Here is a 144,179-nt window from a genome sequence, read left to right as displayed (position 1 = left end):
TCATTCGCATAGGTACTGCTGAGTACTTGTAAGGCACTGTAGTTGGAACGCAAGGTCAACAAATGCGGGCCTGTGCCCAGGACCTGGCCTGCCTTTTTAGAAGACTGATCACCTCCCCAGGAGCCAAGAGCACTCAGAAGAGAGGGCCAGCCCTTGTGTGCTCTTAGAGTGACAAAGAGCTTCTCTCACCAGCCCTGTTTCTTACAAAACAGGCTGTAGCCCAGGCCGCCAAGAAGCCAGTTTTTAATGTTTCTCCTCGAGCCTGAGATAGAATTCAGCCAGAAACCGCTCTCTTCCCTAGGCGAAGACTTATAAATAGGACACTGTACATGTTCTCCTGAAAAATCTAACCCCGTCCCACACCATCCCCTCTCGCCCCCAGTCTGACAGTCACGGAGCCCTGAGGAAAGAAGAGATGCAAGGAGAGAGAAGGGCATTAAGAAAGGCCGCATCCATCCCCACTCCCCCGCCTCCCACTCCAGGCTCGGCTCCTCATCTCTGTCCCCTTCCCACTAAGGGCCACAAGAACAGTCCCTTCGGAAAGGCAAGACCCAAACCCAGAAAAGGAGCCCCTGGCGCAGAAAAGCCAGTCCAGGCGGAAGGTCAGCAGAAGAAAGGAAGATGAACTTTCAGGGTATTAAGGCAAACAGGGCCACCTAGAATCTTTATTCAAACGGGAATCAGCACTTGGACAGAAATCACAGTTCAACAGCAGAACTTTCTCTTGCAAGTGCTAAGCCACGGCCCCTCCCCATGGCCATCTGCCCATAGCAGTTATCACTGTCTGCTCTCCAGCTTCACGGCCCCTGCCCTGCCTGCCCCGGCTGAGCCAGAACTCCGGACCCATCACAGGAAGGGGCGGGAGGGCCACAGGAGCTCAGCTCTGCACACCCAGGTGGGCCACGGCCTCCTGGCTAAGCAGGCACCGCATCCTCCCTGGCGCCCTCTGAGGTCTCAGCCTCCGGCAGCATCACATCTGAGCCAAGCTGAGCCTCCTGAGGACGGTGGGGATAGGGGCTTCCGGGGGAGTCGAGGGAAGGAGGGCCAGCGCTGGGGGAAGGTGCCTTCCAGCTCCCGGCACCCACCTACTGCAGAGGCCCAGGGGCCTGACTCTCCTGATCTTGCCCCAGCATCCCCTCCGCAGAAGTTCAGTACATCTTCTGCCGACTGGGTAGAATGGCCTCTTTGATGAAGGAGAAGACAACCAGGATCCCTAAGCGTTTGCCCCGCTTGCCTTTGGTGAAGTAATTGGAGACCACGTCATCTGTGGAGACACAGGCAGGGAGATGAGTGTGTGTGTGAGTGTGTGTGTGTGTGTGTGTGTGTGTGTGTGTGTGTGTGTGTGCAGGGAGATGAGAGTGTGTGTGTGTGTGTGTGTGTGTGTGTGTGCAGGGAGATGAGAGTGTGTGTGTGTGTGTGTGTGTGTGTGTGTGTGTGTGTGTGTGAACACAGCTCTGCCCACCCAGAGTCCAAGTGTCTCCATCACAGGGCGGGCTCCAGCTCCCCCAGCAACTCAGGCCTTGCTGGCGTCCTCCCACCATGCCTCCCACCTTACAAACCCCTTCTCACCTCCAGGCTGCATGGTGGAGGGCAGGACGTTCTCCCCAGCCGACAGTGACACAAAGAACGCAAACGGGATTATCCACAGACAGAAAGTGAAATAGGCCAGGACCTGGCAACAGAGACACTGAGATGAGGGGACCCCTGGAGATGCCAAGGCTGGGCCAGGTGTGCTCACCATGTATCTTAGAGAGGCGGTCAAGCGTACCCCACACTTGATCTCTGAAGGGGACCAGGGCCCGGGAAGCAGAGACAGGACACCCCCAGACATGGAGAAAATTCAGTGGGGAAAGGTGGAGACCAAAGATGACTGTGTGGCCACAATCCCCAAATCGTGGTCACTAGGACAAGCAACTCCTCTGAACCAAAGGAGGCAGATGGAGGGCAAAACCATGAATGACCCATGTTCCCTAGAGAAGCGACCTTGTTCTTCCCCAGGGGTTCAAACTGGAGTAGCAGGGTTCAGGGTTGTGGCCCACCCCTGCCCTGTGAGGTCTGCGTCAGACCAGGCCACCCCACCGCCCCTTCACGACCTTAGGATGCTAGGCTGGGATGCTGGCATCCCCAAAGGACTCACTGGGAGACAGCAGTGTCCTCCCCACCGCAGCCAAAGGGGTCCCTGCTTCTCATCCTCACTGCTTTCTAAAATCACCTATACCATTTTTTTAAAAAATGTATCATCCCTGAATAAACTCAGTTTCAAATCATAGTCAAGTTCACAAAGAAATCACGCAAGTCCCTTTTATTCGCTCTGTCCCGGTTAGTAGTTTGATGACGTACTGAATACTTCTTACCTCTGAGAAGGGATAATATTCCTCTGCAAAAAACTGAAATGCTAGGTAATGATTCACCACCACTAGCCCTGTTGAGGGAATGAAGAGTCATTTATTCTGGGGTGGATAACATAAAGCAGACTTTCAACCTTCACAAGGCCCCGGAGGTTGGAAGCCGACGCTTAGTCCTGACCTCACACCCAGCTCAGAGCATGGCTCCGTGCCAAGCGCACTACTCTCCAGAACCCAGTTTCCCGTCTGTGAGAACGGAAGAACTAGCCCCCACCCCACCTGCCCGCTGCAGAGGGCACTCATGAATCCAATTAGAAGTAGGTAAAACACTCTTTGAATATTATAAGAATGAGACTCCAGCGCTACACACTCCAAAGCATGGTGCCAGTTGACCTGGTCTTTAGCAGCCATGAGTCCTGAAGAGAGCTCCGCAGGGCTGTGTGGAAGGGTGTCACGGGCGTGCAGAGCACACGCTCCCAAGGAGTCCACTCCAGTCGGGGCAGCAGGGAGGAGGCTCTCACTCCTCAGGAATGAAAGGGCACAGTTTGCTAGACGGTTTGCAGTGCAATCTTAGGGTTCCTCAAAATTCTCGGGGAGGGGTCCGTCCTCAGGATAAGGTTCACTGGTGTGAACTGGTATGTTCTGGATCCCACCACCTCCTTAGCATGCAGCCAAATTCAGAGAGAGATCCCGGGGACTCGCTGCTCCGAGACAGGCATTCCTGCCGGTTCCCACGGTGAGGTGAAGGGCAGGCACCAGAACAAGGCATCCCCTCACACCCAACACCCCTCACATACACCTCACAGCCAACTGCCACGAATCTTTCCTCTTTTCTCTTCTCTTGCCTCTCCCCTTCTAAGGCAGACAACCACAGCTCTGCCGCTCCTAGCCGCGCTCTAGGGCGAGGGCATACTGGAAGATAGGATGGTACCTGACACCCACAGATCTTCAGAAAAACTCTCCCAGGCACCTTGAGGGCAAGTCAGGGGAGTGACAAAGGGAAGCCAAGGGAGCTCCCCAAGGGGTGGGGGGATTGGGGAGCACCCTCCCCCCTGGGAAGACGCAAGAGGAGCCTGGTCTCCAGGGAAGGATCCTCATACCAATCCCCGCAGAACAAATCCTTTGGTGGAATCACACCAAGGCACTCAGTCCTGGCTTTAACACTGTGCCCTCCTTGTGAGTAACAGTCTCTTTCCAGATTCTCTCACAGAAACAGAAAAGCAGCTCTAAGAAACCCCAATCAATCTGATATCTTGACCAAAGGCTACGATGACCAGTAATGACTAAAGGGAGAAAAGGCAATCCCAGTAACCAGATACTGTCTAGAACCTTTTCCGAGAATAACTATAGCATCTATGTGCCAAATGAGTCTCCTAAACATCACTGAACAGATGGAGAAGCTAAGGCCAGAGAGGGGAAATGACTCCCTGGGGTCAGAAACTGGTGGCAGAGCAAAGGCAGGAAGGCCACGGTCCTCCAAACTGGGTCTGTCAACCCCAAGGCAGCTGTCTGCAGGGACCCCCAGAGCCCCAGGAGGCTCGTCTTAATCACGACTTTGGGCCAGAGGACTGGATGGGGAGCTGCCTGCAGGCCAGGGAAAGGCTTTGGGCTTTTCCTGGCCAAGTGGTTTCTTAGGGGCTATAACTGCTCAGCCAACCCACCTCTTTTCCCTTCTCAAACCCTTTGTCAAACTTACCTCCCTAGGAAAGCCCTCCCTTTCTGAGTATCCCAGCCCCCCAAATTCTAGTCATTAGAGCCAATGCGGGCCCTAGGCTCCTCATGTGTGAGAACCCCAGCCTCCAATCAGCCTGGTCTCCTGGAGGACCTCAGCGGTTTGCCTCTTTTCTTTATATCCCCTTCAGTGCCCTAGACTGAGCTGGGCACGTCCAACCAACTCAGTTGCCTCCCCAACTATGTCCCCTCTCACCGCACGACAGGATGAAGTTAGGCGAGGTCAGCATGATGAAGGGGAAGGTCTGGAGGAGGCCAAAGTAGACAAGGTTGGTGAAGAGGCCCACACCAATCATGTAGGTGGGGAAGCGCTCAAAAACGTAGAGGCCAATCAGCACAGCTGTGGAGAACTGAAAACAACCAGAGGCACACAGTGCGGGGAGCTTCTTCCAGGCAGCCTTTCTGGACTCACTAACCCCCAGCCTACTCAGGGCAACACTCTGTTCATGTTTCAGTCTCTCCTTGTTTCACAGCCACAGTTCTGACCTCCCCAGCTAGTCTCTCAGCTCCCAAAGGGCAGCACTTTTCAATCTCAAAGTTTGTTTGACAGCAACCCACAGTAAGAAAAATTGTTTACACTGTGACCCCAACACATGTACATATACATGATCAAAGTTCAGATTTCAATTCTAGTCTTTCCCATTCCTTTTTTTTTTTGTGGTACGCGGGCCTCTCACTGTTGTGGCCTCTCCTGTTGTGGAGCACAGGCTCCGGACGCGCAGGCTCAGCGGCCATGGCTCACGGGCCCAGCCGCTCCACGGCATGTGGGATCTTCCCGGACCGGGGCACGAACCTATGTCCCCTGCATCGGCAGGCAGACTCCCAACCACTGCGCCACCAGGGAAGCCCTCCTTTTTTTTTTTTTTAATGCTGATAATGATCTACTGAATTGATTGCACAACCCAATAATGAATCCTTCCTGCAGTTTGAAAAACATTGTTCTGAAGGACTTATAGCTGTCAGTGCTCAACAAAAGGCAGGCAGTTGGTTGAATGAAGGTCTAATTCCTGTACCAACACTCATGAACTGGGCCTCTGAACCCAGAGCTGAGAGCTATGGTCTTGTCTCCACCACTAACTCCCTACCCCAGGCCATGCCCAAAGTGGAAGTGGCTTTTGACAGCAGGTGACTTGAGAGGCACTGGGCTCGTCCTGTCCAAACGTGCCCCCAGACCCTCCCCAGCCTTTCCTGCAGCTGCAGAAATCTATCCACCAGCAGTCACTCCTGTGGCTTGGACATCAACGGCAAGGATTGTGTCTTCAGGAAGAGAAGCCTTCCACGAGCCCTGAGCTGGGCAGGGCCTGGGGCAGGGAAGGTGTCTCCCTCTTAGACCAAGTCACTTGATCCAGTTAGAAAGAGGGCAAAGAACAAGTACTCAAAACTGTCCTTAAGGTTCCTCTCAGTTCTAAATGCTGTAAGCAGAGCAAGGGGCTAAGACCCCTGAAGGTGGTCAAACAAAGGCAAAGCCACAGCCCTGTCAACAGAGAGTGGGCACTCAGCTCTCGCCTTAAGGAGCCAAGAACGAGGCCCGCGGTGAAGCAATGCCACTTGGGGAAGGAGGCCAGGGGAGACATAGGCCCAGGAGAGCAGACCCAGGGGGACAAGGTACAGGGCAGGGAGGTAGGGGGTGGTACCCTCCGGAAACAGCAAGGACACAGGTCTCATCACCCAGGCCAAACTTTCCCCACTTCCTCCTTCTGAGGCAGGGCAAGAGTGAGGGGGATCCTGGGGAAAACTGCCACTTACCCAGATCATGTATTTTATGATCCTGCTGGTGGCCACTGTGTATTCTTCTATCAATTCTGCCAGGTAATAGAGTCCGGCCGCTGGCAGGGGGGAAGCAAGCAGGGAGAACATTAGCCAGTGTCACTCCCACCATGCTGATCACCCCTCTCTCTGCAGCTGGATTCCACTCAACCTTTCATGATTCCGTTAGGTAAGAAACAAACCAAACAATCCGTGTGTTACCCTCCCAAGTCGGAAGTAAAACTCTGTCAGGGCAACTAAGGAGAGATTTCATAAAAGTGAATGGAAACCTGTATCTGATGCCTCCGCACAAACCTAACCTCTGGCCCATAAAAGGGAATTTCTTTCGCTCATTCAGTAAATATTCGCTGGCATTTAGTATGCGCCAGCTGCTGGGCTGAGAGCTGAGTACGGCACGAGACAGACGAGGTCCCTTCCCTGACCAGCTTTGCGGGGGTGCGGGGGTGCTGAGTGGGAAGGGGAGTCAGACGATCCCAGTAGGACAAGTCAAACCCCATAAGGAGTGCTTCCCGGAGGAGGTGAAGTCTCAGCTGAGATCAAGAGTAGGAACTAGCCAAAAAGGGAAAGGCCGTCAAAGTCAGAGTCGGAAGCACCAAGGGCCCGAGGCGAAAGGGCGGAGGTAGGTGTCTGGGAAAAGTTCGGTGCGGCCGGCCCCGCGACGGAGGGCGCGGCAGCGGTTGGCCATGCGCGGGCAAGGGGCACTTGAGTCAGCCTCCCCTGGGCACCGCTGGGGCGGACTCTGTGACTCCTGGAAGGACCCGAGGTCAGGCTAGGCTACTGGGGTCAGGAGGAGGGGCAGGACCAGGCGGGGCAGGAAGGGGGATGCGAAGGCCGGAAGGAACGGGCGGGGGTCTCCCGGCTCTCTCCGGCGCCCTCGTGATGCGACCCCCGGCGAGCACAGATGCCGGAGCTGGAGCCCGCGCGGCCCGGGGTCGCGCACTCTCACCGACGGCCAGCGTGATGAAGGCCACCTGGATGAAAAGCGACAGCCAGCTCAGCACATACATGAACCACATGGCGCCCCCGCCCCGGCTGCCCGCCAGCCCGCCGGGACGGGCCTGCGCGCTCGGGCTCCGGCAACACGGAGTCTCCGCCACCGCCGCCGCGTCCCCGCCCCGCGGACGGTCGTGCGCCGCCGCCGAGAGCAGCCCGGCCCGAGCACCGCCCCCAGCCGGGTCCGGACTAGCGCCGCCCGCCGGCGCGGAGGGCCAACCGCTGCTGCCCAGACCGGCGCGCGCCCGCGGACCGCCGGGCTCCCGAGGATGCAAAGAGGGGGCCGGTCGGCAATGCAACCACGGGGAGGCGGGACGGTCCTGAGGCGCGGGGACGCAGCGCTAGTACCGGAGCTTGGAACGTAGCCACCGGCCCCTCCCTGTGCACTCCCGCGCCAGCCTGGAGTTGCCCAGGGCTTTCTTTTGCTCTCGCAGGTAACAGGAACAAAACTGTTGAGTGCCTAACGTGTGACAGGCACTATGCTAAAAGCTAGGCTGTAGGTTCATGATGGAAATTAATCCGATGATGTAGATCAATTTATGGATGGGAAGCCAGGGCCTAGGAAGGTTACTTTGCCTCAGGTTATTGTACATCTAGGAAGAGGCACAGGTAGGAATTGGGGCACCTTTGATTAGTCATCCTCAAGCCTAACTCTCCCTCTCTGTTGACTTCGCCCATTAGGCGCTGAATGCATTTACTACACCTCTGGAAGAGCTAACTGAGGGGCCCCAAGGAGCAGGGCAGCCCTTGTCAAGAAGTTCCCCATCTGGTGGCCGAGACAGGCATGCCAAAATAATGTATAACGGGCCCCTGGTATATTTCTTATCTCAGAATTTTTTCATGTATAAAAATAAATAAATATTCCTCAGAAAAATTAATCATAGGATTACCATGCTATCAAGAAATAAAGAAGCCCTTATGTATTTTTTAATCGTGGTAAACTATACATAACATAAAATTTACCATTTGAACCATTTAAAATGTACAGATCAGGGCTTCCCTGGTGGCGCAGTGGTTGAGAGTCTGCCTGCCGATGCAGGCGACACGGGTTCGTGCCCCGGTCTGGGAAGATCCCACGTGCCGCGGAGCTGCTGGGCCCGTGAGCCATGGCCGCTGGGCCTGTGCGGCTGGAGCCTGTGCTCCGCAATGGGAGAGGCCACAACAGTGGGAGGCCCGCGTACAGCAAAAAACAAAACAACAACAACAAAAAACACACATAAGATTACAAAGCAAAGAAATTACACTGAAATACAGATATCAAAAAGTTTTTTAGAAAACTGTGTGATATAATAATATATATGTTTCTTTATTAAAGCGTAACATAACCCAATCTAACAGAAAGTCTAATAACTACCTCCCAGTGACACAATAAGAAACATACATTTGGTCTCTGCCCCCAGTTCCTGACACAGAACTCCTAAATTCCTCGGAATTTCCTGGGTGATAGGAGCATCTTCTGTTCTAATGAGGTGACTCTTGGTGGGTCCTGGTTAGCTTCAGTAAGGGGGCTGGTCACCAGATTGGAAGCTTGGAACTGTTTCTTCTTTGGCCACACTGCGTGACTCGTGGGATTTTAGTTCCCCGACCAGGGATCGAACCTGGGCCATCAGCAGTGAGAGCGAGGATTCCTAATCACTGGACCATCAGGGAATGCCCTAGAAGCTTGGAACTCTCAATCCTACCCTCCATCCTCCAGGTAGGGGAGAGGCACTGGAGATTGACTTAATAATCAGGAGGAAGCCTCCATGAAGATCTCGAAACCATAGGGTTCGGAATGGTGAATACATCCACATGCTGGGAGGGTGGTGCACCCCAACTCCACGAGGACGGAAGTTCCTGAGCTCAACCCTTCCAGACCTCACCTCTTCTCTGGCTGTTCATCTATGTCCTTTATAATATCCTTTACGATAAACTGGTAAACTAAGTAACTATTTCTGAGTTTGGTGAGCCATTGTAGCAAATTATCGAAACTGAGGGGAGGTATGGGGGAACCCCCAGTTTTGTAGCCAAGTCAGACAGAAGTATGGTACCACAGGGGCCCATGACTGTGACTGGAATCTGAATTGAAGGCAGTGTTGTGGGACTGGGGTCTTAAAGCTGTGGAGTCTGACGATACCTCCAGGTAGATAGTCTCAGAATTGAATAAAATTATAGGACACCCAGGTGGGGCCCAGAGAGTCGGAAAATTGATTGATGTGGGGGAAAAAAACACACATTTGGTGTCAGAATTGTGGTGAGTAAAGAGACAGTTTTCCTTTACTACCACAATGACAAAGGAGGGATGAATGTAAATATTTTCAAAATATCTTCAATCATATAAGAAGAGAGAGTCACAGATACTGCCAACTACTGAGTTTGTTGCCTGCATTCATAATGGAAGGAAATGTTAAATTTCAGTTAGACCTTAGTGTAAATAAAGAGGGGAACTTTTTCCCTTCCAACTTTCTAGAGTCCTTCAGTTTGTCTCCCTGAATTTTATATCTGCTGACTTCTTAGGGGTCCCCACACCCCTGGTTAAGAATTTCTGAGGGTTGTGTATAAGGAGAAGTGGGACCTTAAATGACTGTGTGCTTGGACTTCCCTAGTGGTCCAGTGGTTAAGACGCCACACTTCCACTGCAGGGGGTGCAGTGGGTGCGGGTTCAATCCCTGGTCAGAGAAGGGGAAGTTCCTTGTGCCGCCATGCGATGCGGCCAAAAAAAAAAAGACCGTGTGCTTACTTACAAGGCTCTACATTATAGCACCGGGAGAGACTGAAAACAAGCTAAATGTTCATTATTAGGAAACTGGACAAGTACGTTTTGGTACATTATAAAGCAGAGCCGTAAAAACAATTGAGGATGTTCTTTAGGTGCCCATAGAGGAGGATCCTCTTTTGAAAAAAGCAAAAGAATCTGCATAGATATTTCTTTATATGGACTATCTCTGGAAGAGTCCATTAAAAAATGGTAACTTTGCTTGCCTCCTAGGAAGAGAAAGAGTGGGGTTCAAGAGTAAGAGGGCATTTCCTCCATATTCCTTTTTATATCCTTAAAGCATTGAACTATGTAAATATATGTAAATGTATTACCCATTCATGAATTAAGTTTAAAATTTAAATGTTTGTAGTACGCTGGACCTGCCAGGATGTCTCAAGTTGTCTGTCGTGATAATCAGTCCCTTTGTGAGAAAAGCATGGGGCGCCTTACAGGTAAGTCAGCTAACCTTGGATCACGTGACCTGGCCACCCCTGACTGGCCCAATAGGGGAGCTTCATGGTTAGGTCTTTTCTGTTGGGGAGTTTGTATTTGAGACACAGAAGCATCAGTGAGTAGAAGCACAATAAAATCTCAATTCGTCTTAGTTTTTCCTAAACGTTATCCTCCCAAGGAGGAAGGGAAATATAAAAGTATTCTCCCACGCCTCCCCAGAATTGTAGATAAGGGAAAGTTGAGGCTGGAAAATGTTAAGGGCATTCAGATGGCTGACCCAGGACGGTCATTCCAGAGCTGGGCATTTTCACTTCCCCACAGTCTCAGAGCCAAAACTGGCCCCAGGTACCAAGGCTGAGGATTCATGTTTCCTCTGGACAGCAGGAAGAAGCCACGATTTCCCAAGAAGGTGGGGCAGGGCTCATGAAGGCTCTTTGGGACCTGTGCTTAGGCAGGAGGTCACCAGGATGAAAAAAAAACAACCTCTCTTGAAGGAGGGATGGGGTGAAGCAGAAGGGCTCCCATGCTCAATTCAAGGAACCCAAGAGTGAAAAGATTTGTAGATTCAAAGGTTTGTTGATTTACATATTGACAGACCTCAGTAACTACATACACTTATACCAATGTTACACGTACTCCTTTAACTTTTACTGATTCACGAGCTCATACGTTACCATTTGATTTCCACGTGTGTGGGGGTCAGTTCCCATACATCTCATGATGATGTTCTAGGGAAACTAGCTGTTTCAGCATCATGTGGATCTCTTCCTCACAAGACAATCATTTCCTTTTGTTTCTTTTTATAGTTTCTATAAGTGCACTCTAGTGCGCGTATAGTGTTCGTACTCTGCGCCAGACACTGTTCTGAGTGATTTGTATGTTTTAACCCATTTGACACTCACATCTAGCATAGGACATAATGCTATTACTGTCTCCATTTCACAGATGAGAAACCGAGGCTCAGAGAGGTTCAATACCTTATCTAAGGTCACACAGCTAGTAGTTGGAGGAGCTGGGGCTTGAATCTGGACAGTCTGGCTCCAGACCCACGTGGTTTTCTCTGGTCTCTTTAACTAACCTGCTGTCAGGGTGATTCTGCCTGCCTGGTCGTGGGCTGGGCCCCGCTTTATCTCCCTGAAGGCTGCCTGGTCCCCTGGCTCTTCCTTGTATCCCTCTACCTTTATCCTTATAGGAGCTAATGAATACACATCAGGGTTCTGGCTTTGGCCACCTCTGTTCACCTCTGGTCCCCATCAGCATCTTCCCTAGCTAACCTTCTCACATTCTCACACACTTACACCTTCACTGCACCCAAGGCTGGGGACTGGCTTTAGTTTGTTCTGTGGTCTCAGTGGTTATATGGCCGGGGCCTGAGCATCTCTAGGTGCTCAGAAGGGCGGGGAAGCGTGGAATGAAGAGGCTGGGCAGTGCGGGACCCTGCAGCTCCAGTTCCCCTGACCTGGCTATGTTCGCTGCCGCCCTCTAGTGGCGACCAGAGGACCGGAAGAGGACCAAAGCCAGGGCCGGTTCAAGAGAGAGCGAGCGCACACGTGCACACTTACACTACACACAGTTGGAGACAGGGTCTACCTCAGCATCCGGGCCTCTGCTGCCCCTGCCTGGATTGGCTACAGACAGTGATTGTTGTGTGAGAGACACCATGGAGTCAGAGACAGGCAGGGACAGGCCTGGAGATCCAAGGCCCCTCTTCCGTCCTCTTCCTGTCCTCCCGCTGTGTAGCTCTTGCCCCTTTCCTGGCCAGCTCCCCAGTGCCAACAGAAGCACAGTGCTGGGGTAGGTACCTGTCGCCCCCCTCCCACTCTATCCCTAACACGTACAAAGTCCCCTCTCTAAGGTGCCCACACCGTAGAGGAACACCTTTCCTGTGACAGTCCATGTAGTCAGCAGGTTTCTCGTTTGGAAGCTCACCTCTTAGGCCTTGGTTCTGCAGCAGGTCAGCCAGAGGAAACTTCTAGGAAGAGACGAACCAGAAACAGTGAAAAACAATGGCCACTCCTATGTCCCCATAATCCACAGGCCTCCTGACCCTGTTTCTCTGCTATGCCTCTGCCCCCACCCAGGCAGCTGCCCTGGTGTTCCTGGCACCCCTCCCCCACCCCTGTCACATGCCTGGGGCCCCAATTCAGGTGGCTGAGTTAAAGAGCTTTCTAGTGACAAGTCCTCAAAAGGCTCTGTTAATTGCCTCAGCATTGTCTTCAGCTAAGCTGCAGGGCCGGGAGCTGAGAGGACCGGATTGGGGGTGGGGAAGGGTGTGTGTGTGTGTGTGTGTGTGTGTGTGTGTGTGTGTGTGTGTGTGTGTGTGTGTGTGTGTGTGTGTGTGTGTGTGTGTGGCTGGAGAATGACAGGAAAGAACAAGGCAGGGGAAGGCAATACTCTGGGATTCGGCACATATCAACTGAGACCCTTGCAGATGTCTCCCTCTCCCTCTCCCTCTCTCTCTCTCTCATACAAACACACACACACACACACACACACACACACACACACGCACAGAAGAGCCCCTGAGCAGGGTTGTGGGACCTCCTCTGATGGAAGTCCAGCCAGAGCTGGGAGCTCCTCTCCAAGGAGAGGAGGTGGCCCCAGGAGCCCGGACAGCAGCCAGCCATTCACATTCACTCCACCTTTACCCACACAGATAGCTGGAGTGCCTCCCTGTCTTGATTCAAGCAGCTCTGAGTGGTCCCCCGTGACAGGAAATCCTGATTAGAAGAAGAGGGACAGCTGTCTCTGACGAGCTAACTCCCCTCGTGGGGGGAAAGAGGAGGCTGAGATGAATATATCAAAGGACTAAGAAGGGCCAGGGCCAGGAGGAAGTTCTACCTCCCACTTCACAAAGCAGGCCCAACATGTGCCTTTATTTGAACACCTTAAAAATTCACTACCCCATGATCTGTGAGGAAATATTTCTTTGTACTGAAGAGAGTGGTCCAGTTTCCCCCTTTGGGACTACCCAGAAAAAGTCTATACACTTGCTGTGATATTGTTATTAATGGCTAAGATTTGTTGAACATGTCTTTGTGCCAGGCATCAAGCTAGGTCCTTTATACAAACTCTCTTGTTTAATCCTCACGAAAAGTCTTTAAAGTAGGTATTATTTTTATACCCATTTTACGGAGGAGGAACCCAGGGCACAGAGAGGTTAGGTAACTTCATCAAGGTCACACAGCTAAGAAGGCCCAGATTGGGTGGCCAACCACGCTGCTGCCCAGGATACAGGACTTTCTGGGCCACAACCAGGAAAGTCGCGGGCTAACTGGACTGAGTTGGTCACCCCCAGTCCCTCGTCTTCCTGGCACCGGTACCTGCATGCTTAACCCCAGAACATCTTGTACCCGTAACCAGTGCCAGAGGAGGACTCCAACTATGGGGATCATCACAAAGGTCATCACAGCGTCAGCCACTGGAAAAAAAGTCCAAACACTTCTGCCCGCCGCATCTGGGTGTTGGAGTCGCCAAGGAAAACACAGCGCGGTCAAGCACTGAACTGCCCAATGCTTTCTTTACTCGTGTGAAGACAGAGCAAGGGCAGATTCAGCTGTGGGCCTCGGTTCCTCGTGGCCAGCAGGTGGCCCTGATGGCAGGTGCAGCCACCGCGGGGCAGCTGGCCTCTGTGCACCCCTCTTGTGCTGAAGCAGAAGCATCCCAACCCCTCCTTCCTGGAGTCTGCAATCCTGAAAGCTGGAGGCGTGCCGGAGGGGCACTGATGTGCACGTATAAGTGGGACAAAGGAGCACACGCTGAGCTTGAAACAGGGAAGGATATTCCCACACGAGGCGATAAGCCCCGCACAGGCTGTATGGGCTCATTATCTCTTGGGGAGGAAACGTTCCAGGCCCAAGGCCTGTCCTTAGGCCCAGTTAGGGTAGAAAGACTGCACACAGGAGAATGCCTTTCCCAACAGATACACTGCCTCCGAATAGCCACTCTTCAGATGTTACACACACACCCCCCCCCCCCCCGCCCTCTCCTTCCAGTCGTTCTCACATGGAACACTTTTGCCTCCTATGCCAGCCTCCTCCGCTTCTGCAGACTTTTCGTATCACCTCCTGTGATGGGCAGAGTCAGGTGCTTACCGTACAAGGGAACGAGGATGTGTAGACTGAAGGGCTGCTGCCCGATCGCCCTCTTTTCCTTTTTCCTTCCTAACAGAACGTCTATTTTACTTAGGGCGGCGATGTGTCCTGCTTTTCAAACAAAACAAAACAAAGCTCTCTGCTATCAACTTCAGCCCAACCACTGGGGGATTGGGTGGTAGCAGTAGGCAGGGGAAATACGGTGCATATCAAACCCAAACTGCACCTTAGCGCGGTGCCCCATTGAGGGTCCCTCCTTGCGCAGGCGTTCTCTCTCTGTTCACACAGAGTTAAGAGAGTTGGAGGCTCCTTCTCTTTCTGTGGTGTTCTTGCCTGAGACGCAGACTCCCCAGCCTCACCCGTTACACCCTGTCCCACCTTTCCACCTGGCAAACTCCTACTCATTCTTCAAGACCCAGCTCAAATGTTTCCTGAGACGGCGATGAGCATGTGCTCATTTCCTTGTCCCCAGTGCCCAGCACAGGGCCTGGCACGCAAGAAGCATCCTGCCTACAGGGCTGGCCCCGGCAGCAATATTTAGCCAGATCTCACTACAGATCACACTAGGGGCGGATCCTTAAGGACAGCCAGATTCTCTTTCCCAGAAGTGGAAAGGCGGCCTGAGAGAAAGCGGGGCCAGCCTGTGTGTAGCACGTGGCACTTAGCCAATAAGATGTCAACCTGAGAGCCCACTATGTGGGTGACAACAAAGGAAGCTAGGCTGTGGTGAGAAGGCCCCGGGCTGATGTGTGAGAAGATATGGTCAGTGGGGTGTGGCTTAGTCTTTCTGGATCCCAGTTCCAATCCCTTCCCATCCCAGCTTCCTCTTATCGAAGTTTCTGTTTCTTGCAACTCGAGAGTCCTAACTGCCCCAGGGGAAGAGGTTACCAGGGCTCAAAAGACACTGATGCGAAGTTTGCCCCCCCCCTCCTTCTCCGATGTCAGCTGCATCTACTCCCCCCTCGTTGTTTAACCCTGAGTCAGGGGGTTCTTGGTCCGGCTGCACAGCATAATGACTTCAGACCAAGTGGGATCAGACTCTGGGCTGGGGCCCCGGCTCCAGCAGTTTTTCAAATGCCCCCTTTGCACCGGATACCCCACTGTTTGCACAGGGCTTCCACAGGGCAGCCAGGATGGGATCCACTGCCCTGGGGGAGAGAAGTACACAGGGCACCAGAGTCTGGAGTACCCACCCCCCTCAGGTAAGACAGCAGTAACGTTGGCCGTGGAGGGGCCTGCCTGTGTGGCCAGCCGTGCCCAGCCTGCTCTTCTTCTCCCTCCCCTTCCTTCCAGCCCCTACTCAGCAAAGGGCAATCCCTGAAGCTTTCCCGGCTCTATCCCCCAGCCCTACACGACACTGAGTCATGGCCCTGGAGCCCTAAAGGACCTTGCTCCTCTGGCTGCCTGCCCTGCACAGACCCTCCTCGCCCCACTCACAGTGCTCTTCCTGCCCTTTCTCTCTGCCCATCCAGTCCCTACCAGTTTTTCAAGACCCACTTAATATTCCTCCTCCAGGAAGTCTTCCTGAGTGTTCCAGCCCATTCTAGCCCCCATCTTCTCCGGCCTCCTGTTTGCATCCAGAGTCCATGGTCCTCACCGGGCTCATTTACTGCCTCCTCGTGACTTTTCCAGGAGCTGACATTTTACCTCCGCAGCCAGCGTGTGAGACCCACGCTTGCCCTCCCCCAGTCTGGCCAAACCCCGGGGAAAGTGCGCGGACAGGCTCAGAAGCCAGGGCCCTGGTTGCCGCCCCCAGCCCCTCCCTCTCGCCTCCTCACTCCTGAGTTTCAGTGAGGGCCCACCCTTAGGAGGGTCCAGAGAGAGTCAGGTTGGAGCGGAGTACACAAAGATGGAACTGTGCTGCTGCGTGGATACACTGGGGAGGGGGCTAGATTCCCTCTGAATTGCCTCCCAAATCTGATATCTCTGAGCCCCGCCCACCAGCTGTCTTCCAACCAACCCACCTCCTCTCCTCGCCGCCACACTCCGTGCCCCTTCAGGGTCGGCGGTGGCAGTGACGAGAGTCTGAAACCACAGCCAGAGGTCAGTAAGAGGCCACGATCAGTGCGGGACTGGTTTGGGGGCCGCCGGTCTGGCCAGCCATGCAGCGGCGGGTGACAGTGACAGCAAAGGCAGAGCTAGGTGCGGGCCTGTGCCCACCAGCCCAGCACTGCCGCATCCCCCAAGAGCTGCTTGTCTCCCACCACCCAGGCCACCGCCTGGACCAGAACGCAGGAGGCGGCTTCTCCCCGAGAGCTTCGGGGTCATGCTAGGGAGCAGGGTGTTACAGCTTCAGAGGCTGACAGGCGACGTACCGCGAGACCCCTCACACACTCACACCCAGAAAGGTACGTACCCAGAGAGGCCCCCACACAGCCGGCACGTGCGGGGGCCACGGAGGTGCTCATGGGCGCAGAGGCACGGGTACTCGCCCACAGACACACAAACAACCAGGAAGGACCCAGACTGACCCAGACACCCGATGCACACCTGTACACACACACACAAACAGACCCGCAGACGCAGCTTCCCAGCAAGACACATGGACACGGGCCCCCGCCTGCCGTCATCCCGAGACACCCCAATCCGTCTGCCCCCCTGGAAGGAAGCCTTTGGCTGGTTTGATGGGGTGACAACAGTTTTCCCACCTAACAACCTCCCTTTCCTTTCATCCACCCAACCTCTGCCGGAGGCCTTCTGCAGCGGGCCCGCTAAGCTTCCCCTCCTGGGCCTGCGAGGCTCTCTGGCCAGGGCTGCGGGGTTTGGGAAATGGAGGACAAGGTCCGAAAGCAGCTTCTGGAACCTTTGCTGGGGTCTAGAGCCTGCCCTTCCCACGGAGCGGCGGGGTGAGGGGCAGTGAGGCCTCCAGCTTTCCCAAGGTCCAGCCCTGGTTGCTGTACCCGCCAGGCCTCCCAAGGGAAAGTCTGGGCTGAGAGAGCCTGGTCCAGGGTCTCCAGCGTCCCCAGCAGCCTCTTAGCAGTCCCATCACGCCATCTGCCAGTGGGCTCCACACATCAGGGCACCCACAAGCAGCCTTGCCTGGTCACTAGGATGCAGCTTCAAGGCCAGTGTTGAGCCCGGCTGTGAGAGCCCTGTTCTCTTTCCCTGGGCACTGGCTTCTCCTGTTGCTGGTCACCATGCAAACACATCGGCAGAGCTGAGGGGCCTACCTGGGGATGGTGCCTCGCTGTGCTGGACAGTGGGATCGGAATTAGGGAGGGTGTCAGAGCCGCCCCTCAGAGCCGAGTCGGGCAGGTAGGTTCTCGCTGAGGGAGGTCCCCAGGCCTGGTCCATCAGATGTCATCCCAGCCGTGCAGTCTCCCTTTTCCTCCCATCCACACCACGCCCACTGGCCACGTGGTGGAATTCCAGCTCCCTCACTCTGGCTCCCCCTCTGCCCTCTGTCTAAGGCCCTTCTCCAGATATTCACAGGATGCCTCCTCCGCACTAGGTCAAGGTCACGTCCACAGGGGGCCCTCCCTGACCCCAGTGCAAAATAGGAACCCCATCCCATTTCCTGCTTTGCCTCTCCTCGCAGCACTTTCCACTCCACGTCAATATAGTAGGTGTTTACTTGGTTCTTTTCTGTCTCTCCCACTGAAATGTAAGCCCCGTGAGGACAGGGACATTGGCTGGCTCAGTCCTCGAGTTCCCAGCTTTTGCCAGGTAGGCCCACAAAGCACGCACTAAACATGCTGAAGGAACGTGAGCAGGTGCACACACGCACACTGACACACGAGCCCTGGGTGACGCATGTGTCACACGCACCACGCGCATGTACACACACAGGCAGAGGCACATGTGCTCATGCACCTCACTTGGCCCAGCTCCTCTGAGCCCAGGAGAAGTGTTACCACCCACACTCCCGCATGCAGGCAGCCTCCAGCCAGATTCCACTCAGCCCTCCTGGTGCTAACTTGGCGTGATGTGCCAGTTGCATGCGGGGGTTCTCGTGGAAGCCGGGGCAAGCCCACTACCACTGTGGTGGCTGCTAACTGGCTCTGTGTTGGGCCCTGGGTCACCGCTCGGTCAGCCATGGCTGATACCTTCTTCCCACTTGTCTCAGGAAAGGCGCTGCTGTCCCCTCTGCTTAGGCCTCAGACAGTCACTGAACCGCACATGCCCGGCCGCGTGGGACTTCTGATGGTGGGCCCTGCCCCTCTCACTCTTGGGAGAGAGCAGAGATGGCTCAGCACACAGGACTGCCCTGGGGAGGGGGGAGGTGTGATGACAAGGGTATGAGGAAGGCCCCGAGCCCAAATATCTATGTAGGATGACCTGTTAACAGTGACCTGTTACAGGACTTCCAGGGAAGTCCCTCTTCCAGAGTTTTTCAAGCTGGAATTAAGAGAAAATCTGGGGACTTCCCTGGTGGCTCAATGGTTAAGAATTTGCCTGCCAATGCAGGGGACACGGGTTCGAGCCCTGGTCCAGGAAGATCCCACATGCCGCGTAGAAACTAAGCCCGGGTGCCACAACTACTGAGCCTGCGCTCTAGACCCATGAGCCACAACTACCGAAGCCCGTACATCTAGAGCCCGTGCTCTGCAACAAGAGAAGCCACTGCAGTGAGAGGCCCTACAGCAAGGAGGGGTAGCCCCCGCTCGCCATAACTAGAGAAAGCCCATGTGCAGCGACGAAGACCCGATGCAGCCACAAATAAATAATTTTGTTTAAAAAAGAGAGAGAAAATCTATGTGTGTGTGCGTGTGTGTGTGTGTGTGTGTGTGTGTGTGTGTGTGTGTGTGTGCTGGCAGGGGCAGATGTATTAGGGGCTTAATACCTCTTGTGAGAAAAGACTCCCGTGGTGCCACCTTGTTTACTGAGCCATTAAACAGGACAAAACGGGTTTCTCTCCTTTGGGGCTTTTCTGAGCCTTAACGTACTGATGGGCAGCCGGACTCTCCAAGAAGGGTGGAGCAGGAAGACTGAAGAGGACTCAGCCCAGGGCACAGGAACCCTTTGTTCTGGAAGCACCAATTAAACCTTCCAGGAAACACCATTTGGGAAACAATGCAGAACTGATCTGTGGAACAATACCTCATTCTGTTATCTGCAGTGACAGGTAAATCCCGCTCAGAAATTATTGGAGGACAGTTTTATAGAACTGAAAACCAAACACTTCTCCTTCTAAAGACACTTGAGCCATATAACCTGTCATGGGTCATTGGGGCGACTGACAGAGTTGCCCTAGGACTCCTCTCCAGAAGTGATTTTTTTTTTTTTTTTTGCGGTACGCGGGCCTCTCACTGTTGTGGCCTCTCCCGTTGCGGAGCACAGGCTCCAGACACGCAGGCCCAGCGGCCATGGCTCACGGGCCCAGCCGCTCCGCGGCATGTGGGATCTTCCCGGACCAGGGCACAAACCCGTGTCCTCTGCATCGGCAGGCGGACTCTCAACCACTGCGCCACCAGGGAAGCCCCCAGAAGTGATTTTTTGATAGAGCAACCAATTCATCCCATTTTTAAAGCTGAAAGTCCCATGTCACAGGAACTCCGTCAGTCCTGAGCAAACCAGACCATTGGTCTCCCTATTTCTTAGCAGGTATTGAAATAGGGGGGATTGGCTCCAAAGAGCCCTTGGAGACCTGCAGGACACCATGAAAGGGACTGTTTTAACTGATTAAGCTGTTGCAGGAAAGAACGTCAGGGGAGAGAAGACGGTGGGAGAGAAGACGGTGGTGTCCCAGGTCTCAGGGCCTGGGACGGCCGCCACATGTGAGTTCTTGGCTTCTTGCAGGAAAGAATTCAAGAGTGAGCCATAAAGTACAAGAAGTTTTATTCAGGGAGATACACACTCTACAGACAGAGTGTGAGCCATCTCAGAAGGCGAGAGAGGCCCCCCAGATCTGAAGTGGTTAGTTTTTATAGGCTGGGTAATTTCATAGGCTAACCGAGTGGGAGAATTATTCCAACTATTTTGGGGAAGGGGTGGAGATTTCCAGGAATTGGGTCACCGCCCACCTTTTGGCCTTTTATGGTCGGCCTCGGAACCGTCATAGCGCCTGTGGATGTGTCGTTTATCGTGCTGATGTATTACAATGAGCGTATACTAAGGTTCAAGATCTAGCGGAAGTCGACTTGTCCACCATCTTGGACTTAGTTGGTTCTAACCCGTTTATGTCGTGTCCTCAACAGCTATGTCATTCTTTTAAAGGTTGTGCCCTGCCCTCTTCCTGTCTCAAAGCTACCAGCCGGCCCTTCCTCTTCCATCTGTCCAGTCTCCCACCCTGCCGGTCACACTGGCCGGGTCTCCTGGGCAGGTGGAGAAGAAAAGGAAAGCTGCCTGGCTCTACCCCTTGCCCCCGCACGTGACACTCTGAGTCATGGCTCTGGAGCCCTAAAGGACCTTGCTCCTCCTGGCTCCCTGCCCTGCACAGACCCTCCTCCCCCCACTCACAGTGCTCTTCCTGCCCTTTCTCTCTGCCCAGGCTTTCAAGACCTACTTAACAACCCTCCTCCAGGAAGCCTTCCTGGGTGCTCCAGCCCATTCTAACCCCTGTCTTCTCTGGCCTCCTGTTTGCACCCGGAGTCCACGATACTCACTGGACTCCCTGACCACCTCCCTGTGACTTCCTGGTGAAACCGAGCAGGACCATGTGGGGCTCCTTGGCATAAAAGTCTTTCTGTGTCCCCCATTTCTTGTTTGTAGGAAGTAGGCTTCGGCCTCCATGACCTTCCCTGAGTTCCAAAGGGCAATTTTAAATGGTTGCTAATCAGGGAAGGGAGGGGATGCAGAGACAAGGGAGGGGCAGTCAACAAACAATAGTGCAGCCTTGGGGCAGGGTCCTGGTTCCCCCTCAAGGGATATATATCACTGTATCTTTAAAACCACCTGACTCTGGATTGAAGAAATGCAGGCCCTGCAGGTACCCTGATCCTTATCAGCAACCCATCCCCTTGACTATAAAACTCCTCACAGCACCAGGAATTCCCTGGTGGTCCAGTGGTTAGGACTTTGCGCTTCCACTGCAGGGGCTGAGGGTTCAATCCCTGGTGGGGGAACTAAGACCCTCCCATGCCGCACAGCACGGCCAAAAAGCAAAACAAAACTCCTCACAACACCTCCCCATATCCCCCCGTCAGGACACACAGTTTTTTTTAATATTTATTTATTTATTTGGCTGTACCGGGTCTTTGTTGAGGCATGCAGGATCTCCAGTTGAGGCATGCGAGCCCTTAGTTACAGCATGGGGGATCTAGTTCCCTGACCAGGGATCAAATCCGGGCCCCCTGCATCGGGAGCATGGAGTCTTAACCAATGGACCACCAGGGAAGTCTCAGGACACACAGTTTTGTGGGCATTAGCCCACTGTGGCCCCCTTTGCCTGACAAAGCGATAAAGCTGTTCTCTTCTACTTCACCCAAACTCTGTCTCTGAGATTCAATTCCGTGCTGGTATACAGAGGCCGATTTTTGGTATCACTGGCTTATTGAACTCTCCAGGGGTTGACTCCTTGCCTCCCCAGCCCGTCTGGGAGACCCATGTCTGTCCTCCCCCAGGCCTGACCAAACCCTGAACGAGGCACCTGGAAAGGCTCAGAAGCCGGTGCCCTGGTTGCCCCTCCCAACCCCTCTCTCTCACGTCCCCACTCCTGAGTTTCAGTGAGGGTCCACCCTATGGAGGGTCCAGAGAGAGTCAGGTTGGATGAGACCACACAAAGATGGAATTGTGCCCCCGGGATGGATAAGTTGGGAAGTGGTTTGCAAGCCCTCAGGATTCTGGGAGGAAGGCACTCAGCCTGGAAGGAGAGTCTTTGGGGCATGTGGTAGGGAGTGGCCGAGCCAGTCGGGACAGCGGTGCCCTGAGCAAGTCTCCCAGCCTCTGATTTCCTCACACACTTTGTCTCCCGCAGGCTCCAGGTCCCTTCTCTCAGCTGGGATCTCCCTGGGGCCCTGACCAGTCCAAGACTCCAGCTGCCTGCAGAGACTTAGTGCTTGCTAAGGAAGTCCTAGCCAGGATCATCTCCAGGAGCTGAGGATAAAGCTTCAGAGGTGTCTCTCCTGATTTCCCTCCTCCTCCAGGGAACCCTCCTGGCAGAGGTCTGTCTGATCCTGGCACTGCCTCTGTGCTCATCTTGCCCCTGGTAACAGATGGTGCTGGAACAGGTGGTGACTTGCGCTGAGAAGAGTCTCTGCCCAGCCCCCACCAGCAGCTGTCTGCTCCAGCCTCTTCCCACCACAGGTCTGAGCATAAAGGGAGGCCCTACTCTAGGCAGGCACTAGTCTGCCCCAGGCCCGGTTTGCCCCCTCTTTTCATCCTGAGGCTCTCATCAGCCCCCTCTCCCTGCAGACAGTCCCTCCAGACCCAAGGAGGGATTCTCACATGCAAGGGCTCGAGGGTTGGTACCAAAACAGAGCTGCTCCTCATTTCCCAGGTTCTTCTGTGAGGCTCAAGAGTTTGCAGATAAGGATCCATGACTTTATAACCTTTATGTACATTGCATAGATTTTTGTATTAGTGAAATATTTAACTAAAAGGAAAGACAGCAGCACTATTTACAATAGCCAAGACATGGAAGCAACAATAGTGTCCATCAACAGATGAATGGATAAAGAAGATGTGGTGTATATATACAATGGAATATTACTCAACCATAAAAAAGAAACAATGCCATTTGCAGCAACATGAATGGACACAGATACTATCATACAAAGTGAAGTAAGTCAGACAGAGAAAGACAAATATCATATGATATCACTTACATGTGGAATCTTAAAAAATGATACAAATGCACTTATTTACACAACAGAAATTGACTCACAGACATTGAAAACAAAGTTATGGTTACCAAAAGGGAAAGGAGGGGGGATAAATTAGGAGTTTGGGATCAACAGATACACACCACTATATATAAAATAGATAAACAGCAAGGACCTACTGTATAGCACAAGGAACTATTTTAATACCTTGTAATAACCCATATATATATAACTGAATCACTTTGCTATAGAATCACTTGAAACCAACACGACATTGTAAATCAACTATACTTCAATTAAAAAATATATAAGAGGGCTTCCCTGGTGGCACAGTGGTTAAGAATCCGCCTGCCAATGCAGGGAACACGGGTTCGAGCCCTGGTCTGGGAAGACCCCACATGATGCGAAGCAACGAAGCCTGTGTGCCACAACTGCTGAGCCTGTGCTCTAGAGCCTGTGAGCCACAACCACTGAGCCCACGTGCCACAACTACTGAAGCCCACGTGCCTAGAGCCCATGCTCCGCAACAAGAGAAGCCACCACAATGAGAAGTCTGCGCACCTAGACGAAGAGTAGCCCCTGTTCACCACAAATAAGGAAAGCCCATGTGCAGCAATGAAGACCCAATGCAGCCAAAAATCAATGAATAAAATAATAAATTAAAAAATATATATATAACAACAGCAACAAAAAAGAAATATACAATATCCACACCATGGAATACTACTCAGCAATGAAAAGGAACTATGGGACATGCCACAGCTTGGATGAACCTCCAGGGAATTATGCTGCATGAGAAAAGGTTGCGCACTGCCTGGTTCTATTTACATCCCCTTCTTGAAATTATAACATTTTGAAAATGGAGAACAAATTATTGGTTGCCAGGAGTCAGGGGCGGGGGTGGGGGGAGGGAGGGCAGGTATCAAAGGGTGACTTGAGGCATCCTTTGCAGATGGAACTGTTCTGTCTCATGACTGAGGTGGTAGATACACGAACCTATACATGTGATAAAACTGCAGAACTAAACACACACACAAATACTTGTGAAAACGGGTACAGGTGAAATAGGAGAAATTGGAAAGACTGATGGATGGAATCTGTCAACATGTGGGTTGTGATGTCGTACTATAGTTGTGCCAGATGTTACCTTTGAGGGAAATTGGGACCTCTCTGCAGTATTCCTTACAACTTCATGTGAATCTACAATTATCTCAATAAAAACAATTATTTATTTATTAAAAAAGAATAAATTTTATAAAAGGGGAGCTCTGGTTTCCTCACACTTGCCAAGGGGCAAGACAGGAGCCTGGGAGAGATGAGGCTCCTCCTCTACATGTCTGTCCAACCTCCCTTGCAGGGGGACCTCTTCCAGAGGAGGATTCTGGGAGAATCCGGCCTCCGTTCTGGTCCACATAACCCACCCCACCTTGAGTCTTTGGGCCCTCTTTCTTAGGACATAGACTGTTAGTAGCTCAGAAAGTTCTGTGTCCAGGGCTCCAGCTAGGCACCAAAAACAAATCCTGATAAAGGAGCGGGACAGGCTGGGGAGGAGAAATTGGTGAAACTTACGCCACTGGCTTTACATGTGACAGACTTCCTAGCGGAGGTTCAGCTCACAGCCCTCCCTCCACACACACTTATTTCTGGCATTCCCGTTGTACCGCAGTGTCGAGAGCACTACCTGCTGCTACACGGTCAAACGATGGAATTGGGAATTCTATGATTACTTAAGTACCAGTGGCCTAACCCATCATGATCAAAAGCTTGTACCAACTGCCCCTAATCCATGGAGAACTGGGGAAGTCTGGTAGAGTGGAAAAAGCTTTGGAGTCAGAGAGAATTGAGTTCAAATCCCAGCTTGGCCCCTGACCTCTGGGAATTTCAGCCTCTATAAGATTTATCTTATAGGGTACTGTGCTGTGAGGGGATGTGACACTGCTTCTCTTCTTCTGTGACTCCTGGAGGCGGCAGACTGGAGGGAGTTCAGGAAGAGGGAACCATAATTTGCCCTGACACCTGCCAAGACTACAGGTTTCAAAAATGGCAACATGCACTGGGAAACTGGATTCTTCACAGGGCCGAGGGAATCTCAGGAGATGTCAGGAGACTGGATGCGAATAAGCAAAGGCCTGGATGGGAAAACCGCACCGTCTCAGCAGATGCCTGGAGCCGCCCCTCCTCACTGCTGCTGCAGTGCCCTTTACACCTGGCCCTCAGACACAAACACGGGGAACCAAGAGGCGGACGAGTGTTCGATCTAAATTGAACCTGAAATGCCCGAGTTCCCCTATAAGTGACTAGATTAAGAGCGGAGGGTTGAGACAGAAATTACTTTTAGTTGTGGGAAAATACTTAGTTGCATTTTTGCACCCCTGAGTCTGTGGTCTATAAAAAAAATTGGACACATTACACAAGACACGCTTTCGTATACGTACTTCTGCACTGATATACACAGACCACCGACATTCTCACACATGACAAACATCTATCCAGTGTGTGCTGGTAAATGTTTAACAGTCAGCTTTCTGGGAAACAAAAATAACAACAATGTGATTGGTACCAGTTGCTGATTTCTATGGTATAAATACTCACACCGTGGTAAGTTAGAGCTACCAGTACCATACCACTGAACAGAAGTTAGAAAGATGTGCACAATTAGCTCTCTGTGAGCTAGTGCAGGCCAGCTCCAGCACAACCTGCAAAGTTACACTTGTACATCTGTGCATCTGCTCAAAGGTGCCTAGATATGCAGGTTGCTTAGGTTCCTTTAAGAATTGAAATGCTGGTACTTCCCTGGTGGCTCAGTGGTTGGGAATCCGCCTCCCAATGCAGGGGACACGGGTTTGAGCCCCAGTCCGGGAGGATCCCACCTGCCACGGAGCAACTAAGCCCGTGCGCCACAATTACTGAGCCTGCGTGCCACAACTACTGAAGCCAGCGCACCTAGAGCCTGTGCTCTGCTACAAGAGAAACCACAGCACTGAGAAGTCGGAGCACCACAACGGAGAGTAGCCAAGTGGCCCCCGCTCGCAGCGACCAGAGAGAGCCCGCGAACAGCAACCAAGACCCAATGTGGCCCAAAATAAATAAATTTATAAAAAAAAGAATTGAAATGCTAATTCTAATTCTGTACATACACTAGTACAAAAGTGCATAAAGATATTATCTCAGGGTCCTCCCTGGCGATCCAGTTGTAAGACTCCACGCTTCCACTGCAGGGGCACGGGTTCCATCCCTGGTTGGGGAACTAAGATCCCACATGCCTCCAGGGGTGGCCAAAAAAAAAGATATTATCTCAAATCATGCACTTGTAGACACGTGTAGTCACTTAGAAACATATACAAAGACGAGTTCAAATATATAAATAAATGTACACACATCTACATATAGCTGACACAGCCAAAACATGCGTATAAACACATACATAAACACCCACATGCCCAGTAAGAGGGAGAAAACCAACAGGATTTTCTGGGGTAGCTGCCTTGGCCCAAAGCCCCCCTTTCAGAACCACTTCAGATCAAGGCAGAGGAGACTTGAAGGGCAGACTGTGTATAGCCAGGTATCCACACCTGCTTCTGTGTGCACCCCGCCCCTTCTGGATTGTTCCTGGGGGACCTGCAGGTCTGGAAGAGCTCTTGCCTTACATCAACCAGCCTCAGAGTCCCACCTCCACCCTTAGCAAGGCAGCCCCTCACCTCTCTCTCTTTCTCTGTAAGAAAGCCAACTCCAGCCTCTGTCCCTGCCCTCATCCTAGATCAACAGAGGACGAGGTCAGTATGATCCGCACCCCAACTTCAATCCCTTCCCGTGACCTCTGCCCTGTCCCTTATCACTTCCTTGTTCATCTCTTGCCTGGGCCATTGCCCCAGCCTTCTAAGTGTCTCCCTGCTCTAGGCTCTTCCCTCCCAGTTGTCCTGCTACAAGGAACCTGCCAGATTAATTATCCTAAAGTGCAGTGCTGAGGTCACACATGTACTGGCAATCTCCCAATGCAGGACAGATTAGGGCTAGATCCCTCTGAGGCCCCCTGACCACTTGTCCAGCTCCCACTTCCCCAATTCGCAGTTTCATTTCTATTTTCTCCAAACGTCTTTCTCTTCCCCAGTCTGTTTTGCAAATTGGCTCTGCCGTAGAGTCTGCTTGCTTCCTTCTTTAGTTCACAGTAGCATTGACTAGCTCTCATGTTTGTGGTACAGTGCTTTATAGTTTATAAGTACTCTCAAAACCATTCATGGACCTCCTATCTTGTGCCTGATAGTGAGGTTAGCCCTGGAAATACAGTGCTGAATAAAAACAGACGTGGTTGTGCTTTCATGAACCAAGTCAACACAACCTGTTGAGGATCTTGGGTCACCAAATCCTCTGTCCCAAAATCGTTAAGTGGATTTGGGAGGGGAGATATTTTTCCCTCCTGTCCCTCTTACCTGACCCCTCCATCCCCCAGGAAATAGAGCCTCTCTGGAGTCGTGGGGACACACTAGAGAAGACAGAAAATGAAACTGTGGCTTGCAGATACTTAGGGGACTTTACCAACCTCGTGAGCTTCACAGGAGCAGCTGTCAGGATGCTGCAAGTCCAGTACAAAGGGGCATTAAACTTTTACAAGCTATACAGTGGTGAACACTTGTCTGCCTTGCAACATCTTTATTTCCTTCCCATTACGGGAACTACCCACACACATTTTAAGCAACATCTCTTATTTGTGTGAGCCTAGGCTAATAACTTTGATTTCAGAGTTTCCTCACTTGTAATATGTGGTTAGAAATCTGATATTTTCATGGGGTTGTTAGAATGATCAAATGAGATAAATGTACCTAAAAGAGCTTTATATAGAACTTTAATGTACAACACAAATGTACAGTCATTTATTCAATGCAGTTTTCTTCTTTAAATCAATCATAGTTCATAAACAGGTACTCAATGACCGAAATATTCTGGCCCAGATGTCTAGGAGACAGGATATAAAATAGCACAGTGCAATAGAAATGTGTGAGCCACATGTATAATTTTAAAATTTCTAGTAACTATATTAAAAAAGATAAAACAGACTGGCAAAATTGATTTTAATAATATATCATTTTAACCCACTATCTCCAAAATAATATCATTTCAACATGTAACTTGTGTAAAAGTTATTGGAGATATTTTACATTCTGTCTTGGTACGAAATCTTTGCCATCCTGTATTTTACACTCACAGTGCATCTCATTTTGGACCAGCCACATTTCAAGTGCTTGATAGTCACATGTGGCTACTGTGTTGGATAGCAGACACTGATTAGCAATGCCAATAAAAATCAGTTAAGATCTATGTAGTACTTTACAGTTTTCAAAACTCTTTTGATGGTTAAATCCCGTGTTAGCCTGAGTAGGTGGTTGTTTATCATCTCCATTTTGTAGAGGAGAAGCAGCAGCAATGATGTGTGATTCACCCAAGGTCATCCACTAGTAAATGGTGAAAATGCTTATCTTCACACCTTTCTCTTTTACTTCCTTTTCTAACAAGAAATACAAAGGGAAACTTTAATATTATCGTACACATAGATCCCAAGACTCATTGCACTAGTGCATGGAAAGGTACAGTCTTTTCAAAATCCACCTACATCTCCTTTCCTTCAAAAATCCTCCCTGTTTCGGGACTTCCCTGGTGGCGCAGTGGATGGGACTCCACGCTCCCAGTGCAGGGGGCCCAGGTTCGATCCCTGGTCAGGGAACTAGATCCCACATGCTGCTGCGGCTGAGAGTTAACATGCCACAACTAAGGAGCCTGCGAGCCACAGTTAGGGAGCCCACTTGCCTCAACTAAGGAGCCGGCGAGCTGCAACTAAGGAGTCCACCTGCCGCAACTAAGGAGTCCACCTGCCGCAACTAAGACCCAGTGCAACCTAATAAATAAATAAATATTTTTTTAAAAAATCCTGCCAGTTTAATTTCACCAGAATCTATTACTTCCATTATTCTAAAAATATGTGTTTGTTGGATTAAGCACCTTCCAGGTCTGATGTGCTATGGATGTAAATGATATAAGTGGGCATTAAAAAAAAAATCCTACTCCTCTCTCCAATATTCCCTATGATGCAGTGCTTTACTTTTGAATTATTCTTGGGGCTTAAACTGAAGTGTTTCAGTGTCCCAAATATGTAAGAACTGAAAAGACTCCTCTCTTCTAGTTTAAAAAGTACATATACACCAAATGTTCACACCAAAGCATAACCAGACCCAGCTGGCTATCAGGGAAAGAGGATCCTAGTGCAGGGTTTCTCTTTAAGAAGATGGGAGTCCCATCCACTGCGCCACCAGGGAAGTCCCCAAACTGGCAGTTTTGAAGGAAAGGAGATAGAGGTGGATTTTGAAAAGACTGTACCTTTCCATGCACTAGTGCAATAAGCCTTGGGATCTATGTGTACGACAATATTAAAGTTTCCCTTTGTATTTCTTGTTAGAAAAGGAAGTAAAAGAGAAAGGTGTGAAGATAAGCATTTTCACCATTTACTAGTGGATGACCTCGGGTGAATTACACATAATTGCTGCTGCTTCTCCTCTACAAAATGGAGATGATAAACAGCCACCTACTCAGGCTAACACAGGATTTAACCATCAAAAGAGTTTTGAGAACCATAAAGTACTACATAGATCTTAACTAATTTTTATTGGGCAGGTAGATGGGGGTGGGGAGTGGGGACAGGCCAGCTTGAGAATGGCCCTGCTAAGGACCCCTCCCTAGACTGATGTTCCAGAAGAGACACCAAGGGCAGCTGACTGTCCTTCCAGCACGAGTTGCTGCCCTTTACGGGCCCAGAACCGTCTAGAGGAGCCCGCAGAGGCACGCAGGAGCCCCAGCTTGACTCCCAGACCTGGCATCTTTCCCCTTTGTCCTCCCTTTCCCTGTCACGACGCGGTGTAAGGAAGGAGAGTGCAGTGGTGGCTGGAGGGCAACAAAAGGCTTGTAAAACCTGTCAACAAAAAAGTAATCAGTTGATCTAAGAAAGAAATGGAAAGTTTTATTCCAGCCAAATTTGAGGATTATAACCCAAGAAGAGCATCTCAGAAAGCTCTCAGCACTGTTCCACCTGTTAGAAGTCAAAGCACAGTAATAACAAGTTTTTTGAGAAAGATGGCTGTACATTAAATGATGTATTATTGACAGTTTACATAATCCAGATCTAAGTGCCACGTGACCGCTTATCAAGAAGGACTGTTATCTTTAAGGAGTTGTCTTACCGATGTTAGGAGAACGTTGCTCTTTATGATTAAGCTGGTAATTCTGCCGATGGAGGTTTTGTTAGGGGAACCACTGACCGAAACCCACACTGGCCAGGCTCCAAAGTAACCATTTGCACAAGTAGTTTTATGGCAGGAGGTCCTGGTAAGGAACATGGAACTAACAAGTCACCACCAAACCAAAGAATTTGGTAAAGGTCAAAAAGAGACTCCAGTCCATATTGTCCTACCAACCTTCCAGAATCCTCCTCACTGGAATCCATCTTGGATGAGCGATGCGTGCACCACCACGAAGGACCCTGAGTCAGAATGATGGGCCAGAGACAACCTGGAAACCAATTCCATCACCATAAAACCCGAGACCACAAGCCACGTGGCAGAGAAGTCCTCCTGGGTTCCCTGGGTTCTCCACCTGGGTGCCCCTTCCCAATAAAGTCTCTTGCCTTGTCAGTACGTGTGTCTCCTCGAACAATTCATTTCTGAGCGTTAGACAAGAGCCCACTCTCCGGCCCCGGAAGGGGTCCCCTTCCTGCAAGAGTTTGGGGCGGCTTGGTCGATCCATAATGCAGATACACAATGCACGATAGGGGGGAGAGAGGAAGCCAAAGGGGAGATAAAACTTTCATGTTTAAATTTTTGTCTTGCCATAAAATATGAATTTTATTTCACAAACTGTATCTGCTAGTTCGCCTGGCAGTCTACAGCCCCCAAATACCCTCTACAAAGAACCCAACTTTCTTTGGAAAGTAGTGAAAGCTGTACTCTTTCATCTCTAGGCTTGCAAGGACAGCCTGGGGAGCTTTCTCCTTTCCCAGCCTGCTTCTGGTTACTCCTGGTTACACATATTCACACAAGTCCAGTGTAAAGTCTTAGTGGGTGCTCGTGTGCCCACGGTGTGACTCTGCCATCGCCAGGAAGGTGTTGGGTTGAACAGTGCACTTTTTTAGGACTCCCAGTGGTCCCCTGGCTTCGTGCAGCTCCCCGACCCCACACCCCAGTGGGGGTCTGGCCAGGTGTACCTCACTGTCCTGTTTCACCCAGTCTACGTGGCTCCCACGCATTGCGCACGCGCAAGGCGGAGCTGCCAGCAACTTCCGGGCACTGAGGAGAGAGCAGGGCAACGGGTCTAGGGGGTCCGGCCCAAACACCCCTTCCTGGCTCCTCCGCTTGGGATCCCGTATCCATCTCCAGAAGCAGGACTCAGGAGGCGGGGAGGCGATCTGCAGGAGCCGCTGAGGACCGCACTCACCCAGCCCCGTGCCATAGCCAGACCAGCAGCCCTGAGGCTTGGGGCGGGCCACGGTGCCACGCCCCGCGCACGCGCACTGGGAGTCGGCTGGACCGCACGGACGTTCACGTGACGCGGGGCGGTGCCCAGCGGGCTGGAGGTCCGGGATCGCCGACAGGAGGGAAGCAAACGGCGGGATCCGCGGTGGCGGTAGCAGCAGCATGGCCGCGCTCTATGGGGGTGTAGAGGGGTGAGTGCGGTCCGGAGGAGGGAGTCCGGAAGGGGCGGCCTGGGCCACTCTCTGGCCCGAGGGCGGGGCGGAAGGCCGTGGCCCGGTCGGCAGGCTGGTGACCTCCCACCTCAGTCAGGGTCCGGCCACTTTGGGCTTTTGGGCTGCGGGGTCTTGTGGAGGAGGAGTGTGTGCCCGCGCGACGGTGCCCTTGCGCGCGCGGTCGTGTGCTTTGTAGGCACTGTGTGCCACAGCCACACCCCGGGGCAGGTCCTTTGTGTTTAGCGGCGGAACCACAGCCCTTTCTCCCACGAAAGACCCACTCCACAGTGCTCCGCTGGAGAAGCTTCTTTTTTCCATTCCCGCTCCGGAGAGAGTTTTGCAGAACAGGTGTCGGGTGTGAAGTTGCTGGACTGGGGGTCGGGAGCGGGGGTGTGGTGGAATCCCGGACAGTGATCTTTGCCGGAAGGTATCTGGGACCTAAGCTGGGGGAGGCTGAAACCCCTCCATTCTTGGCACTCCAGGCTACTCACTCTAGATCCAACCCTCTGTTATTCTTGCTTATTTCCTGTTCGGAAGCTTGTCTGCAGGACTTTTTGTAATAGCTCTTCCCCTCGGTGTGACTATGGGCAAGAGTTTTGCCCTGTCTGGGCTTCAGTTACCACGTGTGTGAAGTGATAAGAGGGATGAACCGAATGATCGCTAAGTCCCCTGCATGTGGGTGTGGGTCCCCTGGGTGTGTCAAATCAGGGCACAGTAGAGGGTCTGAGCCAGGGCACTTACTTTTGAATCTGACATTGCATTACTTCAGTGGCAGTCACATTTCACTGCTGACTCATGGACCCCAAAGTCTTTTTTTTCACATGCATTGTTATGATTGATCTCCCCTGCCCTGTATTTATTGCACTGTTTTTTTTAGAAAAAAAACTACAGAAATTTGCGTTCATCCCTGTTATATTCATGTGTAACATATGACCCATTTTTCCAGTTTGTCAAGAGGTTATTTGGGACGATAATCTGCCGCCTCATGCATTAACTACCCCTTGAAACTTCTTCTCATCTTTGAGTTTGATCAGCAGGTCTTCAGTGTCCTTTTGTGATATTCCTAAAAGTACTGATCAGTAAAGAAACATACATCGCACCACCACAGACCTCCCTCCAAACTACCATTTCTCCCAGTAATAAGCATTTGACCCTTTAGTTGCTTAAGCAGGTATTAACTCTTCCTGTCATCTGGCCAGCATTTCTCACAAGGGTGTCTTGAAAATCTTGGCAGCTGGAGCTGCTAAAGGCAGCCTTTAGCTATTGTGAGAGAAGCAGAGAGACGTGCCATTCTTTTTAGTCACGTTTACTGAGTGTTACCTGTGCCTGGAATGAGGGTAAATAAATGATCCAGAGCTTGACCCAGTGGAGCTTGTAGTCTAGTGAGAGGCAGACAGGAAAACAGCTTAACGCACTTCTAGTACAGAGGAGTCCATGGGGGCACTGACATGGCTGAACTAATGGAGTTGTAGTGGTGGGCCACACATCGGAGGTTTCAAGGACGAGGTGATATATGAGTAGGGTCTTGCAGGATCAGTAGGATACACCCAAGGGAAGCTGAGCGGGAACTATGTTTTGGAAGTCCAAGAGCCCAGCAAACACCCAGCCACAGAGGAGGGTTTGGGAATGGTGATTGGGCTTGCTGAAGCTGTCCCCCTCACTCTGGGCTCTGCCTATGACAAGGACTGCACAAGTTTAGCTGTATCTGCAGGTTTTTCTGAGCAAGACTGAGTGCCCCCTTGTGTTCTGTAGGGGAGGCACACGATCCAAGGTCCTTTTACTCTCAGAGGATGGGCAGGTCCTGGCAGAAGCGGATGGACTCAGCACAAACCACTGGGTAAAGGCCACACTGAGGGGACCAGTGGGCTTGACTGTGGCTTTATTCTCTGTAACTCCTGTTAAGGTGGGGGCTGGGGGCTCACTTGGCAGCCTGTAGGGGCGACAGAGGTCATGCAGGCCTTTGTAACTCCTCCTTCCCTTGACTGGGGCCAGCTGATCGGGACAGACAAGTGTGTGGAGAGGATCAACGAGATGGTGAACAGGGCCAAACGGAAAGCAGGGGTGGATCCTCTTGTTCCTCTACGAAGCCTGGTGAGTCTGGGTAGAGTTTGGGAATTAGGTCACAGCAACACTGAGACAGCGAGTTTGAACTAGATGAGTCCGATGACTGCAAAGGGAAAGGCCTTGAGGGCTTAGTCTCTGGTCTAGAAACTCACCTGATCACATCCACTCTTGTGGCTGCGTTGTCACCTACAAGCCACAAGGATGGGAAGGGCACAGGGCTTTGGAGAGCCATGAGACCTCGGTTTGAATCCCAGCTTTGTCACTCAGCATCTGTGCTGTGTGACCCTAAGCAGGTTACTTACCTGCTCGAAGCCTCAGTTTCCTCGTTTGGAAAATACGGGAAACAGTAGCTACCTCAGAGTGGCTGGGATGGTAAAATGGCATGATACATCCCAAAGTGGTTTGCACAGAGCCTGACCCATAAGGTCTGATTAAATGTTACCTGTTATTCCTGGCTCAGCTTTCTCCCGAGTTGCTGTAGCTCCGGCTACTTCCTGGACGTATCTTCAGGGAGATGTGCTGCAGGCACAGCCAAATCCCACGCATTCTGAACCAAGCTTACCTCTCCTCGACTTGCTCCTCTGCCTGATTTTTTCTGTTAAGGGCACTGTTGTCCTCCCCAGCTCCTGACCTGGCATTGTTGAATCCTTCGTCTTGGCAGGGCTCAGTCCAGGTTCTTCTTGCAGCCGCAGCCTTCGATGAGGCACTGTGTGTGGCAGAGGGAGGACTGGGGCTGCATGAACAGGGTATGCCCAGCGGTAGCAAGCAGGGAGCAGATGTAGGAGGGGAGGGGGTCGAGAAAGGAGCTGGGTCTGGGGCGCTGCTTGCTCGTTCACCTCCCGCGTGGCCTAGGGCCTATCCCTGAGCGGTGGGGATCAGGAGGACGCGGTGAGGATCCTGATGGAGGAGCTGAGGGACCGATTTCCCTACCTGAGCGAAAGCTACTTAATCACCACTGACGCCGCCGGCTCCATCGCCACAGCTACGCCGGATGGTGAGGAGGTGGAGGGCGGGGTGAGGTTGAGAACCGGTTTTCCTGGGGAAGCCCCTTAGATTTAGCTGGCAGAAGTTGACTAGTAAATACCTGGGAGGCAGCCTTCATCACAGCCCCTGCTCCCTTCATTAGCTGAGGTTTGCCAGAGCAGGCACTGGACAGAAGGAGGGGGGGCAGGAAGGGTGTCTTGATGGGAAGCAAGAAAGGAGTCCAACATGAGACTCCGTTGCAGAGGAGGGAGCCCCTGGGCAGTGCAGCGACGAAGCAGGCTGGAGAAAGCAGCAAGTGCTGAAAAGACAATGGGAGGAACTCTGTGACGGGAGTATAAAAAGTGATGGTATCGTGAGATTGGCATTTGAATCTCAGCTCCTGTTTTGCCAGCTATACCATCTTGGAGAAGTTATGGAACGCTCTGAGTTTCAATTTCCTTATCTATAAAATGGGGGTAATTGTATTCATAAGGTGGTTTAGGGTACTGAATGAGTATCACTGTGTGAATAGGGTCTGACACAATCCCTGGTACATGGTAGGGACTCAGTAAAGCAGGTAGTCACTTGAAGGCTGGCTGGGCAAGGAGACCCAGACTCGTGTGCCTCTCTGTTCCCTAGAGAAGGGTACTATGTGATTGGAGTTTCTCTGAGACCCAGGCCCTCCACCTTCAGGCAGGAAACTAGCTGGGCTCGGTTTTCTCTACAAAACTGGGTGGTGATCCCTTTGCTTGGGGCTGGTTTCTGTCCTTTCTTTCCTCAGTCAGAAGCTGTGTGCTCTGTGCAGGGCCTCGGCCACACTGAGCCTCCTGTGCCCTTTCCCCAGGTGGGATCGTGCTCATCTCTGGGACAGGTTCCAACTGCAGGCTCATCAACCCCGATGGCTCTGAGAGCGGCTGCGGTGGCTGGGGCCACATGATGGGAGATGAGGGCTCAGGTGAGCTCACGCCGACTGGGCCTGGCTCAGGGTCCTGGACCGTTCACTTCCTGCAGCTCCCCATCTTCCTCTCCCCTCCCCTCAGCCTGCTGACCCCCTGGGGCTCTCTGGGGAGAGCGCCTGAATCTGAGTCCAAGATAATGACTAAGAGATCTAGAGATGCAAATGCTGGACTACTGGCTGGCCGTGCTCTTCAGCAGTGATTTGCACCCAGGACTCAGATTCATGCCTCAGCATAATAGCCTTTGCCTACCTGTGTTGACTTTTGGAGTCCTTAGGAGGGAATTGACACTGTGAAGGTTAAGGCCATAGATGTCAGGAAATGCCGTACCAGTCTGCTAGTGGGAAGGGGGTCTAGAAGCTCCTCCCACCATCACCTCTTCATAGGTAGCAGGTGGACATTTTCATAAGGGCCCTTAGGGTCCAGCTCCTGGCAGTGACTCTCGTGGTTTGGGTGGCAGCTGACTGACCTGGTCTTTACGTGGGGATGGGAGCTGATGTGACACAGCTTCGCCTGTTCAGTCTTCCCCCTCCAGCTTTCCCTTACGTGGGTCAGTCAGATACGGTTTAATTAGAGGACCCCAGGCTGGGAATTGGGGCACCTAATTCTCTGTAATACTCAACCCTGTCTAGGTGTGAGTTTCCTTCCCTGTGAACTCGGGGAGATTGCCCCATCTTCTTAGCCCTTTCTGCTCTCTGCAGCCTACTGGATTGCACACCAGGCAGTGAAAATAGTGTTTGACTCCATCGACAACCTAGAGGCGGCTCCTCATGACATTGGCTATGTCAAACAGGCCATGTTCAACTATTTCCAGGTACTCCCCCTGCCCCTGGTAAACATGCACACCTGGGATAGGGCAGCGGGAGACCGAGCAGGAGTGAATTCAGGAGAGGGACTGGGTGGGCCCAGGGAAGTCGGGGGGAATTGTTTGTCAGAGCTGGAGGATGGAGAAGTCGTCTGTGAGGACCGGATTCAGAATGAGGTGGGCACGCATTCCCCGCGTGAGGAGAGGGTAGGCTGCGGACAGGCTGGACTTCATCCTTGGGCAGCTGGACTCTGCGGCGAGTTGAAGGCAGATGCCATTTGGGCTGAAGTGAGAGGTGCAGGGTGAGATCAGGAGACAGTGCACACAGACACAGGGACAGCAGGTGAAGTCTGAACAGGTATGTTGGCCAGTGAGCTGCCTCTGGCTGTATGGGGCAGGGAGGAGAGCCTGTTAAAGAGGGGCAGGGAGAGTTCTTGGGAGGGTACAGCTTCCCACCCAGGGAGGGCATCAGGGATGGACTGCCCTCCTTATCTGGGCTGTGCTCATTTGTAGTGGGTTAGGAAACAGCAGCCTTTAGCTGCACCAGAGGTGGAGGCTGAGAGAGGAGAAGGCAAGTAAGTTTATTTGAGAGACATCTCTCTGGCTGAGGGCCACTTAGGCGAGCTGACTCAGCAGATTGGTTCTGAACACCACTAATATGTCTACTACTCCCTCTCTTATTGTTTAGTCATTAAGACATTAGAAAGATTAAATGACAGAGTATGTATGACATGCTTAATACGTTGCCACAGATGCTCAAATTCTAGCCCCCCACCCCCTCTTCCATTTTAGTAACGTATTCTAGGGAATCTCTGGTTCTTGGGACCTTCAGAGGCGTTACAGGTGTGTAAGGTAGTTGAGGTAGAAGATGGACTTTATGTGGTGAAATAAGTGTGGGAGAAACAAATCAATTTTGACTTCTCAGAGCCTTTGATCTGCATTGTGACTCTTAAGGGAGAGGTGCAATGAGCAGTAGTGGTTAGGTTCCTTCGACCAAAGAAATCTTTTCAAGAGCACCTCAAGGAACTGCAGAAGACTCTTTGGTGAGCGCAGGTCTCTGCTCTGTGTTGCGTCCAGGCTAACCTCTGAAGAGCAGTAGAGCCATGCTGGGGAAAACAAATAACTTTTCTCAAATGAGAAATCTCAAATCCTTGTACTCTAGAGCTTAAGCAAATATTATTCCAGCTTTTCAAACAGTAGAGACATCAGGAAGGCCAACTGGGTGGGCAGACTGGGAATTTTCCTTTGCTTCTGATGACTATCTTGTGCCTTTTCTCTGTCTCTCAGGTGCCAGATCGGCTAGGAATCCTCACCCACCTGTATAGGGACTTTGATAAATGCAGGTTTGCTGGGTTTTGCCGGAAAGTTGCAGAAGGTACTGGAGATGGGGTAGGGTTTTATCTGACTTTGTTCTGCAAAGACCTCCCTAATTGGAGGGTGGAGCAGGGTTCAGATGGGGATTGGAAGCCAATTTCCCTTTGACCAAGTGCCGTCAGTTTTCTGCCACCGTGGGCCTTGGTACTGGTGATCACTGAGGTGGAGACAGAAGGACACGCAGGTTGTACTGCCAGTCGTTTTATATTACCTGTTTCTCTTCGTGACAGCTGTCACGGCTTGTGCAGGCTGTATGTCTATTTCTGAGAAATTTATGAAGCAGTTATCCTTTGGGCAGATCTATAACTTTCTTTTTTAACGAGTGATACCCAGAGGCCTAGGGAATCACGGAGCGGTTAGGCGTATTTGGTTGGGTATCAGGAGGAGCTGAACCATAGGGCTGGTTTGCACGTTGCTCTTGCTCCAGTGTGCGGTCCATGCTCCCTTAATTTGGATTCCTGAAGCCTCAGGGCATTGTAGGGCCCTCTTAGCTCCTGCTGGTCTGAGGCCCTTTCAGAGCAGAGCTAGGAAGGGGCTGGGCTGACTAACAGCAGACTGTTGGAGGCGGGTGGGCAGCCCCGAGAGGAGTACCAGCCAGCTGTTCAAGTAGGGTCCTGGGTCCCCAGAGCAGAGAGACCTTCGGGGACAGACTGAATAACTCAGTGTACGTTGGAGTACAGACCAGGTGCCAGTGTTTTCCCCAGTGGGGCTGCCCTTCTTGAGTGCCTGGAGTGAGCCACCTCTGTCCAGGACACCCTTCCTAGGGTGAAAGTAGCTGGTGGGGGCCGGTGGGTGAGGACGAGAGGCAGCTCTGGAGGCTGGCTTCCCCACACGCCGTGAGGTGAGCATCTGTTCCAGATTGAGACCTCTGCTAGCCATCGTACTCGCACTGCATTGTTGCTGCCCTGCGACAGAGAGAGAAAGAGAGTCACTGAGGACCGGAGCCTCCCTGGGTATTCACCCACTCCATTCCTTCCTCCCTACCCCAGGTGCTCAGCAGGGAGATCCCCTTTCCCGTTACATCTTCAGGAAGGCTGGGGAGATGCTGGGCAGACACGTTGTGGCAGTGTTGCCTGAGATTGACCCGGTGAGTTGAAGGGGGGAAATGGAGGCTGGGGAGCTGCTGGGCCAGACTCTGCCCTTTCCCATTAGAATGAGACTGTCCCACCAAACTGTGTAAACTGGATACGATTTTAAAGGAACTTAGGGTATGAGAAAAATTCTGCAGGAAGTCTATAACACAAAGAAGTTCTTTGGGTCAGTGCCCTCCCTCATCCGTGTTTATATATAGCAGATTGGCTTACTGTGGTGTATGTGCTGTCCCCTTTCTTTCAGTCCTGCTTCTGTCCATTTCCCTCCCTTCTCTTTTCTTCCTCTGTGTTGCTGCTTAACTCTTTTTTCCCTTCCGTTCTCTACCTTGCCTTTATGAATCTCTTTTTCTCCCTTTTTTTTCTTTTGAGTCCACCTTCTGGTTCTCAGCTAGAGGGAGAGTGACTGAGGTAGGTTGGGCTAGTCTTAAGAAACGTCCCCCTCTGGCACTGGAGGGGCTTGGTTGCCCCTAGTATCCATTTCTGCTCTCCTCCAGGTCTTGTTCCAAGGGGAGATTGGCCTCCCCATCCTGTGTGTGGGCTCTGTGTGGAAGAGCTGGGAGCTGCTGAAGGAAGGTGAGTATAGGGTGGGGGGCAGGTTGAGACAGGCAAGGGCAAGAGATGGGGCTGGAAAGGGGGTGGTCTGGGGAGGACTTGGGACCTGGGCCCTGAGGCCTGGACAGGCCACTGATGTCTCAGACCAAGACCCTCATCCTTCACTCTTCCAGGGAGCCCTTTTACAATGTCCCATCCAGCTTCCTTGAACTCTTAGAAAGACATTCTCTTCCAGAGGATTTATTAAATAGGCACCACCTTTTAAAAATTAAAGACAAATCTGACTTGAAATTGAAGCTTCTGACCAGCATGTGGTGACATGCCAGTCACCATAATCCTAGCTAGAAGGAAAGAAATGTGCCTTTTGCAACCTTGCAGCTTGTTTCAGGTGGCTGTGTGGTTTCCATTAGATACTCTGAAGTAGCTCCAGGATCCCTGATGCTACCTAGGAACCCCTGGGAGGCATCGGGGCCTGGGGGCCTCGGGCTCCAGTGCCCCACAGCCGTTGCTGGACTCACGCACCCCGGTGCAACCATCTGTTAGGGATTTGGCATGTGGGACCTCCACAGGATGCCTCAGGGCCTGGGCCTCTTCTTTCCCTCCCTCTGTCCCCACCTTCTCCCTGGTCTCTCATCTGCATCCTCTACGTTCTTTCCTCCAGGTTTCCTTTTGGCGCTGACCCAGGGCAGAGAGATCCAGGCTCAGAACTCCTTCTCCAGCTTCACCCTGTTGAAGCTACAGCACTCCTCTGCCCTGGGCGGGGCCAGCCTAGGGGCCAGGCACATCGGGCACCTCCTCCCCATGGACTACAGCGTCAATGCCATTGCCTTCTACTCCTACACCTTCTCCTAGGGGGCTGGCCCTGGTTCCACCCCCTCCAAGCCCAGTGGACATTGGGTGCTGGAAGGCAGGAGGCTTTTTCTCCTTTTCCTTTTCTTTTTTTTGAAAAAGAAACATATAGAAGAAAATAAACGCACTTTACCCACTCCCCAGTTGGATTGTGTTATCAAGCACGTTTGCTGTGTACATCCTCAGCTCACCTGCCAGCAGGTATCCCAGAGGGCTCAGAGATGATTTTAGCCCAGGGTTTAAAGCCCCACCCCCAGATGCTTGGCCTGTGGTCTGCAATCTGCTCGCCACACGGTTAGGCAGATAACCTGTGTGCTGCCCCTGCCCACCACGTTAGATACTTATGCCATGTGGCTGCCAGTTAACCTGTGATCTCAGTTTTCTCCAGTCAAAGGCAAGGGACAAGATTGCTGCCTGACTATTTTTAGTGGAACTAAGTGTTGTCCATGGAGAACATCACCAGCAATAACCTTAGCTATATCACACCCTCTCTTGATAGTCCCAGTAGGATTTAGGGGACAGGGGACAATTCTAATCTGGGAGAATTTTTACCTCACTGGATTTGGTACTTACAGGTGAACAGCACATTTTGCAGTTTTTCTGCATGAATGAGCTCTTAAGAAGTTGTGCAGATGGCTGATATCCAAGAAGGCCAACTAGGCACAACTAGGCAGCCTACGTGTTCCTGGTGACTGCTGGCCTGGCTCTGGTTACAGGATGACACTGTTGTGTGGCAGCGGGAATGATGAACATCAGTGAGGAGCAGACATGATTTCCTGTCCTCTGGATACTGCAGGTTGATTGGTCAAGACAAGCCCAGAGCTTCCTGTTCTGCCCGTGCTGCTTGGCGAAGACCGAAGCCACAGTCTCGATCCACAGTGGCTGCCTCTCCAGGTGTCTGGAGCGTAAGCTGTTAGAGGCATGGGTCATGTCCTAAACGTCAGTTCTCAAACTGCTGTGCATCAGTTATTCACGAGCTTGTTTTAAACTCAGGTTTCTATTTTTTCCCCCTTCCATAAGGTGTCTGATTCATTAGGTCAAGGATGAAATGAGATGGGGAATTTTCATTTCTACCAAATACCTTGGGTAATTTCTGCTGCAGAGGTCCAGGATCTGCACTTGAGGGAGCTCTACCCAATAATTTTGGAGCTCTGATTAGGCTCTCAACGGGGTCGTGAATACTTGTTTCCCAAGTCAGATGACACTTATTTCACTGTCTAGAACACAACGGTAGCGGCTCTTGTCCCATCAGCTCTAGCTCAACACAACAATAACTCAAGACAAGTCCCTTCTGAAGGGACAGCCAGCCCTCTTCACATCTAGGTATGGCCCAGACCACTGGGGTCAGCTCTCAGCAAGTCACCAGTACATCATCAGCTAAAAAGCTTGCAAGGAGTCAGGGACACAGCAGAGTGCCTTTGCTCCATCTCAGTCCTAATAACGCTTACTGATGAGTGGTGAACTTTGGAGAAGTCTTTTCACATGATCTCAGGACCAGGATCAAGCAGTGTTTCGGATTTATAATCTAAAACTATTGGTGAAGAGTTTAAAAAGAGATATTTATGTTCTTCAGGGTACAGCCATCACTTCCTTACCATTGTCCAGGCTCTACTATTCCAGATGGACAGTGGAGGGCTTAGAGCACAGCTTGACTGACTTTCTAGTGCCAGCTCATAAGTATTCACTAAATATTAGTTGAAAAAATGAAGGCAATGTTAAACTGCACAAGGTCACTTTGTGTTCCTTTTTCCATTGGTCAAAGGAGATGTGATGGGGTAGCTTATTCTCCAGTTAGGCTCTGTTACACAGAGGTTGCAGTGCAGGTCATAAGTGATTTTTGATGAGATTCTCCCCCTTTAATTTTAAACTTATAATCTCCTTCACTAATAAGATACCAGGAGCAATTAATGGGATTCCGCAGTGCCAAGGTATTGAATATGTATGTATTCATCTCATCTGAGCTTATAACAGCCAAACAAGAGAGCTGGGAACAAGAAATGGACTTGAAGAGGCCGGCACTGCCTTAATCTACCTGTGTGATGTCATGGACAGCATGGCCTCATCTGCGCCATCCATTCAGCAAATGTTCACTGAATGTCTTCTAGCTGTGATGAGTGCTCTAAGGATTTTTAATATAAGGATTAAAAATGAGTATACCGTTACACCTTATACCAACAGAAAGTTGGTAAAAATTTATGGACTATACTGCTTACAATATCTGCACTTCTCTTTAATGTACTTAGTTTAATGAAAATTTTAAGTGAATGAATACACCATTCACGTCTGTAAGGCTGTGAATAGTTAGGCCCTGTATAGACATAACTATCTCAAAAAGCTGTAAATAGGCAAGTCAGCTCAGATTTTTTTAAACCTGATTGTAGGAAGGAGGCAAATAAAAGCACTCAAAACAACCCATTGGCTGTGGTCTGGTCCCATGATCTTTTTACTATAAAGCCCCTCGGAGAATCATTGGGAGATTCAAGCTAGGTGTAAACCGAGTAAGAGTTACCAGACTAACCTCCACAAGAGCAAGGATGATGTCTGCTTGTTAACTCCAGCAGCCCTGGTACCCAGGACAATGCTTGGTACCTAGCAGGTTCTCCAACTTGTTCAGTAGTTGAAAGGCAGATACAGAAGCCCTTTACTTGTTTTCTAGATGAGGCAGTTTTCCCCAGGAACAGGAAAATATCAGCTATCCAATTGACCTTCAAACCCAAGGATTTCCTGTTACCGCCTCTGTTCAAAGCCACACACATTATTGCCACTATCACTACCATGTATTAAGTGCCTATCATATGCCAGGCAGTATTTTGAAATTAAATTTGGTCTAATTTTCACAATAGCCCCCAGGAGGAAGGTGTCACACCTTTACGAATAAACAGGTTCAGGCCAAAGGCACAAAGTGGTGGAGGTGGGATTCACTCAGGTCTGTGACTTCCAACACAATGCTTGTACTACTTTGTAACACCATTTAGAATGGAAAATTGGGCAACTAAAACTGTGAGCCATGTTGAGACAAAATCAAACACGTACCATGCACACGCCCCCTTGTAATATGATATAATGACCCAACTGTAGGAAAAAGGGTACCACTGCCAGCAAATGCATTTTATTCTCATTTTAATGAGATTTTCAACAGCTGCCATTTGGTTTGTATAGCAAATTGTTAAAAATAACTTTTTTTCCATTTTTGATATTTTTATGAAAAGTATTTTCTTCAGTTTTAAAGCCCTGCCCCTCCCCCAAAGTATTAATAACTACCATGTGATGTGTATTTAGGGAAAAAAAAGGAACAAAAACAGCTTTTAAAACACTTGAGAAATAGGGATAAAGGTCCAAAGTCCAGGCCTGGGCCTGCTGGAGGTGGTAAGCTGCCCTGGCACGCTCGGCGCTTCACCGTCCACAACAGCAGATGCGTGGGCCGTGCACAGACCCGCTGGGATGTACCGCAAAGTCCACTCCCTTTCTCCTCCTGACCGCCTCTGCTGTCTGGCCTCTTTCCTTCCAAATCCGTCTAACAAAGGCAGCACGATCTTTAACACATGTTCCGCTTTGTAATGGAGACGACGCTATTGAGCAAGTTCAGAGATTCCTCCATTTTGTCGGGGAGGAAAAAATATTCAACACAGTATTGATGGTTTCACTTTCTTGTCCACTCAAACACATGCTCATTAACTTATTAATCTAATTATCAGATGCTTCAGAAGCCCGATGTGTAGACAGCACAGAAGTTTCATGTAAAAAGGAAGTTGCAAAATTATAAAAGTTTCTGCAGCAGGTCAGGATCCTCGTGGAGCTTCTGATGACGCAGCTGGTTCTGATAGGCCGTCCCTTTGACATGCGCAGCAGCCCCGCCAGGAGCCCTATGTTCTCAGGGTTCCATTTAGACCACAGGAGGTTGAAATCCATGTTTAAAAGACCCCCTGCTGACGAAACATATACCCATCGATGGAATATTATTTAGCAATAAAAAAGGAACAAACTACTAACACAAGTTATGTCATGGGTGAACCTCGAAAATATATGTAAATGAAAAAAGCCAGATACAAGAGACCACATTTTGTGTGATTTCATTGAGATGATGTCCAGAAAAGGCAAATTTATAGCGACAGAAAGATGGGTGATTCCCTAGAGCTAGGAACAGGTATTATCATGTAAATAGGCATGAAGGATCTTATTGAGGGGGATGAAAATGTTCTAAAACTGAGAACTGTATGGCTGTGCCACTGAGGAAAGTTACTAAAATCACTGAATTGTACACTTGAAATGGGTGAATTTTATGTTATGTAAAATATGCCTCAATAAAGTTGTTTAAAAAAAAAAGTCCCTGTCTCGCAAACCACCAGTCAAGCATTAAACATTTCTGAAGGCTCACAATCAACAGTACAGGATTATCAATTAGTGTTGAGTTACAGAGTGAAAACATTGTACTCTTTTATAGTACATAGAATGTTTCTTTACTATTTATAATATTAAAAGGTAGCCAGTAAGAAGGTAGGATTGGGGAAGAAAACTCAGCAGACCTCACAAATGAGACTCCTAGTAACAAAATCTAAAGGGGCTTTTTCTTTTAAAATAAAGATGGTGCATCTGTCCCTTTGTAGATTTCTCTTCTGTCCCCTGGGGGTAGGGTGGTGAATCACTTGGCTAACGCCCCATAGAGATCAGTGTACTCAGCTGTCCTATTTGTATGACCCCCCCCCTAAAATCTCGACTGGGGACAGCAGTGGGGGGCTGGGCAGTGAGGGCAGAGACCAAGTAACAAGCAGGAAACTTGAGTGTTTCCTTGGGTCAGCCTCCTATTCCCCTGTCCTTTGTCACTAATTGCAGATTCAAGATGGGAGAAATAAAGACAAGATTAAAAACAAATGGGGGAAAAAAAACCTTACAAAATTGTGATGAAATTCACAAGGCAGCAGAGCACTGGCTGCAGAAAAGTACTCTGCGTACTACCCAGGGACCAGGAGAACTAATGATCTCTGAGAGGGGAAACGATTCACATGGGTAACCATGGGCAGAGGTAGGAGGAGACCAAGGTTCCTGATGCTCACTAGATCCCAGTCAACCCTCCTGTTCTCTCCATCAACTTCCCAAACTAACGAGGTCTACATTTATCCCGGAGGAGAGTGGCTAGGAATACACAGTCTTTCCCAAAAGGTGCACGTCTCCAAATCTTGGTCAAATTTGTCAGGTCTCTGCCTGAACCCATACATCAGCATAACCTAACCAAGCAACATTATTAACCCGTGATGCCAGGACCCTTATTGAAGAACACTTGCCCCCTCCCATCTCAGGAGTGTAGATTCCTGGGCTCCTGATGTTTATACATGGGCTTTGCAGCAGCACCAATGCAAGAAGATTCAGTCAAGCTGTTTCCTTTGGCTACTTCTTCACACAACTTTCCCGACATATATTAATTTCTACTCTGAAGTCAGAGTGTTTGACTCACCTCCTTACTTCCCAGCATCTTCAAAATCAAGCCAGAACTTTGACATTATAGCAATCCACAATTTGAAAAATGCTGATTACCTCTAAAAACATTTTAAAGTTATAATTAGCATTGTAACCTTAATTAAAGGGACCCCAGCTGTTTTGACTTTGGAAACTAAAGGTGCTGCAAAGGTCCTTGCAATCTTTTTGGGTTTGACCTTATGTGATCCCCGAAAGTCAACTGCTGCAGTCAGAAACTGCTCCAAAGACCCAAAGGTGCAGGTGCTCAGGCCTAGGCTGTATCTATCAAGTTTTCTGCTGCAGTTCAAAGGGCAGGAGAAAATAAAAGGTATTTCTTTTGTTTTTTACCCCTTGAAGAGCAGGAGATAAAATCATTTTCATTTTGGAGTTTTAGAGTCCAATAATCACAAAATCAGTCACTAATAAACTAACACTGGGACCAGCCAGAATTGGCAATTGTTGAAAATACATGTTCTGTTTCTATACTTAAACTTCTAGTTGCCAATTAAAAAAACTTAGAGTAGTGGCTTAAGTTCAATATCAAAATCATCACTTGTAATACCAGCCTCATCCTTAAAAGGTAAAGGTGTCTAGTTTGGCTTGCACCCAGAACCTCTCCTACGAGGAAAAGTCTGAGATAGAGGTTCCCAGCCTTTCCCCAGTGAAGATCCAGTAAGACCCACACGCATTTCCTGTTAAGGAGTTGGCAAACTCTGACTATAGCTGGGCCTGTGGTCTGGGTGACAATTGTGCTCCCACCTCACAACATAAAACAGATGGAGAAAAAGGTCACGCTGCAAGAGGAACCGCTGGAAGCATAAACCTACACGTTAAGAAGGGGGTCACACTGCTAACTGCTTCCTGATCTTGAGTCAGCGCACTGTCTGAGTGGGACTGGAATGGCCAGCCCTCAGGTTCCACTGCTTGGCTGGAAGGAAGCTTTCTTAGTCCTGACCAAATATGCCTTGTGCAACCACGCTGACATCCTAGATGAAACCCCACAGCAGATGGGAAAACAAGCCCTTTGAACTACACCTAATACCTTAGCCTATCCTGGTGTCAGAAGGGCAAGCCTGCTTCAGGATGAAGAAACGGCTCGATCTGGATCCCTGTAGGACTTCCCAGACCAGGAGCCACACAAGAATCCATGGTGCTCTTTGTGATGGAGACACCACGGTCTAGACAATGGCTCTTTCTGCAATCCCAACACATTTCCAGCAGCCTTCAGAATTCTGAGCTTGGACAAGTTAATGCAGATTGAAGGAGGAAAAGCGGCCTGGAAGAAGGAGACCTCTATTTCCACACTTCCTAGGTCCTGTCCTTATTAGAGGCAACAATTCCAGCTGAAAGCTGAAGCTGGAATTGAGACATTTCTTTATTCGTAGCCCTGCCTGAAAACGAGTTAAGAGTTCCATTCTCCCGAGGTAGAGACTTTGGGAATTCATGAGCACATCTGACAATACGAGCTCCCTAAACTACTCTCCTATGACATGTGACCTAACAAGGAAGGGCATTTTTCAAATGATGCCATCCTAAAGACTCAAACAAGGAAAAGATGTGGGTTCATATTTTCAATCTGACATAAACCTGTGGCTGTTCAAAAAAGTCAACAAGGGACCTCATAAGAAAAAGGAGAAATTCTTAAATTTTCCAAACCCTAGTCCGTTCCTTCCAACCTCTGTCCCACATCCACATACTGAATTTACACAGACTTTATTTCAAGTTACATGATGTTTTCCTGACAGGCCTATCACACAAGACAGTGGCAGTCATACAGAAGCCACTGTCCTCCTCAGGCCCCTGCAAGTCCTTGCCCGTCCTGGGAGAACGGCCAGGACTGGACATGCTCTCTTTTAGACCTGACTCTCCCACCGACTTCTCTAGCACACAAAGGCAGCTCCTGGGCCAAGTTTAGTTCCTTATGAGTATCAACGACAACAAAAACCCCTGTGACTTGTGGGCAGGAAAGGAACACACCCAGAAAGTCCAACCTAGAAAACTCAAAAACCTGGGTATGGGGGAACAGCAAAATTTTATAACTGCCGCAACTGTCCTGGTGGGTCACACAGTCACAGGGTCAAACAGGACTCGCTCTCCTAGGCTTTTTTGGAGTTCTTCTGCATAATTCTGTAAGGTGGGAAGAAGCATCCAAACTGTGAACTGAGCTTCTTGCTAGTGTCCTGAAAAATACATTGACTTGTGAAAGTGCACAAACCTTTCTAAGGAAAGTAAGGTACCAGGTGGACCAAGTCCTCATGGGGCTGGAAAAAAACTGTCAAAATAAATTTAAGACATAACTAAGAGGATTCAAGGATGACTTCTCCAGGCTGACGCTGATGGCCAGCACCGCATGCCTCTCGTACACCTTTGGTAACATTACCTTTTCTCAAAAACAGAGTAGGGTTGGGGTGGAGGGGAGACAGGGGACTAGACACCATGAGACGAAATGGCAAATCCACTCTAGTGCTCTTTTACCTTGTAAATTTTGAGTCTGATGGTAGCTGTAAACAGAGGCTTAAGAGTAGGCCAACAGTAACTGAACGGCTCAGGTGACAATCACCATCCCAGTCCTCTCCTGCTTTACAACTTTCATCAACCAGATGGCTGATGAAAGTTGCTCCTGTTGGTTTCCAGTACTTTAAGCCTGTGTTTCCTTGAATGGGGTTCAGGCAGGGAGACATGGGCTCAGCAGGCCACTGGTAAGCCCAGCTCATCACAGGAAACTCCCAGGGATCACGGAGCTGTGCCTTCTGGTTTACAATACCTGCTTCTTCCACTCATCCCTCTTCCCATCCAGCTTAACAGACTGAGTAAGTAGTGCTCCAGGTGTTCACTGCCCTTGGTAAGTATACAGCAGAGCGGGAAGGGCATTCTTAAACACCCAGATTTTCTTGGTCAGCTTATTTTGTTTAAACACATACAGCAGAACATTCCTGATGGGGGGGGCGGGAATTGCAATTTCCCTAAATCAAAAAGCTAATAATAATAGGAAATTGCTCCAAATGAAAGTCAGTAGAACAAAAGAGAAATACTCAGAGGCTTGTAGAGAAAGACTGAGCACATTAGTGACTCCAATCACAGTGTCGAGTTAAACCACTGTCCCCTTTCCCCGCTGTGCACCCCTTGCCCGTCCCGCCCCCCTCTTCAGCTCCGCCTTTTTGTGCAGCGTCGTCCCCAGATGTGGGGACGTCCAAGTTCTCCTCAAAGCTTTCTGTCAGCTCAGTACTTCACTCCTGGAATAAATTCCTTGGCATCCGGGTTCAGGTTACTTTTGCTCTGAAATAAGAACCAAGAGATAATAAATGCCAAGGCAAGCTGTACTTTAAAATGTATTTTCTCCTTGCTTCCGTTATTACCAGTACCTTCCTCTCAGCCTCAAGGAGAGAAAAAATAGAATTCCTTGCAACTCAAGCTGTTGTTGAGTTGTTTCTTGCTGGGCTGCTCTCAATGTTCTGATGTACTAAGCCCTGCTAACCTCATTTTCTCCTTCCTACTTTAGACTCCTGTTTCCTTCATGATGCTTTCATTTAAATTTCATTTAAATTTGACTCCAAAAATACTTTTTCAATTTATTAGTACCTTAACTTGATGAAAATCAGAGTACTCCATCAAAGTAGTTTGGTTACCACAATCCCTATTTTTTTTTTTTTCATCTTTCTGTACTCTCTGGTTATCTACTCTCTTGTGAATATCTAAAACCTCATCAAACTGCAGGGCACAATCATTCAGAAAGTGAGTTGTGTGAGAACAATATCACTTACAGAATTCTGACTTTAGGCCAACATGGAATGCAAGGAATTAATTTATCTGGGCTTCTAATTATAAGTGGAAGATGGTCTCTTAAGAGTATATTCCTTCCAAAGTGAACAGGCAATTTTTATAACAGCATCATTCAAAATTATAAATACAGATTTGAGGGATAGCAAAAGAAAAGGACAGCAGCAAATGATAATTTGAAACCAAACCTCTTCCATGTTCAAATTTTTATCCTTATTCCCAGTTCTGCTTTGAAAAGCCCATGGGAGAAAATGAAAGTTGGTGATGCTGCAACCATCACATTTGCACAGTGCTTTAAGAGGTGCAGTGCATCTTCAACGCACCCCCTTATTAATGCCCAGGTGATGAGTGAAGAATCAGCGGCTCAGAGGGCTCCAGGGCTTGCCCAAGGTTGTAGGGCCAAAAAGAGAGTCTGTGACTCTAAATCCTACATTCTTTTCACTATGTCACATGTGGAACTACATATGCTCTTACCAAAATATCTTCAGAATCATGACCATCACTGACTGACAGTCCATTTAACTGTTGTTGCAACTGTCCCATGGCCTGAGGAAGGTCTCGCGATGGAATAAACCAGTCCTGGTCTTCCTCATCCAGCATCTCCTGGAAGCAGCGGTCCAAGAATTCTTGCTCCTGCAGCTCCTCTTCCACCTAGCAAGCAAAGGGGAAGAGCTCAGACGTACTGTCCCAGTGGGACTCACACCTTCCAGTTTTTTCTCTACCTCTTTCTTTCAGAGGTTGTTACTATGCAGTTAAGAATGATCTTGTGGGGGGGCTTCCCTGGTGGCGCAGTGGTTGAGAGTCCGCCTGCTGATGCAGGGGACACGGGTTCGTGTCCCGGTCCGGGAAGATCCCACATGCCGTGGAGCGGCTGGGCCCGTGAGCCATGGCCGCTGAGCCTGCGCGTCCGGAGCCTGTGCTCCGCAACGGGAGAGGCCACAACAGTGAGAGGCCCGCGTACCGCAAAAAAAAAAAAAAAAAAAAAAAAAAAAGAATGATCTTGTGGACTTCCCTGGTGGCACAGTGGTTAAGAATCCACCTGCCAATTCAGGTGTCACGGGTTCGAGCCCTGGTCCGGGAAGATCCCACATGCCACGGAGCAACTAAGCCCGTGCGCCACAACTACTAAGCCACAACTTCTAAGTGGGCCACCATTATTGAAGCCCATGTGCCCAGAGCCCGTGCTCTGCAACAAGGGAAGCCACCACAGTGAGAAGCCCGCACACCGCAACGAAGAGTAGCCCCCGCTCACCGCCAACTAGAGAAAGCCCGCGCGCAGCAACGAAGACCCAACGCAGCCAAAAATAAATATTAATTAATTAAAAAAAAGAATGATCTTGTATGAGATCTACTAAGAATTATGATGCTTCTAATGACAGGCTAGAGAAAATATAATTTTTAATTTTTCAACCAAATTCCATCAAAAATAAGGCTGAGGAAATAGTCAAAATAGCAGAAATTCCAGGTATTCACAGATCTTCTAATATGTGATACAGATATTTTCCACTCATATGGCACTTACAGAAAATCATTTTAAAGCTTGAAATTCTTTTCTCAATCTTGTTGAGAAGCGATTCTTCTTAAATTCCCCATCTTTCAGATATGAAAAGGGTACAGGAACTATGTAACTAGACCACTACCTGGATAGTGGAGATTAAATCAAAACCAACTCCCAGCTTCTGGCCCACTTTTCTGGTATTGAGGCCCCTACATGAGAAAAAATACTTTCATAACCTTAGAAAGATATAAAGAACACTTTTTTGCATAGCAATAGAAAATGATGTCATCAATGTAGTATACTTTCAAAACAAGAAGAAATAATATGAGTATTTACACAACTGCATATTTCTTTTTTTAAATTAATTAATTAATATATATATATACATTTTTAAAACATCTTTATTGGGGTATAATTGCTTTACAATGGTGTGTTAGTTTCTGCTTTATAACAAAGTGAATCAGTTATACATATACATATGTTCCCATATCTCTTCCCTCTTGCATCTCCCTCCCTCCCACCCTCCCTAGCCCACCCCTCGAGGTGGTCACAAAGCACTGAGCTGATCTCCCTATGCTATGCGGCTGCTTCCCACTAGCTATCTACCTTACCTTTGGTAGGGTATATATGTCCATCTGTCCATCTCTCTCTCTCTCTCTCTCTCTCTCTCTCTTGCTCGCTTTGTCACAGCTCACCCTTCCCCCTCCCCATATCCTCAAGTCCGTTCTCCAGTAGGTCTGTGTCTTTATTCCTGTCTTACCCCTAGCGTCTTCATGACATTTTTTTTTCTTAAATTCCATATATATATATATATTTTATTTTTGGCTGAGTTGGGTTTTCGTTGCTGCGCACGGGCTTTCTCTAGTTGAGGTGAGTGGGGCTACTCTTCATTGTGAAGTGCGGGCTTCTCATTGCGGTGGCTCTTGTTGTGGAGCATGGACTCTAGGTACACGGGCTTCAGTAGTTGTGGCTCACGGGCTCTAGAGCGCAGGTTCAGTAGTTGTGGCAGACAGGCTTAGCTGCTCTGCAGCATGAGGGATCTTCCCAGACCGGGGCTCAAACCTGTGTCCCTTGCAATGGCAGGCGGATTAGTAACCACTGTACCACTAGGAAGTCCCCAACTGCATGTTTCTTAAAGACTGTCTTAATCTAAAGCAATATATAGCTAGGATATTTTACACTTTTTTGCAGACACTGTTAACTCTTAATAAAGAGTATGCTTCACTCTGGAGATTAAGTGTGATTTTAACAGGCTTCCCGCTTCTTGTTTGGCCATGACTTTCCTGCAGGAAGCCTGGTAACAGATTCACAGTTCACTTGAGCCACCACCGGAGGGCCGGTCAAGCAAAAATAATCACCCAAGCCAGCCAATACAGTTAACCTCATGAATTCAAAGGAAAAGTCACTGGTAGCAAGACTTAAACATACTATTTCAACATTACAATTAGCCACACTTTTCTTTTTTTAAATATCAAGTACTTAAAATAACAACTAGAAAATATTTCCAAGCTACAAGATTTAACATGACTGCTCAAGATGTGCCCTTCCTCTCCCCAAGAGCATAACAACATGCTCCCTGTTGTTATTAAATCTACCCTATTCACAGGCACAACCCACAAAAATAGTTACCTGGGCCCAGAGGTGTGACAGGAAGCATGGTCTATGTACTATTCACACAGATCATACCACAATGGGCCACATGGGGTGGTAACTCCTGGCTGCCCCCCTAAACTTGTTTCCTTCTCCCCAAAGCACCAGGCTATTCAGTTAAAATCACATTTCCTGTCTCTCATGCTGGATATGGCCATGTAACTATTAATCATGTCATGTCCCCAGAAGGGATGTGAGCATTTTGGCATCACTTGGTTAAAAAGAGATCTTTGCTTTGACATTTGGCTCTCTGCCTTTCCTTGTGGCTTGACTTCCAGTTATCCTGCATCTGATAAAATGCCCTGGGCGTGGCAGAGCAACATCATGGAGGGCACCGTGTAGTTGAAGAGTCACCTGTCTACCTGGAATGCTTACCTTGGGCTGTTAAGGCCACAGAGATATAAGACCATGAATTACTGCTGGATCTTTGTGGAAGCAGTCTAGCCTTCCCCCACCTAATACACTCCCTATCTCAGAATTGCATTCTGCCAGTCTCTGAGTTCCTATGTGTGGCATGCCAAGCTGGCCTGTCTGCACACAGCTGCTGTTTCCCAGAAGTCTACACCAGAACACCACGGTATTTGATCCTCTTTTAATTAGCATGGTAGAAACATTTCAATATCATCCTCCAAAGTATCTTCAATCTGGTCTCAGCAGCTGAAGTTGCTTCTTGGTCAGCCCAGACCAGGCTTCTACATATTTTCAAGTTGTTCTAAAGCCAATGAACCCATTTCTCTTGTAACAGACTGACGGTAAAATACTATAGCTGTTGAATTACACATCTCATTAACCTTTCACTTCTTTACCTGCCTGTTGAAATCCTCTTCATTCTCCATCCACATGTACTCTGCAAATGGGTTTTCCTTCTCATCATGCCCATTTAACCCTTGGTCCTCTTTGGATTTTATATTGGGTGAAGTATTCGCCACACTGGATCCATTCATTATGATAGAACCTAAACAGGAGCAAAAGAAAGGATAAAATGATCCAAAAAGCAAAAAAAAGGATAAAAAGGATAAAAGGATCAAGGAAATGAAAAGATTCTTCCAGATGCTTTTGAAGTTCTAAATCAAAGTTATTAACTATAGATGAATAGAAACTGCTAGTCTATAACTGTTACAAAACTAGCCATATCCTCTTACCAACTATACAGATGTACGACGCTTTAAGAGTTAAAAGAAAAAAACATCTAGGCTCAGTTAGCCTTTCTAGGCAAGTGGGTTGGGAGCCGAGGGTGGGGAGTATTTTTTCAAGCCAAATTTCTGTAGGTTCTAGAACGTAACCAAGATCACACAGCTTCCTTATTAACATTTAACTAGGTAGAGAAAATGCATTCTTAATAAACACTGTAAACAACTGCCCCTTATTCTGATTCTTAAGATGTGTTTTTCTTTAAAACATATTTCAAAAATAATACATGTTAATTGTATTGAAAAGCAAAAAGGAGAAAAGTTAAGGTCACCAGTCGTCTAACCATCCAGAGTTAAAAATGTTTAACAATGTGGTGGATATAAGCTTCCTGACCTCCCCTACGTGTGTACATATACACACAACCCTTCTCCAAGGATCCATTCGTACAGTAACAGCATGATGCGCCATCATTTTCTTTTTCTTATTTCTATGTTAATACAGCCACACTGTCGTTTGGTGTATATCCTGTATTTCTGTATTATAAAGGTTGGATGAACTTCTTGTGTTCATTTTTTCTAATGATTTCCTTAGGATAACTCCTAGAAATAGAACTGCTGTATAGGAAAGAAGGTTTGTTTTTTTTAAGGCTCTTGATCTATTGCCATGCTGCCATAAGAATTTAAATTCCCACTGGTATTATGTAAATGCTGTTTCTCTGCACTCATGAGTATTATTATTTTTTAAACTATTGCCAATTTCATACAAGAAAACTCGCAAGTTATTGTTTACATTTACATTTCTTTGATTTTTACTGAGGCTAAGTATTTTGAGATAAGCTTACTAGCCATTTATATTTCTTATATTGTAATTTTTCTGCTAAAGTACTTCACCCATTTTTCTCTCAGGGTACATATATCGTTTCCTTAACTTTTGTAAGAATTTTTATTACATTTGTCATCATTTTTATTTCTCATAAACTAATTTATAAATAAAAATTATTTTTCGATTAATTTTTTGGTGGCAGTTTTTACTGGCTTTAATTTTTGTCTGCAGTTTGTGTGAGTGTCTGTCTATGGCTTTTCAAATGCGTACATATTTTAAAAAATTGTTTACTTTGGCTTCCAAATCCATTTTGATGTGTTCACTATCATCTGAAATATGTCTTTTTTCTGTACTTTATTTAAATCTTAACGACTCTTTAAAAACCACTGCAGTCTTTACTCACTCTATACCACCTCCCCTAAGCTCTTGTATGTAATGAGCATGGTGTTAATACTACTTAATTGTTCTGTTTCATATGTTTAATTTTTCTCTTTCCAATTATAAACTCATGAAACACAAGATGTAGGTTTCTGTATTTTGTAACCTACCTCAGCATTAGGAACTCCATATCTACTGTGGATCATGGTGTTTGGGCAACTTTCCCTTTCCAGCCTGTCTCCTTCCAGTCTCAACTCAATCCCCTCCCAACCAACCCTGGGGCATTTTTAAGTTTTAACAAATTATTTCCTCACTCATTTCTATCTTGGCAACACTCATGAAAAAGTCCTTCTCTGCTTCTGGGTACACTAAAAAAAATTACTGCTTACTCCCCTTTAAAATTTTTGCAATTTTCTAACCTGTTATGAACATTAGAAAATCTCATCTTCTTAAAAGACAAAGTAGAATTGTGAAGAGTAATAAGACTAGATGGAAAAACAACTCAGTGATAGCTCAAAAAGAATTTAAGACAGAACCCATTTAATTCACTGTTGGTTTAAATAGGGCACCTAGTATGAAATATATCAGTTTAACATATTTCAGATAGAGACAAACGAAATCAATGATTATTCCAAATACTGCTCCAGAATAATAATTCCATAAGGCTATAAAAGGGAGGAAACCAGCTCTTGACTTTCACCACTTCCATTTGCAGCATAACAATGATAGAATTAAGTCTGCTCTAAATGCCAGGGCAACTGCATAAGTAAGTATTCCTAGTCAGAGACCTTTTTTTCCTTTTTGGCTGCGTTGGGTCTTCGTTGCCGTGCATGGGCTTTCTCTAGTTGCTGCAGGGGGGGTTACTCTTCTTTGTGGTGCGTGGGCTTCTCATTGCAGTGGCTTCTCTTGTTGCAGAGCACGGGCTCTAGGTGCACCAGCTTCAGTAGTTGCAGCATGCAGGCTCAGTAGTTGCGGCACGCAGGCCCTAGAGAGTGCGGGCTTCAGTAGTTGTGGCGTGTGGGCTCAGTAGTTACAGCATGTGGGCTCTAGGGCACGCGGGCTTCAGTAGTTGTGGCGTGTGGGCTCAGTAGTTGTGGCGCACGGGCTTAGTGGCTCTGCAGCATGTGGAATCTTCCCAGACCAGGGACCAAACCTGTGTACCCTGCATTGGCAGGTGGATTCTTAACCACTGCGCCACCAGGGAAGTCCCAAATCAGAGACTCTTAAAGGTCTTGAACCTTGCTGGGTAGCATATTACATTCAGTATATAGTATTTTCAAAGATTCACTTGGCAGTTGTTTACCACCAACACTGATTTTTCCCCACATTACGGAAATCACCCACAGAGAATCAGAGTTCAGTTTTCTAAAACATCTGCCTTTGCCCAAAAAATAAATCCTGAGTGCACATGACCATAAGGAAAAAGGGAAGACAGAGGAAGAAAGAACAGAATAACCCTGCTAATTCAAGAGCAAGGCAGAGCACAGAGAACAAACTGCAGGATACACCTTCATGAGAAAGGGAATGGAAAATTACCACAAACTCAACATGGGGATTATCCAATTTAACACAAACACTTTAGAGAAGCTGAAAGCACTGAGATATGAGACTGTCAGTACTAGGAAAGTGGTTCTCTCCACAGTCGGTTATACAGTATTGATTCGTATTTTATACCATTCCACCTGTGTTCTCCACACAATTGGGAAGTTTGGTTTCTCTAAATAGCAGCAATCCAACAACTTAATTTGTGCAGTGTTTTAACAATTTATAAAGTACTTTCATATCTATGCTGTAACTTAAGGTACATCATCTGTCCAACCTCACTTGTAAAAAACCACCCAGACAGTGCTAAAGTAAGACCAAAGAAGGTACTGGTTCAGGGGTTAAGCAAACTGGGCTGCTGGGTTAGTTCAATAACAACACTGGTTTGTGGGCCTTCTGGGCGACAGTGAATTGGTGCTTAATGTGCCCCTCGACTTTAGAAGTGGGGTGGGAATGGGGAGATTTTGCTGGAGAATGGTAACTCCTAGGTAAGACACTTGGGGAATGCCTTCCAACTTGAGGAAGACACCAGGTAAGATACCACCATTGCCTGTAACTTCCCTGACTTTCCTGCCCTGTAACTTCCCTGACTTTCCTGCTTCCGAAGTTGCATGTTAACATTCTCTGTTTCCAGCCCCTCTCCAGCTCACCATCCATCATGCATGCCCTCCAACAGCACAGTGTTTCTCTAATCAGCTTATTTTGACTTTTTATGTTCATTATTTCACTTGATCCTCCCACACCAAAGCATATCCTTGTGAAATTCTAGTGTAGTGGAGACAAAGAAAATACCCCCAAAGCATCCAGAGATGGGGGGAAATGCTTGGTTACATAAGCAGATCACAAATCAGAATAGCTGCTACGTTGTCAGCTACACTACAGAGAGGCGCATGTGAAAAGGAATTCGATCTTATAACAACCATGTGATTGAATTTAGAAGTTCATCTTTCCCGAGTCAAGCCCTCAGATGAGAGAGCCATTCCAGTTGACAGCTTGACTGTAACTTCATGAGATACTCGGAGATAGAGGCACCCAGCTAAGCTGTTCCCAGATTCCTGGCCCACAGGAACTGTGAGATAATAAATGTTTGTTGTTTTAACCTGCTAATCTTTGGGGTAAGTTGTTATATAGTAATAAATAACTAACACAGGTATTCAATGAACACTGACAACTATCTCTGCCACATAGACCACCAGTTGCCACATCTTTCCAATTATCTATCAAGAAGTCAAATGTGCAGTCTGAAGCAGGTCATTACTTGAGAAGTTCTTCAAGCATTAGACCTCAGCAGTACATAAAGGAGTTGGTGTCTGGTCTGTGTCTATACTGCATTATGAAATCTAAGAACTACTTGAAACTTCTTCCCCCTCTATCTCACTTTCCCTCTTATAGACATGACAAACATGCTGAAAATGGAAAATAACGATTGTCATTTGGCTGAAGATGGGAAAGCATGTAGCCCTGTTCATAGTCAAAACAGGAGTGCTGAGCTCCTGCCAAGCATTTGATTTAGCACTTTACCATGATCAAGGGTTTGTGTTTAAGATATCTGGCTTGAAACAGAGGCCTTGGCTCTCAGCCACGAAGAACGTCAGGGCTTTTAATATATCTAGGATATTTCTAGAATACATACTTCATCAGTTCAACACTTTGAAAAACCACAAATTTCAGATACAACATGCTCACACAAAAAACTGACTGTTTTTTTAAACCTAAATGAGATTTTTTCAGAAGGTATAAACCTAGATCGTGCCCAGGATAACAGTCTGACTGTCAAGAACACTTGGAACTTTTGACTCAATTGCTGGGAAAAAGTCAATTGAGTAGCTGATATAAAAACTGGTCTCTACTATTCTGTTTCCTACAGTTTTGTTAACTTCATTCAGTCTGGTTAATACTGGTTAATAAAAATTAAACATTATGGACAACAATTTTACATTTTACTTCAAACATGCTGCCACTAGATTCAGGTTTTGTCTTTTCCCAGTTACTTCTTAGCAGCTCAGGTAATTAGATGCACTCACTCACTAATATCTGTGTGCCTATCTACCCTTGGCACTGTGCTTGACTGCTGCTTTGACAGGGGACACAGTCCTTTCCCTGTTGGTATTTACACTCGCTCGGGAGACAAGCAAATAATTAAGAATAATTACTATTAAATTAAAAGGAGAAGTAAAAGCGAGTAATGAGAAGACAACAGGAAGACCCAATCTAGTCCAGGAGTGGGGGATGGTTCGGAAAGGTTTCCCTGAACAAGCAACATTTAGACTGATACCTGAAGAACTTAAGTTAGCTAGCAATAGGGAGGAGAGGGTAAAGCATATGCAAAGACTCAGAGGCAGGAGGGGACTTTCAGGAACTACAAGCAGGTAGGTATGTATATAGTTGGAAGGTCAAAGGAGAACCAGGGGGGAGAATTGCCAAGGAAGAGAGATGAGGTTGCAGAGGCAGATGGGGCCAGATCATACAGGACATCAGAGGCTACATGAAGGATTTTGGATATCATCCCTAAAAGCAATGAAAGACATTAAAGAGTGTTCTCAGTAGCATAGTGACGACTCAATTCATATTTTGAGATCACTCAGGCTGCCACATGGAAAATGGATTGGAGAGACTGAGAGTGGATAATGGGAGACCAGTAAGGCAGCTAATGCACTAAACCAGATGAAAAAAAAAAAAAAAAAAAAAAAGAGGTAGCTACTTGGACTAAAATAATGGCAGTAAGAAGAGAGTAGGTAGATTCCAAAACTATTTTAGGTTGTTCTGGTGAGGAACTGGATGTGGGGAGACAGGGTGAGGGAAACATCGAGGATAACTTCGGCACAAGCAACTGGGTGGGTGGTAATGTTACCCACTGAGCTAAGGAACTCTGTGGGAAGGGCAAATTTTTCTTGGGTGGTGATGGGGAGTTGAGGTCTAAAGGGTGATGAGTTCTATTTGGACACATTAAATGTGTAATGCCTCTGAAACACTCAAATGGTGACACAGGTAGGTTGTTTATATGCATCAGTAGGTGAGGTATGGCTAAATATAGAAATCTGGACTCGTTGTTTACATAAATGATAACAGAAGTCATGGGACTAGAAGATATTGCCTAGGGAAAAAGGGCAAAGTGAGATGAGAAGAGGGTCCAGGACCCAGACCTGACAAGTGTGAATATTTTAAAAAGTCAGTTATAGGAGGAGATAGTATAGAAAAGGAGACAGAGAAGGAAACCAGAAGAGTGTGCCATCACAGAAATCAAGGGAGGACAGAACCCCCGTGTAGTGAGTTGAATGGTAGCTCCCCAAAAGATATGTTCATATCCTAATCCCTAGAACCTGTGAAGGCTACATTGTTTAGAATAGGGGTCTTTGCGGATGCAACTAAATTAAGGACCTTGAGATACGTAGATCATTCTGGATTATCCCAGTAGGCCCTAAATCCAATGATGTGTCCTTATAAGAGAAAAGCAGAGGGAGATTTGAGACAGAGAGAAGGTGGCAGTGTGACCAGGGAGGCAGAGATTGGAGTGATGTGGCCACAAGCCAAGGAATGCCTATAGGCACCAGAAGTTAAAGAGGCAAAGAACAGATTCTCCCCGACAGCCTCCAGAGAGAGAGCCCAGCCCTCCCAACACCTTGGTTTTTGACTTCTGGGCTCCAGAACTGCAAGAGAATAAATTTATGTTGTTTTAAGCCACCAGTTTGTGGTAATCTGTTACACAGGGGACTGACACACCCAGTAAGGCAGGTGTGTTGAAGGCTGATGCAAGGTCAAAAGGAAGGCTGAAGAGTGTCCATAGAATTTAGGACCATGGAGGTCTCTGATGACCTTAATGAAAGCAGTATCCATAAAGAGAAATGAGGGAGAAAGTCAAATGGATGAGGTATGAATTGCAGGGACAGGAAGTATTAGATACTCTCTCAAGGAGGCCAGCTGCCAAGGAAAGGAATAGGAATGAACAGGAACTGGAGTGGTGAGAGGTCCCTGGAAACTTTAAAGACTGGACAGTCTAGAACATGTTTAAATGTTCACAGAAAGAGTCTAGTAGAGACAGAGAGGCTACAAATAAAGGAGAAGGAAGGAATAACTGATAGTCTAGGCCATCGGAAGGTAGGAAGGGATACTTCCCTACCTTATTTTATCCTTCCAAAACTCTTGAGAGGTAAATAGGCCATAGCAAAAGCACTGAGTTCACTGAAACACTTCAAGGTTGAATTAACTGTTTGTGATCACACGATCAATAAATGGTGATGCAGGGAATTCAACACACATCTTCTCTGTCCTCCTTTCCTCCTTCCCTCCTTCCCACTTGCTGACTCTATTCCAGCCACATTATTTACTAACTCTTCCCTGAGGACACTGGCATCCTTCCTCTGGGCCTTGCAGAGGTTATTCCCATGATCTGGAATGCTTTTCCCTCAGATGTCTGACTCATCTGCCTCCCTCTAGACTGTTCAAATTCCACCTTCCCAGTAAGACTTATCCTGTCTACCGTTTAAGTTGAAAGCCTTGCTTCTCTCTGCCCACAATCTCAACTCACCATAATAAATGCTTAATCTCCATAGCATTTATTACTGGCTAACCTACCAGATAATGTACATGGGTTTCTGTTCTCCCCTCCAACTGGAAGATAGGCTGCACAGACTCAGGAATTTTGCCATTATTAAACCTAGTGGAGGCCCAGCAGAACTCTAGGGTCAGCCAGAACTGGGCACAATTATAACTCTTGTGATTTGATATTGCAGCAGTTTAGCTCAGAGCCAAGCCAGTTATTAAAGAGGATCTTTTCTGCTATTTTAAGCAGCATGGTAAATTTGAGGTAAACTTAAATTTTCAATAATTACAGAGCAGGTATGAACTCTTCCTTTGTTTCTCCAGACACATGAACCTGGGTGCCAAATCCATCCTCTCTGGGAGGAGTGGGAATGTATGAAGATAGCCTAAGTCTCAACTGAATAAAAAGATGCCCCGAAAGACATGTAAACATTTTCAAAAACTAAAATCTTAAAGTGTGGTTCCTTACCACACATCAGGGATTATCTAGCCTCCAGTGTGGTTGGAGTAGTGAGGGGACAGAGAGACATATAGAGAAGCCAGGGTGAGTCACCCCATCTCTCCCTCCTCTGGACCTTAGCTCCTCCTGATTGTCACTCGTTACACTGATAACAGATTTCAGGACTCAGCACATGCAGCCATAACGTGTGCCTAATTCCACATCCCAGTCACTGGGACACAAAATTTGGGGGCCTTAAGTCTGGCTCACAGATCAACTTCACATATGTCAGTTCTTCCTCTACAGCTGAGTCAGTGAGTAAAGACACATAAACAGAAGCAGATTAATACGAACAAGATTTTATTGACATATATATACATATGTACATAAAGCTGGGAAAGAGAAGGGCCCATTGGGGCAAATGCATAGGGGGAGAGAAAGCATCTGAAAACAGCAGTGGGCATCCTGCCAGTTCCAAGTCTAGGGAAAACTGGCTGGGAGCTTGGGTGGCCAAGTTAACAGTCAAACCACAGGGATGGCACAGTGGATGATACAGGCAGCTCTCTTCCATTCTTCTAACTGGAACTTCTCAAGTCTGGTGTAGTTCTGAAGTGGGCTCATATGCTCCTCACCCTCCAACACACACACACACGCATGCACGCACGCGCACACACACACGCGCGCGCGCGCGTGCACGCACACACACGCACACCCCTGAGGTGTGGTCCTCTGGCTTGCTGTAGGAAGAGAAGAGGTTAAGTTTCACCTAAAGGGGCTGAGCCGCTTTCCAGTGAGGCAAAGTTCATTCATGGTTACACAGTTTGCAGAATAAGATCTGCTCTTCATTTGTTGAGTTTCTTCACAGAAGAAAGGAATTAGCTGATGGCTCCTATGAAGCCCTGGGCAGGTTATGAGGCTGCCAGACTCCTATGAGCACAGGCACAGCTGCCCTGACCAGGAGCCTCCAAACACAATGCTGGCTCGTCTACGTCAGAGGGGTGTCCTGACTTGGGGACCCCAGTGTTCTGAGAGCAGAGGTTCCTCTCTAAATATGGATGGTGCTATCCCCCATGGCGCCACCTGGGTTTTGGCTGGGGGAGGGGGGGCAGGTGCTTTGTATGAATGAGGCACCAGAAGTGTATGCAGTCACAGCAGGTGTGGTGCTGTCCCCCATGGCCCCCCATTCTCTGCACAGATGGGTTCCAAGTCTGATGGCAGTTAATACACAGGGCCTCCGGGCACCCGTGAGATGTTCCCTCCATCCGCACCACCTGTGTATTGGCCAGGTGGGCCCCAGTTGTAAGCGGGAATACCAGGTCCTCCAATCATGGGCATGATGTTGTGCCCTCCTATACGACCACCACCTGGATTGTGGGCAGGTGGGCCCCTTGTATTTGGAAATAAGGTAGAACTAGAAGTGTGTTGAAGCCCACGGGTGGTACCCACACTTGCAACTCCAGCAGATGTGGGGAGCTCTGATGGAAGGTGGAAACTGACACGTCCCTTGACAGATTTCTTCTCCTTGGGGATGGAACTTCTAAATGTAGATTTTCTACATCCAGATGGGCCCTGGGTGCAGTGATGGAAAGTGGCCTCCAGTCGTGCGGATGGTGTTATCCCCTGCCATCACCATACCACCTGTATTCAGCCCAGGTAGGCCCCAGGTATTTGGATTTAAGGTGGAATCAGGTATGCTCCCAAATGCTGGGATGGTGCCTGTCCCTCCTACTGCAGCAGCCTTGCCGTGGTCAGGTAGATCGCAGGTTGTCTGGCCCAAAGTGGGAACAGAAGCAGTGCTGGGTGCCCCACTTAGTCCTGCCCCAAAGTTAAGTGGTCTGGATGCCTCTGAATGAGCGAGCCCTGGGGCTGACACACTGACTCCAAGGCTCCCACCAGCTGTAGGGGCTGCAGGTCCCATGAACAGTAGGCCCGGTGTGGTATCGGCAAAGAGCGAGCTACTGTCCCCAGTACTGGGCATCCTGGTGGCAACTCCAAAGCCAGTAGTAATGGATACAGCCCTGGGGAGAATGCCTGGGTTGTCGCCAAAGGCCGGCTGCGTGCTGCTGGTGGTGGCGAATAGGGAAGCTGGCAAAGCTGACTGCATGATGCTGACTCGCAGTGGCTGGGCTGCGGGAGAGGTTAGGACTTTATCTTGTGCTGGGTTTACTGGGTTTCCCAATAGAAAATAATCGTTAGGCCTCTGCCCATCGTTGGCTCCAAATGTGGCCTGAGACGGGAGACCTGGGTCCAAGAGAAGCTTGAAGTGTTGGTCTGTCTGTTGGCCGATGCTGCAGGTAAATGAGTCAAGGCATGGGCTGAGGCATTGCTACCACTGGGTGGTGTGTTCTCCGCAATAGGAACAGCCGTGTGAAATGCGTATTGGTTCTGCCTGGAGACAGGGGCAGACTGGAAAATGACAGCCTAAGAAGGAGGTGTGGTGTCCATAGTTTTGGTGTCAGAGGTGCTGCCTGCTGAAGCACCGATAACGGCCGAGGCCATAAATGAGGGGCTGGGGAAAACAGGAGCCGAAGCCGTAAATGGGGGGCTGGGGAAAACAGGAGCACCAGGGAGACAGGCTCTCTGCTGCCCATAGAGGTCCCAAATATGGGCTGAGGGTTGGTTTGGGGGCCAAAGGGATGGTTAAAAATTGAGGTGGTGCAGGGGACCATCGGCACAGGTCGGGTGATGGACACTGGTACCCCTGCAGGGTGCCTCTGCTCCACCCTGAAACCTGGGAGAGACATAAAAATGACAGCTTGGGAAGGGGCAGTAGTGTCCATGTCAGTGACATCAGGATCTACAGTAGGCTGGAAGGTCAAACTTCCAGATGCCGTGACCATGCTGGTGGAAGGGATTGCAAGAGAAGTCATGGGCTGCCCAGTTAAAACAGGGGGATTGATGGTAGGGACTGGACGAGGAGTAGCTTAGTAATAGAGAAGGGGTAGAATCTACAAAACTGGGTGTTGGGGGTTGCTTTTCATGGGACGGTGGCTGGACCTTCCTTATATTATTCAGGATATTGTTCCACTGACACTCACTGTTCTTCTCCAAGGTGCCTGGGTTTTCGGCAAGAGCTAAGCACGGAAGCTTAGGAGGAGGGGGTCACTCACCTTGATCCCTTGTCAGTGGTAGGGGTGACCTCAGCCCTGGCGGGGGCGACCTCAGCCCCAGCAGCAGCAGAAAAAGCGGCAGGGGAATCTTCCACTTGCAGGGCCTACTGCTGGTAGATACCAGGGAAGGGGAGCTTCTTGATGGGACGTCTGAAGATTTTTCACGCTGCAGCTCCTTCCCAGACATCAGTGAGCCTGGTGAGTTGGGCCGGTGGTCTTCACCCAGCACTTCTTTTGTTGGCCTCTCCAGCAGCAGGGAGCAGCATGTGGTTGGGGCAGAGAACACTATGGCATGGGATTCAGGCTTCCAAGGAGGCAGGACATTTCCAGGATCTCCATCTGAGCAGATGACATGGCTTTCTGAGGAGAAGTTCACTGGAGACATCTGGGCGTTCTCACTCAAGCTGTCTTCTGGGTGCTTGGGAAGGAGGTCCAGAGGCTCAGGATGGCACTTGAGGGAAGTGAGGACTCCACTGGTCTCCTGGGGCCTAGATGTCAATGGTATATCCCCATTGTTACAGTGGCCCCTCTTCCAATCGTCCTCTCCTTTGGTCTCTGGGTGATCCTCCATCTTTGCCATGCCTCTTCGGGGTTCTTCTTGGACCTTCACCTTACTCTCCTTTGGGCAAGGAAGTGGAAGGTGACTGGATGGTACCTAGCCATCTGGATGGCTTCCTAACCTTGACTACCTGCTCAGGTGGTGAATGCAGGAGGGTAAATTTGCGCCCCAGTGGAGGAATCTTGATGGCTGAGTGGCCGAACCTGATGGAATTATGAGCAGACAACACGGGCTTCTTCGGCGAGTCCCTCCAGTTCACCAAGGGAAGAATCCCCAGACGGGAGTACCTGGCCTGCTGGATGGGATACTGTCTTTTTGGTGTGATGTAAAAGCCAGGCGATAAAGGCACTCGGTCCTGTGGGACAGCCTGCGACCAGGGCAGAAGGCAGGCACTGGAGCAGGGTGGTCCCGGTCAGATATGGCTGCCTCCTGGGAGGGCAAAACCAGCGGGTGTCAGCCCACCGGGGCCCGCAGCGGGGCCAGCGGCGGTGGAGCCAGGTACGAAATGTACAAATTGCCCATGTAGAAGCGGTTGTGCGCCAAGCAATCCGAGAATAGAGTGTGAAACTCGGAGAGCTTCTCCCTAGCTTCTTACTCCTCTCGATGTCTAGCACGCACTGGACGCTGGATGGCTCAACCTGGCGCTGTGACATGTCCATTTTACCTGTCACAGAGAAAGGGCGGTGGGGCAGGGGGTGGGGCGGGGGTGCACACGCAAGTCCAGCCCGTGGAGAAACCCAGCCCAAGGGCAAAAAGCGGGGCCCCAGAGCCCGACCCCTTCTGGACTTTCTAGCAGCTGGGACTTCTCGCTGTGGGTGGCAGGGGTTTGGCACCGGATGGGCCACCATGCGGAGACTGTTCAGGACTGTGGAAGCCTTCTCCTCCAGAGCTCACCCTGCCTGGGCACCGGCTCTGCAGGCCCCTCAACCCTGCGTATGTATCGGCCAGCCCTTCCCCCCAACGGGGCCCAGAGGCCAGAGCCTGCTCAGAGCTGAGTGCAGGAGGCACCCAGAGCTTGCCAGGCTGTGGCCAGCCTCCTCCGGGGACCTCCCCAGCTTCTCTGAGAGGCCTGGAGACAGGAGCGCCTTCTCCAGGCTGCTGAGCTGCCAGCATCACCATGAGCCAGGCGGTGAAGGTTTCTGAGCAGGGGATGCAGAGCCCTGACGCGACTGGATGCTGCACCCCACGATGTCCCTTCCTGGCAGATAGGTTCTTTCTTCTTTTTCGAAATTTGGTAAAACATTTAAACCTTCGACTGTTCTTCAGCGTATACAGATGGCAGTGGCTTAGCTGGGATCTGAACCAAGCCTGTGTGATTCCAGAGCTCGTGCTCTGGACTGTGGTGCCTCCTTATCATATATGCCTCATGTGTTACCTTTTTTTTTTTTTCTTGTAGTCCTTATGGTGCTTGGCCCTAAGTACCATACCTGTAATGAACACATACAATGCCACAAGAGAAGCCACCACAATGAGAAGCCCACACATCGCAATGAAGAGTAGTCCCCACTTGCTGCAACCAGAGAAAAGCCTGTGCGCAGCAACAAAGACCCAAGGCAGCCATAAATAAATAAAATACATTAAAAAAAAATAAAAGCAGCAAGGGAAAAGCAATGAGTTACATACAAGGGAACTCCCATAAGGATGTCAGCTGACTTTTCAGCAGAAACTCTACAGACCAGAAAGGAGTGGCACAATATATTTAAAGTGATGAAAAGGAAAAACCTACAACCAAGAATACGCCACCTGGCAAGGCTTTCATTTGATGGAGAGATCAAAAGTTTCACAGAGAAGCAAAAGCTAAAAGATTTCAGCACCACCAAACCAGCCTTACAAGAAATGTTAAAGGGACTTCTCTAAGCAAAAAAGAAAAGACCACAACTAGAAGCATAAAAATTATGAAAGGAAAAAGCTCATTGATAAAGTTAAATATACAGTAAAGGTAGTAAATTAACCACACACAGAGCTAGTAGGAAGATTAAAAAACAAAAGTAGTAAAAGTATCTATATCTGCAATAAGCAGTTAAAGGATTCACAAAACAAAAGATGTAAAATATGATGACAAAAACAGTAATTGTGAGGGGAAGGGAGTAAAAATGCAGAGTTGTTAAAATGCGTTTGAAATTCAGAGATCAGCAACTTAAAATAAATATATAGGGCTTCCCTGGTGGCACAGTGGTTGAGAGTCCGCCTGCCGATGCAGGGGACACAGGTTCGTGCCCCGGTTGGGGAAGATCCCACATGCCGTGGATAAGCTAGGCCTGTGAGCCATGGCCGCTGAGCCTGCGCGTCCAGAGCCTGTGCTCCACAACGGGAGAGGGCACAACAGTGAGAGGCCCGCATACCGAAAATAAATAAATAAATAAATAAATAAATATTGCTATAGATAAACCTCATTGTAACCACACCCAAAAACCTATCATTGTAACCACAACGCCAAAACCTATAATAGATACACACACAAGAAAGAGAAAGACTCCAAATATAACACTAAAGATCGTCATCAAATCACAAGGGAAGAGAACAATACAGGAATAAAAAAGAACCACAAAAGCAATTAACAAAATGACAATGAACACATACCTATCAATAATTACTTTAAATGTTAAGAGACTATAGGTGCCAATCAAAAGACACAGAGTGGCTGAATGGATACAAAAACAAGACCTATAGTTATGCTGCCTACAAGAGACTCACTTCACATCTAAAGAGACACACAGACTGAAAGGAAAGGGATGGAAAAAGGTATTCCATGCAAATGGAAATAAGAAAGCTGGGGTAGCAATACTTATACCAGACAAAACAGACTTTAAAACAAAGACTGTAACAAGAGACAAAGAAGGATATTACACAGTGATCAAGGGATCAATCCAAGAAGAAGATATAACAAATATAAATATATATGTACCCAACATAGGAGCACCTAAATACATACAGCAAATATTAACAGATATAAAGGGAGAAATCAACAGTAATGCAATAAGAGTAGGGGACTTCACCACCCCACTTACATCACTGGACAGATCACCCAGAGAGAAAACCAATAAGGAAACATTGGCCATAAATGACACATTAGATCAACTGGACTTATTAACAGATATACATAGAACATTCCATCCAAAAGCAGCAGAATACACATTCTTTTCAAGTGCACAGGGAACATCCTCCAGGATAGATCACATGCTAAGCCACGAAACAAGCCTCAGTAAAATCAAGAAAATTGAAATTATATCAAGCATTTTTCCAACCACAACGCTATGAGACCAGTAAGTCAACTACAAGAAAAAAACTGCAAAAAACACAAACATGTGGAGGATAAATAATATGCTACTAAACAACCAATGGATCACTGAAGAAATCAAAGAAGAAATTTAAAAAATACCTGGAGACAAATGAAAACAAGAACACAATGATCCAGAATCTATGGGATGCAGCATGAACAGGTAAGTTTATAGTGATATAAGCCAACCTCAGGAAATAAGAAAAAAATCTCAAATAAACAACCTAAACTTACACTAGAGGAACTAGAAAAAGAAGAACAAAATCCAAAGTTAGTAGAAGGAAAGACATCATAAAGATCAGAGTAGAAATAAATGAAATAGAGACAAAAAAAGAAAAGAAAAAGAAAAAAAAGAAAAGATCAAGGAAACTAAGAACTGGTTCTTTGAAAAGATAAATAAAATCAATAAACCTTTAGCCAGACTCATCAAGAAAAAAAAGAGGGCCCAAATAAATAAAATCAGAAATGGAAAAGGAGAAGTTACTACCAACACCACAGAAATATAAAGGATCATAAGAGATTACCACAAGCAACTGTATGCAAATAAAATGGTCAACCTAGAAGAAATGGACAAATTCCTAGAGATATACAATCTCCCAAGACTGAACAAGGAAGAAATGGAAAACATGAACAGACTAATTACCAGTACTGAAATTAAACCAGTAACAAAAAAACTCCTAAGCAACAGAAGTCCAGGACTAGATGACTTCACAGGTGAATTCTACCACACATTTAGAGAAGAGTTAACACCTTTCCTTCTCAAACTATTCCAAAAAATTGCAGAGGAAGAAATGCTTGCAAACTCATTCTATGAACCAGCATCGCCCTAATACCAAGAAACCAACAAAGGTACCACAAAAAAATAAAATTACAGGCCAATATCACTGATAAACATAGAGGCAAAAATCCTCAATAAAATATTACCAAACTGAATCCAACAAAACATTAAAGGGATCATACATCATGATCAAGTGGGATCTATCCCACAGATACAAGGATGGTTCAATATCTGCAAATCAATCAATGTGGTACACCACATTAATTAATAAATTGAAAATAAAAATCATCTGATCATCTCACTAGATGCAGAGAAAGTTTCTGACAAAATTCAACATCCATGTTTAATAAAAACTCTCCACAAAGTGGGTATAGAGGGAACATACCTCAACATAATAAAGGCCACATATAATAAGCCCACAGCTAACATCATGTTCAACGGCGAAAAGCTGAAAGCATTTCCTCTAAGATCAGGAACAAGACAGGGATGCCCACTCTTGCCACTTTTATTCAACATAGTTTTGGAAGTTCTAGCCATAGCAATTAGATAAAAGGAATCCAAACTGAAAAGGAAGAAGTAAAACTGTCACTATCTGCAGATGACATGATACTATACATAAATAAATCCTAAAGATGTCACCAAAAAACTACCAGAGCTCATCAATGAATTTGGTAAAGTTGGAGAATACAAAATTAATATACAGAAATCTGGTCCATTTCCATACACTAACAACAAACTATCAGAAAGAGAAATTAAGGAAGCAATCTCATTTACAATTGCTTCCAAAAGAATAAAATACCTATGAATAAATCTAAAGGTAAAAGGCTTGTACTTGGAAAACTATAAGACACCAGTGAAAGAAGTTAAAGATGACACAAACAGATGGAAACACATTCCATGTTCATGGATCGGAAGAATTAATATTGTTAAAATGACCATACCACCCAAGGCAATCTATAGATTCAATGCAATCCCTATGAAAATACCAAGAGCATTTTTCACAGAACTAGAATAATTCGAAAATTTGTATGGAAACACAAGAGACCCCAAATAGCCAAAACAATCTTGAGAAAGAAGAGAGCAAGAGGTATCATGCTCTGTGACTTCAGACTATACTACAAAGTCACAGTAATCAAAACAGTATGATACAGGCACAAAAACAGACACATAGATCAATGGAACAGAATGGAGAGCCCAAAAATAAACCCACACACTTATAGTCGATTAATCTATGACAAAGGAGACATGAATACATAATGGGGAAAAGACAGTCTTTTCAATAAGTGTTGCTTGGAAAACTGTACAGCTACATGTAAAAGAATGAAATTAGGACATTTTCTCATACCATATACAAAAATAAACTCAAAATGCATTAAAGACCTAAATGTAAGACCAGAAAGCATAAGATTACTAGGAGAAAACATAGGCAGAACACTCTTTGTTGCTGTTGTTGGTTTTTGTTTTGTTTTTTTGGCCACGCCACATGGCTGTGGGATTAGTTCCCTGACCAGGGATCGAACCCATGCCTCCTGCGATGGAAATGCGGAGTTTGAACAACTGGACCTCCAGGGAAGTCCTGGCAGAACACTCTTTAACGTAAATTGTAGAAATATTTTTTTGGATCTGTATATAATGGATATATATATAGTGGAATACTATTCAGCCATAAAAAAGAATGAAATTTTGCCATTTGCAACAACATGGATGGAGCTGGAGGGCATTATGCTTGGTGAAATAAATCAGACAGAGAAAGATGAATACTGTATGTTATTACTTATATATATGGAATCTAAAAAATAAAACAAATGACTACAACAAAGTAGAAACAGACTCACAGATATAGAGAAGAACTAGTGGTTACCACTGGGGAGAGGGAAGGACGGAGGGGCAAGATAGGGGTAGAGGATTAAGAGGTACAAACCACTATGTATAAAATTGTATAAAATAAATAAGCTACAAGAATATATTTTGCAACACAGGGAATATAGCAACTCTTTTATAATAACTTTAAATAGAGTATAATCTATTAAAATTTTGATTCACTATTGTATACCTGAAACTAATATAATATTGTTAAGTCAACTACACCTCAATTTAAAAAAATTAAGTGTTCAGAACAGTGCCTTGTATATCGTAAGTAATCAGTGTTAACTTTCATTTGATTGTAATTAATAGTCCCGATTTTACTATTTAACAGCTCACCTCCATAATTATGCATACATGTTTGCCTTTAATGGTGATTGTTGCTAAATTACCCTGTTACTGCTACTTAATGGAGCGCCCAGTTCTCTTCTATTGGCTCCAGAGATTTCTCTACTATTCCAATAAGATCGATGTCTGCATTACATTTGTTACCTGTAGATTAATAAAAGAATATTATAGGCTTCACTTTGGAAAAACAGTTGCCTGGTGAGAACTGTGACTGACTCTGACACTAATCAGAAAATATTTGTCCTTAAGGCACAAGTTGTTTCAGGGTAGGGGTCTGGTAAGTAGATAGACTGTTACAGTTATTTTAGGGCAAGGGTCCAATAAGTATCCTGAGTTCCTGGCAGATGTTCTGGATGACTTCATCAGGTCAAAAGGTCAGATTCCATCCAGGCTGAGATGACACTTTACTAATGGCCTCCCAGCTCCATTTTAAAGAGCTCTCTTAGCAATACTGACTCCATTTTGATTTTCTTTCCACAATGTGGAACATATTTTGCACTAAAGTAATTTATCTGTCTCCTTGTTTTACAAAGTCTTCTTCTCTTTTTTTTTTTTTTTTGGCGGTACGCGGGCCTCTCGCTGCTGCGGCCTCTCCCGTTGTGGAGCACAGGCTCCGGACGCACAGGCTCATGGGCCCAGCCGCTCCGCGGCATGTGGGATCTTCCCGGACGGCGGCACGAACCCACATCCCCTGCATCGGCAGGCGGACTCTCACTGCGCCACCAGGAAAGCCCTACAAAGTCTTCTTTTACTGAGTAAATAAACCCAGCAAATTTTCTCCATCATTTGGTGGAAGATCAAGGTGCAAAGGAGGCAGAATGAGTAGCTCAACTTTTCTGGGGGGTGGGGAAAGTATAGGGAGAACAGGTAGGATATGTATATGGAGATTTTAAAAACAAGTTCTGGGTCAGTCTCCAATTAGAATGACCTTATCCCCTCTGTTTCCACTTCATTTGTTCTCGGAGAAGCTGCATTGCCTTTAACAGAAAACAAGGAAGTAATCACTCTGCTAAGCGTTCCTATACTGACCTCAATACACAAATGTTCCATCCTTTCATTGGATGCAAGAAAAGGGCTTGCAAATAGAATGTTAACACGCTTGTTAAGCAATATGACTTCTTAGGCCTGAGCCAGGGCCCAAAATCTGTATTTTTGCCTATTAACTGTTATAGGTGATTCTGATATACAGAAAGACTAAAGACTGAGAACAATTCCTCTAATACAGTGGCAAACACTACGTGGAATAGTACAAATCCCAATTTCCCTAATTCTTACATCAGTACAGTAGTTCGCAAATTGGTGTTTTACAAAACATCAGTCTTGTGAATGCCCTTTGCAAAAAATTGAAAAAACAAACAAACAAACAAAAACGGTGGTTTCCAGTGGTTAGGGCTCTGTGCTTCCACTGCAGGGGGCACAGGTTTGATCCCTGGTCAGGGAACTAAGATCCCACATGCCGCATGGGCATGGCCAAAAAAAAGAATCCATGGCCAAGTAAATTAACTGCTCTGAGAAGTCTTAACTACCAAGCATTTTCCTAATTAATTAATTGCCTTATTTATTCATTACATTTTTATTCTAACAACTCACAAACTTTTAGAAACAATGCCTAGAATGTTCTGTGATATTACTATTATCCTACTGGAAATGTACAAAACAGACATAAAATGCTCTCCATAAAGCATTTAAAGGGACTTTCAAAGGTAGAATCAACACTTGACAACAGTCAGTGGCAAGTTCTACTTCCACAGGTAAAGTCCATCAATTGTCCTCCCAGGATAACATCAAGTGGTGGTTATCATAGGGACCTTGACTTCTCCATATACAGCTCCAACAAGATATTATATACTATTAACAGAGAAAATATTGCAAACTGAATCTTTAGCAGATAACATTAAAACATTCCTATGGGCAAATTATTACATATGAAATATGTGTAACTTTTCTGAATAACAAAGGAAAGGCTTTTAAATGTCTTAGACTGATCTGAGGACAGTTTAGCTTATTTTTTAAATGCGTAATAGTATTAGAAATGCCATGGGACTTCCCTGGTGGCACAGTGGTTAAGACTCCGCGCTCCCAATGCAGGGGGCCCGGGTTTGATCCCTGGTCCGGGAACTAGATCCTACATGCATGCTGCAACAAAGGAGCCAGCGAGCCACAATTAAGGACCCCTTGAGCCACAACTAAGGAGCTCACCTGCTGCAACTAAGACCCAATGCAACCAAATAAATAAATATTTTTTAAAAAGTTTTTAATTAAAAAAAAATGCCACTATAGAAACCTAAATACAATCTCTGCCTGAGGTCTACCCCACCTCCATCACTATTTCACATTTGATTATATCTACATTCGAGTGAGCATTACTTGTTATTTGTTTGGGGAACAGTCCATTTATAACCTTAGACGTTTCTCGAGGGCAAGAATCAAGTCTTTTACACTTTCTAATATGCTTTTATGTGCCCACTAGGTCTTCAATAAATAATTTGCTGACAAACTGCCATTTCTAGAATACTGTATGCTAAATCTCATTTGTTAGGAAGGGACGTCCATGCCTTCAGGGGCCTGGATATAGGCTGAGCATTCTTCACTGAGTATCAACAATTATTCCCCACAGCCAGTGACAATATCACTCAGGAATCTGTTTTTGACAGGTTAAATTACTCTTGAGGGGAAAAAAAATTCTAATTCTATTCTTCAAAAATACTTTACATGTTCTTATTTACTATTTGAGTGTTTAATAACACCAGGTGGCTACAACATTCTCTTCACGAGCTGCAGGCTAGGTATAAAATCTTGCCATAGAGGATTATGTAAACTGGAAGAAATCCATACCATGGATCTCAACAAAAGTCACCAAAAAGGACCACATGCTCATTTTATTCGATATATTTCTAGAGAAGAGAATTGTCTTCCACAGCAAAGTGGGGGAAAAGGAGCTAAGTAGTCCAAATACATGTGTAATAAGGTAGAGAAAACTGTATTCACTGGAAGTCTTTTTAGGAAAGGTACCATTCAGGGTGGTAGAAACTCCTTGAAAATTAATTTGGGGTAGAAGGTGAGTCCTTGAGGGGCCAGGGTAAGAGCAGAATTGTTTCATGGGAGAAAGGGAAAGGTTTCCCTGGTTAGTGGGAGCACAGTACTGGAACAAAGTAAAGATGAAAAAAATAAGAGTGATACATTTCGGGTAGTGAAAGGCCTCATACTGTGTAATGTGGACTCTACCCTAAGACATTCAAATTTTGTTAAAACTACTAGGCCCATATAAAGCTTAGGAGCTTGTGGATTTTTTGGTGTGGAAATCATTGATGAGGCAGGATTTGAAGTTTTAGTTGCAAGAATGGAACAGAAGCAGATCATGAATTGCGAAAATGTTTGAAGCAAGCTTATCCAGAACCTCTAAGGCAGTGGTCCCCAACCTTTCTGGCACCAGGGTTTCATGGAAGACAATTTTTTCACGGACTGGGGCGTGTGGTGGGGGGTACGGTCAGGCGGTGATGCGAGCAAATGGGGAGCGGCAGATGAAGCTTCGCTCGCTCACCCTCTGCTCACCTCCTGCTGTGCGGCCCGCTTCCTAACAGGCTGCGGACCGGTACCAGTCTGCCGTCCGGGGTTGGGGACTCCTGCTCTAAGGGAAAGAGAGGCTACCATGGGACAATTAAGTTACACAGAGGAAGCAAGTAATCTACCCAAATACCAGGGGAAAAAGATGAGAATAGAATAACAGCTCTTCCAAGTACTTCACTGACATTCTCTCTTAACCTTCACAGCAATACTGTTGATATAGATGCTATTATTATCCTGGTTTTTCAGATAAATTCTCTGACATTCAGATATTTGTTAAAGCAAGGTACAACCTAGTGAGTGACAGAATTGGGGCTTAAGGTTAGGTCTTTCTGTCTCCAAAGCCCATGTTCTTACCCACTACCCTACACTCTCACTCTTCCCACTTTAGTTCTAGAATGGCTCTGATATAAAACTCTGAATTTTCTCAAATACTACAAATGGGAGTAGGGGAAGCAGGCTGAAGAAAAACGCTATTCAACAGAGGACCAGGTCTTTGGAAGGAAAATACAAATAAGAATACATCACACACTAGTGTGTTAAATCAAAATAAATTATTCCCTACCATAAACATACAAAGCTCCATTTAATTTGAAGCTTGCTGGCACTTTTAGGATGAGAAAGCAGACCTCAAATAGGTCTATCCTATCCCTTATGTAAAATTCCAAAATCCAAAAAGCTCTAAAAACTAAAAATTTTCCATACACTTCATGTCAAAACTCAATTGACAGTAAAACTTGGCCTGAACTGATGTGAAGCTATATATCGCCTTAATTTACCTTACTTAGTGTGAATACTCTTGTTTTGCTCAGAAATATTAATGTGTGCAACTAAGGGTTCTGCACCAGACCCCCTCAGGCATTACATATCATACAGAGAAAGGATCTCTCTAAAATTTGAAAATTTCTGAATTCTAAAACTTATCTAGGGCTTCCCTGGTGGTGCAGTGGTTAAGAATCCCCTGCCAATGCAGGGGACACAGGTTCGAGCCCTGGTCCGGGACGATCCCACATGCTATAGAGCAACTAAGCCTGTGCGTTACAACTACTGAGCCTGCGCTCTAGAGCCCGCGAGCCACAACTACTGAAGCCCACGCTGCGCAACAAGAGAAGCCAGCACACCACAACAAAAAGTAGGCCCCGCTCGCTGCAACTAGAGAAAGCCTGAGCACAGCAACGAAGACCCAACGCAGCCAAAAATAAATAAAAAATTAAATTAAATTAAAAAAAAACTTAACTAGCCGAAGATTTTGGACCCTGTATGGACCTGTATTCCAAAGTATTTTAAAAAACGATTTCCAAAAATGAGATCAGAGATACTCAATCTTTAGGATTTCACAGACTAGGAAATTTTCACAAGTATTTTGCGGAGAACATAAGATTGCAATTTGTTTTAACTAAATAAGGGTAATAGAAAACATCCTTATCAACATAATTTTACAAAGGGATATTGTAACATCCAAAAACATATGAAGGCCTTAATTCAATGCAAAAACCAATTCTTTGTATTAATAAATGCAATTTTATGAAAAACACTATGTGGTCCTAATTTTTTTACTTTTACCATGGCTGGCGAAAATTCACCTAGGACCAGCACTGGTCTGGTGTGAGGCATAGAGCCCAGCTGGCTACATAAAATTACTTCAGGCAGCTGTTAAAAATGCAGCCCCCAGGCTCTGTTCTAGCAGATCATGATTCAGAAGGTCTCAGGGTGGGGCCCCCAAATCTATATTGTGCATTAGAACGCTAGTGGCTTGCTTCTGCTGTGCAACAAGCTTCAGAACCACTGGCCTGGTCTGTAGGATCTAGTTCTACTCTCCTTTTTCTCCTCCTAATTCTCCTCTGTGGGGGTGGGAGCAAAACAGGAATGTTTCCAATTAGGGAGTCTGCCCAACCTGCTGTGTATGACACCAGTTATTCCTCCAACAGTTGATGTTGAACCAGCTGGTCAACTTTAAAACCCAGGGTGTCAGTAGTGGAACAAAAGAAATTAGGTAGCAGACAAGTGAGAGAAACTTGTTGAAGCAAAATTCCTTCATGAAAAGGTGTGGCTTCCAGAGCTGAGGCCTAAGTTCAGCACAGGTATCTTTGTCTTAGTTAAAATAGTAACAATAATAACCATTAAAAAAATATATATGTGTATGTATGTGTATTTTATGTGTGTGTGTGTGTGTGTGTGTGTGTGTAAATGTGTGTGTATATCTATCTATTCCTTCATAGCTGTCTCCTGTATCCAGCTTCTGTGCCAGCTATGATTTTGGCCTTCATTTTTCATCTTCAGAGGGATTATAAGAATTACTAGTATTACCTCAAACAATATGATGACAAATCACTAAAAAAAAAAAAGAAAACCCATAGTATGCTTGATGTTTTATGAAGCAGACGATATTCTCCAACATATAAAATAATTTCAGTGAGTTATCTCTTTTTTAAAAAGTTTCTCTTATTCTCTTAAATTACTGTTTAAAAAATGTTAAGACTAAATAGCTAATATCTTTAAAAACACAAAAACCTTCAATTTAATAGGCACTCAAAGTTCTTTCCCAGTTAAAAAAAATATATCAGGCCCTTCTAAAGCAAGGCCAAATGTTAAGTGGGAAAGACAAAAGAGACATATAAATAACCCCCATTCTCATGGGATTAATCACTTAATCCTATTTGACCAGCATCTCTTGGTCTCTAAGCTCTGCAAATGAAACAAAATTTCTCACTTGATATTTGGCTAGGACTTCCAATCATGAAACAAGAATTGTGTCATATCCCTGTATACGGCTCATTACCTGAACTCAAACACTTTGCTGAGCAGCAGCAGAGAGTTAAATCTTTCATGATCTGCCCCATAACCTGTGCACTTCTTATACTCCCAGATTTCTAGAATTTACAGTTAGTATACAGCAACTGGTCACAAAATTTAGTCCCTGGCCTAGCAGCATCAATTATCACCTGGCAACTTGTTAGAAATGCAAATTATCAGGCCCCAGCCCAGACCTGTGGAATCAGAAACTCTGGGTGGGGCCCAGCAATGTGATTGTGAAGCACCACTGGTCTACAGCAAGTAGAAAAACGTGTTTCCTTCTATAGGTCCAAAGCCAGGGGTACTGTATATCCTATCTTGATATGAAATAAAGACATCCGATTAAAAGACATACTCTCCTCACAACTCCCACCCTCAACCCAATATGTATTATTTTAAATGAGTTAGATAACAACACAAGCAGCAATCAGAGATTTAGTCTGAAATAGATACTAACCAGGCATCAGTTCCCACCCAGCCTGATTTCATGCAATACCATTTACATCCTCTTACACCTAAAGTTCTAAAACAGGATCTTCAAATATGCGCCTAATACACTTCAGTGATTCTATAATAAAACATCAACTAGGTCTGAAGATATCAAACTTACTAAAGAAGACAAGTGGAATTATTTGCTACGTATTAGAACTGCATTCAACAGGGAGTTAAAATTCAGGATTTTTTTCACCTTTATATTTCCAAAGTTAATAGAATTAAACCAGAATGCCCCATTCTTCAAAATCTTCTAGCTACGTTGATTTTTACTGCATTACTTCTTGCTTTCTGTGGGGATAAAGCAGAGCCCTGGTAGGCACATTTAGTATATGTGCAACACCTCAGAACTAGAGTTACATCTGGTAAACCCTCAGATGGTGAGTGTAACCTCAGCACTAGCCTTGGTAGCAAAAAGACACGGAGAACACCACTATCAAACAAAAGTTCTCATTAGATAATTACACTGTTTTGCTTCTGTTTACATTGCAATCACTATGTTAAAACTTCACTTCCCCTGATTTTAACGCATTTTATTTTACGTATTTATTTTTGACTGCGCCACGCGGCTTTCGGGATATCTTAGTTCCCCGACCAGGGATAGAACCTGTGCCCCCTGCAGTGGAAGCACGGAGTCCTAACCAGTGGACAGCTAGAGAATTCCCTTAATGCATTTTAAAGGGTGGGCAAGACCAGTCTATAGTCCACAAGGTACCTACTTTCAAAAAGCAGGTAAATCCCCATGCAATTGTTTCAGAACACAGACAAATGGAGAACCTTCTAATGATTAGTATACAGGTAGCTCAACACATTAAACAGAACAAAAATAACACAAAAGAAAATCACAGGCCAATTTCCATGTTACAAACATATAATTTCAAATAAAACAGGATCAAATAAAGTCAAGCCATTTATTTAAAAATTTATTTAAAAATAAACAAAAAAGTTCTGATCAAATAGGGTTCAGCCCAGAAATGCAAGGATGGTCTAAAATTAAGAAATACGAAAATGTATTTTACCATATTAACAGGCAAAGGAAAAAAACTACATGAGCATCTCAATAGTTGGGAGAAATATATATATAATTAAAAAAAATTTTATATGCATAAAAAAGGTCCAAAAAGCAGAAAATAGAATGTTTTGGGTGGAAAATTTAAGACATTTTTCTTTATATTTTGTTTTCTGAATTATTATTAAAAAAAGTGTTTTCTTTTATCATCAAGGAGAAATGCTATTTTCATTGATACATATTCAAATCTTTTCCTTTTCTTATTTTTCCTCATGTATGTATGTCATATATAAACTAGAGGGCATGAATTTCCTGCCCCTTGAGGTAGATTAGACCACTTTGGGGACATGCACTAGATAAAACTGCCCTACCTTCATTTTTTTTAAAGGTCCTCCTATAGCAACATGGAAAAAATACAATTAGATAAGTTTAGAAATATTAAAAGTGTAAATACAATTAAAAATAATATGTATGCATATGAAAAAATACTATAAGTGAACATGAAAAAGAAAGCAATTCAGCTATTGAAGCAATGCCATTTGACAGTTTCAAATCATTTCATTGTTCTCAAAATATTTTTTAAATATACAAAACTGAGTAAAAGAAGAAAAGCAAGGCTGCCACTCCTTCCTAGGGCCTCTCTTCCAATCTCTTCTACTGTTGCTATGTATTCACCTAGTACCAAAGAGATGAGCAGCAGCTCAGATCCCTTTTTCTTCTTTTTCTTAACTCCATTTCATTCATTCATTCACTCATTTTTTGAAAAGGTAATACAAAAACATGACTCAAAATTTTTTTTAATATATAAAATATAAATGAAGGCATATGGCAAAATCCCATTCCCACTCCTATTTCTTCCATTGGTTTCTTATATATCATTTCAGAATTTCTTTTGCAATTATAAGCAATGTATATTCTTATTCTACCCTTCTTTCTCTCTTCCTCATTCTTTTCACAACTATACAATATTCCATGATTTGGATGTTTCAAGGTTTATTTAACCAGCTCCTGTTGACACACTGGAGTCATCCTTTTCATGCTATTACAAACAATACCAAGCATAACTGTGTACATACATCAAGTTCATTTCTGAATGTGCCTTGCATGAAGCTTCTGGAGTGGTGCAGGATATTAGATTACCACAAGGTCCTACGTTCACCAGCCTGAGAAGTCAGCTCCTTTTCTTATTATAGTTCTCATTATATACAGCAATATGTAGCAAAAGACTTAACAATTCCTTGAACCAAGCAAATGTACTCTTAGGGGACTTACAAAAGTAAAGTGACTAAACAAAACACCCAAGATGAACCCATTTCTTTTAAATAATGCAGACACACACAACCATCAAATATATCCATCGAAATGTTAATCATCTCAGTATGGTAGATCTATGACGTGCTTTGTAGCTTTTCCCTCCTTTTGCCTATCAATGCTTTCTAATTTTACAATGGTAAATACGTATTATTTCTATAATACAAAATTAAAAACTAAAAATAAAATGTTAATGAAAATTAAGTTGGATACATTCCATTCCTTCAGTCTGTCTTTTATTTGCATAGTGCCTCAGAGTTCATAAGGTATGTTTATATGCATCATTTAATTCTTATACTAACCCTATGTACTTTCATTTTGTCAAAATGGGAAAGGAAGAAAAAAGTAAAAGGAGGCCACAGATGGTTAGACAGCTGTGCCCAAGGTCATTCAAATAGAAAGCTGGCAGTGACAAATCTCAAACACAGATCTTCTGACTTCAAATTCAGTGCGCTATCAAAAACACGATCATTGTTTCCTTAATTTTAACAATACCTTGAGAGTTAATCACATAATCAGAATTTGACAGATGAATTAAAATTATACAGCAGGGTCATTAATTAATGCTCATATAACCAAATCTTACTGAAAAGAGAACATTGGCATACAACCCCAAAAATTCCAGAGTCAGAAGAGGGTGTGGATTTTCAGTATCCTCTTAAATAAATTACCCATCTGGCAAAATATGTCTAACATGGCCTAAAGTGAATGCATAATAAAAGAAGCATTCTCTCAAGGTGGAAGAGTACCACTTCCAAAATGACCTCTGCCTTTGCCACCACCATGGACTCCTGCTCTAGTTCTGCAACGCCCCAGGGTGTCTCTGATCACCTTAGAGAATTTTAAAATATGAATAAGCCATACTTTTCAAGGGAGGGTGTGATCATATAACAATGTTTTTTAAGTTTGGGACTTATTGACCAAGATGATGATATTTTGGCTAGAATGTATTCTTTCTCTCCAAATGTCTCTCCTTTTCTATAAGATTATAGAATTATACATTATTTTACAATGGACATGGAGACTACCGATAAATCTTGGTTTGGTAAAAATATATTTTAATTCATCATTCCTCAAACTATGTCTCATGTAATCCTGTTCCAAAAGATGTATAGGTATGCTGCAGGGGTGGGGATGGGGAGAGAAGCCATGGTTAAATACAACGTAGCCCTTTTGGAGAGCCATGCTTCACAAAAGACATTAATATAATAAAGGCTCTAGAGATGTTCTGCATTTCAGAAACCTTTGTTTAACCCAGTTTATTTTCACACAAAATTCTACTATGGCATAACTATTCACATCTTATGCTCAGAGAAACTGCTTGAATAAATGTAACTACTACCTGAACGCCCAAAACAGATACGGCAAATATGGATTATCCTTAAATCTTTCCTACCACAAATTATCTTCATAAAGTCCCTATTTTCAGTACAGTGCACCCCTACTTCTTTACCTACCAAGGCTCAACTCAAATACCACCTCATTTGGGACGTCCCTGGCGGGCCAGTGGTTAAGACTTCGCCTTCCAATGTCGGGGATGCGGGTTCGATCCCTGGTCGGGGAGCTAAGATCCCATATACCTCGTGGCCAAAAAACCAAAACATAAAACAGAAGCAATATTGTAACAAATTCAATAAAGACTTAAAAAAAAATACCACCTCATTTGGGAAATCTTCCCCCAGTGTTCCATATCACGAAATACTCCTTTCTCCTGGTTTAGATAGCATTTTATTCATATCTCTATTACTTCACTTACATAATAAATCAGTTCATCCATCTGTCTCCTTGTTAGCTTGTGAGCCACTTGAGAATAAGTTTGATTACATTTTCAGCACCTTGAACAGTGCAGGACACATATGAACTTCATGCTGAAGTAAACAATTTCACTACACTGTAATAGTTCCCAAAAGTCAATATTTGTATTTTTAAACTGTTACTGATACCCTGCCAACAACTTGAGAATATTACACTTTCTCCCTAAAATTTGCATCCATTACTGAGCAGCTGTGGTCATAGTTAATTCAGGTGTGAATTAACTGATAGTTTTTTCCTGAGGTGATTTTTGTTTGTTTGCTTTTGTTTGTTGTCTTAATCTACCAGGAGCATACAGTAAACTTCATTATCTTTTTATACCTCTGCCTTTGCACCTGCTAGTCCCTACTTGGATTGCTGCCTCAAGGTTTTATTCACCTGGAAAACATTCCTACTCTTTCTTTAAGAATGAGCTTAAACAATACCTTCTCTGGGAAGCTTTCCTATCCTTCCATCCTTTTAGGAAGAGTGAGGGAATTCCTCAAGTTAGACATTTGTACATTTATTACCATGTATCAGGCACTGAACTAAGTGCCAAAGATAGAGGATGAAGATGTTAACCCTCCCTGGTGGAGCACAGTCTAGTAAGGAAGACAGCCATGTGAACAAATAACCACACTATAATAATGTTAAACGCAATACCAAAAGGAATATCTATGCAATATTTGACACGTGTCAGGTACTTTGTTAGGTGCTTTATTAGACACTGTCTATGACCATGTTAGATAGGTACCTGAATTGGACAGAAGTCCATGAAAAACTCTAAGGACCACTCTATATTCAGTCGTTTTCTGAAGAAACTGTCTCCAAGAGGTTCTTTTTGTATATGCTACAGTCTGTGTCAGAGATAATACATGAAACTAATCCTACTTCTTTGGCCACAAACTCCTGGACCAGACTCAGAGCTCTAACTAAGAACAATCTACAGGTTGAAATTGAGGGAGATCACCTAGGCCATGGCCTGGTTCAAAATTCTTCTCAACAGGGGTTCTCCGTTTTAGAAGGTGACAAACCAATCCAATCAGATACTCTCTCTTAGGAAACACAAATGTTGGGTGAACAAAGTAAAAGAAGGTAGGTCTCCAGAGCTTAAAACCTATCCTAAATACTGCTAAGTTACTGTCCTATAAGGTTGTAAAAGCACTAGGGCCAAGGGACAATATGGTGGCTAAGATGATATCCCATTCTAGTTTACATTAAACCCTCATCATCAAAAGTAATATGTGTGTCTCTTCCTTGCAACCCACAAGGGCCTAGCACATCAGATCACTACTTCTGAAATTAGGAAACAGGCTTTAAAAGTTCAACAGCTTGACTTAAGTCACTCAGTTGGCAGGTGGCAAAGGCAGAAATGAAAGACCAGATCAGTATGATTCTTCTAGAATATCCTGCCAGTTACGTGGGTAAATGGCCTCAAAATCAACTAATAACAAGTAGAGAGGCTCAAAAGAATGTACGCACAGAGTAGAACAGAAATGTTCTGGAAATCAGTATGCTAGGGGATGTGAAGTGGGAGGGACCATAAAGGGTTTCACCTTGGTCAAGTTAATCTCTAATTCCAAACTAGACCTCTCTCCTGAGCTCCAGACTGTTAGCTGTCTGTCTTTCTTATTCAAATTTAACATCTGTAAGGGCATCAGCTTTTTTTAAAAAAAAAATTTATTTATTTATTTGGCTGCGTCAGGTCTTAGTTGCAGCACGCGGGATCTTCGTTGCCGGTGCGGGATCTTTAGTTGTGGCACATGGAATCTTTAATTGTGGCACGTGGGACCTTTAGTTGCGGCATGTGGGATCTTTAGTTGTAGTATGTGGGATCTAGTTCCCTGAACAGGGATCCAACCCAGGTCCCCTGCATTGGGAGTGTGGAGTCTTAGCCACTGGACCAGCAGAGAAGTCCCAGGTAGCAGCTTAATCTCTAATTTGTTCACCACAGTCTAAAACAGAGTCTGGCTTATAGTAAATGCTTAATAAATATTTGTTGAACAAATGAATAAGAGAATGAACTCTCAAAGAAGCTAAAGGCACATTCTACAGTGGATTGCAGGGAAAGTTACCAAGAAATAGATTCCAGGGCTTATTTACAAGTACAGCTGATACTCATTATTTGTGGATCCTGTATTTGCGAATTTGCCTACTTGCTAAAATTTATTTGTAACCCCCAAATCAGTACTGATGATGCTTTCGGAGTCACTCATGGACATGCACAGAGTGTCAAAAATTTTGAGTCACTCCTGAGCACGTTCCCAGCTAAGGTCGAACTAGGCAGTGCTCTGCTTTTTAGTTTCAGCTCTCATGGGGATGACTGAGGACACAGACAGTAGAGGGCAGTGCAGTGTAGTGCAGGAAGCTCTGGCTTGTGGGCCAGTAGGGTCTGAATCCTAACTCTGGCACTTATTAGGGGTTGGGCTCAGGCAAGTCACTTAACATTTCTGCACTTCATTTTCTCTTTTGTAAAATAAAGAAATAGAATCTACCAGGATGAGTTGTATTTATGATTTAAGATTAAATCAATGTGAGAAATGTACATATTTTCCCTAGGAGCAATGGTTCAATCTTCACTAATTTAGTGTTCTGCGTGATTTTATAGATCATAATCACCATGAATAATGAGAATCAACTGTAATTACTTATAACAAGGTAACAAAAAAATACAGAAAATAATTCTTTGGATGGAGGGTAGGCAGTGGGAGGCTTCAAGAAGATTTTGAAATAGAACCTCACCAGGCACATAAGACGTGGAAGAGGCTTTCAAGAAGAGAGAACAGTACCTACAGAGAAAGGCCCAGGTATGTGAAATAAACAGGTAGTTTGGGAAATGGCACTTTAGAAAGTCTAGAGCAGTAGGAGATGAGGACAGAACACCAGACCACAGTGCTTCTCTTTGCCCTGTACACATCTTATACTGCAGAAGCTCTCCCTCTGCATTTAATTTTTGGTTTTCAGGTCTCTCTTCCATCAAACTATGAGCTCCTTAAAGACAAGGTCTCTAGAAGAAATCATAACTATAGTACTCTACATTTGCAAACGAGTAATTACTAAGCACAAACACACCTGAAAAGATTGAACTTTGGTTTTCGACTGCAGCCTTATACCAACTCACAATAGTGACCAACTCATAGGACTTCTAGTTGATGACTGCTAATAATTCTGTCATAATTTTTTTGTTGTTGTTCTAGACATCTGGACATTTGTTAGTTTTAAGATCTTCTTCTTTCCAGTGAGATTTTCTGTATTAACAGGGCTCAAACATATGGTCCTTTAGACAATGCTGCCTCTTCAGAGTAAAGACTCCTTTTAATTCACTCTATTAGACTTATTTCTTTATATACAAGATACAGTCTTAACATAATAAAATACAAGGAGGCATATTGATATATATGTCACAAATAGGATAAGGAAAACAATAAGAATTTTTCACAAAAGCTTGCAAAATTCTGGCCAAAACACAGTGGATGTGATATTAAACTCACTGCTTACATTTCCCCACTAAGAAGTAGGAAAAACAACTGCGATTTATGTAAAGTCATGAAACTAAGCACAGTTAGAATCTACTAGGCTTTGTACACGTGTGTTTTCTTTCTTCCCTCTTCCCGCCCTGCACACAGGGTAAAGGACCTGTCAGGCTTATCCTAGTACTTCCATTTCCTCCATCCCCTCAAACAAAATCCTCACTGTCCAACATCTAAATTCATATTTTCAAAACTTTAAGTCTCAATCAAAACTGAATATGATGTTACTTCTTCCCCATAAAATTCTTGGCATATTTTATTTAGGCACAACATAATTTATACTTTTATCTAGAAACATATGGCTACAACCAACACTACTGAAACCCAAACTGATATACTATGAAGGTGAATACAAATTCTCTGTGAAAGGGGAATAGAGAATACTGTTTTTAAACAGATTTAATGCTATATTATCCACAGGCTGGGTGTGATCAAATCACATAGCACCATACAGCTACTTGACAAAGTAGGGTGGTCAAGCCCTTACCTACATTGCACACTCTCGGACACCCCAGTTAAGTTGTTTAAAGTATAATCCAATTCTATCTACTTAAAAAATAATAATGATACATTTTAAAATTTCTTGCTTCCAGTAAACCCTTCTCATTTGCATTTTCAAAAATTATCACCAAAACAACTATAATGGGACAGATTCTGGAAAAGATATAATGATCAATGCCATTTTCAGGAAGGGAAGAATGGGTTACCATTAACAAAACTGATTAAAGTCCCCAACCTTGAAAAGCTCCCTGTACAGTGTATTCTGCCTCTCTTGCGTTCACCTTCCAGGAGCCTGGAAGGGGCAAGTAGAAAATGTTAGTTTCCATGAGAGATGAAGATGAAATGTAAGGGATGGGAGGGAGTAAAGGGCTCACTCGCTTAAGGGAAGGATGAAGACAAGTGGCCAAGGTCCCTAACTCAAATCAGGTGTTGGTGGGAATGTAAATTGATACAGCCACTATGGAGAACAGTATGGAGGTTCCTTAAAAAACTACAAATAGAACTACCATACGACTCAGCAGTCCCACTACTGGGCATATACCCTGAGAAAACCATAATTCAAAAAGAGTCATGTACCAATATGTTCACTGCAGCTCTATTTACAATAGCCAGGACATGGAAGCAACCTAAGTGTCCATCAACAGATGAATGGATAAAGAAAATGTGACACATATATACAATGGAATATTACTCACCCATGAAAAGAAACGAAATTGAGTTATTTGTGGTGAGGTGGATGGACCTAGAGTCTGTCATACAGAGTGAAGTCAGAAAGAGAAAAACAAATACCGTATGCTAACACATATATATGGAATCTAAGAAAAAAAAAAAGTCATGAAGAACCTAGGGGTAAGACGGGAATAAAGACACAGACCTACTAGAGCATGGACTTGAGGATATGGGGAGGGGGAAGGGTAAGCTGTGACAAAGTGAGAGAGTGGCATGGACATATATACACTACCAAACGTAAAATAGATAGCTAGTGGGAAGCAGCTGCATAGCACAGGGAGATCAGCTCGGTGCTTTGTGACCACCTAGAGCGGTGGGATAGGGAGGGTGGGAGGGAGGGAGACACAAGAGGGAAGAGATATGGGAACATATGTATATGTATAACTGATTCACTTTGTTATAAAGCAGAAGCTAACACACCATTGTAAAGCAATTACACTCCAATAAACATGCTAAAAAAAAGACAGCCAAAAAAAAAAAAGAATGAAGGTTTGAGTAACGTGGGAACGCAGGGAGTTTAAGAAACGCAAATAATGCAGGGGGACCCGCGAATGGGGGAGGGGCGAAAATGCGCAACTCCTACCCCTTCCCATCTCCGGGAGGGGGACGGCAGGAGGCAGCACTCGTCAATTTGCCTGGCAGTGTCGCACCCGGGCAGTAAAGGGACTCGCAAGCCAGAGACTTCAGTCCGAGTATTAGAAGGGGGCTGAGTCGGGGGGGTCAGGGAAGTTGGGGGCGGGGGAAGAATAGCGCGCCGGTGCGGGGAGAAAGGGACTAAAGACCGCCTAGCACCTCCGAGGGGCAGGGACTGACGCCGGCGGATGCCCCTTCTCGCCGAGGGCCACGATGTGGGACCTGCCGGCTTACCTCCTCACTGGAGCTCGGGAAGGCGCGCCCCGCCCCTCACAGCCCCGACGGCAGCGGAAAGGGAGGCGCAGTGTGCCCCCAAAGCCGGGAGAGCGGCGCTTCCCGCGCGTCCCCTCCCCGGCAGCCCGGGCGCCCGAGCCCACCTGGGCTGACCAGAAGCCCCTCCTCCAGATCGTACTCTGCTACTCCTCCGAGAACCTGAGCCGTCGCCGCAGAGGTCGCCGTCGCCAGAACAGTCTCGGCCTGTAGTACCAAAGCGTGAGCCACGGCACCCAAGGAGCGCCGCTATCACTCGCTAGGTTACCTCTTACTGCACACTGGTCCTCACCCCGCCCCCGAACCCAAGCCATTGGTTGTTGGGCACCGCCCCATTCGTCTATTGGGCCAAAGAGGATGCCGCTCAGTCACCTAGAAGGGCACTGTGCTTCTTATTGGTCTAAATGTGAAGCAGTTCCCGCCCACTCCCTCAGAAGTTCCAGCTTCTGATTGGTGTTAATGCCTGTCTTTTCGCTCCCTGAGTTCTTTCCCTCGGGGTGGAGCACCTCCTTGAGAGAGCTCAGATTGGCTGAAAGGACTCTACGTTAGTCCAGTAGAGGCATTGGGCCAAGGAGCCTTCGGGTCCCCACGTGGGGGAGGAGCCCAAGGCGCAGCACCTCTGGGTTTGTTTACACAGGCCCTTGCTCCCGTTTCCTTCCATTGGCTGAGCCAACAGCCACTCCCACTGGGTTGCGCCACTCAGTCTAGCACGGAGGGGCGTGGAGGCGGGCCTCAGGGGGTTTCCCCCCAGCTGTCAATTACCAAGGGAGGAGCTTTGAGCAAGGCTGACTGGGACATGGTGCGGCCCTCCATTGAGGAAATTTGGGGAGTTGGAGCAGAGGCACTCTTCACATTTCTAGAGACAAATCTAGCTTTCTGAATGTTAAAAAATATATAAAACCTTACTATCCCTTTGGATTTACGGCGTCCAATCTTTGCTTGCGAAGGACTTTGAATTTTATCCTTCAGGAAGTGGGGATTTCTTTATGGAAATCCTTACACATCTTTGTCTCTCCCCACCTCTCCTGTTAACTGTGTACATAACACAAAGTAGAGGCTTAGTAAGTGATTGCAAAACGAGTGGATACATGATAAAAATGACAAGAACAGCTAAGTAAGCTCATTAAGTAATACAGTAATTAGATAAATATATATGTAATATATTAAATATAATAATTAAGTAAATACATAAATAATTAAATAAATTCTTTCATTTAACAAACATTATCGAGCATATGCTACGATGTTCCAGGCTCTGATCTAAGCTCTGGGTATATATGAACAAGACAATGAAGATGCACCCAGGGTGCTTATTCTCTAGCTGAGGAAACTGACAATAAACAAGTAACCAATAAATAATAAAATGTCCCAGTCAGAATGACCATCATCAAAAAGTCTACAAACAATAAATGCTGGAGAGGGTGTGGAGAAAAGGGAACCCTCCTACACTCTTGGTGGGAATGTAAATTGGTACAGCCACTATGGAGAACAGTATGGAGGTTCCTTTAAAAAATAAAAATAGAGCTACCATATGAACCAGCAATCCCACTCCTGGGCATATACCCTGAGAAAAACATAATTCAAAAAGATACATGCACCTGAATGTTCACTGCAGCACTATTTACAATAGCCAAGACATGGAAGCAACCTAAATGTTCATCGACAGAGGAATGGATAAAGAAGATGTGGTACATATATACAATGGAATGTTACTCAGCCATAAAAAAGAGTGCAGTAATGCCATTTGCAGCAACATGGATAGACCTAGAGATTATCATACTGAGTGAAGTAAGTCAGACAAGGACAAATATCATATGATATTACTATATGTGGAATCTAAAAAAATGGTATAAATGAACTATTTACAAAACAGACTCACAGATTAAGAAAACAAAATTGTGGTTACCAAAGCGGAAAGGTGGGGGGATGTAAATTAGGAGTTTGGGATTAACATGTACACACTACTATATATAAAATATATGATCAACAAGGACCTACTGTATAGTACAGGGAATTCTACTCAATATTCTGTAATAACCTAAATAGGAAAAGAATTTGAAAAAGAATAGATATATGTGTATGATGTATAACTGAATCACTATGCTGTACACCTGAAACTAACACAACATTGTAAATCAATTATACTCCAATATAAAATTTTTTTTAAAAATTTAAACAATAAAATATGCTTTGACTAAGCACTACAAAGAAAAATAAAGCAGGGTTAAGAAATGGTTAAGGGAATGCCTGTTTTAGGTTTAACAGTTTAAGAGCTGTTTGAGGAAGGAGCATTGAACAGAGACATGAATAATGTGAAGAATGGGAAGAGGGTACCATTCCCAGGGCCATTAGGCTGCACAACTCTAGAATCACTAGTCATATTGCTTCTTGCATTTCCAACTTGGGTTATTAGGTATATATACTTTTAGGATTGTCTACTCTGGTTTTAAGCTTTATCTGATTAAATAAATAGATCTTACAAGAAACACGTCTCTTTTAGAAAAAAAATCTGTCTCCAAGATGACTTCCCCATACCCTCCACTGCTTATTTTCCTAAGGCGGCTTCAGGTGTATAGTGAGCGAGGGACTTACATGATCCACAGCTTTGAAAAACAGAGTCTGCAGGTCAGTATGGTGTCCTTGCACAATCAGAAATACTCTTCAAGGATGAAGATTTATTGCCAGGATAGCAATGGGATGTGGGGAAGAGTTGGTGGGCTCTTGTTGCTTCCCTCCATACTACTGATACTGTCTCTTATAACTTCGTGACTGGATATCACTAATGATAAAGAGAAAGTCTTAAAAGCAGTTAGAGGAAAAAGGTACATCACATGGTGGAGGTGAGGAGGGGGAGACAAGAACTACATCAGACTTATCAGAAACTATGGAAGCCAAAAGACAAGGGGGGAGGTAGCTTTGTGGATATTTGGTGGTAGTATACAGACTAGATAGGAGTCCATAGGGACAGAAAGGAGACAATAACCAGTCATGTAGTTACAGGGGATGGTGTCAGCTGGAGAAAGGGAGACAACAGGAGTCCACCAACCCTTCACCACATCCCACTGCTGTCCTAGTGATAAATCTTCATTCTTTAAGGGTATTTCTTTTATTTTTACTGTGGTAAAATACACATAACAAATTTTTTTACTATTTTAACCATTTTAAGACTTCCCTGGTGGCGCAGTGGTTAAGAATCCGCCTGCCAATGGAGGGGACATGGGTTCGATCCCTAGTCCAGGAAGATTCCTCATGCTGCAGAACAACTAAGCCCGTGCACCACAACTACTGAGCCTGCACTCTAGAGCCCACGAACCACAACTACTGAGCCCACGTGCTGCAACTACTGAAGCCCTCGTGCCTAGAGCTCCTGCTCCGCAACAAGAGAAGCCACCGCAATGAAAAGCCCACGCACCGCAACGAAGGGTATTCCCTGCTCACCGCAACTAGAGAAAGCCCGTGTGCAGCAACGAAGACGCAATGCAGCCAAAAATAAATAAATAAAAATTTAAAAAGTATACAGTTCAGTGGCATTAAGTATATTCACATTGTTGTGAAACCATCGCCACTGTCCATCTTCAGAATGATTTTATCATCCCAAATTGAAATTCTGTACCCATTGACCACTAACTTCCCATCCTCCCCTTCCCTCATTTCCTGGAAATCACCATTCTATTTTCTGCTCTATGAATTTGACTACTATGGGTACCCCATGTAAGTGGAATCAAACAATATCTGTCCTTTTGTGTCTGGCTTATTTCAGTAGGCATAATGTCTTCAAGGTTCACCCGTGTTGTATAGCATTATAGCATGCATCAGAATTTCATTCCTTTTTAAAACTAAATAGTATCTGATTGCATATATAGATATGCAACCTTTTGTTGATCCATTCATCTGCCAATAGAATTTGAGTATTGTGAGTAATGCTAATATGATTGTACAAATATCTGTTCAAGTCCTTTCATTCTTTAAATTCTTTGGGGTATATACTCAGAAGCAGAATTGTTGGATCATATGATAATTCTATGTTTACTTTTTGGAGGAACTGCTGTTTTCCACAGAGGTTACTCCATTTTACATTCCCACCAGCCGTGCATAAGGGTTCTAATTTCTCCACATCCTTGACAGCACTTTCTATTTTCTGTTTCTTTTTCATATAATAGCTATCCTAATGAATGTGAAGTGGTATCTCATTGTGGTTTTGGCTTGCATTGTCCTAATTATTAGTGATGTTGAGCATCTTTTCATGTGCTTTTTGGACATTTGTATACCTCTGGAGAAATATCTATACAAGTTCTTTGCACATTTTAAAGTTAGGTTGGTTTTGTTGTTGTTGTTGTTTGCTTTTGAATTGTACGAGTTCTGTATGTATCTGGACAGTAATCTGTTATCAGATATATGATCTGCAAATATTTTCTTCCATTCTGTGGGTTGCCTTTTCTCTGTTGAGAGTGTTCTTTCAATGCTTGAAAGTGTGTTTCTGGAGGGTATGGTGGAGGTTAGTAGGCAGACAAGTAACTTTTTTTCTGAAGGAGCTAAGCATTCCTTGTAGGCTCTGTTTAAATTACTTAATCAGACGAAGCTTTAAACCAAAGTGGTTTAAACTATTCTGAAGCCTGTGTGCCTAGAGCCCGTGGTCCGCAACAAGAGAAGCCACGACAATGAGAAACCCACGCACCGCAACAAAGAGTAGCCCCTACTTACAGCAACTAGAGAAAGCCCGCGCACAGCAACGAAGACCCAACACAGCCATAAATAAATAAATAACATAAGAAGAAGAAGAAAGAGGAAGACACAAAACCAAGGAAAGCGGGAGATCTAACAGAAGACAAAAATGAAGGGAATCCCCAGAAAGACAATGAAGGGGCAGTAGCTGTGCAACAGTCCTAGAGAGCAACCTGTTTGCAGTGGAGAAGAGAACTTGGGACTCCAGGAGTGATGTCTCCCAGAAAAAAATGGAATGGATATGTCAGCTATATGTATGGCCATATCAACAGGCAATTTTATAGCTGCGGATTAGTTAGTGATAAATTCATAGAAGACTAAGAGGGAATTATAAGTGTGAGAAAAAGACAAAAGAAAAGGCACATAATTATACTACTCTTGGTGGCTTAGCAACAAACGATAATAGCAAATACACACATAGCGCTTACTACGTGCCAGGCACTATTCTAAATATTTTACATTTATTAACTCATTTAATCCTCACAGTAGCTCATTTTGCTGATCAGAAATCTTTGACAAAGAGGTTAAATACCTTGTCACACAGTGTGTTCATTTCCTCTTGTTGCTGTAACAAATTACCACAAACTTAATTGTTTAAAACAATACACATTTATTATCTTACAGTTCTGGAGTCTAGAAGTCCAAAATAAGTTTCAATGAGCTAAAATCAAGGTGTCTGCAGGCTGCGTTCTATCTGGAGGCTCTAAGGGAGAGCCCATGTCCTTGCTTTTTCCATCTTCTGGAGGCCACCTACATTCCTTGGCTCGTGGCCCCTTCCTCCATCTTCAAAGCCAGCAGTGTAGCATTTTCTCTCCCTCTGACTTCTGCTTCCATCCTCACCTCTTCTCTCTCTGACTCTGATTCTTCTGCCTTCCTCTTAATAAGACCCTGGTGATTACACTGGGCACACCTGGTAATCCAGGATAATTGCTCCATCTCAAGATCCTTAACTTAATCACAACTGCAAAGTCCCTTTTACCATGTAAAGTAAAATATTCACAGGTTCTGGAAATTAGAGCATCAGCATCTTTGAGGAGACATTATTTAGCCTATCACACACAGCTAAAGGTGGAGGCAGGATTCAAATCCAGACACTGTTATCTCCAGAGTTCTTACTCTTATTATGCCCTGTTGCCTCTATGACAATATTTTCATGGTCAGAATCATGTTGGCACTGAATATGGATTCACACTGGGAAGACAGGGAGAGGGAAAGTATGTAGTGAGTGGCATAAGAGAGCTAATTCCCCTTATTTCACAGTGGAAAGACATTAGATAGACTAAATAGATAGTCTAAAAAAAATCCAAGAATAAATATATAACCAAATTATTAATACATGAGGATACATCAAAAGAAAACGTAAGGGGCTTCCCTGGTGGCGCAGTGGTTGAGAGTCCGCCTGTGATGCAGGGGACGCAGGTTCGTGTCCCAGTCCTGGAGGATCCCACGTGCCGTGGAGAGGCTGGGCCCGTGAGCCATGGCCGCTGGGCCTGCGCGTCTGGAGCCTGTGCTCCGCAACGGGAGAGGCCACAACAGTGAGAGGCCCACGTATCTCAAAAAAAAAAAAAAAAAAAAAAAAAAAAGGTTATCAAAAGAAAAGGTAAAAAGGTTGAAAAAGTTGCCTCAAGGATGGAGGAGGGGACTGGCGATTTTCATTGGAAGTCTTGGAAAACCAACTGATTTTGTAAAACATGCATAGGCATTAGTTTGATTAAAGAGATTTAATTAGAAAACCATAAAGTGTGAATATGGGACCCTGTTTACGGAGTTTCTATTTTCAGTGTTCACCCTGCTGGTTTTTGCTCTCATGTTCCCCGGCTCCCTGACCTTGTCTCAGGATCCTGTTTCTTGGCTCTGGCTCCTTGCATGATGGCTAGATTTGGCCAAGTTCCTCAGCCCTGGCACCCTTCCTCGGACACAGCTTTGGTATTTGTCCCCTAGCTGCAAGTCTGGGCCTCTGAGTATCTAAACCTCCACTATCAGAAGGGGGACAGACAAGGACTAATCTAGCTTTGGTGGGTTCCAGGCATGACATGTGGGCAGAGCAAGTCTTTCTGATTTTTATGTGGGCTGAAGCTAAAAGGTAGAGACCAGAATGAGAGGCAAAAGTAGGGATCCTATACCTGGGAACTCATTTTAGGGAAAACGCAGAGAGCAGGAGCCAGGTTGTAGAGCCAATGTAGGATGAGTGAATAGGGGTGAAAGAATGGAAATTTCTTCCAAGAACAAAGAGAGACAGAGGGGCCTGGGGCACTGGATGGGCATTGACTAGGGGTGACAACCAAATGGGCCATAGCAAATAGGTCCTTGGCCTCTCGTTAAGATCATTAACAAATACTCCAGTATTTTTTTCTAGACTCATGGTAGACTGTACTTTTCCTTCCCTTTTAAAGTTAGGCATGAACATGTGATTTGCTTTGGCCAATGAAATGTAAATGGAAGCAATATGTGTTATTTCTGGACAGGCCAGGTGCAAGGCCTCTGCATGCGGCACCCTCTGAGCAAGTGAAACTAGACTAACCACAAAGGCAAAGAAAAAGGCTGCCTAAAGTCGTACTAAGCTCACAGCCACCCTGAAACACACCTCTTGACATTGCCCTGCCCACCAGAGGGACAAGACTCAGCTCCACCTACCAGAGGACAGGCGTCAGCCCCTCCCACCAGGAAGCCTACACAAGCCCTTGGACCCACCAGGGGACAGACACTAGAATCAAGAGGAACTGTGATCCTGCAGTCTGTGGAAAGGAGAACACAAACACAGTAAATGAGACAAAATGAGATGACAGAGAAATATGTTGCAGATGAAGGAGCAAGATAAAAACCTACAAGAACAACTAAACGAAGAGGAGATAGGCAATCTACCTGAAAAAGAATTCAGAGTAATGATAGTAAAGATGATCCAAAATCTCAGAGAAAGAATGGAGGCACAGGGCTTCCCTGGTGGCGCAGTGGTTAACAGTCCGCCTGCCGATGCAGGGTACAGGGGTTCATGCCTTGGTCCGGGAAGATCCCACATGCCGCAGAGTGGCTGGGCCCGTGAGCCATGGCCGCTGAGCCTGCACATCCGGAGCCTGTGCTCCGCAATGGGAGAGGCCACAACAGTGAGAGGCCCGCGTACTGCAAAAAAAAAGAAAAAAGAATGGAGGCACAAACCAAGAAGATACAAGAAATGTTTAACAAAGAGGTACAGGATAAGCCCAAGGAGGAACAGGCTGAGACACATATTAATCAAACTAACACAAATTAAGAATACAAGTGATGGGCTTCCCTGGTGGTGCAGTGGTTGAGAGTCCGCCTGCCGATGCAGGGGACACGGGTTTGTGCCCCGGTCCAGGAAGATCCCACATGCCGCGGAGCGGCTGGGTCCATGGGCCATGGCCGCTGAGCCTGCGGTTCCGGAGCCTGTGCTCCGCAATGGGAGAGGCCACAACAGTGAGAGGCCTGCGTACTGCAAAAAAAAAAAGCAGGCTGAAACATTAGCTTTTATAAATGGATCAATCAGAAACTAAAATACAACTATGTAATAAATGATTATACTAATGAGAAATCAAGACTATGTGGATGAACATGTTATCAATTATTAGTGTTGACCAGAAACTTTTGGCCACAGGTCTTTAACATAAAGAGACTTTGCAGAATAAACTTGAGGTTAGAGCTGGCTGATAAAATATTGATAGTTTCCGAATTTCTCCACAAGTTTCTTAGGTCTATACTGATTTCAATGATCTAAATATTCATTTGCAAATTCATCTATTTTAAGGACATTGGGAGTAATGATTTTTTTCTTCTCCTTAGTGCTTGCATCTATTATGTGATCCTTATTTTTTGCCTGGCATTTTTAATTACATGTTGTGACTGCCTGATTTATTCCTCAATAAAATTGCCACCTCTTTAATGGTCATGTTTTAGAATTCTTGATTTCTCTACCTCACATACACATGTCCAGCAAGTATCTATTTATGGATGAACTTTAAAGATTCATGTTGTGAATATGAGCCCATAAACACCACCACTACCCAATTTGTCTTTCACAAGCCTTTATGTTTATATAGGAACTTGCATTCTGAACGCAAAGCTCGTCCACATTCCCAATGATCAGAAGGGTTCCACTGTACTTTGTGAACCAAAATTCCAAGAATGCCTCCAGGTTCCAAATTTACCCCTCCTGTAATAGAAAATCCAGGGCTGACCTCTTCTGCTGAGGTGGTAGTTTCTGATTGCACAATATCGTGTTCCCTTCCTGGGGTTGCAGGAGCCCAAATACTCTTTTGAGAACCTCTCGCCTACATAGAAACACAGACTGTTCATTTAGCAATTATAGCTGTCAGCACAGCAAGCTGGCAAGAGAGAGAGCAGCTTCTGGCCCTGGGCAGGGAGCCCTTGCCAGAGCCAGGACTTCAGGGCCTAGGGAAATAGGTAGGACAAGTGACTCTAATTTGTTACTTCCCCAGCACTTATTCGCATCTTGTATCCTGGCAAACAACATATATATTACACATACTTATATGGTAGAGAGGAAAGTTAAACAGGAAATGTAGGAAGGAGGTAAGAACAGGAATGGTCTGTGGGTCTCCAAGAGCTCAGATCTAGGTGATGCTGCCTCATCCGTTCATCCCTCCATTCAACATCTACCTACTGACCATTTATTCTATACCAGCTACAAACTGGATGCTGGGGACTCACTGGTGAATGTGACCTGGTTCTTGTCTTTGAAGAGCACACAGTGAGTGGAAAAGACCAACATATAAATAAGAACAACAACAGGTTTCAGACTTTATGGGGCATAGAGAGGACATACAAATAGGAATGGAATAAACTGTGGTTTCCACAATTTCCACCTGCCCCTTTGCCCAAAGGAGCAAAATTTCCTGTTTCAGCTAATGCTAATGCTGAAAAAAAAAAAAAAGCTAATGCTTTCCAAGACTCTTCTTTGAGGTTTTCCATCATCTGAACAGGAAATCCTGAAATTCCTCAAATTTTTACGGTACATGCTACCAGGTGTATTTTATTTTGGCCTGTAAATTGTGTTAAGCCTGGGATGGTTATTTAGGTATTACATGTGTATAAATCTTGTCACCCTGAGATCCCTTACTTGATGGTGGTGATTATCTTGTACTCTCACATAATGGCAAGCATAACACTAATTATATAATAGCTACTCAATATGTATTTTGAATTGACTAGTTACTGAATTATCAGAAGGCCCCTCATCTCTCTTTCTAACTCTCAGATACTCCATATGAAATATTAAGAGAATTGCCCCACCCTCTTTACCCTCTCCTAGAATTGATGATCAAGGCCTCTGAAGAATGATTATATTTTGTCTGGATAAGGGTGAATAATTAGCGTTCTCCCTTTCACAGAATTCAAGATATAGACATCAGGGAAGGATAAAGGGTAGTGCCCTTTGCTAGTCAAGACTCTTTAGATGCAACTGACAGAAACCCAGCTCGAAATTCCCTTAAGCAAAAAGGGAAATTATTGGTTCATCTTACTGGAAAGCCTCAGGATTATTATTAGAATCAGCACGGCTGGATCTAGGTGTTCAAACGTCGTCAGGCCCTATTTCTCTTTCTCTTTCTCTCTCTCCACACTGTTCTCTTCTGTGGTAGTTTCATTGTTAAGCAGGTTCTCTAACTCTGGTAGGAAAGATGGACACATGCAGCTTTTGACTTTATGATTCTCGTAACATTCAGTTCCAGAAAAGGACAGAGCCTTGCTCCCCAACCATGATCCTAGCACATCTCATGTAGTGGCTCCAAAGGGCTATAATTGTGTCACATGCACACTCATTTGACTGACTACTGGGAACAGTAGGAGGAAGCACCACAATTGTCTAGGCCTAGGTCACCTTTCCACCCCTGCACCAGGAGGTAGGTAAGGCACCATGATCGATAATGTTGCTAGAACCATTAAGGATGGGGAAGGGAAAGTTCTCCAATAGAAAAAGGGATATTGGGCAGGCAAAAACCAGATATCCACAGGCTCCTTGATTATTCTTACCTAACCCAGAAGCCGGGAGAATTCAAGTGTATGTAGGGCAGTGGAACATACTGAGGGACCATTATTTATCCTTTGGAGGATGACTGCATCTTGACTTCCCTTTCAAACACTGATGGCATCTAACTGGTAGAAAGGGAGCTAACTGCTCGAACTTGTTCCTTACTAGTTCTCCTTTCCCATGCACAGTAGATGAGGTAAGTGGGCTTCAAGTAGGCTGTACTCATTTTCCCAACTTGTGGGAAGTTGTGGTTTATTTTATAGGTGGATCAAGGTCCCACATGGCCAGGTCACCCAGAGCAAAGAAGAAGGTAAGAGGTATGAAACAGATAGCACAATCCAGTCTACTTGGAGCTGTAGTGCACGGTGCCTGTCTCAAAGCCCAGTCATAGATTGGACCCATCATGGATGCAATTTGATGGGCACATGGGTTCAGTTCAGGGGCTTATCAGAGACCAACCCTATGAACAAAATAAATGCCCCACCTCAAAAACTGGTGGGATGGGGTTATTAATAATCTCCTGGCCCTCCTAACTATGCCATCTCCTCACTAGGAAAGAGAAAGTACTGTTAATCGTATTGTAAAACGTTAATTGGGTCCTGTTCCTTAGTGATCAAAGTCATGGTGGGTTGGAAGATGCTCACTCACATGTCTGGTAGTTGATGCAGGCTCAGTTGGAGCTAGCAGCTGAAGTGTCTTGGCTCTATTCCACATGACTTCTCCATGTGGCTTGTGTTTCTTTCAGCATAGTAACTGGACTCAGAGAAGACGTACTCACAAAAAGGGAAGCAGAAGTTACTCATCCTATTAGGCTTTGTTTCAGAAGTCCCAGAAACATCATATCCACCTCATTCTATTGAAAAAAGCAGTCACAGGCCAGCCCAAATTCAGTAGGGGAGAAAGTAAACTTCACCTCTTGATGTGAGGAGCACCATGCATAGAGGGAAAAGAGGAATTTTATTTTTGTTGGAGGCCATCTTTGGACACAAGCTACCACACAGTTTGGGCTTTACTGTAATACAATAACATCACATATTTTTTAAATATTTTATTTCTATACCTTATTTTTCATTAAAACTGATGTTCTCTCCAGAAAAAAATGGATGCATGAAGATTATGACATATTTGTTACGGATACCAAAATATGAATAGCAATGATAATATTTAGCAGTGCATAAGGATATTACTTTTAAATGTTTATTTGGGATGAGGGGGGTAGAAATAACATGTTCTTTATAAGTTGTAGACATCATGTAATTTATGGCATTGGATTGTGGGTGATCTGTGTCATAGTATTAGAACATTTTGTTTATAGATAATAAAATAAACACAGGGATGCTAGAAACAGAGGCCAGTTCTGCTATGGCAGAATCCCTGTACAGACCATTCCTCCCACTGCCTACAATAAAAACTCTGAACCAAATAATAATACAAAATAATAATAACTATTTGAGGACTCTCTGCAGGGGAATCAGTTTTGGAGAGGTGACTTGCAAGGGGAAATAAAGGCCAAATTAAGACATTCCATGATTAAAGAAATCTAAGAAGTCCTTTTATTTTGCTTTGTTTTGTTTATTACCAGACACAGACTAGATGAAGGGCTATAAAGAAAATTCCTTAGGCTGCAGGGAAATTACACCAGATGGAAATTCAGATCCTCAGAAGGAAATGAAGTGTTAACAACAATAATAGTAAATACCTAGATAAACGTAACATATTATTTTCACATTTAGATTGTTTAAAATATGTTTGACTGTTTAAAGCTCAAGTTATAAAAGTGTCTGGTGACCTTTTCAACACATGTAGATGCAATTTATATGACAACTTAGACAAACATCAACTGGGGAAGGGATTAAAGTGCCTATATGATTACAAGTAACATCACATATTTTTAATCTTTAAAAAATTTCCCATTTGATAGCCAAACAATATTATCTTATTTAAATTTACATATCCTTAATTACTAGTGAGGTTCTGAGACACATACATACACATATATGTTTTTAGGCTACTTATATTTTTTTTCTAGGAACAGTCTTTGCATCTTTGGTCATTTTCTCCCTCATGATATCTTATTGATTTATAGGAGCTGTTTATATGTCATGGATGTTAATCCTTTGATATTTGTTGCAAATATTTCCTTCCCATTTGTCTTTTAACTTTATTCTTTTTGCTATTTGCTATTTCAAAAATTTTTTGTAGTCAAATCTACCAATGTTTTCCTTTAGGTAGTCTGGGTTTAATGTACTCCTTGGGAAAGCCTTCCCTATCTTAATATCATAAAACTACTTTCCAGAATTGAGGTGTTGGTGCAGCCATTTCACACTAGTAACTCGCGTCTTAAGTGCCAGGTGCAAGGCCTCTGCATGTGGCACCCTCTGAGCAAGTGAAACTAGACTAACTGCAAAGGCAAAGAAAAAGGCTGCCTAAAGTCGTACTAAGCTCACAGCCACCCTGAAACACACCTCTTGACATTGCCCTGCCCACCAGAGGCACAAGACTCAGCTCCACCTACCAGAGGGCAGGCATCAGCCCCTCCCACCAGGAAGCCTACACAAGCCCCTGGACCCACCAGAGGACAGACACCAGAATCAAGGGGAACTATGATCCTGCAGTCTGTGGAAAGGAGAACACAAACACAGTAAGTGAGACAAAATGAGGTGACAGAGAAATATGTTGCAGATGAAGGAGCAAGATAAAAACCTACAAGAACAACTAAATGAAGAGGAGGTAGGCAATCTACCTGAAAAAGAATTCAGAGTAATGATAGTACGGATGATCCAAAATCTCAGAAAAATAATGTAGGCACAAACCAAGAAGATACAAGAAATGTTTAACAAAGAGGTACAGGATAAGCCCAAGGAGGAACAGGCTGAGACACATATTAATCAAACTAACACAAATTAAATACAAAGAAAATATATTAAAAGCAACAAGCGGAAAGCAACAAATAACACACAAGGGAATCCCCGTAAGGTTATCAGCTGCTTTTTCAGCAGAAACTCTGCAGGCCAGAAGGGAGTGGAAAGATATATTTAAAGTGATGAAAGAAAAATACCTACATCAAGAATACTCTACTAGGGAAGGCTCTCATTCAGTTTGATGGAGAAATCAAAAGCTCTACAGACAAGCTAAAGCTAAGAGAATTCAACACCACCAGACCAGCTTTGAATCAAATGCTAAAGAAACTTCTCTAGGTGGTGGGGGTGGGGGGTGCACAACTAGAAACAAGAAAATCACAAATGGGTAAGCTCACTAGTAAAGGCAAACTTAGAGTAAAAGTAGGAAATCAATCAGACAGAAATATGATATCAAAACCAGCAACCAGGAGAAGAGGAGAGTACAAATGCAGGAAACAGGAATTGCATTTGAAATTAAGAGGCCAGCAACTTAAAACAACCGTGTGTGTGTGTGTGTGTGTGTGTGTGTGTGTGTGTGTATAACTATATATATATATATATAGTTACATCAAAACCTCATGGGAAATGCAAACCAAAAAACTACAATAAATACACACACAGAAAAGAGAAAGCAACCCAAACACAACACTAAAGATGGTCATCAAGCCTAAGGAGAAGAGAACAAAAGAAGAAGGGAAACCCTACAAAAACAAACCCAAAACAATTAAGAAAATGGCAATAGGAACATACATATTGATAATTACCTTAAATATAAATGGATTAAATGCTCCAACCAAAAGACATAGACTGTCTGAATGGATACAACAACAAGACCCATATATACGCTGTCTACAAAATACCTACTTCAGACCTAGAGACACAACAGATTGAAAGTGAGGGGAAGGAAAAAGATACTCCATGGAAATAGAAATCAAGAGAAAGCTGGAGTAGCAATACTTATATCAGACAAAATAGCCTTTAAAATAAAGACAGTTACAAGAGAAAAGGAAGGACACTACATAATGATCAATCCAAGAAGATATAACAATTGTAAGTATATATGCACCCAACATAGGAGCACCTCAATATATAAGGCAAATGCTAACAGCCATAAAAGTGGAAATCAACAGTAACACAATAATAGAGGGGGATTTTAACACCTCACTTACACCAATGGACAGATCATCCAGACAGAAATTCAATAAGGAAACACAAACCTTAAATGACACATTAGAACAGATAGACTTAATTGATATTTATAGGATATTCTATCCAAAAGCAGCACAATACACTTTTTTCTCAAGTGCACATGGATGATTCTCCAGGATAGATCACATGTTGGGCCACAAATCAAGCCTTAGTAAATTTAAGAAAATTGAAATCATATCAAGCATCTTTTCTGACCACAACGCTATGAGATTAGAAATCAATTACAGGAAAAAAACTGTAAAACACACAAACACATGGAGCCTAAATAATATGTTACTAAACAACAAATGGATCACTGAAGAAATCAAAGAGGAAATCGAAAATTACATAGAGGCAAATGATAATGAAAACACGATAGTCCAAAACCTATGGGATGCAGCAAAAGCAGTCCTAAGAGGGAAGTTTATAGCAGCACAACCTTACCTCAGGAAACAAGAAAAATCTCAAATAAACAACCTACCCTCATTCTACAAGGCCACCATCAACCTGATGCCAAAACTAGACAAAGATATCACTAAAAAAGCAAATTACAGGCCAATATCACTGATGAACATGGATGCAAAAATCCTCAACGAGATACTAGCAAACAAAATCCAAGAACACATTAAAAGGATCATACACCATGATCAAGTGGGATTTATCCCAGGGATGCAAGGATTCTTCAATATACGCAAATCAATCAATGTGATACACCACATTAACAAACTGAAGAATAAAACCACATGATCATCTCAGTAGATGCAGAAAAAGCTTTTGACAAAAGTCAACACTGATTTATAATAAAACTCTCCAGAAAGTGGGCAAAGAGGGAACCTACTTCAACATAATAAAGTTCATATATGACAAACCAACAGCCAACATCATTCTCAACTGTGAAAAGCTGCAAGTATTTCCTCTAAGATCAGGAACAAGACAAGGATATCCGCTCTCACTGCTTTTATTCAACATAGTTTTGGAAGTCCTAGCCACGGCAATCAGAGAAGAAAAAGAAATAAAAGAATCCAAATTGGAAAAGAAGAAGTAAAACTGTCACTGTTTGCAGATGACATGATACTGTACATAGAACATCCTAAAGATGCTACTAGAAAACTACTAGAGCTCATCAGTGAATTCAGTAAAATTTCAGGATACAAAATTAATGCACAGAAATCTCTTGCATTCCCATACACTAACAATGAAAGATCAGAAAGAGAAATTAAGGAAACACTCCCATTTACCGTCACAACAAAAAGCATAAAATACCTAGGAATAAACCTACCTAAAGAGGTAAAAGACTGTACACAGAAAACTATAAGATACTAATGAAAGAAATCAAAGATGACACAAACAGATGGAGAGATATACCATGTTCTTGGATTGGAAGAATCAATATTGTCAAAATGACTATACCACCCAAAGCAATCTGCAGATTCAATGCAATCCCTATCAAATTACCAATGGCATTTTTCACAGAATTAGAACAAAATAATTTACAATTTGTATGGAAACACAAAAGATAATGAATAGCCAAGACAATCTTGAGAAAGAAAAACAGAGTTGGAGGAATCAGGCTCCTGGACTTCAGAATATACTACAAAGCTACAGTAATCAAAGCAGTATGGTACTGACACATAAAACAGAAATATAGATCAATGGAACAGGATAGAAAGTCCAGAGATAAACCCACACACCTCTGGTCACCTAATCTATGACAAAGAGGCAAAAATATACAATGGTGAATAGACAGTCTCTTCAATAAGTGGTGCTGGGAAAACTGGACAGCTACATGTAAAAGAATGAAATTAGAACACTCCCTAACACCATACACAAAAATAAACTCAAAATGGATTAAAGACCTAAATGTAAGGCCAGATACTATAAAACTCTTAGAGTAAAACATAGGCAGAACACTCTCTGACATAAATTGCAGCAATATCTTTTTTGATCACCTCCTAGAGTAATGAAAATAAAAACAAGAATAAACAAATGGTACCTAATGAAACTTAAAAGCTTTTGCACAGCAAATGAAACCAGAAACAAAATGAAAAGACAACACTCAGAATGAGAGAAAATATTTGCAAATGAAGCGACCGACAAGGGATTAATCTCCAAAATATACAAACAGCTCAGGACTCCCCTGGTGGCGCAGTGGTTAAGAATCCACCTGCTGGACTTCCCTGGTAGCACAGTGGTTAAGAGTCCACCTGCCTACGTGGGGGACACGGGCTCGATCCTTGGTCCAGGAAGATCCCATGTCCCATGGAGCAACTAAGCCCGTGTGCCACAACTACTGAGCCTGCGCTCTAGAGCCTGTGAGCCACAACTACTGAGCCCGCATGCCACAACTACTGAAGCCCACGTGCTTAGAGCCTGTGCTCCGCAACAAGAGAAACCATTGCAATGAGAAGGCCCCGCTTGCTGCAACTAGAAAAAGCCCACGTACAGCAACAAAGACCCAACGCAGCCAAAAATAAATAAATTAAAAAAAAAAAAAAAAAAGAATCCACCTGCCAATGCAGGGGACACAAGTGCTATCCCTGGTTCGGGAAGATCCCACATGCTGCGGAGCAACTAAGCCTGTGGGCCACAACTACTGAACCTGCTCTCTAGAGCCCATAAGCCACAACTGCTGAGCCCACATGCCACAACTACTGAAGTGTACATACCCTAGAGCCTGTGTGCTGCAACTACTAAGCCCATGCACTGCAATTACTGAAGCCCCGGAGCTCTACGGCCCATGTGCCGCAACTACTGAGCCCACGTGCCGCAACTACTGAAGCCTGCGTGCTTAGAGCCCATGTGCCACAACAAGAGAAGCCACCACAATGAGAAGCCCATGCACCGCAATGAAGGGTAGCCCCCACTTGCCGCAACTAGAGAAAGTCCGAGTGCAGCAACAAAGACCCAATGCAGCCAAAAATAAATAATTAAAAAAAATATACAAACAGCTCATACGGCTCAATATCAAAAAAACAAACAAACAACAAAACTGGGCAGAAGGTCTAAATAGAAATTTCTCCAAAGAAGACATACACATGGCCAAAAATCACACGAAAATAGGCTCAGCAACACTAATTATTAGAGAAGTACAAATCAAAACTACAATGAGGTATCACCTCACACTGGTCAGAATGGCCATCATCAAAAAATCTACAAATAGGGACTTCCCTGGTGGTGCAGTGGTGAAGAATCCACCTGCCAATGCAGGGGACACGCGTTTGAGCCCTGGTCTGGGAAGATCCCACGTGCCGTGGAGCAACTAAACCCGTGTGCCACAACTACTGAGTCTGCGCTCTAGAGTCCGCAAGGCACAACTACTGAGCCCACATGCCACAACTACTGAAGCCTGTGCACCTATAGCCCGTGCTCTGCAGCAAGAGAAGCCATCGCAATGAGAAGCCTGCACATCGCAACAAAGAGCATCCCCCGCTCACTGCGACTAGGGAAAGCCCGCGTGCAGCAATGAAGATCCAGTGCAGCCAAAACTAAATAAATAAAATAAATAAATTTTTGAAAATCTACAAATAATAAATGCTGGAGAGGGTGTGGAGAAAAGGCAACTACACTGTTGGTGAGAATGTAAATTGGTAGAGCCACTATGGAGAACACTATGGAGGTTCCTTAAAAAACTAAAAAAAGAGCTACAATATGATCCAGCAATCCCACTCCTGGGCATATATCCAGAGAAAACCATAATTCGAAAAGATACATGCACCCCAGTGTTCATTTCAGCACTATTTTTTAAAATAAATTTATTTATTTTATTTATTTAGTTTTGGCTGCATTGGGTCTTTGTTGCTGTCCGTGGGCTTTCTCTAGTCATGGTGAGTGGGGACTACTCTTCATTGCGGTGCATGGGCCTGTCACTGCAGTGGCTTCTCTTGTTGCAGAGCACGGGCTCTAAGTGTGCAGGCTTCATTAGTTGTGGCATGTGGGCTCAGTAGTTGTGGCTTGCAGGCTCTAGCGCGCAGGCTCAGTAACTATGGCACACGGGCTTAATTGCTCTGCGGCATGTGGGATCTTCCTGGACAAGGGATTGAACCATGTCCCCTGCACTGGCAGGTGGATTCTTAACCACTGTGCCACCAGGGAAGTTCCTGAAGCACTATTTACAATAGCCAAGACATGGAAGCAAGCTAAATGTCCATCGACAGAGGAATGGATAGAGAAGGTGTGGTGCATATATATACAGTGGAATATTACTCAGCCATAAAAAAGAATGAAATAATGCCATTTGCAGTAACATGGATGGACCTAGAGATTGTCATACTGAGCGAAGTAAGTCAGACAGAGAAAGACAAATATTATATGATATCGCTTATATGTGGAATCTAAAAAAATGGTACAAAGGGAATTATTTACAAAACAGAAATAGAGTCACAGATGTAGAAAACAAACACGGTTACCAGGGGGGAAGGGGAGGAGGGATAAATTGGGAGACTGGGATTGACATATACTCATTACTATACTATATACTACATATACTACTACTATAAAATAGATAACTAATAAGGACCTACTGTATAGCACAGGGAACTCTACTCAATACGCTGCAATGGCTTATATGGGAAAATAATAAAAAAGAGTGGATATATGTATACGTATAACTGATTCACTTTGCTGTATACCTGAAACAAACACAACATTGTAAATCAACTATACTCCAATAAAAATTAAAAAAAAATCTTTCCTTCATCTTTTCACTGTGTATAGTTTTTAAAATATTTATCTATAGAGGTGTTAAGGTTTTGATGTATTTAATATATACCCAATGATATGACTGGTGTACATATTAACTCCTTATTAGTCATATTTGCTACACATATATTTCAAGTACAGCAATTTAGTAATATCATTCTGCACTGAGTGAAATTTTTTTAATTTCATAGAGTTGATTGGCTGGCCAGATTTATTCTATTGCATCAATGCTTACAAGGATTTTCCTTCCAGGATCTGATGCTAATTTCTCTTTTATTTCATTGCTTTTTAATATATTTTACTACTTTTTTGTATTTCACTCTTTCATTCATCTGGAAGTTACTCTGGGCTATAAACCACTTACCACGATAACATTTATTAAGCAGTCCTCATTCAGTTATTTCAGTGATGTCTCTTTTTGTTATGTACTAAATTTTGACATACTTCTGTTCCATTCATCACAGTCCAATTTACAGAAGGATACTGTGTTATTTTGACTATAGCTGCTCTATTGTACATTTTAACATTTAGTAGGGTTAGACTCCCTTCTGTGCTATTCTCTATGTTTTATTTTTATTGTTTCTTTTTTTTTTTTTTTTTTTTGCAGTACGCGGGCCTCTCACTGCTGGGGCCTCTCCCGTTGCGGAGCACAGGCTCCGGACGCGCAGGCTCAGCGGCCATGGCTCACGGGCCTAGCTGCTCCGCAGCATGTGGGATCTTCCCGGACCAGGGCACAAACCCGTGTCCCCTGCATCGGCAGGAGGACTCTCAACCACTGCGCCACCAGGGAAGCCGTATTTTTATTGTTCTGAATTTTATTTTATTCTTTTATACAGAAGGTTCTTATTAGTTATCCATTTTATACATATTAGTGTATGTATGTCAATCTCAATCTCCCAGTTCATCCCGCCACCACCCCACCCCACGCCCCTCCCCGCTTTCCCCCATTGGTGTCCATATGTTTGTTCCCTACATCTGTGTCTCTATTTCTGCCTTGCAAACTGGTTCATCTGTATCATTTTTCTAGATTCCACATATATGCATTAATATACTACATTTGTTTTTCTCTTTCTGATTACTTCACTCTGTATGACAGTCTCTAGTTCCATCAACGTCTCTACAAATGACCCAATTTTGTTCCTTTTTATGGCTGAGTAATATTCTCTACGTTTTAGAATAATTTGTTTCTTTCACCCAATTATTCTTTCTGATGCAAAAATTGGGCAGTATGCCCTGAGTCCAGCCAACTGGGGTTTTCAGAATGGCTCTAGTTATGGGGCAGGAAATTATGTAGTTCTACCAGAAGAAACAAGATGCAACACAGTGGCCCAAACTTACAAGTGTGTGTTTGGGAGGGTGGGGGTGGGCAGCATGGGTTCAAGGTAGAGAATGAGAAAAGTGAAGGGAGTGCTACGTTTCTCGGGCTATATGAAATCCTGGGTGGACAGGAATGAGATATATTTAATTATTTTTTAATTAATGAAAATATTATTTTAATATTTTTCAAATTTTAAAAACTGTTACTGAGAAAATTGTATGTTATGTTAATAAACATCCAATGATTCAGAAAACTAAGAAAATGAAGCCAAATGTATCCAGAAATACCAAGGATAAACACTATTAATAGTTCCTTCTAAATACCTCTCTCTCAGTTTAACTACATGCACACTTACACACACACACACACACACACACACACACACACACACAGATGGGACCACTGTACACATGATGTTCTCTAATTTCCTTTTTTCATTTGAAAAAATATTGTGGGCATCTTTTCACGTTAATATATCTAGACTAACATCATCTTTAATATATGTGTTTGTATGTATGTCATAATTTACTTAATCAGTTCCCTATTAATGAACTTTTGTGTGTTATTTCCGATATAAAAATACTGGTATTAACACTCTTGCAAATATATCTTTAGAAATTTGTATTGTTCATTCCAAAGGATAATTTATAGAAACAAAGTTGCTGGGTAACTTTCTCCCCAAAGGTAATCATCATATAGAATTTTGTGCTAATCATTCTCTTATTTTACTTTATAATCTACCTCACCTGTATTTATTCCTAAATGCCCACATAGAAGCTTTTTAAAATCCAGTGTAAGTCAAACGTATCTATTCTCCTTTATGATTTATGAGTTTTGCTGTATGCTTAGAAACATCTCTCTCATCTATATATTCACTGTATTTTCTTTTTTACTAGTTTCAATTTTTTACATTTAAGTGCAAAAATAACCTGGAATTTATCCATTTGATTTAGGAATAGAGGTAGGAAATCCAACAAATTTTTTTTCCAGATGGCTAACCAGTTGACCCAATAGCATGGTTTAGAATAATCTTGTTTCTTAGCAAGGTTAATACAACCCCTTTTCCTGCTCCTTTGTAGAAACCAAAGAAGATGTAGTGGGGTTTTGGGGGAGATTTTTGTTTTTTTTTTTTTGCAGTACGTGGGCCTCTCACTGTTGCGGCCTCTCCCGTTGCGGAGCACAGGCTCTGGATGCGCAGGCTCAGCGGCCATGGTTCACGGGCCCAGCCGCTCCACGGCATGTGGGATCTTCCCGGACTGGGGCACGAACTCGTGTCCCCTGCATCGGCAGGCGGACTCTCAACCACTGTGCCACCAGGGAAGCCTGAAGATGTGGTTTTGAGTTAAGAATATAATTCAATCATTAAGAGTGTTAGAGTAATCTCCACAGCCTTAGTCAAGGCTTTGTGCAACTGAGGAAAGGCCATAAAGAGGCACCGGGCTTCTTTTTCTCAGCAAGCCAGAATGAGCACAATCTGTAAGCCAAATAAGGGGAGAGAAACCAACAGAGCTCTGCATAATAATGGGAGGCCCTGACACCATGAGAAGGTGCTCTAGATGAAGTTAAGAATTGGCCCTTCCTCCTTAAGGATATATACTGAATTAGGAGTCATATGTGTCTGATTTAATCGTTTGTTCTTTTGTTCATTCATCCATTTATTCAACAAATATTTATTGAGTGCCTCCTGTGTATCATGTCCTGAGGCTGGATTTGTCCCTTTGGCCAGAGCCCAACTATATGCAGTGGCCCTGGACAGGGAGGCTATCACTCGAAAGGTGACATGAGCAAATATCTGAAGGAAGTGAAAGATAACTGGGGAGAGAGCATTCTAACTAGGAGGAACAGAAAGTACAAAAGTCCTGAGATGGAAAAATGCCAGGCACATTTCAGGAAGGTAATAAAGGCCCACATGGCTGGAAAGCAGTAGAGGAGCGAGAGTAGTAAGCGATGAGGTGAGGGTGGTAAGTGGAAATGCAGATCGTGTAGCACCTTGTAGGCCATTGTAAGAACTTCGGCTTTTACTCCGAGGTGAGTTGACCTCGTTTTAAAAGGATTTCTTCAGTTTCCGGGTGGGAAATAAATTGTAGGAGGAGCAAGAGGCATGCAAGGGAGACCAGTAAGACAAGGGATGATGGTGGCCTGAACCAGGTAGCAGCACTGAAGATGCTGAGAAGTAACTGGGTTCTGGATATATTTTTAAGGCAGAACTGGCAGGATTCGCCGCTGGATCGGATGTGTGAGGTGAATGAGATGAGTCAATGAAGTGACTGGGCTTGTGGGCGGCTTTTGGTGTAGTTTGTGTGGCAGATTGTATTTTCTACCGACGGCCACAATATCTCCCATCTCACACGCTCATCTACACTGTGACCTGACATTCTTCCAGTTGAGTGGTGATGTCTATGTCCTCTCCCCTTGAATCTGGACTTGAATCTGGACTTGAATCTCCCCTTGAATCTGTTGCTTATAAGCAACAGAATGTAGTAGAAGTGACACCATGTGAATTCAGAGGCTGACATAAATGGCTGTGTACCTTCCACCTTGTGGAAGCACTTGCACTTGGAACTCTGAAATGATGTAAGAAATCTTCCTACCCTGAGACTGCCAAGCTAAGAGGAAACCAAAGCACGAGGCGAGGCTGGGCTTAGATGCTCTAGTCATCAGTCCTAATCTTCTTCCCCAGCCCAAGCACCATACACATGAACAAATGAGCCCAGTCACTGCCCATGGAGACACCCCCAGGTAAGGCCCTAGACATCAAGAAGCAGAGACAAACTGTTCCTCCTTTCCAAAATCTCTGACCCACAGAAGCCACAAGTCTAACAAAATGGTTATTGTTCTACACCAGTAAGTTTAATAACTGGACACTGTCGGGGTTTGGGCTTTAATCTGAAGGCAACAGGGAATCATGGGAGTGGTTTCAGGCTATTGAGTAACATGGGATTTAGAAGGCACATTCCAACAGTATCGCGTACAACGCCTCAGTGCTGCACAACTCCAGCCAGCCCCAATAATAGAGCTTGCGATGGAGTGATGGTACCTAGAGCCACGTGGAGCTGCAACTCTGGCTGCTGTGGATGAACTGCCCACAGCAGAACTAGAAGAAAGTGAACGACTAGTGAGGTCAGTATAATTATCCAGGAGGGAGAAGAGGAGGGGCTGGGCTAGAACGTTTCAGAAGTGTTTCAGGACCTACTGGACCCTGAGGCAGATCCTAAGGGTGAGGTAAAAGAAGATTTTCAAAAAAAAAAAAGAATGCCACTCTTCTCACTTATTTTTGTTGTGTTGTGGAAAATATAGTTAATTTTCATAAAAATATGCTACTTATGTTAATATATTTTTATTGTCATTTTAGATCATTTGGCTCACGGAAGATGGTGGTGTAATTCCCCAGGTCGGAGACCACAGGGGAAGCAGCCAGTTTGAAGGGAGAGATAATGGTTAGGATTTGGATGGGTTAAGTTTGAGATGTCTGAGGAATGTCTAGGCATCATTTGGACATATGACAGAGGGCTGGGCTGTAAATAATTTCTTTGGGTGTCAACAGTATATATTTAGTAATTAAAGCCATGGAGGTGAATGAGGTGGCAGTTGGAGAAGTTATACAATGAGAAGAAAGAAGGGCCAAGGACCGAACACTGAGGAATGAAGATATTTACAGTTCAGGCCAAGAAAGAGGACCTTGTAGTGGGAGGGAGGGAGACGCAAGAGGGAAGACATATGGGAACATATGTTTATGTATGACTGATTCACTTTGTTATAAAGCAGAAACTAACACACCATTGTAAAGCAATTATACCCCAATAAAGATGTTAAAAAAAAAAAAAAAGAAAGAGGACCTTGTAAAGAATATTTTTAAAAATTCTTTATTATATAAGTGGTAAAAGAAATAGAAGTGTCTGGTGTCAGAATAACCAATAGAGGGGAACATTTTAATATAAAAGAAAATGGTCAATAATATCCCAGGGCTTCCCTGGTGGCGCATTGGTTGAGAGTCCGCCTGCCGACGCAGGGGACACGGGTTCATGCCCCAGTCCGGGCAGATCCCACATGCCGCGGAGCGGCTGGGCCCGTGAGCCCCGCTGAGCCTGCACATCCGGAGCCTGTGTTCCGCAATGGGAGAGGCCACAACAGTGAGAGGCCCGCGTACCGCAAAAATAATAATAATAAAAAAATAAAATAAAATAATATCCCATATCTTAAAGAGCAAGGAGGATGAAGACTGAAAATTGGCCACTGAATCTGGTAATTATAAGGTCGATGGTACCTCAAGAGAGAGCAGTTTCTGTGGAGTTGTGGGAATAATGAACAACAGGCAATGGATAAGGACTTACTGCAGAATGAAAAGAAACAAGAGTTCCCTAAACAGGCAGGGAAAGAGAAAAGAGCATTGAAATTGAAAATGGCAGGGAGAGGAGGGAGAAGGGGTGGATGAACGGGATGACTCAACCCTTTGTCATTTCACTGCAGGCCTTTGTCCGTTACAGAGGCAGGATTGTGCAGTGGTTAGGGTAGGCTTTGGAGCCAGGGCTGCCTGCATTTGTATCCCAGCTTCACCACCATTTACTAGCTATATAAACTTGGGCAAGTTACTTAACTTCTTTGCCCTTAGTTTCCATATGTGGAAAGTATCATGGTAACCACTTCTTAGGTTTTTGTGAGTGCTTAGAATAACACACAGTAAGCACCCAATAAATGTTAGCTATCGGTAATATTACTATTATCATCATTATTCCTATATTTGTAAATTCTGGCTTTTTCTCTCAGGAAAAGCTCTAGGGTAGTGATTTTCAAAGTGCGGCCCAGGGACCTCTGTGGGTCCCTCAAACTCTTTCAAAGAGTCTGGGAGATCAAAACTATTTTCATAATACAAAAACATGATTTGCCTTTTTCACTCTCATTCTCTCACAGTTTTCCAGAGGCAACGTGATGTGTGATATTGTAACAGATTGATGCAGAAACAAATATGAAAACCCAGCTGTCATCTATTAAGCCAGACATTAGAAAGATATTCAAAAATAAAAAAGAATGCCACTCTTCTCACTTGTTTTTGTCGTGTTGTGGAAAATATAGTTAATTTTCATAAAAATATGCTACTTATGTTAACATATTTTTATTGTTATTTTAGATAATTTCAAACTAAACACTTAAAAATTTATCCATTTAAATTTCTAATACAGTAAATATTCAAAAGGTGTTATCCACATAGACAAAAGCTCTTTGAAGTCACCAATAATTTTTTTTTTTAGCCACGCCATGCAGCATGCAGGATCTTAGTTCCCCGACCAGGGATCGAACCCACACCCCCTGCAGTGGAAGCCAGAGTCTTAACCACTGGACTGCTGGGGAAGTCCCCAAGGTCACCAATAATTTTTGAGTGTAAAGGGAAACTGACACAAAAAGTTTGAGAATCATTGCTCTAGGGATTAAATCAGAATCAGAGTAGGAAATATTAACTAGTTTGTACTCCTGTCCTGTCACACAAGACTACTTGCTTTCCCCTAAGAAATGATTTATGTTCAGAGCTCTGAATTGTTCCTTGTGCTGTTCTCTCAGTTTAGAATGTCTGTTTACTTTTCTTTGCCTGTCAGAACTCTGCTCGTCCTTTAAGACATCTATAACCCAAATTTCACTGGCTTAAGGTGATACAGGTCCTCAGCTGCCCTTCTCAGAAGCTGCCCAGAATCAAGTGTGCTTATACTCCTTCCCCAGTCTCTCTCTTTGTATCTTTTTTAAAGAAGATGTTGGGGGTAAGAGTTTATTAATTTTTATTTATTTATTTTTGCTGTGTTGGGTCTTCATTTCTGTGCGAGGGCTTTCTCTAGTTGTGGCAAGTGGGGGCCACTCTTCATCGCGGTGCACGGGCCTCTCACTATCGCGGCCTCTCTTGTTGGGGAGCACAGGCTCCAGACGCGCAGGCTCAGTAGTTGTGGCTCACGGGCCTAGTTGCTCCACGGCATGTGGGATCCTCCCAGACCAGGGCCCAAACCCGTGTCCCCTGCATTAGCAGGCAGATTCTCAACCACTGCGCCACCAGGGAAGCCCCCAGTCTCTTTCTTATTGTTCACAAACACAGAAATAGCTATGCACCAATCTCAGCAGAGGTTGGAGGGCCTTGTCACCTCCACTGTGGCCAGTGTCCTCCATGAGAACCCTTCCTGCCTGCCAAGGGTGCTGCTCCGCCATGCTCCCAAGGCAGGAAATCCTTGAGTCAAACAACTGCACTATCCCTTCAGTTCTCACTTTACAGCTGGAGCCGCAGTCCAATCTAAGCAGGAGCAGGAGAATGACCCTCTCCGCAATTCTTCGCTAAACTGTGTCACCTGGGCCCCCAAGCACCATTTCTTGTTTGCCCGCTCCCACAAACCTGTCATTTTAGTTTTTTCACAAGCCCCTTTCTCTCAGAGTCAGACATAGTCTGGGTCTGAATGAGAAACATGATACCCTGATCTCCATACCTTTCATCTCTCTTGTACTCCTCAGGGGCTCAAGCACTAAAAATATCTTCTTCACATTAGTAGCATTCCCGTCAGGTTCTGAGTCTTCATTTCAGCTCAGTTTGGATCCCCTCTTGTCGTCATCATCATCATCATCATCATGATTTGTGGTAACAAATGACCCCAAAAACTTAGTGGCTTTCAACAACATTCATTGTCTCATAGTTTCTGTGGGTTAGGAGTCTGGGCTGGCTTAGCTGAGTCCCCTGCTTCACAGGCTGCAGTCAAGGTATCGAATAGGGCTACGGTCATCACAAGCATCAAGAGGGAAATGATTTGCTTCCAGGCTGACTCACATGGCTGTTGGCTGGATTTAGTTCCTCACTGGCTTTTGGCTGGAGGCCTCCCTTAGTTCTCTGCCACGTGGGGCTCTCTGACGTGGAAGCTTGGCTTCATTAAAGCATGCAAGCTAAGGAGGCAATAGAGAAAAATCCAGTAAGACGAAAGTCTGTGTTTTGAATCCCCATCATGGAAAAAATGTTTGCAGTATTCTATTTGTTAGAAGCAAGTCACTAGGTCCAGCTTTCATTCAAGAGAAGCAGATACACAAGGGCATGAAGAGCAGGATCACTGAGGGCCATCTTCAAACATAGCTGCCTCGCTCATATTCCCAGATAATGCAACTGAAACTCAATGAGGTTCAATAATAATAATCAAGGTCACTCCGTTCGTAAGTGGCAGAGCCGGATGTGAACTTAAGTCTTTCTGACCCCACAGCTTACCTCTAGCACTTATTTCATATATTTTTTTTTGCTTCTTCTTTTCAGGCAGCCCCTGATGCAGCAGCGGCGAGCGAGAACAAACAACAGGTTCCCTTGTTTGCTTGCTCCCTGAGGCGGGGGTGGGGTGGGGGGGTGAGCTTATTCCTTACATGGGGTGAGGGTAGGAGTGTGTCCAGGGGTCAGGCCGGAGGGGTGGCTTAGGTGTTTTCCCCACCCCTTAGGTGGTGTTGTGTGCAGGGGGCACGCCGAGTTCCCTGCTTTTTCTCCCGGCTCTTCAAAAGCAGTAGTTGGGTTTTTGATCTCTTTGTATCTTTTGTCCAGAATTTGCTCCAACTGCACATGCATGCAGGTGTTTTTAGTCCCATACAGTTTCTTTGTATTCTGTTGCTCGAGGACAGCACATGCAAGCATTGCAGCACTGCAGCAAAGGGTCCCAGGTCCCAGCCTGTCTCACTCCCTGCTGAGAGGCTCTACACGCTTATTCTTTTTCTTTTAAAGTATTTATTTATTTATTTATTTATCTATTGATTTATTTATTATTTGGCTGTACTGGGTCTTATTTGCGGCATGGGGGATCTAGCTCCCTGACCAGGGATCAAACCCGGGCCGCCTGCATTGGGAGTGTGGAGTCTTAACCACTGGACCACCAGGGAAGTCCCTACACACTTATTCTTTTTTTTTTTTTTAACATCTTTATTGGAGTATAATTGTTTTACAATGGTGTGTTAGTTTCTGCTTTATAACAAAGTGAATCAGTTATACATATACATATGTCCACATATCCCCTCCCTCTTGCATCTCCCTTCCACCCTCCCTATCCCACCCCTCTAGGTGGTCACAAAGCACCGAGCTGATCTCCCTGTGCTATGCGGCTGCTTCCCACTAGCTATCTATTTTACGTTTGGTAGTGTATATATGTCCATGCCACTCTCTCACTTTGTCACAGTTTACCCTTCCCCCTCCCTGTATCCTCAAGTCCATTCTCTAGTAGGTCTGTGTCTTTATTCCCATCACATTTATTCTTAAGCGGTAAAGGCTGAAGGTCTCTTCTGAAACTTCTTCCTGCTGGACAGGGGCCACAGATCCTAGCCTACCCTGGAGGTGTAGAAGTCCCTTGCTGACTGTTCCAAGGACCTGTAGGGACCTGGGTTGAACTCCTTGAGCCATCATGAGCCTTACTTCAAACTGTTGGAGTCTAAAAGACACGAACTTAATCAAAAGGTTAAACAAACAGGGGCTAAAAAGGAGAACAACAACAATAGCTATTAAAGGGCCTAGAAAGGGAAGCAACCAGGTTAACTCTGGGAGGGCTTCCTTAACTGTTGACCAGACAGGGGGCGAGGTTGCCCCTGCCAAAAAGCCATCCTGCTTGGGTGTATATTATTGTTAACCTCGGGGCTAAAGTTTCACATGTTTCTCAATTTTTAGAATGGACGGTCTGGACCTGTTGGTCCCAGGTCTCCTTCTTGGACCGAAAAGTCTTACTCACAGGTTTACAACAGTAGGAAAGACAGCGGAGTACTAGGTGAAATATGGCATAAATCAGTATGACTGAAAAGAAAAGGGTTAGAAGAAAATGAAAACCTCCTGCCAGAAAGTTTTTTATACCTTGTGGTATCCAAGAGAACAAACTAGAGAACGAGTTTTCAATTTCCTCGCCCATAGTGAATAGCAAGAATTGGTGGTTACTTGTCTGCTGAAGCCAAGTGGCTTGCTGTCGAATTTTCTCAATGTTGGTTTCTACTTGGTATGGGCATAAGGGCTGCTTTCTTTACCTCCCGATCTGCCCTGTTGTTCCCTTGGGTAATTTGAGAATTTTCCTTTTGATGCCCGTGGTAGTAAATGACTGCTACTAGTTTTGGTTTTTGAGCCGCTTCTATGCGATGTAAACTCTTAGCCGCATATTTTACAGGGGACTTTTTTGGATTTAAAAGTCCTCTTTCTGGGCTTCCCTGGTGGCGCAGTGGTTGAGAGTCCGTCTGCCGATGCAGGGGACACGGGTTCGTGCCCCAGTCCGAGAAGATCCCACATGCCGCGGAGCAGCTGGGCCTGTGAGCCTTGGCCGCTGAGCCTGCGCGTCCGGAGCCTGTGCTCCGCAACGGGAGAGGCCACGACAGTCAGAGGCCCGCGTACCGCAAAAAAAAAAAAAAAAAAAAAAGAGGGTTGGATTTTCTTTTTCTTCTTGGGTCACTCCTTTAACCTTTTCATAGTTAACTGGCTTTTTGATACACTTTCTCATCCCTTCTAATACACATTGGATCATGTGCTTCCTGACTTCTGTTCCCTCTCAGGAATTATTCCAACAGGGCTTCTGATTTGGGACTGCATCTCCACCCATAACAAAATGTTGGGATTGGTCCCTGGCAAGCTGGTCCCATATAATTATATATATAGTTTCCCATACAATTTAACATACCAGATGAACCCAATTAGGTTAGGGTCTCTCTTTGGGATATTCCAGGGGCCCCTTGAAGCACCCCAAATTTAGCTGGAAGTCAAAAGAATTTCAATTAGAATTTGATATTTGGGAAGTCTGTCAAAAATCTCAAAAAGTTTTAAAACACCTGGTCAGAATCATAAGTCGCTGTGAAGCAATTATTCCTTGAGCTAAGGTGAAAAAAAAAAGATTTCAAAAATAAAAACAGATCACTTAAAGGTACAGAAACTCACACAATCTGATATCAAAAGCGGCATTCCAGGAAAACTTTGTTCTCTTATGAGAGAGAGAAACCAAATCCCGTCTTGCATCAGCTTACTCTTAATAAAATCCATTTACCTAATTAAATTTAATCCAACCTTAGAAAATCCTGACCACATACAAAATTCACATACAAAATTTCTCAATGTTCCTTTTCTGCAAACTTTCTGCAACTTTCTGTAGCCATACTTTATCCCTCATTCTTTCCATTTAGAAACAGCCAGCTTTAGGACAAAATCACCTTTTTTTCCCCTTCAACAAAATATATTTCCATTCCTCATACCTTCTTTTCTGACACATCCTACTTTCCTTAAGCAACCATGAACTGTCTTTTTCATTAGCATTCTATAGATCGGTAGAGAACATCTCAAGGTGGCACCAAAGAGCTTTAGTTTCCCTCTCACAAGAAGACAAAAGTAGGTAAATTTAGACCTGTTTAGCAATTAATGTTCTCAACATTTTATCTTATTTGAAATGGTCTGGATATTCAATGACTTCCTATCATTTAACTTAATTTAAAGTTACAAAAATTTGGAGGGACTGTTTTAGATGGACGTTTCCAAAATATAATTATTCCTATAGAGTTTACCAAAAAGTTCTTATCCCAGTTACATTTACTTAATAAGTTAATCATATCAGGTAATTTCCCTTGTTGACAAATTTCATAACAAAAACAATATGCACTTACTGACTTCAGTAACCCTAGGTACAATAAAAGTATTATACTTAATGTTGATGGCTCTAAAGACAGGTCTGTATTAATTAAACCCACAAGCTTAAGTTAGCTCTAATACCAGGTATTAATTCAATATTGAGTATTTCCCAGATCACATGAACCCGAAATGTATTCTGGTGAGCCTCTTTTATGTTTCTGAGAATGTATATAAGTGCTTGATTTCCTTTAAGCAAATTAAATACAGCTCATTTACAAGTTAATTTTTATATGAAGATAGACAGAACCAGAGACCTCATAGTTTTCCTGCTTGAATTTAAAATGGCTCTTTTTTTTTTTCTTCAGTCTGGGGGACTACAGATGAATCAGGTAGCTCCTGAGAGCCCAGGCAGAATAGTTACACTGCAAAGGCAGAGAAGAGAGATGCAAGCTCTTCCAACCCAGGCACAATAGTTACATTGCAAAAGCAGAGGAGGGAAAAATGCAAGCTCTTGTCTTTTTTTGTTTGTTTCGTACGCGGGCTTCTCACTGTTGTGGCCTTTCCCGTGGCGGAGCACAGCCTCCGGATGCGCAGGCTCAGCGGCCATAGCTCACGGGCCCAGCCATTCCGCGGCATGTAGGGATCTTTCCAGACCGGGGCATGAACCCACATCTCCTGCATCGGCAGGCAGACTCTCAACCACTGCGCCACCAGGAAAGCCCTTGTTTGTTCTTTAAAATCCCACCAAGTAACTCAAGGTTGGAGCTTCAGGCAGTGTGGGCTACATTTATATTTCAAGGTTTAAATACTCCACCATGCCCACAATTTTGGCAGAGACTTGCAGGAGCAGTTGGACAGACAAAACTACCTAAAACAAAGATACCAACCACAAAAACTTAAAGACACAAACAAGAAGTTTTCAGGATAAAGGGGACGGCAGTGCAGGTATAAAGGATCAAGGGAGGGCTTCCCTGGTGGCTCAGTGATTAAGAATCATCCTGCCAATGCAGGGGACACGGGTTCGAGCCCTGGTCCTGGAAGATCCCACATGCTGTGGAGCAACTAAGCCCGTGTGCCACTACTGAGCCTGCGCTCTAGAGCCCGCGAGCCACAACAACTGACTCCACGTGCCATAACTACTGAAGCCCACGTGCCTAGAGCCCGTGCTCCGCAACAAGAGAAGCCACTGCAATGAGAAGCCCGCGCACCACAACGAAGAGTAGCCCTGCTCACTGCAACCAGAGAAAGCCTGCACACAGCAACGAAGACCCAACGCAGCCAAAAATAAAAATAAAAAATAAATAAAATTTTTCTTAAAAAAGGATCAAGGGAGAGGTAAAGGGAGGAGGGACAGATAAGACTGAAAAAGAGAAAGAGACAGCAGGAAAAGAAAGGTGAGGCTACTGGGACGATAGGACTTCCAGCCACTACAAGATATGAGGTTTAAACCTCTATCACTCTCATAAATCTCCTATCAGGGAGAGCCTGCTGGACCAGGGTCTGCATGGTATGAGGCGAGCCTCTCCCACCTCTGCTTGTCACCCATCAAGGTGAGCCATTGCTGGCCAGAGGGAGCATGGTCTCACAAGCTGAGAGGAGTGATGCTGTAGCTGCACGATGTCCACTCTCCCGGAAGGAGAGGGCAGAAGTAGGAGAGGACAGAAGTAGGAGAGGATAGAGAGAGGAGAAGCAGAGAGATATCAGGAGAGTGAAAAGGACAAAGGGGAGGGGAAAAGCATTGCCTGAATGAGGGTACTGAGGCCCCCAGCGGCCAGGAAGGCAGACTAACCAAACGCGGTGATGCTGAAACAAGAGGTTCAGGCTGCCCCTTGTCGCCCTTGGGGAAGCTGCATTCAGTGGTCCTGGAGATGCCCAGATCCTCTCCCCAAAAGGGGACAACAGCCCCACATTAGGCGCCATAAATCTGATACCGACGAGGGTTCTTGGCCTTCCCCAATCAATAGAAATTGACTGGAGGCCAGACAAGAAATTCAGGCAAGGCTTTATTGGGGCCCCTGCTGCAGCAGCGGGGAGCGAGAACAAACAACAGGTTCCCTTGGTTGCTCGGTCCATTTCACATATTCTTACCTTGTCACTTGGCTATCTCCCTTATTCAACTGAAGCCTTATTAAGGGCAGGGAATGCTTATGTTCCTTAAAGTGACAAAACTGTTGGTGAATAGATGGATGGATGGATACGTGAATCAATTAAAATAGTCCATATGTTGGAACTGTGCAGACAGAAATTGCTGAACCAGGGTTCAAAATAAAACAGGACTGTAAAACAGCATGGGTCAAAGTGGGAAGGGAGGAGTGGAAATGAGCAGAGGAGCAACCCAGACACACTGCTGACCCCTTGGAGTTTCTCACATTTTTTACCTTCTTTGTGAAACATAGCCTATGTTTTGGTGAACAGAGGCAAATCCTGAATATTGCCAGAATTCAGACAGAATGGCTGAAAATGCTCAAAAGGCATTCTGAATTAAGCTAGATCTACTTCCCACCCCAAATGTACTTAACCTGTGTATTTTTATGTATTTAACTCAGAAATGTCCTAACCTATGTCACTGTGCTGCTTAAAAGGGGAAAAAATGGTAGCAGCCAAAATATTTATGCTAAAAGAGGCTGAAGGAGCAGAAAACTTCATGCAAATCTGAATGTCTGGATTATTTCTTCACCTCACAATAATTGAGTTATTAACCTATTAATAACATATTGCCTGCAAAAGGTAACATTTCTAATAACCCTGATTTTATTGGTGGATATTTTGATATATATTTTATCCATGTAGTTCCATTGTTCCTGCTTTCTATGGAGCCTCTGTAAGATGCTTTCAAATATGATGCTATGCTATTGAAAGGGGATTGGCTTCCGCCACGCTTACCAGTGAAGTGAGAGCTCTCTGAGAAATAGTTGCTGGACCTATCACTTCCTTTCTTCTACTGTACGCTGCGATTTTATGTTTCTTCTGGTCAGGGTCTTGTAGAAGGTACAACTGAAGAATTGAGCAGAAGCAGTAATAGTGCAGCCTCTTATATGAAGGGGAAGAAACTAGCAGTCAAGAAATCCATAGTCTGGGACTGTTTGTGACATTGGCACTTAGAGCTGGACCGAAAGTATTAACCCACTTTATACAGCAATCATCACAAAGAACTCTTTCTGAAAAGTGGGAGTGGGATTAACAACACTCCTGAAACATAAATTTTTGAAGTTTTCTGGTGACTAGATCAGTGCAATATAAGAATCTACCCTAGAGAACAGTCACCTAACCAGTGGTACTAGCTTTTGTTGTTTGCCTAGAAATATGTGCATAGCAGCTAGCTGAGCAATTCCTCCATGGCCTGAGTACCTAGAGACATAAATTTAATGGCTGAGCCCTGGAGCTCTAACTATCTGACTGTCCCTTTCTGATTTCCAGTTCTGTTAATTCAGTAAGGAAACTTACAGAAAGTTATCTGTCTCCAGACAATCCTACGCTTATGAAAACGTTTACACTCTTTCGCAAGATCCTGTAAGCTTGCTGGTATTACAGTGCTGAGAGTCGTTATTTGGAAGTTTAGTCTTGAGAGGAGGATCAAAGGTGACGGTCTCTGCAGTTTAAGCATTGTACAAGTGGCGGCTTCCTGATGGTGGAGCTGTGCATTCAAAAAATTTTGCAATCGTCAGAGAGAAAATTTTTTTTTCCTGAAATTTTTACTTAAGTGCTCAGGTTGTTACTGTTTATAGGATTAGGTAGGTCATTCACCATTGTCAAGTTATGTTTGCAATTGTTGAGCAAGACTCCTTTAGCCATAAAACTATGCTAACCTCGCCAGGACATTCATTCCTTAACTCTTTGCTGACAGTACACAAGTTATCATATAGCCTGCATGGGAGCGTGAGGTACAGTTCTATTTTCAGCTCACCCTCTGGCTTGCTCTATAACCTTGGCAAAATCACTTCTAGGCCTTGTGCCACAGACCTGCCATCTAGCTGTCAATTTGGGCTGGTTAGTAACCCTCCTCTGGCTAAGTCAGTGGAAACGATGAATTCTGGAGTTGGGCAATTAAGAACGTCAATGTGCTCACTGACAGTCATTTACAGTATTAATTCTTTTCTCCGTGAACTTTTCTCACAGACCAGTTCTTGAACATTTGATCATGTTTTTGCTCTAATAGCACTTCAACAAACACACAGAACAATTTTTCTAAAATTGGACAGCCCAACTACATTCCTTCCAGTCCTGCTGCCAAGAGAGAATGGATGTTCATTTTTCCATCTTACCTATTCATTTCCATTCCCCCCAGCCATTATCCACAGTGTACCTGAACGTCACTTCCACTGGATTTTGCCGTGGCAGGGGCTTAGCCATGATCCATTCATTCTGTTTTAGTCAGTGGATGAGGATCAATATTGTTAGAACAGATGAGAATTTTTTCTTTTTAAATTCATACATTTAAGCCTCTCCTAAACGTAAAACACCTACATTTACTTCATGTTATCTTCTCATCCTTATGTAAGGCACATGTCAGGTAGAGCTTCCCTTCCCTCTGTAATCTAAATAAGGTCTTCCCAAACATCCAATCTGGGCATGTAGAGCCATTCCCAAGATTACCGATAATTTCCGAGAGACTCACTTTCTTCTACCTTCCCTGGCCCTGAGCCCCTGTATCCAATGGTGCTGTCCTTTCACTATTCCAACTGCCTCAACGTCAGTCTCTTCCTCAGTTTCTACAAAACTCCATTCACACAGAGCTTTAGTGAGGTTTTCAGATTTGAGAAAACAACTTAAAATTTATATATTAGACACTCCTATTCCTTTAAAAGTCCCATTTCCCACCCAGTCACCAGAGGCTTCCCACCAACCTTTAGTCAATGCAGCAATCCAGACTTTTCCTCCTCTCAAATCCTCTCTCCCATCCCTCCCTTGCTTGGCCCATCTCTTCTCCCTCCTCTCTCGCTCTCTCACAGGAGCAAAAATAAATTCCCCCCATGTTTCCAGGCAGAGCAGCTTTTCTTGTGTTGCTAGGGCTTCTGCCCATACCCATGTTTTCAGAGTCTCACCTTATACCAGAAACAGCTTATCAGGATATTTTCCCAAACACAGTTTTGTTTTGTTTTTTCCTAAGAAGAATTCTGGTCCCATTTATTACTAAATTTCCTCCTCTTTATACTCAACAGTGTACATGTATTTATGTACAGTCATTAGAGTTTAGAAACTAATTTGTATTCTACTTTCCCATTATTTTGCATGTACTTTTTCCCATTTATTAATGCAGTCCATGTTTGCTACTTTACTAAACATTCCAATTATCATGTATTTGCGTTATTTCCAGTTTTATTTTGTCTTGCATCATGAATAGTATTGCTATAAACATTTAGTGAAAATTGATTTTTCTCATTTGGATTATTTTGAGGTATCCCCAAATGTGGATTATGGAACAAATATGAATAATTTCATAGGTCTTGTGTTTTGCCTCAGTACTTTCAAAAACAGTTGTCCTAGTAAATAATTTTATCAGTTTAGGAGTTTAGCCATTTTTCTTAGCTCTGCCAATATTCTCCTTTGTATTTTCAATTAGCCTTGCAGTAAGGCTAATCATTTCCCCAAGATTAACTTCTCTGAGTTTCTTCATGTATGAAATATTTGGTCACATACTGTGACCTCTTGTTTAGTGAAGTCTGTGTATTGGTTCTGTTTTTAACACTTTTTTTGAGATATAATTCACATACCGTATAATTCATCCATTCAAAGTATATAATTCAATGAATTTTAGTATATTCAAATAGAGCTATGAAACCATCACCACAATAAATTTTAGAACATTTCATTACCCCACAAAGAAACCCTGTACCTCTGGCCATTATCCCCAATCCCTTCATGCACCTCCGGCCCTGGGCAACCACTAATCTTTCTGTTTCTATAGATTTGTCTATTTTTGGATATTTCATATAAATGGAATCATATAATATGTGGTCCTTAGTGACTGGCTTCTTTCACTTAACATAATGTTCTCAAGGTGTTTCCATGTTGTAGCATGTATTAGTCCTTCATTTATTGAAGAATAATATTCCATTACATGAACATATCATATTTCTTTATCCATTCACCAATTGACAGGCATGTGGGTTGTCTCTACTTTTTGTCTACTATGAATAATGTTGCTATAAACATTCATGTACAAGTTTTTGTGCGTACATTTATTTGGGAGTATATACACAGGAGTGCAATTGCTGGTAACTCTATGTTTAACTCTTTGACTGTTTTCCAAAGTGGATGCACCATTTTACATTCCCACCAGCAGTGTAAAAAGGTTCTAGGGAACTTCTCTGGTGGCACAGTGGTTAAGAATCTGCCTGCCAATGCAGGGGACACGGGTTCGAGCCGTGGTCCAGGAAGATCCCACATGCTGCGGAGCAACTAAGCCCGTGCGCCACAACTACTGAGCCTGTGCTCTAGAACCCATGAGCCACAACTACTGAGCCCACGTACCACAACTACTGTAGCCCGTGCGCCTAGAGCCCGTGCTCCACAACAAGAGAAGCCACCGCAATGAGAAGCCTGTGCACCGCAGCGAAGAGTAGCCCCCACTCACCACAACTACAGAAAGCCCACGCACAGCAACGAAGACCCAACGCAGCCAAAAAAAAAAAAAAAAAAAAATCAAATCCAGTATGTGTAAAAAAAATAATAAATTAAAATAAATAAATAAAAGGGTTCTAGTTTCTCCACATTCTTGCTGTATTAGTTTACTAGGGCTGCCAAAACAAAACGTCACAGACAGGGTGGCTGAAACAACAGAAACTTACTTTCTCACAGTTCTGGAGGCTGGAAGTCCCAGAACAAGGTATCAGCAGGTTTGGTTTATCCTGTAGTCTCTCTCCTTGGCTTGGAAATGGTCACATTCTTGCTGTGTCCTCACATGACCTATTCTGTTTACATGCATATCCCTGGTGTCTCCTCCTCTTTTTACAAGGACACCAGGGTTTGGTTAGGTTAGATCCCCACCCTCATGACCTCATGTCACCTTAGTTACCTCTCTAAAGGCCCTATCTCCAAATATATATATTTCCAACAATTAAGAAAAAAGACTAACATTATTGAATAGAAAAACGGGCAAAGGATACAAACAGAATGTTTACAGAAAGGAAATTTCAAAAAATTAAGTTTGATAAATACTGTACAAAGAGATGTGATGAAACAGGTGCCCTGATAAATTGCTGTAGGAGCATAATTGAAACAACAATTTGATGGAATACTGTGCAATCATTAAAAACAATGAAAGTTGTCCAAGATATAGTGGTAAGTGAAGAAAAAGCAAGGTGGCAAAACTGTGTAGAGTACAGTGTGTGTGTGTGTGTGTGTGTGTGTGTGTGTGTGTGTGTGTGTGTGTGAGAGAGAGAGAGAGGGAGAAAGACTGAGGGAAGAGTAATGAGTATATGTGTGTATATATATATATATATATATATCACAGAGTGTCTCTGAAAAGATGGAAACTTTCCTTTCATTGCATATCATATATTTTTGACGCTATTGAAAAATTAACTGTCACATATACTATCTAGTCGTCTTTAAGGAATAAAGAAAAAGAAAATGATGCGTGGACTGTTCTCCACTGTGAATCATGGCCACTAGAATTCCAGGGTATCATGCCCTTTAGCTCTCACCTGGCCTAAATCTCCCCATGCTCTCCTCTCCTCCATTGCAAAACATGACTTTTGATATTGGAATGCACCCCATGCGGGCTCCCCTAGTTGCCTGTTTCCTTCTGCACCCGACTGCCTGGGAGACCCTCTAACGTAGGGGCTGTTTCCCATTGTCATGCGTCCGCAAGCACTGGGGCTGGGCCTCGACAGGTGTTCTATAAACAGCACATGAAGAAATGTTTATCTAAAAAGGGAAAGAAAGAGACCCCGCAAAATCAGAAACGTGTCCCGCACTTCTTAGACATTCACAGATCTAAAACCCACTATTCCAAGCCGGGTCAAGTGGAGACCTGGACGCCTCTTGGCCGGCAGGGGAAAACCTCGGAGCCCGCGGTGTCGCTGGGAAGCCTGGGCCGCTCTGCCCCGCCCCTGGCTTCCTGCGCTCCGCGCCCATTGGGCGCCCTCGGGGGTGAGCGGCTCCGCCGCGCGGTTCCCTGCGCCCTGTGGCCAAAGGGGAGGCGTGCGCGGAGCGCGGAGAGCTGCGCGGACGCTTCAGGAGCGCCTCCGGCAATGCCCCGGCACAGCGTTCCTGCCGGGGCTACAACCCGGGCGGCAGCTGGGGCCGCGGTGCCCAGCTACGTCTCCGCTACTGCTGAGGCGCCGCCGGTCGCGGACTCGCTGAAGCGGTGAGCTCTTCCTGGGATCCCCGCCCCTTTCTGTGCTCAGGCTCAATTGGCAGTGGGTGGGTAGGCAGGGGCGGGCGGGTCGGCAGGGTCCGAGCCATCGTCGCGTCGCGGGGTTTGGACCCCGCACCCCACTCCACCCGGTGACTGTCACTCTCCAGTCGTCTCGTCTTTAGCGCTAAGCAAGTTGTGTTTGCGGAGGCGCCCAGCCAGTCGGCTAGCAGTGGAACGCCTCACGGGCACTTGTCACTCGACTTCGCTGTCCCAGTAACTCTTCTCGGATCTGGACAGGCTCCGTGGACGCGGCGCGGCCCGGGCGGGTCTTAGGAGATCCCGATTATGTAAATAATCGTTGCACTGCGGGGTATTGGGGTGGGGGTGGGGTGAGGAGGGGTCGCCAGAGAGCTTAAGTTTCGCTTTAAGTCAATGAAATCGCTCGGATGAACTCAAGCTCTTTCTAAAGATTTCTCTTTTAAAAAATTACACCGTAGAATTGCATAATATGCCGTATTTCAGCCAAAATTAGTGTTTGATATCAAGGTAGTCGTTTGAAGGCAACACTGACACTTTTGTTTTCTAAGTAATACGTTTTGAGCTTTCTTTTTTTAGAGTAATACGTTTCTTTCATTAAAGGAATTTCTCAAAGTACAAAAAAATAAAGGAAAGAAGCCATGCGTCTCAAAGTACAGAAAAATAAAAGAAAGAAACCATGCGTACCGTTTTGAGTCATCAATTTTTTTTTTTTTTTTTTTTTTTGGAGCCATCATTTTTGAGGGATTTTCCCTCTAGTTTGCTTAGGCTTGTTTTCACCCGCAACCGCATACCCAGGCTCCAGATTTTGGGATGGGGTAAAAAGAGCGTGCGCCCCCTCCCGGCTCCCACTGGATAGCGGAGGGAAATCGGCCACGCCCCGCAGCCCCCCTCGGCTGCGGACTCGGGTCTGTCCCCCAGGAGCGGACGGTCGCCCGGCTGTTGATCGCAGCGGTCTGCGTTTTCCAAGAGTCCCCGGGAAGCCGAACTGCACACCTGTTTTACTACACTGCTCAAGTCTCAGTCTGGGGGTCACTTCGTAGCAGTATCTGCTCTTTCTTTTCACCTTTGTGGCCTGAGTCTGTCTCCGGTCCTTAGAGCAATTAAGTTAATCGCTCTGACAATCCAATACCAGTACTGTACTGCCCTCTCCCAATCTCTGTGGCTTTTGTTGCGAGTTGATGGGGGCCGGCAGTGAAGAGAATGAAACACATTTTGCAGAACGCAACGCTGTGGTATTGTCTCGTGCTTCTCGGCGCTCGTTTCCGGGTCCAAGTTCTGGTGGCATTGTTTCAGTCGGCTTTGCCCTTTTCCAAGCCCCCGTGGGTTAGTTTGAATCAAAAAAGAATGCTTATTTCTTAGCCCGTAAGGATGAGGAAAAGGGATTGCTGGCTTGAGAAAAAGGTGCTGGAATTTAGACTGCCTCCTTCCGAGATTCAGATTGTGGATTTTAAAAAATGAGGGCCTGTTGGAGATTGTCGAATACTGAAATTTTTGTTCTTATTAGGGAGTTGGAAAATAGAAATGCCTCTCTCTTTTATTCAGTAATTAGGAAAAGTGTAAGCCCTTTAAACACCCTTTAAAATTGCGAAAGCTTCTGTGGATTCTCTTGTAAAATCAAAAAGAATCCTTAATTTATCTTTTCTGTAAATCTTTTTTTTGCATGTGCTTAAAGTACTTGGATTGTGTTTGGCTGCCCATAGTTGTCCAGATTCTGAGTGACTTCTTATCTGAACTTTAAGTGTATTTTAGGGAGGGGAGTTGAGGGAGCTATAAGTGTAGTGAACCTTTACCTTTGGCTTCTGGGGACATTTTGTGGTGGCCTGGAAAACTTATTTAGTACTGATCTATGAAAACAGAATGGTTTAAAGAATTTGTTGGGGATTGCTCTTTTTGAAAAAAGTTACATTATGTTCATTATGATTTCTAGAATTGTATACTATGCTGTATCTCACCCAAAAATAGTTTTTGATGTCAGTTGTAGTCATCGGAATGCAACAGTGACACTTGTTTCTTAAATAATAAGTTTTAAGCTTTATTATTTTATGGTAATACTACTATCTTTCGTTAAAGAAATTTTGCCAAATACAGAAAAATAATGTGTATTGTTTGAATCATCAATTTTGAAAGATTACTTTTTCCCTAAATTTACTTAGGCCTGTTGCACCCACAGCTAAATACCCAGGTTCCAAATTGGGAATGGTGTTAATAGTGTTGAATATGCAATTTGGGAGACTGGGGGCTTATTTAAAAATGTTATTTTTCTTCATTGAAACGTCAGCATCAGCAGAGACTATTACAGCATTTTCTCCTTAAAGAAAGGGTTGTTGGGACTTCCTTGGTGGCGCAGTGGTTAAGAATCCACCTGCCAATGCAGGGGACACGGGTTCCATCCCTGATCCGGGAGGATCCCACATGCTGGAGCAACTAAGGCCATGCACCACAACTACTGAGCCTGCGCTCTAGAGCCCACGAGCCACAACTTCTGAAGCCCACGTGCCTAGAGCCCGTGCTCCGCAACAAGAGAAGCCACTGCAATGAGAAGCCCGCACACCGCAACGAAGAGTAGCCCCCTCTTGCTGCAACTAGAGAAAGCCGGCGCGCAGCAATGAAGACCTAATGCAGCGAAAAATAAAATAAATAAATTTATTAAAAAAAAGAAGGGGATGTGATGATAAAATGCTATAATAATTTTGAATATTACAATAACTAACATTAAATGCTGGAGTTTTTTAATGGCAGTAAGTTGGAAGATTTTGAGAACTTAAGTCTTTCTGTCATCTCTCAGTGATGTGTCATTCCTAGAAGAGTTTATCATAGAGATCTCCCTTTGAGGCCTCAAGATTTTCTTTGCAGTGTTCATGTAAGAGCTGTGATTTGATGTCAAAGCTTGTCAACTTCTTTTTGAATTTTTGATAAGTTACATGAGCAAAATTTTGCAGTTTTAGATTTGGGGATTTACACAGATCGAATTAGTAAAGCATCCTTTGTCATTTCCCCTAAGTACCTTTTATTTTCTTTCCCATTAAGAGTTAATTAGGTTTTTGGAAGGCATATCACTCATACTTATTATTCTTTAATATTTTAGATACATCTGACCCAGCAATTCCACTTCTGGGAATTTATTCTAAGGAATGGATATGTACACAGGGTTAGTTACTGGATGTTCGTTGCAATGTTATTTATGATGATGGAACTTTGAAAAAACTAATTGTCCCTAAAAAGGGAAATGGTAAAATAATTTAAATCATGGAATATAATAATTCATACTATATATTAATACAATGTAAATCTATACAACCGTTACGAATCATGTTGTGGAAGAAATTTGACAAAATGAGAAAATGGTCATAATATCTGTAAAAAAGAACAACTTCTTTAAATTTATGAATATTATCCCATTTTGGGTAAAAGAAGTATAAAAAGATTGAATTGTAGTGAAGATAATACTTGATTCAGGCTTGCCACTTTGAGAGAAATTCTTCTGCATAGTATAGTGCTAGACTGCAAGAAGGAAAAAGGAAAGGCTGTATTCACATATCTAGGCACTGAAACCATTCTATCTCTGAAATAATCATTGACTACTAGAGATGAATGGGGAGTTTTTAAGTGTCCCTGCTTATCCACAAGGTTTACTCCTTTTTATTTTATTTGAGCCTCTATAATCTTAGTATAGGTTAGTAGATTTACTGTTGTGAGGATTAAAACACTGGCAAGTAGGCTCTCAGGTTGGCATGTAAGTGTGCAAGTTCAAAATATGTGATAAGATTGCACTATATGTACATCAAAATGTTTTATCTCTGGAGAGATGGGATTTGGGGGTATTGTTTTCTGTATTTTCATTATTTCCCCAAATATTGAAAATTATTATATTTTAATTTTACACGAAGATAAAGAGGTATAACTTAAAATTTAAAAAATTTTTTTCAGGTAGGCAATCATTTCACAGGGTTAAAGATCAAAAAGTTAAAAAACAGTATACAATGGAAAGGCTCCCTCTTTCCCCTGTTCTTCATCTCCTCAATTCCTATTCCTTCAATTTGCCTGCCCTGGGTAGTCATTATTACCAGTTTATTGCTTGTCCTCCAGAGATATTTCATGCATTTCCATATCAAAATAGATTTACATTTTCTCTTTCTTAGATATATTTGCAGTTTTCTTCCATTGCTTTTTCCACTTGACAGTGTATCATAGAGACCTTTTTGTATCAGTACATACAGAGCATCCTCAATAAAAGTGTTTTTCTTTTTTTTTTTTGAATTTTTGAATTTTCTTTTTTTTATACAGCAGGTTCTTATTAGTCATCAATTTTATACACATCAGTGTATACCTGTCAATCCCAATCTCCCAATTCATCCCCACCCCCCCACTGCTTTCCCCCTTGGTGTCCATACATTTGTTCTCTACATCTGTGTCTCAATTTCTGCCCTGCAAACTGGTTCATCTGTACCATCTTTCTAGGTCCCACGTATATGCGTTAATATACAATATTTGTTTTTCTCTTTCTGACATGCTTCACTCTGTATGACAGTCTCTAGATCCATCCACGTCTCAACAAATGACTAAATTTTGTTCCTTTTTATGGCTGAGTAATATTCCATTGTATATATGTACCACAACTTCTTTATCCATTCGTCTGTCGATGGGCATTTAGGTTGCTTCCATGACCTGGCTATTGTAAATAGTGCTGCAATGAACATTGGGGTGCATGTGTCTTTTTGAATTATGGTTTTCTCTGGGTATATGCCCAGTAGTGCGATTGCAGGATCATATGGTAATTCTATTTTTAGTTTTTTAAGGAACCTCCATACTGTTCTCTATAGGGGCTGTATCAATTTACATTCCTACCAACAGTGCAAGAGTGTTCCCTTTTCTCCACAACCTCTCCAGCATTTGTTGTTTGTAGATTTTCTCATGATGCGCATTCTAACTGGTGTGAGGTGATACCTCATTGTAGTTTTGATTTGCATTTCTCCAATAATTAGTGATGGTGAGCAGCTTTTCATGTGCTTCTTGGCCATCTGTATGTCTTCTTGGGAGAAATGTCTATTTAGGTCTTCTGCCCATTTTTGGATTGGATTGTTTTTTTAATATTGAGCTGCATGAACTATTCATATATTTTGGAGATTAATCCTTTGTCTGTTGATTCGTTTGCAAATATTTTCTCCCATTCTGAGGTTTGTCTTTTCATCTTGTTCATGGTTTCCTTTGCTGTGCAATAGCTTTGAAGTTTCATTAGGTCCCATTTGTTTATTTTGTTTTTATTTCCATTACTCAGGAGGTGGATCAAAAAAGATCTTGCTGTGATTTATGTCAAAGAGTGTTCTTCCTATGTTTTCCTCTAAGAGTTTTATAGTGTCCAGTCTTACATTTAGGTCTCTAATCCATTTTGAGTTTATTTTTGTGTATGGTGTTAGGGAGTGTTCTAATTTCATTCTTTTACATGTAGCTGTCCAGTTTCCCCAGCACTACTTATTGAAGAGACTGTCTTTTTTCCATTGTATATCCTTGCCTCCTTTGTCATAGATTAGTTGACCATAGGTGTGTGGATTTATCTCTGGGCTTTCTATGTTGTTCCATTGATCTATGTTTTTGTTTTTCTGCCAGTACCATACTGTCTTGATTACTGTAGTTTGGAGTATAGTCTGAAGTCAGGGAGTCTGATTCCTCCAGCTCCATTTTCTTTCCCTCAAGACTGCTTTGGCTATCTGGGGTCTTTTGTATCTCCATGCAAATTTTAAAATTTTTTGTTCTAATACTGTAAAAAATGCCATTGGTAATTTGATAGGGATTGCATTGAATCTGTAGATTGCTTTGGGTAGTAGAGTCATTTTCACAATATTGATTCTTCCAATCCAAGAACATGGTATATCTCTCCATCTATTTGTGTCATCTTTAATTTCTTTCATCAGTGTCTTATAGTTTTCTGCATACAGGTCTTTTATATCCCTAGGTAGGTTTATTCCTAGGTATTTTATTCTTTTTGTTGCAGTGGTAAATGGGAGTGTTTCCTAAATTTCTCTTTCAGATATTTCATCATTAGTGTATAGGAATGCAAGAGATTTCTGTGCATTAATTTTGTATCCTGCTACTTTACCAATTTCATTGATTAGCTCTAGTAGTTTTCTGGTGGCATCTTTAGGATTCTCTATGTATAGTATCATGTCATCTGCAAACAGTGACAGTTTTACTTCTTTTTTTCCAATTTGTATTCCTTTTATTTCTTTTTCTTCTCTGATTGCCATGGCTAGGACTTCCAAAACTATGTTGAATAATAGTGGTGAGAGTGGACATCCTTGTCTTGTTCCTGATCTTAGAGGAAATGCTTTCAGTTTTTCACCATAGAGAATGATGTTTGCTGTGGATCTGTCATATATGGCCTTCATTATGTTGAGGTAGGTTCCCTCTATGCCCACTTTCTGGAGAGTTTTTATCATAAATTGGTGTTGAATTTTGTCAAAAGCTTTTTTTGCATCTACTGAGATGATCATATGGTTTTTATTCTTCGGTTTGTTAATGAAGTGTATCACATTGATTGATTTGCATATATTGAAGAATCCTTGCATCCCAGGGATAAATCCCACTTGATCATGGTGTATGATCCTTTTAATGTGTTGTTGGATTCTGTTTGCTAGTATTTTGTTGAAGATTTTTGCATCTATGTTCATCAGTGATATTGGTCTGTAATTTTCTTTTTTTGTAGTATCTTTGTCTTGTTTTGGTATCCGGCTGATGGTTGCTGCATAGAATGAGTTTGGGAGTGTTCCTTCATCTGCAATTTTTTGGAAGAGTTTGATAGAATTCACCTGTGAAGCCATCTGGTCCTAGACTTCTGTTTGTTGGAAGATTTTTAATCACAGTTTCAATTTCATTACTTGTGATTGGTCTGTTCATATTTTCTATTTCTTCCTGGTTCAGTCTTGGAAGGTTATACCTTTCTAAGAATGTGTCCATTTCTTCCAGGTTGTCCATTTTATTGGCATGGAGTTGCTTGTAGTAGTCTCTTAGGATGCTTTGTATTTCTGCGGTGTCTGTTGTAACTTCTCCTTTTTCATTTCTAATTTTACTGATCTGAGTCCTCTCCCTCTTTTTCTTGATGAGTCTGGCTAATGGTTTATCAATTTTGTTTATCTTCTCAAAGAACCAGCTTTTAGTTTTATTGATCTTTGCTATTGTTTTCTTTGTTTCTATTTCATGTATTTCTGCTCTGATCTTTCTGATTTCTTTCCTTCTGCTAACTTTGGGTTTTGTTTGTTCTTCTTTCTTTAGTTCCTTTAGGTGTAAGTTTAGATTGTTTATTTGAGATTTTTGTTGTTTCTTGAGGTAGGCTTGTATAGCTATAAACTTCCCTCTTAGAACTGCTTTTGCTGCATACCATAGGTTTTGGATCATCATGTTTTCATTGTCATTTGTCTCTAGGTATTTTTTGATTTCCTCTTTGATTTCTTCAGTGATCTCTTGGTTATTTAGTAATGTATTGTTTAGCCTCTATGTGTTTGTGTTTTTTACGTTTTTTTCCCTGTAATTGATTGCTAATCTCATAACGTTGTGGTCAGAAAAGATGCTTGATATAATTTCAATTTTCTTAAATTTACTGAGGCTTGATTTGTGACCCCAAGATGTGACCTATCCTGAGAGTGTTCTGTGCGCACTTGAGAAGAAAGTGTAATCTGCTGTTTTTGGATGGAATGTCCTATAAATATCAATTAAATCTGTCTAGTCTTTTGTGTCATTTAAAGCTTGTGTTTCCTTATTTATTTTCATTTTGGGTGCTCTGTCCATTGGTGTAAGTGAGGTGTTAAAGTCCCCCACTATTATTGTATTATTGTCGATTTCCTCTTTTATAGCTGTTAGCAGTTGCCTTATATATTGAGGTGCCCCTATGTTAGGTGCATATATATTTATAATTGTTATATCTTCTTCTTGGATTGATCCCTTGATCATTATGTAGTGTCCTTCCTTGTCTCTTGTAACATTCTTTCTTTTAAAGTCTCTTTTATCTGATATGAGTATTGCTGCTCCAGCTTTCTTTTGATTTCCATTTGCACGGAATATCTTCTTCCATCCCCTCACTTTCAGTCTGTATGTGTCCCTAGGTCTGAAGTGGGTCTCTTGTAGACAGCATATATATGGGTCTTGTTTTTGTATCCATTCAGCAAGCCTGTGTCTTTTGGTTGGAGCATTTAATCCATTCACATTTAAGGTAGTTATCAATATGTATGTTCCTATGACCATTTTCTTAATTGTTTTGGGTGTGTTTTTGTAGGTCCTTTTCTCCTCTTGTTTCTCCCACTTAGAGAAGATCCTTTAGCGTTTGTTGTAGAGCTGGTTTGGTGGTGCTGAATTCTCTTAGCTTTTGCTTGTCTGTAAAGCTTTTGATTTCTCTGTTGAATCTGAATGAGATCCTTGCTGGGTAAAGTAATCTTGGTTGTAGGTTCTTCCTTTTCATCACTTTAAGTATATCATGCCACTGCCTTCTGGCTTGTAGAGTTTCTGCTGAGAAATCAGCTGTTATCCTTATGGGAGTTCCCTTGTATGTTATTTGTCATTTTTCCCTTGCTGCTTTCAATAATTTTTGTTTGTGTTTGATTTTTGCCAATTTGATTACTATGTGTCTTGGCATGTTTCTCTTTGGGTTTATCCTGTATGGGACTTGCTGCACTTCCTGGACTTGGGTGGCTACTTTCTTTCCCATGTTAGGGAAGTTTTCGACTATAATCTCTTTGAATATTTTCTCAGGTCCTTTCTCTCTCTTTTCTCCTTCTGGGACCCCTATAATGTGAATGTTGTTGCATTTAATGTTGTCCCAGAGGGCTCTTAACCTATCTTCATTTCTTTTCATTCTTTTTTCTTTATTCTGTTCCACAGCAGTGAATTCCATCATTCTGTCTTCCAGGTCACTGATCCATTTTTCTGCCTCAGTTATTCTGCTATTGATTCCTTCTAGTGTAGTTTTCATTTCAGTTATTGTATTGTTCATCTCTGTTTGTTTGTTCTTTAATTCTTCTAGGTTTTTGTTAAACATTTCTTGCATCTTCTCGATCTTTGCCTCCATTCTTTTTCCGAGGTCCTGGATCATCTTCACTATCATCCTGAATTCTTTTTCTGGAAGGTTGCCTATCTCCACTTCATTTGGTTGTTTTTCTGGGGTTTTATCTTGTTCCTTCATCTAGTACGTAGCCCTCTGCCTTTTCATCTTGTCTATCTTTCTGTGAATGTGGTTTTGGTTCCACAGGCTGCAGGATTGTAGTTCTTCTTGCTTCTGTTGTCTGCCCTCTGGTGGATGAGGCTGTCTAAGAGGCTTGTGCAAGTTTCCTGACGGGAGGGACTGGTGGTGGGTAGAGCTGGCTGTTGCTCTGGTGGGCAGAGCTCAGTAAAACTTTAATCTGCTTGACTGCTGATGGGTGGGTGGGGCTGGGTTCCCTCCCTGTTGGTTGTTTGGCCTGAGGCAACCCAACACTGGAGCCTACCTGGGCTCTTTGGTGGGGCTAATGGTGGACTCTGGGAGGTCTATCGCCAAGGAGCACTTCCCACAACCTCTGCTACCAGTGTCCTTGTCCTCACGGTGAGCCACAGCCACCCCCCGCCTCAGCAGGAGACCCTCCAACACTAGCAGGTAGGTCTGATTCAGTCTCCCCCGGGGGCACTGCTCCTTCCCCTGGGTCCCGATGCGCACATTACTTTGTGTGTGCCTTCCAAGAGTGGAGTCTCTGTTTCCCCCAGTCCTGTCAAAGTCCTGCAATCAAATCGTGCTAGCCTTCAAAGTCTGATTCTCTAGGAATTCCCCCTCCTGTTGCTGGACCCCCAGGTTCAGAAGCCTGACGTGGGGCTCAGATCCTTCACTCCAGTGGGAGGACTTCTGTGGTATAAGTGTTCTCCAGTCTGTGAATCACCCACCCAGCAGTTATGGGATTTGATTTTACCGTGATTGCGCCCCTCCTACCGTCTCATTGTGGCTTCTCCTTTGTCTTTGGATGTGGGGTATCATTTTTGGTGAGTTCCAGTGTCTTCCTGTCGATGATTGTCCGGCAGCTAGTTGTGATTCTGGTGTTCTTGCAAGAGGGAGTGAGAGCACATCCTTCTACTCCGCCATCTTGGTTCAGGACTCTAAAAGTGTTTTTCTAAAAAATGATCAGAACAGAAAGAGAGAATAAAGACAGAAAATGGACCTTGATCAAAACTTCTTTTTGTTTTGTGTTTTTTGGTTAACAATGTTCATTTAATTAATTAATTAATTAATTTAGGCTGCTCTGGGTCTTAGTTGTGGCATGCGGGATCTTCGTTGCAGCACGCAGGCTCGTAATTGCTGCATGCAGCCTACTTAGTTGAGGCATGCGGACTTCTTAGTTGTGGCATGCAGACTCCTTAGCTGTGGCACACATGTGGGATCTAGTTCCCCAACGAGGAATCGAACCTGGGCCCCCTGCATTGAGAGCATGGAGTCTTACCAACTGGACCACCAGGGAAGTCCCACCTCGATCAAAAAATTGAAAAAACAGTTAAAAGAAGAGTTTTCTTCATGGTTGTTGGGGTATTGAGTACAAGACTCCCTTGCTTAGTGAAGAGGAAATCGCTCTGAGTACTGATGTAAGGAATTGTAAAACCTTCCAGTTTAGTTAGCCAATAAATTATTTTTTAAATGTTACTTCAACATTGAAGTAATAATATACATCATTGAAAAAATAAATCGATTCTTAAAATTTTACTACAGAAATGTGGGACACATTCCTCTTGAGTGCTTGTTTATTTCCTGGGAGGCAACTACTTTCAACTCTTGCAAGTTTTCCTAGTAGTATTTACCTCTGTCTTTCTAAAAAGTATACTTTATAACTACTTCTTGATTTAAATGATTTAATGGCTTTTTTGATAAATTGAGAACTAATAAATGAAGATGAGGATTTAGCTCCTTTTCTCTGTATTCTATTTTGACTTCTTCCATCCTCTCAATTGAGATTTTTATCTCAATATTTAGTTAAATCAGTAGTGAGGTTTTATATTATTATGACTAAGATAAACTAAGATTGTTTCTTTCACTTACTTAATTTTTTATTAATGTATGGTTGATTTTTTCCAGTTACTCAGATAAGTTAAACAAATGCAGAAATCTGTCAATTTCATTTTTTCCTTAAGACTTCCTTTCTCTAGACCTCATTCTTTTTCTCCTGTTTTTTATTTATTTAGCAGATTACATTCCATTATAGCTTATTACAAACTGTTGGGTATAATTCCTGTGCTATGCAGTAAATCCTTGTTTTTATATATTTTATGTATAGTAGTTTGTATCTGTTAATCCCATACTCATGAATTTGTTTTCTATGTCTGTGAGTCTGTTTCTGTTTTGTATATAGATTTATTTGTATTACTTCCACATATAAGTGATAATATATAGTATTTGTGTTTCTTTGTCTGACTTATTTCACTAAGCATAATATTCTCTAGGTCCATCCATATTGCTGCAAATGGCAAAATTTCATTCTGTTTTATGGCTGAATTATATATATATATATATATATATATATATATATCACATCTTCTTAAGCCAGTAGGCTGTTGATGGGGACTTAGGTTGCTTCCATATCTTGGCTACTGTAAATAATGCTACTGTGAACATTGGGTGCACGTATCTTTTTGAGTTAGAGTGTTCACTTTTTTTTTCCAGATACATACCCAGGAGTGAAACTGCTGGATCTTATGGTAGTTCTATTTTTAGGTTTTAAAGGACCTCCGTACCGTTTTCCATAGTGGCTACACTAATTTACATTCCCACGAACAGTATGCAAGTGTTCCCTTTTCTCCACATTCTCTTTGGCATTTTTTTGTAGACTTTTTGATGGTAGTCATTTTGACCCATGTGAGGTGATACCTCATTGTGGTTTTGATTGTCATTTCTCTAATAATTAGCATCTTTTCATGTGCCTGTCAGCCATCTGTATATCTTCTTTGGAAAAATGTCTATTTAGGTCTTCTGCCCATTTTTTTATTGGATTGTTTGGGTTTTTTTGATATTGAGCTATATGAGGTGTTTATGTATTTTGGATATTAACCCCTTGTTTGTTGCATCATTTGCAAATATTTTCTCCCATTCCGTAGTTTATCTTTTCATTTTGTTAATGGTTTCTTTCGCTGTGCAAAAGCTTTTAAGTTTGATTAGGTCCAATTTTTTTTATTTTTTATTTTATTGCTTTTACCTTGGGAGACTATATAGATAGATTTCATATAATCTATGAAAATACTGCTGTGATTTATGTCAAAGAATGTTTCACCTATGTTCTCTTCTAGGAGTTTTATGGTGTCATGTCTTACATTTAGGTCTTTAAACCATTCTGAGTTTATTTTTGTATATGAGAAAATGTTCTAATTTCATTGTTTCACATATAGCTGTACGGCTTTCCCAGCACCACTTGTTAAAGAGACTCTCTTTTCTCCATTGTATATTCTTGCCTTAGTTGTCATGGATTAATTGAGCATGGGCTTATTTCTTGGCTCTCTATTCTGTTCCATTGATTTATGTTTCTGTTTTTGTACCAGTACCATACTGTTTTGATTACTGTAGCTTTGTTGTGTGTAGTCTGAGGTCTGGAAGGGTTATGCCTCCAACTTTTTTCTTTTTTCTCAGGTTTGCTTTGGCAATTCTCAGTATTTTGTTATTCCATATAAATTTTTTAATATAAATTTATTTATTTATTTATTTATGGCTGCATTGGATCTCTGTTGTGGCACACGGGCTTTCTCTAGTTGCGACGAGTGGGGGGCTACTCTTCATTGAGGTGCATGGGCTTCTCATTGCAGTGGCTTCTCTTGTTGAGAAGCATGGCTCTAAGTGTGCGGGCTTCAGTAGTTGTGGCATGCGGGCTCAGTAGTTGTGGCTTATGGGCTTAGTTGCTCCATGGCATGTGGGATCTTCCTGGACCAGGGCTCAAAACTGTGTCCCCTGCATTGGCAGGCAGATTCTAAACCACTGTGCCACCAGGGAAGTCCCCATATAAATTTTAGGATTATTTATTCTAGTTCTGTGGAAAATGTCATGGGTATTTTGATAGGGATTGCATTAAATTTGTAGATTTCTTTGGATTATATGGCCATTTTAACAATATTAATTCTTTCAATTCAAAAGCATGAGATATTTTTCCATTTCTTTGAATCATCTTCAATTTCTTTTATCAGTGTTTTGTAGTTTTCAGTGTATAGGTCTTTTACCTCCTTGGTTAAGTGTATTCCTAGGTTTTTTTTTTTTGATGTGATTTTATTTAATTAATTAATTTATTTTTTTTAACATCTTTATTGGAGTATAATTGCTTTACAATGGTGTGTTAATTACTTCTTTATAACAAAGTGAATCAGCTATACATATACATATATCCCCATATCTCTTCCCTTGATGTGATTTTAAGTGGGATTGTTTTTTACTTTCTCCTGATATTTCATCACTGGTGTATAGAAATGCAACAGATTTCTGTATATTAATCTTGTATCCTGTTACCTTGCTGAAATCATTTATTAGTTCTAGTAGTTTTTGTGTGGAGACTTTAGGGTTCTCTACAGAGTATCATGTCATCTGAAGATAGTGAGTTTTACCTCTTCTCTTACAATTTGGATACGTTTTATTTCTTTTTTTTTTCTGTCTGATGGCCATAGCTGGGACTTCCAATACTTTGTTAAATAAAAGCGGTGAGAGTGGGCATCTTTATTTTGTTCTTGAATTCAGCAGGGAGACTTTCAGCTCTTCAGCATTGAGTATTTTGCTGGCTGTGAGTTTGTCATAAATGACCTTTATGATGTTGAGATATGTTCCCTCTATACCCACTTTGATGAGAGTTTTTATCATGAATGGATGTTGAATTTTGTCAAATGTGTTTTCTGTGTCTATTGAGATGATCACGTGGTTTTTGCCTTTACTTTTGTTAGATCTCATTCTTCATACTCTGATCTGGTCTGGTTCTAGGTTTGCACCAACCTAAAGAGTAGGATCTTTAAAGAGGTAAGAAAGGAGATTGCACCCATGAAATAAGAATTGGATACTATGGAAAGGAACAATCAGAGAAGGGGAAAGTGCTCTATAAAATTAAAAATATGATAGCCAAGATGGAATTTTGAACTGAAGGGAGAAGATAAAGTTCTCTCAATTTGGTGCATAGCTGGGACTTTCCTTCACGTCTCTCCTAGTTTGGATCCTTTATTTGGATCCTGGTTTGGTTTACTCGGTCACTTTGGTGAAGCACTTAGTCCAGTTACCTTCTAAGAAAGGATAAATTTTCTAAGTCTTTGTGTGTCTCAGAAATGTCTTTATTCTACCCTTACACTTGATTTCTCTGGCATGCTTTTTCTGGTACACTCCTCTCTGGTATTCTGAAATTTTATGGTTATGTGACCTTACTGTGGTTCTTTTTTTCCATTTATTCTGTTTTGGCTCTTTCAACCTGAGGCCTGTTTTTTCCTAGTCTGGTGAAATTTATTTCAATAAGTTTTTTTCTTTCCATTTAAAATGTTCTCTCTCTCTCTCTCTTTTTAAAAATAAATTTATTTATTTTATTTTTGGCTCCATTGGGTCTTTGTTGCTGCGTGCGGGCTTTCTCTAGTTGCAGTGAGTGGGGGCTACTCTTCGTTTTGGTGCATGGGCTTCTCATTGCAGTGGCTTCTTCTGTTGTGGAGCACAAACTCTAGGTGCACAGGCTTCAGTAGTTGTGGCTCGCGGGTTCTAGAGCACAGGCTCAGTAGTTGTGGCGTACAGGCTTAGTTGCTCTGCGGCATGTGGGATCTTCCCGGACCAGGGCTCAAACCCGTGTCCCCTGCATTGACAGGCGGATTCTTAACCACTGCACCACCAGGGAAGCCCTCTCTCTTTTTTTTCCTGTTCTTTTTGTTTGTTTGTTTGTTTTTGTTTTTGTTTTGCCACACCACGTGGCTTGCGTGATCTGGAAAAGGGATTGAATTGGGGCCATAGCAGTGAAAGCCCAGAAATAACCACTAGGCCACCAGAGAACTCCCGTTCTTTTTCTTTAGTTAAGTATTTTAGACCTCCTGGATTGATCCTTTAGTTTTCTTCTCTCTTCTGTTTTTTATCCTTCTCCTTTTTTTTTTTAAACTTCTCAAGGCAATTTTTTTTCAACTCTCTCTTCTAGCACTTCCACTTCTATTCAGTATTTATTTTTGATTATCATATTTAAAATTTTAACCTTTCATGTTCTCTGATTGCTTCTTTGCATTTTATAGATGCAATATATTTTCTTATCTTTTTTTTTTTTTTTTTTTTTGCCTGCGCCGTGTGGCATGTGGGATGTGGGATCTTAGTTCCCTGACCAGGGATCAAACCCGTGTCCCGTGCACTGGGAGCGCGGAGTCTTATCCGCTGGACCACCAGGGAAGTCCCTCTTATCTTTTTAAAGATATAAATTGTAGTTTTATTTTTGGAGTTTTGCTTTTTTCATTGTTTCTGCCCTTTGTGGTCCTTTTTCCTGTTTGTTTGGCTTTTCAGTTTCTTCAGGGAGAAGCCTCCCGTCCTCTGTAGTGTGGGATATAATCCTAGGTGTCGACATTCTGGGAGCAGGGCCAATGAAGTGGAATATGTCGAGATTACCTAAGACTACCCCCAAGTTCAGTGATTCACTAAGAGGACCCACAGGACTTGGCATGTAGTCATACTCACAGCTATGATTTAATACAGTGAAAGGATGCAACACAAAATTAGCAAAGGAAAAATGTAGGTGGGGCAAAGTCCAGAGGAAAGCAGGCACCAGCTTCCAGAGTCCTCTCCCACTGGAGTCACACAGGCTGTGCTGAATTTTATGCACCAAAATCCTAGACTCCCAGAAGGAAAGCAGGTGTTCGGCACAAACCACATTGTTTGTGTTTAGGCACATTAAACCGCTTCTGTCAGTTAGGGAATGGTGGGAACCTTCTTGAAATCAGAGTCTCCAGGTACCAGCCAAAGGCTAGCCTTGCAAACAGGCCTTTCAAAGAATAGCAGTCTTAGGCCTGCTATGTGAATTCTTTCCTGAATAGGAACTGAGGGCCCCACAGTTTAATATACAGTTGACACTTGAACAATATGGGTTTGAACTGCGCAGGTCCACTTGTACACGTGTTTTTTTCAATAAATATATTGGAAAAATTTTTGGAGATTTATGACAATTTGAAAAACTTGCAGACAAACTCTGTAGACTAGAAACATGGAAAAAATTAAGAAAAATGTATGTTATGTATGCATAAAATATATGTAGCTACTAGGCATAAGGTGATTGATATTTAATATAAAATTAATAATGGGTTAGTTTTCTTACTGTTTTATAACTTTGACTTCAAAGAATTACATTACCATACAGTATGCCTCTCTTTCTTCCTCTCTCCTAATTGGAGAAATTGTGTATCAGCCTATCATCACAGGTAAGTGGTTTCTTTAAAAAGGTAACAATGTTTCCAGTACTGTATTATGAATATGACTGTATTACTGTATGCCATAAAAATTTT

General features: G+C 44.3%; 3 protein-coding genes and 1 long non-coding RNA gene across 8 annotated transcripts in view; 2 read left to right on the top strand and 2 right to left on the bottom strand.

The window, feature by feature from the left end:
* TEX261 (testis expressed 261) overlaps positions 1-6,975 on the bottom strand; it is an 8,447-nt gene extending 1,472 nt beyond the window's left edge. Inside the window, exons 1-7 of one of the 3 annotated variants that reach the window (XR_002177898.3) lie at positions 6,790-6,975; positions 5,823-5,902; positions 4,273-4,426; positions 2,355-2,422; positions 1,570-1,672; positions 1,086-1,264; positions 1-400 (exon numbers count right to left, since the gene is read on the bottom strand). The exon at positions 1-400 is cut by the window's left edge and continues 1,472 nt beyond it. Coding sequence is in view for 1 of the 3 variants with exons in the window: in XM_004313394.4 (XP_004313442.2) it covers positions 1,149-1,264; positions 1,570-1,672; positions 2,355-2,422; positions 4,273-4,426; positions 5,823-5,902; positions 6,790-6,859 (591 nt within the window). In the remaining 2 variants the exon portion in view is untranslated. Of the gene's footprint in view, positions 401-637; positions 1,265-1,569; positions 1,673-2,354; positions 2,423-4,272; positions 4,427-5,822; positions 5,903-6,789 lie in introns of those variants that run through there. The other 2 variants (XR_002177899.3, XM_004313394.4) reach the window with 2 other exon arrangements.
* On the top strand, positions 6,957-7,748 carry LOC141276319 (uncharacterized). The gene is made up of 2 exons (XR_012325651.1): positions 6,957-7,270; positions 7,518-7,748. It is a non-coding gene; the product is annotated as an uncharacterized lncRNA (long non-coding RNA).
* Positions 7,749-30,785: 23,037 nt separating this feature from the next.
* NAGK (N-acetylglucosamine kinase) lies at positions 30,786-40,337 on the top strand. Of its 2 annotated transcripts, XM_004313389.4 has the most exons (10): positions 30,786-31,523; positions 33,297-33,381; positions 33,537-33,635; positions 34,461-34,602; positions 35,416-35,526; positions 36,229-36,341; positions 37,620-37,707; positions 38,696-38,793; positions 39,292-39,370; positions 40,011-40,337. In XM_004313389.4, the coding sequence occupies exons 1-10, from the start codon at positions 31,495-31,497 to the stop codon at positions 40,199-40,201; spliced, it is 1,035 nt and encodes a 344-aa protein (XP_004313437.1). In that variant the 5' UTR covers positions 30,786-31,494; the 3' UTR covers positions 40,202-40,337. The 2 variants fall into 2 exon arrangements, with proteins under 2 accessions (XP_004313437.1, XP_019798233.1); XM_019942674.3 differs by lacking the exon at positions 33,297-33,381 and having other exon boundaries at positions 30,787-31,523.
* Positions 40,338-43,161: 2,824 nt separating this feature from the next.
* On the bottom strand, positions 43,162-88,252 carry PAIP2B (poly(A) binding protein interacting protein 2B). 2 transcript variants are annotated; one of them, XM_033838336.2, is made up of 4 exons: positions 88,091-88,252; positions 53,381-53,529; positions 49,901-50,077; positions 43,162-48,925 (listed from the first exon to the last, which is right to left on the bottom strand). In XM_033838336.2, the coding sequence occupies exons 2-4, from the start codon at positions 53,516-53,518 to the stop codon at positions 48,869-48,871; spliced, it is 372 nt and encodes a 123-aa protein (XP_033694227.1). In that variant the 5' UTR covers positions 53,519-53,529; positions 88,091-88,252; the 3' UTR covers positions 43,162-48,868. The 2 variants fall into 2 exon arrangements, with proteins under 2 accessions (XP_033694227.1, XP_033694228.1); XM_033838337.2 differs by having other exon boundaries at positions 88,126-88,252.
* Between the last annotated feature and the right edge of the window lie 55,927 nt (positions 88,253-144,179).

The sequence above is a fragment of the Tursiops truncatus genome, chromosome 14 (assembly GCF_011762595.2).
Source record: "Tursiops truncatus isolate mTurTru1 chromosome 14, mTurTru1.mat.Y, whole genome shotgun sequence".
NCBI lineage: Eukaryota > Metazoa > Chordata > Mammalia > Artiodactyla > Delphinidae > Tursiops > Tursiops truncatus.
This window is presented reverse-complemented; position numbering and strand designations above follow the sequence as displayed.

Coding starts and splice junctions, on each gene's coding strand:
- PAIP2B (XM_033838336.2), bottom strand. CDS start 53,518: ATGAATGGATCCAGTGTGGCGAATACTTCACCCAATATAAAATCCAAA. Junction 50,078..53,380: donor AAGAGGATTTCAACAGGCAG/GTAAAGAAGTGA, acceptor TTTGCTTGCTAG/GTGGAAGAGGAGCTGCAGGA. Junction 48,926..49,900: donor ATGATTCTGAAGATATTTTG/GTAAGAGCATAT, acceptor TTCTTATTTCAG/AGCAAAAGTAACCTGAACCC.
- NAGK (XM_004313389.4), top strand. CDS start 31,495: ATGGCCGCGCTCTATGGGGGTGTAGAGGG. Junction 36,342..37,619: donor CCATGTTCAACTATTTCCAG/GTACTCCCCCTG, acceptor TCTGTCTCTCAG/GTGCCAGATCGGCTAGGAAT. Junction 39,371..40,010: donor CTGGGAGCTGCTGAAGGAAG/GTGAGTATAGGG, acceptor TCTTTCCTCCAG/GTTTCCTTTTGGCGCTGACC.